Source organism: Podarcis tiliguerta, assembly GCF_965153285.1.
Source record: "Podarcis tiliguerta genome assembly, chromosome: 16".
NCBI classification, from domain to species: Eukaryota; Metazoa; Chordata; class Lepidosauria; order Squamata; family Lacertidae; genus Podarcis; species Podarcis tiliguerta.
In genome coordinates, this window is record NC_139549.1 from 16,838,888 (window position 1) to 16,978,545 (window position 139,658).

At 47.1% G+C, this 139,658-nt stretch overlaps 7 protein-coding genes across 15 annotated transcripts; 4 read left to right on the forward strand and 3 right to left on the reverse strand.

The window, feature by feature from the left end:
* Positions 1–840: 840 nt before the first annotated feature.
* LOC310665917 (ras-related and estrogen-regulated growth inhibitor-like protein) lies at positions 841–9,218 on the forward strand. Its single transcript, XM_083416311.1, has 4 exons — positions 841–1,094; positions 3,283–3,336; positions 4,934–5,010; positions 6,593–9,218. The coding sequence occupies exons 1-4, from the start codon at positions 980–982 to the stop codon at positions 7,010–7,012; spliced, it is 666 nt and encodes a 221-aa protein (XP_083272437.1). The 5' UTR covers positions 841–979; the 3' UTR covers positions 7,013–9,218.
* An 18,271-nt stretch (positions 9,219–27,489) lies between these two features.
* PEX11B (peroxisomal biogenesis factor 11 beta) lies at positions 27,490–37,525 on the reverse strand. 2 transcript variants are annotated; one of them, XR_014505911.1, is made up of 5 exons: positions 37,135–37,525; positions 33,781–33,896; positions 30,833–31,034; positions 28,352–30,236; positions 27,490–27,884 (listed from the first exon to the last, which is right to left on the reverse strand). XR_014505911.1 is itself a non-coding variant. In XM_083417238.1 (4 exons), the coding sequence occupies exons 1-4, from the start codon at positions 37,188–37,190 to the stop codon at positions 29,867–29,869; spliced, it is 744 nt and encodes a 247-aa protein (XP_083273364.1). In that variant the 5' UTR covers positions 37,191–37,491; the 3' UTR covers positions 27,490–29,866. The 2 variants fall into 2 exon arrangements, 1 of the variants encoding a protein (XP_083273364.1); XM_083417238.1 differs by having other exon boundaries at positions 27,490–30,236; positions 37,135–37,491.
* A 323-nt stretch (positions 37,526–37,848) lies between these two features.
* On the forward strand, positions 37,849–59,707 carry LIX1L (limb and CNS expressed 1 like). Its single transcript, XM_083417217.1, has 6 exons — positions 37,849–38,355; positions 45,979–46,142; positions 47,835–47,975; positions 49,610–49,705; positions 53,685–53,762; positions 54,325–59,707. Exons 1-6 carry the CDS (start codon positions 38,013–38,015, stop codon positions 54,565–54,567), a joined length of 1,065 nt encoding a protein of 354 aa, XP_083273343.1. The 5' UTR covers positions 37,849–38,012; the 3' UTR covers positions 54,568–59,707.
* A 2,464-nt stretch (positions 59,708–62,171) lies between these two features.
* Positions 62,172–66,826, forward strand: RBM8A (RNA binding motif protein 8A). Its single transcript, XM_083417244.1, has 6 exons — positions 62,172–62,329; positions 63,463–63,522; positions 64,590–64,667; positions 64,830–64,966; positions 65,607–65,743; positions 66,449–66,826. Exons 1-6 carry the CDS (start codon positions 62,263–62,265, stop codon positions 66,492–66,494), a joined length of 525 nt encoding a protein of 174 aa, XP_083273370.1. The 5' UTR covers positions 62,172–62,262; the 3' UTR covers positions 66,495–66,826.
* Positions 66,827–69,512: 2,686 nt separating this feature from the next.
* LOC310666418 (gonadotropin-releasing hormone II receptor-like) lies at positions 69,513–81,597 on the reverse strand. 5 transcript variants are annotated; one of them, XM_083417179.1, is made up of 5 exons: positions 80,764–81,597; positions 80,006–80,107; positions 73,064–74,206; positions 72,012–72,216; positions 69,513–70,378 (listed from the first exon to the last, which is right to left on the reverse strand). In XM_083417179.1, the coding sequence occupies exons 3-5, from the start codon at positions 73,643–73,645 to the stop codon at positions 69,894–69,896; spliced, it is 1,272 nt and encodes a 423-aa protein (XP_083273305.1). In that variant the 5' UTR covers positions 73,646–74,206; positions 80,006–80,107; positions 80,764–81,597; the 3' UTR covers positions 69,513–69,893. The 5 variants fall into 5 exon arrangements, with proteins under 5 accessions (XP_083273305.1, XP_083273304.1, XP_083273303.1 ...); XM_083417178.1 differs by lacking the exon at positions 80,006–80,107; XM_083417177.1 differs by lacking the exon at positions 80,764–81,597 and having other exon boundaries at positions 80,006–80,190.
* Positions 81,598–90,026: 8,429 nt separating this feature from the next.
* Positions 90,027–101,702, reverse strand: ANKRD34A (ankyrin repeat domain 34A). Its single transcript, XM_083417171.1, has 2 exons — positions 99,851–101,702; positions 90,027–92,735 (listed from the first exon to the last, which is right to left on the reverse strand). Exon 2 carries the CDS (start codon positions 92,676–92,678, stop codon positions 91,098–91,100), a length of 1,581 nt encoding a protein of 526 aa, XP_083273297.1. The 5' UTR covers positions 92,679–92,735; positions 99,851–101,702; the 3' UTR covers positions 90,027–91,097.
* Positions 101,703–105,938: 4,236 nt separating this feature from the next.
* On the forward strand, positions 105,939–119,182 carry POLR3GL (RNA polymerase III subunit GL). 4 transcript variants are annotated; one of them, XM_083417241.1, is made up of 8 exons: positions 105,939–106,185; positions 108,338–108,528; positions 109,414–109,543; positions 111,645–111,713; positions 113,157–113,213; positions 115,576–115,649; positions 116,619–116,732; positions 117,485–119,182. In XM_083417241.1, the coding sequence occupies exons 2-8, from the start codon at positions 108,403–108,405 to the stop codon at positions 117,569–117,571; spliced, it is 657 nt and encodes a 218-aa protein (XP_083273367.1). In that variant the 5' UTR covers positions 105,939–106,185; positions 108,338–108,402; the 3' UTR covers positions 117,572–119,182. The 4 variants fall into 4 exon arrangements, with proteins under 4 accessions (XP_083273367.1, XP_083273365.1, XP_083273366.1 ...); XM_083417239.1 differs by lacking the exon at positions 105,939–106,185 and adding an exon at positions 106,707–106,818; XM_083417240.1 differs by lacking the exon at positions 105,939–106,185 and adding an exon at positions 106,709–107,582 and having other exon boundaries at positions 107,949–108,528.
* The last annotated feature ends 20,476 nt before the right edge of the window (positions 119,183–139,658 follow it).

The window sequence follows — 139,658 nt, forward strand, 5'->3', positions numbered from 1 at the left end:
TCATTACTTGCTTATTTATCTTCTGGAAATTTGTTTCTTTTCCTTACCTTTAAAACTTCCATAAAAAATTATATGGAAATAACAATTAACAACAAAAAACAACAGCACCATAAATATTGCAACTAAGTAAAAACAATCCATTTGGCTTCCTTTTGTTGCTTCCGCCCACTGCTGACGTCTTTTTAAAAATTCCTCTTTTGATGCCCTTTGCAATTTTCTCCCCAAAGCCCTGAATTGTTTCTTTCTCATAGACTGACATTTGTTCCACAGGGACTTGAAAGCTCCTTCTCTGCTTGGTGCACACGTTAGGGCAGCCCAAGGCGTTGTCCACACCCAGGCATTCCTTCCAGGTGTTCTGCTCTCCCGCTGGGTGCTTATTGTAGGAAGGGTGCTGCTTATCCATACAATTTTTTTTCTTGCAGTCTCTGCACAATGGTCAGCGTGACGTAGTAGTTAAGAGTGTCAGACTAGGAACTGGGAGACCAGTATTCAAATCCCCGCCTCACTTGACAGTGACACTCCCTGGGTAACCTTGAGCCAGTAGTTCACTCTCAGCCTAATCCGCCTCACAGGGTCGTTGTGCGGGTTAAATGTCGGGGTTGGGGGGGGGGGACCATGTACACCAGCCTGTGTTCCTCCCTCCATTTCAGCTAGAGTTTCTTTTTCCACGGACGATCTGCTAAGAAACAAAGACTCTGTCAAAAATAACCTGCGTGCAATATCTCAGTGACCTGTTTGCTATATTCAGGCTCCGTTGAACACAGAACGCACAGTGCAGAGCTGTTCCTGGCTGTCCCTGCCACTCAAGCAGCCGCCCCTCCTCTCTGCTATATAAAATGCCAGCAGGAGAGAAGGAGGGAGAGCGAAGCAGAGGCAGAGGAAGGAAAGCACTTTGCCAAGAGGCTCCTTGAGAACACCCTGCCAGCTGCGCCCTTTGAGCTCTCTGCTCGCCCTCTCCTCCAGGGGATTAAAACTCCAAATGTTGGTCAAGCTGAGGATGGCTTTCCAGCAGGCCGGGAAGATATCCGAAGGGAGCCTGCCCAAACTGGAAGCCAACATCCTCGTCATTGGAGCTGGGAAGGTGGGCAAGTCAGGTGAGTGACCCGCAAGTGCTGGCTTTGCATGCAAAGGGATTCCAGGTCCGATCCCTCTCCCATCTCCAAGCAGGGCTGGGAATGACCCCACAGAGTCGCTGGGGGGTTAGTCCCATCGGCTCTGATCACTGGGCCATGCTGGCTGGGGCTGATGGGAGTTGTAGTCCAGAACATCTGGAGGGCATTGGAACGGAGGATGGTGAGGAACCTTCAGCCCTCCAGATGTTGATGAGCTGCAATTCCTATCAGCAAGCATGGCCAGTGACCAGAGACATCTGGCAGGGAGTAGGCAAAGGCTCCCCACACAAGGTGAGGACAAGGCTGACCTAGCTAGAACAATGCTCTGGCTCAGTATAGGGCAGCTTCCACAGTTTTGCTGTCAGTTTTAAACAGGCCTCAAGCTAAGGAGTTGGCTTGGATCTGGTCGGCTAAATGGTCCACATGTTTGTAAGCACATTGGGGCAGGACTTTGGCTGCCTGCTTGCTTATGCTGCAAAGTGCCATCTTTGCTGAGGATAAAGGAGCTGGTGTCGTGGAACTGTAGACTTGGAAGAGACCCCAAGGGTCATCTAATCCAACCCCCTGCAATGGAGGAATCACGGCTAAATAATCCCTGGCCGTCCAACTTCTCTTTGAAGAAGAGTCCAGTACTTTCGGAGATACAGTGGTACCTTGGGTTAAGTACTTAATTCGTTCTGGAGGTCCGTTCTTAACCTGGAGCACCACTTTAGCTAATGGGGCCTCCCGCTGCCACTGCCCAATTTCTGTTCTCATCCTGAAGCAAAGTTCTTAACCCGAGGTACTATTTCTGGGTTAGCAGAGTCTGTAACCTGAAGCGTCTGTAACCCAAGGTACCACTGTAGTGTGTTCCACCATCGAACAGCTCTTACCCTCAGAAAGCTTTTGCTAATGTTGAGTTGGGATGTCCTTCCTTGTCATTTGAATCCATTGGTTTGGGTCCCACCCTCTGGAGCAGCAAAAAACCCCAAGCTTGCTCCATCTTCCATGGGGCAGCCCTTCAGGTCTTTGAAGGTGGCTCTCTCATATTGCCTCTCACTCGTTTCTTAGTCATGTCACAACTATGCTGTGAGCTAGGAAACAGGGAATTGAATATCAAAGCAAGCCCCTTGGTTTCCAAGCAGGGGACAATAAGATCGACCTCCCTGCCAGGAGGAACAGCTCACTGAACACTGCAAAGGATGACTTTGTCGCTGCTGTTTGTCAGCTTTTTATAAAATACCATCAATGTAAAGCCACTTTACAGGTACGATTTGAAAACATAGTCCCCGTTGCAATCTAAATGTAGTCTGCCGGGGAGAGAAGGGGGAAGGCGAGGGCTGTCTGCGGCTTTAGCACAGCTGTAGGGCTGACAGGTGTCCACAACCTCTGGAGAGCACTAGATTGGTGAAGGCTTCTGTAGGAGTACTTTGGGCAGAGGCCAAGCCCTGTGGAAGGGACACCCTCAGAAAGTGGTGGGCTCTCCTTCAGTGGAGGTTTCTGAGCAGAGGTTGGTTGGCCAACTGCCAGAGGTTCTGCCGCTGTGACTCCTGCATTGCAGGGGGTCGGGCTAACTGGCCTTTGGGGGTCCCTTCCAACTTTACAATTTATAGGATTCTGCAACGTGGGTGAAATGCCTACATTCTGAGTCAAGTGGGGCGTGATCACTTCAGAAGCAGCTGGGTATCGTGTCAGGAGGACCGCAAGGACGGACCCATGGCTAAACCCACTTCTTAACTCACAACCTGTCTCCTGTGCCCATTCTCATTGCGTTCCCCCTTCACGGAGCTGCGCAGTATTGGAAGTGGGGGGAAAGGTAATGTCAGAATGGGGCTCTGGGGAAATAGATGGCAAAGGAAGATCCCCCACATCTGTCTGTCTGTCTCTGTAATTGCGATGGATCTGGGATGAATCCTCACCTGGGATGTGGTGATGTCACTTCTAGTCTTGTTATGAATCCCACTTCACCTTGGGCCAGTCCCTGCCTCTTAGCCTAGCCTCCCTCACAGGGATGTTGTTGTGAGGGATTAAATGAGGAGGGGCAGAACCGTGTGAACCACCTCCAGCTCCTTGGAGGGAAAAGTGAACTTTGAATGCAATAATGAAACCAACCAGTAAATAAAGACTTATTGTCTGTAGCAGCCGGATCAATGATGCCATCCTAATATTGCTGCTTCTCCCCACATTCTAGCTTTGACGGTTCGGTTTCTGACTCGGAGGTTTATTGGCGAATATGGAGATATTGGTAAGTGACCTTTGAGATCATCCTTCTCTGGTCCCGTCCCGTCCCCCCCCCCCCCCCGATAATCAAATCTACGAATTATTTTTACGTTAAAATTATATACCACTTGGTTGTAATAAAAGCTCAAAGTGATCTGCAGGAATAATAAAGCTATTGATTCTTTTTGTAAAGCTCTCTGGGGTTTCATTGCGATCATCAAACAGTATATAAATCTTGAAAAATAAATAAATAGAATCCTTTTTGTCTTCCTTTTCCTCCCCTCCTGGTCACCCGTTCACCTTCCTTCCTTCCTTCCTTCCTTCCTTCCTTCCTTCCTTCCCTCCCTCCCTCCCTCCCTCCCTCCCTCCCTCCCTCCCTCCCTCCCTTGACCTCGTGCTATTCACCATCTCCAACCTCACAGGGTTGTTGTGGGGATAAAATAGGGGTTGGGGGGGGTGTCGAAAAACCCCTCTGAATGCTTCCTTGAACTTCTTGAAGGAAAAGTGTGATAGATGCATAATGATAAATAAATAACCCTTCCTCCACCCCCCACCCTATGCAAATATGGATTGTATGCAACTTTTCTAAGTAAAATTCCATTAAAATTAATGGACCTAAGTTAATTTTTAACGGGGCACCTCTGAATAGGACTGACATTGGAGATACCACAATATGGTCCTATCTGGATAGGGGAGGGGCTCCGGCACCTGCAAGTCAGTGTGGTGTCGTAGTTAGAGTGTCAGACTAGGACCTGAGAGAGACCAGGGGTCAAATCCCCACGTGGCCATGAACCTGACTCTCCACTTCACCTACCTCACAGGGTTGTTGTGAGTTTAAAATGGGGAGAAGGAGAACAATGCAAGCCAAATCATGTTCCTTGGAGCTATAAAACAAAGGACATAAATCTGCATCAATCTGGAGCAGCATTGTGGCAAGGCCTAAGGAATTAAACCACAGAGCCTAGGGCTTGCCGATCAGAAGGTCAGTGGTTCGAATCCCCGCGACAGGGTGAGCTCCCGTTGCTCGGTCCCAGCTCCTGCCCACCTAGCAGTTCGAAAGCACGTCAAAGTGCAAGTAGATAAATAGGTACCGCTCTGGCGGGAAGGTAAACGGCATTTCCGTGCGCTGCTCTGGTTCGCCAGAAGCGGTTTAGTCATGCTGGCCGCAACCCGCCGTCCGCGACTGGACTTAACGGTCAGGGGTCCCTTCACCATTACCTTTTACATGCCCTATACCAGGGGTCAGCAAACTTTTTCAGCAGGGGGCCGGTCCACTGTCCCTCAGACCTTGTGGGAGGGCCGGACTATATTTTTTGGTTGTAAATGAACGAATTCCTATGCCCCACAAATAACCCAGAGATGCATTTTAAATAAAAGCACACATTCTACTCATGTAAAAACACGCAAAAGGCGATTGGGCCGGATCTGGCCCCTGGGCCTTAGTTTGCCTACCCATGCCCTATACAATCCATACAATCTGCCCTTGAAGGCATGGCTACAGAGTTAAGGCACACCCACCCTCAATTTATTATGGCCAACAGACCAGAAATAAGACCAGTTAATGTAGCCTGCGGCCTGCGCTGTTATTAACACATTTTCTCCCCACCTCTCCTCCCTTCCAGAATCAATTTACACCCACAAAGTGATAATGGCTGGCCAGGAAGCCTGCTTCAGCATCTGGGACTCCGTCTGCCCCCAGGTAAGACATCTCCACACACAATTCACCAAGGCAGTTTCCACAACAGGCGAATGCCTGGCTGAAGCTGGCCTGCCAGCGGTGATGGTTAGGGTGCTGGACGAGGAGCTGGGAGACCAGGGTCCAAAAACCCCCCCCCCAGCCATGAAGCTCACGGGGCGTGACCTTGGGCCAATCACTTGCTGTCAGCCTGCCTCACAGGGTTGTTGGGGTATATAAATGTAATAAATAAATAACAATATGTAAATTGATAGGTTCCATAGGAGGATTATTACTGCTGAGAGGTGGGCCTCTGAAATGATGTTGTGTCTTTAGTCAGAGATATACATGACGGGCAAGGAGGGAGAGAAAGCTCTTTTGGAGGCCTGAATAATTAATTTAATAATCGGATTTCTGAAAGTCGATTTCCTGAAGTAGCATTAGAGGCTGGTGCCAGGGTGGTGTAGCAGTTAAAGCATCAAACTAGGAACTGGGAGACCAGAGTTCAAATCCTCACTCAGTTATGAAGTTCACTAGGTGGCCTTGGCCCAACCAGCCTGAGGTACTTCACAGGGGAGAGGAGGAATGATGTATATCACCTTTGAATTCCTTGGAGGAAGAATAATAATAATAATAATAATAATAATAATAATAATAATAATAATACTACAGTGGTGCCTCGCAAGAGGAAAAGATTCCGTTCCGCGAGTCTTTTCGTCTTGCGGTTTTTTCGTCTTGCGAAGCAAGCCCATTGACGGATTAGCGCTATTAGCGCTATTGGCACTTTAAGGGCTAAAAACGGCTTTTTAAGGCTTAAGGGATTAGCGGTTTTGCTGCTAAAATGCTTTTAGCAGCTTAGCGATTCAGAAAAAGGGGGTTTGGAGCAAAAAAAACCCTCAAAATTTTTCGGCAATTTTCGTCTTGCGAAGCAAGCCCATAGGGAAATTCGTCTTGCAAAGCGCCTCTGCACTCGGAAAACCCTTTCGTCTTGCGGGTTTTCCGTCTTGCGAGGCATTCGTCTTGCGGGGCACCACTGTAATAGTTTATTATTTATACCCCGCCCATCTGGCTGGGTTTCCCTAGCCACTCCGGGTGGCTTCCAACTGAATATTAAAAACAATACAGCATCAGACATTAAAAACTTCCCTAAACAGGGCTGCCTTCAGATGTCTTTTAAAAGCAAGATAGTTGCTTATTGCCTTGACATTTGATGGGAGGGCATTCCACAGGGCAGGTACCACTACCAAGAAAATCCTGTAACCTCGCTTCTCACAGTGAGGGAGCTGCCAGAAGGCCCTTGGTGCTGGACCTCAGTATCTGGGTTGAATGACAGGGGTGGAGACGCTCCTTCAGGTATACAGGACCGAGGCCATTTAGAGCTTTAACGGTCAGCATCAACACTTTGAATTGTGGTCAGAAACGTACTGGGAGCCAATGTAGGCCTTTCAGGACTGGTGTTATATGGTCTCGGTGGCCACTCCCAGTCCCCAGTCTAGCTGCTGCATTCTGGATTAATTGCATTTCCCAAGTCGCCTTCAAAGGTAGCCCCACGTAGGAGTAAATAAAAGTGCCTCGCTAACTCCGGCCCTCGTTCAAATTTGTGCAGATGGCCAAGCTCCAGGGTTGCCTGAACGAGAAGCAGCTCCGCTGGGCCGACGGCTTCGTCATCGTCTACAGCATCAGCGACCGCGCCAGCTTCCATTTTGCCCGCCAGCAGCTCCAGAGGATCAAGCAGCTGAAGAAGAGAGGAGGCGCCGAAAAGGTCCCCGTTATCCTGGTGGGGAACAAGCGGGACTTGCAGCACCTGAGAACCGTCTCCAGCGAGGAAGGCCGCCTTCTAGCCCTCTCCACCGACGCAGGCTTCTTCGAGATCTCTGCCGCTGAGACCTACCATGGTGCCCTGGTGGTCTTCCACGAACTCCTGGACCTGGTACGGGACTCCAGGAGCGCCACCAAAAAGGCAGTGGGCATCCGGGGACTCGTACGCAGCATGTCAGCTGTCCTTGGGAGGAGAAGGACTGAATGAGCTTTGGTTGCAGGGAGCTGGGAGGAAAGAGAGGAACTAGGGAATTTTGGGAGAGGAGCTCTGTTGACGGCCGCTCAGTTGGATGTGCATCCATCCCTAATGAACATCGGGCGAAATGACCACAGAAGGATGGTGCTGAAAGCTTGCACACCTTGGACCTAGAGTTATGGACAGCTATAAATGTTTACCACAGTCTCTGAGAGTAGCCGTCTCTTGCAAGTACGAAACAAAGGTTGGATGGCCCATCTACTAGGGGTTCTTTAGACGTGGTTCCTGCTTTGCTAGGGGTTGGACTAGATAACCGCTTGGGGTCCCTTTGTGATTCTGTGATCTTGCGTCTTGGAAGCAGGAGCGATGCACACCTCCCACACGGTGTTACCAGGGTCTGGTGCTGCAGATCAGGAACGGCGTTGTGGAAAAAAAGGACGAGGAAGGTGCTTTGGAGCATGTGCAGAGCACCATTTGCTTCATCGCTGAACAGCAGCAAAAGCAGACACCGTGTCTCCGGAGTTAGAGGGTGGGTCTTGTGAGTCAGAGGCTGTGGCTTTTGCTCAGGAGAGGCCGGCGTACATTAATCACTCTGCAGTGGCAGGGTTCGAAAGAGCAATTACGGCATTTGTGTGAAGGCAAACCTTTTTTGAGGCTCTGCAGGGGTTGGAGAAATGATTAGGCTGATTGGGTAGGAAATAGAGCTCAAATGGATCTCATGCCAGTTCAGTGCAAGAACTCTGCTGGATTGGACCGTGGGCGCTTGCCACCCACCCAAAGCACTTTCTCTTTGACTTAAGTGCTCAGAGGTAGCTGGAGGCTTTGCTATGTTGTTTTAAATGTTATCTGCAATGCATGCTGAAAGCCACCCAGAAGGCGCCTGCTCTCGGTTGCATGCTATATAATTCCCCTTTTAAAAGGAGGGATGGAGAAGAGCTAAATAGCAAGGAGGCAAATTTCCAGTACTCTGTAATGTGTGTGTGGGGGGGGGGGATTTTTTTCCCCTTCTATTTATCCCCGGAAAGAAAACTAAAATGTTTACCATTATGTACTTGTTTATCGTATAAGTTTGGTTAAACCACTGGCTTTAGGAAGAAGACATAAGAGTAGTCCTGACCACCAAATTTGCTATATTATTATTATTATTATTATTATTATTATTATTATTAAAAATAGATGTTGAATATGAACCTCTTATGGTCATGATCCAAACAGCCACACTGCAAGTTCTTAGCCTTTACAGGATGCTTCTCAAACTACAGACACGCCATCCTGCAAACCACAGACACACCATCCTGCTTGGGCAAATGACTTTGGAACGGATGGACATTTCTAAAGCATGACGGTGAAACATCACAGGGATCTGCTCTTCAAAGCTGGCTGGGATTGGGAGGAGAGTCCAAAGTCCCATTGAGTGTACCTACCCAAAGTAGTTACAGTATTTGGATTCTGGTTGTGCTGAATTGCCAGCCAGCCAGTTATAGGGTTGCCAACCAGTGGCGTAGTGTGGGTTGTCAGCACCCGGGGCAAGGCAAGTAATTTGCGCCCCCTAACCCGTGGATTTGCGCCCCCTAACCCTAACCCCCAGATGTTGCGCCTGGTGCGGCCGGACCCCCTGCACCCCCCACGCTACGCCACTGTTGCCAACCAGCCAATATTTTGCCAAGACAAATAACCTAACCAGATTCAATCCCTAACCAGCCCAGAAGACTGGTCTGTTTCAAATTCCGCCAATTCCTCCCATCAGTTGTTCCCCGACTGCGCCTCTGACTGGGCTCCTTCTCTTCTGACATAAACCTCCAGTCCCCACCCAATCACCCCACTTCTGGCCTCCTTGTGCTGAGGATGTGGCCTTGCCCAATGAGCCAGTATTTTTTAAGAGAGCAAGCATAGCTGCATTCTGCACATCAAGATTCTCCTGGGTAGCTAGCCTGATACGGCAAGCAAGGTTCTGATGTTCCATCTTGCCCTCCTTTCCTCATTGCTGTACCCATCATTTATTTTTATTTTGAAACCACTGTGTGCACACCTGTACAGCTTAATGGAGAATATCAGCATGGCAGTGAAGTCTGGGGCTGATGAGAATTGTAGTCCAGGACAGGGCAGGTTGGTGTAGGCCTGGGGTGCTTTTAGATGATTTGTTTATTGAGCATTCAACCTGATTTGTCTGCAGGGAGATTAGATGACGACTGCTATTTACTGGGCGGCCTATTTACTGTATTTTTTGCTCTATAAGACGCACCAGACCACAAGACGCGCCTAGTTTTTGGAGGAGGAAAACAAGAAAAAAATATTCTGAATCTCAGAAGCCAGAACAGCAAGAGGGATCGCTGCGCAGTGAAAGCAGCAATCCCTCTTGCTGTTCTGGCTTCTGGGATAGCTGCGCAGCCTGCATTCGCTCCATAAGACGCACACAGATTTCCCCTTACTTTTTAGGAGGGAAAAAGTGAGTCTTATAGAGCAAAAAATACGGTACTCTGATTTGTTTGTAGAGAGGTTAGATGACATTGCGTCAAAACTAGCATCATCCCAGACTTTCCAGTGCATTTCCTTATTCAGTCACCTTCCGTTTTGCAAAAAATAATTCCCATCTTTTTGTGAAAGCAGGTTTGCTGCTCATGACCTCCCAATGAACTACAACTGCCCAGTTTGCCATCATCCCACCCCAAAATAGCAGCAACCCAGAAGCAGGGTGGCTTACAGTGCCCTGGAAGAGGACTGAACAGGTGCTGTCATTTTAGGCAGCGAGGATACAGCACAACATTTTGTCGTGGTTTCCTTTTGTTTTCTTTTATTCAAAATTTGTTTTGAGGGGATTCTTGTTTACGTTCAAACCTATTTTGTTATTGAACTGTTCTGTTGGAATGAAACTCTTGCAAAAGAAACCTCTCACTGTCGTAATGTTTGGATGAGTAATAAAAAGTTTACTATTTATGATGACAGTGATGGACTGTGGTGAACTTTCTTAGTTTGTTCCCAAAAATCTCCAAGCAGCGAGAGACTCCACTCCAAAGGTTTCTGGTGCTTACTCAGGGCTCTGCTTGCTTGGAATGAAGGTCAGTCAAGATTGTGGTGTCTTTAGGATACATGGTTTTATTTACACATCTCTACAACCTGAGCATAGGACAGCGTCAACACCCCAACAGATCTTGCTTCTCCTTCAGTCGCAGCTTTGGATCCAGCACGGAGCAAGCAGGTCTCTGTGTATCCAGCTTCCAGCCTGATTTTCTAGCTCACATTCACCGCACTGGCTGTGGTTCTCCTCCCTAGCAGCTAGGTGAGGGGGGTGGAGAAAAGGGCCACCCAGTAGCCTGGAGGGAATCATCACTTAGTTGCAGCTCTTGCAATCTCACTCATTCTATATCTATATCTATCTATCTATCTATCTATCTATCTATCTATCTATCTATCTATCGTTTTCCATAAAAGTTAAATACAACAAACATAACATTTCCAAAAATTAAAAAAGTGGTTCTTTCAAACCTTCAGACCTGCATCAATAGGAGTATAGCATCTAGATCAAGGGAAGTAATAGTGCCACTGTATTCTGCTCTGGTCAGACCTCACCTGGAGTACTGTGTCCAGTTCTGGGCACCACAGTTCAAGAAGGACACTGACAAACTGGAACGTGTCCAGAGGAGGGCAACCAAAATGGTCAAGGCCTGGAAAAGATGCCTTATGAGGAACGGCTAAGGGAGCTGGGCATGTTTAGCCTGGAGAAGAGGAGGTTAAGGGGTGATATGATAGCCATGTTCAAATATATAAAAGGATGTCATATGGAGGAGGGAGAAAGGTTGTTTTCTGCTGCTCCAGAGAAGCGGACACGGAGCAATGGATCCAAACTACAAGAAAGAAGATTCCACCTAAACATTAGGAAGAACTTCCTGACAGTAAGAGCTGTTCGACAGTGGAATTTGCTGCCAAGGAGTGTGGTGGAGTCTCCTTCTTTGGAGGTCTTTAAGCAGAGGCTTGACAACCATATGTCAGGAGTGCTCTGATGGTGTTTCCTGCTTGGCAGGGGGTTGGACTCGATGGCCCTTGTGGTCTATTCCAACTCTATGATTCTATGACCTTTCTTCCCTCCATGGGTTCCATTTCTATATTTTGTTCCTGCATCTTTTAATGTAATTTATCCATTATACAAAGGGACGCGTGTGGCGCTGTGGGTTAAACCACAGAGCCTAGGACTTGCTGATCAGAAGGTTGGCGGTTCGAATCCCCGCAACGGGGTGACCTCCTGTTGTTTGGTCCCAGCTCCTGCCAACCTAGCAGTTTGAAAGCACGTCAAAGTGCAAGTAGGTAAATAGGTACTGCTCCAGTGGAAAGGTAAATGGCGTTTCCGTGCGCTGCTCTGGTTGGCCAGAAGCAGCTTAGTCATGCTGGCCACATGACCCAGAAGCTGTACGCAGGCTCCCTTGGCCAAGAAAGCGAGATGAGTGCTTCAACCCCAGAGTTGGCCACGACTGGACCTAATGGTCAGGGGTCCCTTTATCTTTTTATCCATTATACAATCATGGTTTCCAAAGTTCATGTTACTTTACAAGTGTCCTTGTATCCCTGCCAAAGATTTCAGCTGTTTACAGTGGTCTCTCAAATATGTTAAAAAATTATTCCAGTCTTTTATACTTGGTCTTCCTGGTTTCTGACCTTACCCGTCAGTCTTGCCATTTCTGCATATTCCATCAGTTTGGTCTGTCACTCTTCTCTGGCCGATACTTTTTCTTCTTCCCATCTCTGGGCTAGGAGCATCCTTGCTGCTGTCGTTGCATACATAAATAGTCTTGTATTTTATTTTATTTTTTGGTAGTTCCACGCCTGTAATACCTAACAAAAAAGCCTCTGTATTTTAAACGAAAGTTATATATCATTTCCCAGAAAGCTTTTACCTCCCCACATGTCCACCACATATGATAAAAGGTACCCTCTTTCCCTTTACATTTCCAGCAAACATTTGAGCTGGTCCTATACATTTTTGCAATTTTACTGGGTGCAATCTCACTCATTCTTTTGGGATGCTGATGAGGACATTTAAGCGACCAGCTAAGGTTGTCCTCTTACCTATTCCTTGTCTGACTTCTTCAGCAGTCTTCTCTGTTAGATTCTAACCCTCCCTGGGTACAGGACTCCAAGAACTGGAAGGGGCTCAGGGCATCATCCAGACTGCCCCCTCCCCCCCCAAAAAAATCCATACAGTCCCTGCCTGGAAGCTGCCTAAGTAATCAAGCACTGCACTGCAAATTGAAATTCCCTTTGAAACACATTTTCAGCACTATTATTCTCAAGCAGTTGGCAGAGGCAGGAAGCAAGGATGCTCTGTGAACTTTCCAAAGCACGCACACAAAGCTGCTAAGAGAGAACAGACGTCCAAGGGAGGGTGGTGCTGCTATTTGTGGATCTGAGTGGGCCTGGGTTCAAAAAACGCTGCCTGCTCTGGGGCAACGGCTCCTCCGGAGTCCACAAAGATCCGGAGTGCTTTCCCAGACACGCTTGGCAGAGGACCCAGTTCGCACAATCCGTTACTGGGGTAGCAGTAAGTCACAGTAAGCAGTAAGTTACTGGGGTAGCAGTAAGTCACAGTAAGCAGTAAGTTACTGGGGTAGCAGTAAGTCACAGTAAGCAGTAAGTTACTGGGGTAGCAGTAAGTCACAGTAAGCAGTAAGTTACTGGGGTAGCAGTAAGTCACAGTAAGCAGTAAGTTACTGGGGTAGCAGTAAGTCACAGCTGGAGCTCATTGAACTGGAGGCTGGACCACCTTTTGTCAGATGTTGCTGGTGCCCTCCAGATGTTGCTGGACTACAACTCCCAGCAGTCCCAGCTGCTTTGGTACCGGGTTTTTTACTGGGACAGCTTCTCTTGCCTCTGCACCAGTGCAAGGGGAAAAGCAGCAAGCTGTTAAAATCAAATAGGCCTTTGGAAACTAACGCTGATCACTGGGCTGGCTGCTGACATGGCAGGCTGCATTTTAATGGCTGGTTCAAAAAGTCTTTTGATGTACAGTATTTTAACTATTATTTTTAACTAGGGTTCTCTTTCTTTCTTTCTTTCTTTCTTTTGTAATGTTGTTTTCAAATGTTCGAAACTGCCACGAATCCCTGCTTGGGGAAAAAGCAGGATATGAATAACCTATAATCCCCGCCACCCCTGCAAATCTAAAAGACAGCTAATAATAATAATAATAATAATAATAATAATAATAATTTATTTATACCCCACCCATCTGGCTGAGTTTCCCCAGCCACTCTGGGTGGCTCCCAATCGAGTGTTAAAAACAATACAGCATTAAATATTAAAAACTTCCCTAAACAGGGCTGCCTTCAGATGTCTTTTAAAAATAAGATAGCTGCTTATTTCCTTCAGATCTGAAGGGAGGGCATTCCAGAGGGCAGGCGCCACTACCAAGAAGGCCCTCTGTCTGGTTCCCTGTAACCTCACTTCTCACAGCGATGGAACCGCCAGAAAGCCCTCGGCGCTGGACCTCAGTGTCCGGGCTGGATGATGTGGGTGGAGACGCTCCTTCAGGTATACAGGACCGAGGCCATTTAGGGCTTTAAAGGTCAGCTTGTCACATTGCAGTGCTGTGGGAGAGAGAAAAGTTGCACTGGCTAGAATTCTTCCTCCTACACAATCCATCGTGTGTCCCTTCTTGGCACCTGATCATCTCATGAGCAGGACTGTTATATACCAGTGGACAGAGTGATCAGGACCACAAGACATTCAAGCCCTGTTTGCACACACGTCAATGGCCTTGTTGGCTGCACATTTATTTATTTATTTATTTATTGCATTTCATTCTCACATTTCATCCCCATGACATTTTCATCCCTCTTGCTGCAGAGGCAAGAGAAGTTGCCCCTGACAGAATCCCCCTTCCATCAACAGCCTTCTCCTCCTCCATGAATTGCCTAATCCTCTTTCAAAGCCATCCAAGATGGTGGCTGTCACTGCCTCCTGTCATGTGGGAGGAAATGCTGTAGTTTTAAATAAAAGTCCCAAAGGCTTTAACCATTCCTCATAGGGGAATCACTCCCTTCTATTACCTTGGTTGCCCTTTTCTGAACCTTTTTCAACTCTAGAATATCCTGTTTGAGGTGAGGAGACCAGAAATGTACACATCAGCATTCCAAATTCGCAGGGAAACCAAAATGCTTGTTTACAAAGCTATTGTACTACCAAACTTACTGTATGCTTGTGAAACATGGACCATTTATAAACACCACCTCCAACTCCTCAAAAGATTCCATCAACGGTGACTCTGAAAAATTTTACACATCACATGGGAAGACATGTGAACTAATACCAGTGTACTGGAAGAAGCAAAGATCACCAGTGTTGAAGCAATGATTCTTCAACATCAACTTTGTTGGACTGGTCATGTTGTGAGGATGCCTGATTATCGTCTTCCAAAGCAACTACTCTATTCCGAACTTAAAAATGGAAAGCATAATGCTGGTGCTCAACAAAAGAGGTTTAAAGACTGTCTCAAGGCAAATCTTTTAAAAATGTGGTATAAACACCAACAATTGGGAAACACTTGCCTGCGAGCGCTCCAATTGGAGAACAGTCTTTACCAAAGGTGTCATGGGCTTTGAAGACACTCAAACTCAGGATGAAAGGGAGAAACGTGCTAAGAGGAAGGCATGTTTGGCAAATCCACACCATGATTAACTCCCACCTGGGAACCAATGTCCCCACTGTGGAAGGACGTGTGGATCCAGAATTGGCCTCCACAGTCACTTACGGACTCATTGTTAAAACCGTGTTTATGGAAGACAATCTTACTTGGCTATGAGTGATCGCCGAAGAAGAAGAAGAAGAAGAAGAAGAAGAAGAAGAAGAAGAAGAAGAAAAAGAAGCCGCACTGTAGATCTGGATAACGGCACTCTTAGCTGGTTTTCAGCTGATCTTTTGCACAGCTTATGTTGAAAACTCTCAGAGGAGCTGATTACTGCATTTGGTACCAGGGAGTACTTTTTCTCCAGGTCACACGCTAGGAAGCTTTGGTGGGTTTCTGCAGTGTGAGTTGTTGCACGAGGATTTAAGAGCGGCTTGTGGCCTACATTTCATAGAGAGCCAGGGTGGAGTAGCGGTTAGCATGACAGACTAGGACATGGGAGACCAGCGTTCAAATTCCCACTCAGCCATGAAGCCCACCTTGGGCCAATCCCTTCCTCTCAGCTTAGCCTACCTCCCAGGATTGTTGTGGGGATTCAATGACGAAGGGGAGAAAACATGTGCGCCAGTATCGTGTGGTGAAATTTTTCGTAGGGGAACAGGACCAGAGGCACCAGCTTGTGAGGGCAATTGCGGGGGGATGATGACAGTAACATCACCCCTCCCTCCCCAAGCTGGGCAGAAGCTTCCCGAGCTTTGGGGAGGAGGAACATTTAGGGGAGTAGCCTAGTCCCCCTTGTCCACTGACCGCAGCCACTGATGTGCACCGCCTCAAGGTCCCTGAGGATAAAAAAGTGAGATAAAAATGCAACCCTAAGATCATAGGGGATGCAGGAGGCAGATGGATTATTGTACCTGCAGGGTATACATAAGGGGGGCTGGATTAAATGACATTTAAATCTCTTGCGATTATAAGTCACATCCTCGGCCACAGATGGTCTCCACAGACACAGTGTGAAGCTGCAAATTTGCTGGCAGCTGTCCCCAGCGACAAAATGAGTGTGATATGCTCCTGGCGGGTGATGGCGGAGGGGATGTGGAACAGCATGTGAAACTGAACGGCTGGAGTAAGGTTAAGGGGGGTGGGGGGAGCGACTGGAAGTGAGGAAATTTCCACCAGGGAAAGGAAAAGTACCCAGAAGATGGTGACACCAAAGGCCTGACAGCAGAAGACTCCCGTTATATTTTGGATGCTCACTGGAAATGCTGTTGTCGTTTTCAAAAGCTTCCCCCCCCCCATTCACATCTGTGGCGATAGGATTAACAGCCCACCAAAATTCATCATTACTATTTTATACGAAAAGATCTCCATGTGCCATTTAGAATTGTAGAGTTGGAAGGGACCCCAAGGGTCATCCAGTCCAACCCCCTGCAATGAGCTAGCCCGCTGCAGCATGAATCTATCACCAAAAGGCTCTGACATAGGGCAGATTCACACCATACATAGAAGCATATCCGACACACGCTTAACCCCCAAGGAATCTGGGAACTGTATTTTGTTAAGGGAGCCGACATCAGCCTCAGACTCTAGCACCCCTGAAACTTATAACAATACCATTTTTGTATTATGTAACACAGGAAGTGAGCCAGAAGGGGAAAGGGTGGGCACTTCATACTTTCATGGGACCCTGTGTGGCGCTTACAGACCCTCCAAGTGTCCCCATTTCCCAGGGACGGTCCTGGAATTTACAGAAGCCGTCCTGGTTATAATGCATTACTACAGTTAAAGCAGGATGTTGTTTGTCCTTTACGTGCCACAACCGTTCCCAAACGATCTCAAAACATAGTAAAACCATCAATGTAGATGAGTCCCTGATTTCCGATTTGATCCCAGAATGTCCCGCTTTTCCTTAGGATGTCCCTATTTTCATCAGAGAAATGTTGGAGGGTATGGAGTTATGCAACCCCCCGAGCCAAGGAAATAAGTAACTTTACAACCTTTAGAAGACATCTGAAGGCAGATCTGCATAAGGAAGTTTTAAAAAAATGTTTGATCTTTTGTTATGTTTTTATAAATGTTGGAAGCCACCCAGTGTGGCCGGTGCAACCTACTCAGGTGGGTAGGGTATAAGAAAGAAAGAAAGAAAGAAAGAAAGAAAGAAAGAAAGACGTCCCTATTTTCATTGGAGAAATGTTGGAGCGTATGCGCTTAGCTTAGTTGGAGCTGAAACCATCTTGTGGATTCTAATCAGTTCTTCCCATAGATCCAAAAACTGTTGGTGGGTCAAATGTCAACTCCACCCTATTCAAAGCGGGGAGTGGGGGGAGGGAATGGAGAAAGGGAAGTTCGGAGCTGGTGCTGCACAATGCACAAGGCTTCACAACCCTAAAAGAAGTAAAGGAAGAGTGTCCCTGTTCTAGTGCAGAGTTCATTGCCTTTACCACTTAGCAACCAGTGCTGTCTCTTATGCCTCCCATGGTTAGACAACTGTGTTCTTTTCTAGGCACCTCTGGGCTGAAATTAGGGCATGCTGTGCCAAACTGGTTTGCTCCCATCAGACTCAGATGCCATGGCTGTTTTGGACTCCCATCACCCTCCAGGCAGCGACGGTGTTGGACTCCAACTCCCATCAACCAGTCTGTTCCAGTTCTGACACCTTGCCCTTTTTTGAACCTTTTCCGTGATGGACAGGAATTATCTCACATCGTTGCAGACATCTCTCTCTCTCTTTCTCTCCTGCCCACACACAGAAGATCGCTGCCTGCTCCATGTGCACGGATGTCTAAGCAGAGCTTTCCCCCTCTTGCTTAAAGATACCCTCAAGAGGAAGGAAAAACAACAACTCTAATTGCCCTGTAATATAATATATAATATAATTGCCCTCTAATAACTGCAGATCAGAAGGAACCTCTTCGATGGCAGAACATGGAAAGGAAGTGCGCCCGCACACCATGCAAGGCTCTCGTTTAATTGCACGCGGATTTGCACGTGCGTATGCACGCGCTGGAGACAAGCAGGGCCAGGCCACGGTATTTTGTGGCCTGCCGCAAAGGATGAGATAACACACATACACACTGGTTGTACAGAAGCTAAGGACTTTCCCCACACTTCCGCTAGTTCCGTGCCTAGAAAGTACAGTTCTGAGTACAATTCTCCCTGGGCAAGGATGGAGGCTTTGATCCGCCTCACCCACTCCCAACATTAACAATATTCTGTCCCAAAGAAAGGAACAGCCTTCTCAGACCCAAAGCTCCATGTGATGGGACACCTGGCAGGCAAGAGCGAGAGATGTTCCGTGGCTCCTGCTTCCTCTTTATTGTGAGATTACTCAACGGATAACTCAATACAAAGATCATGTTCCCTTCCAGCCCCGCCAGGCAAAAATGTTTCTTACCAGGCTCTGCGTGCCTTATTCTAACACAATTCTGTCACCTCGGGGGACCTCTCCGCAAAGGAAACTGTTCTCCCTGAGAGCAAGGGTGTCACTCTCCTGGACGTATGCGCCAAGCTAGCAGCAGCTGAGCGCAGCCGGATGTTCTCTGGAGAGCATTGCTTGACTGCATAGCAGCAGTGGCGTAGCGTGGGTTGTCAGCACCCGGGGCAAGGCAAGTAATTTGCGCCCCCTCTGCCCTAGGGGCAGAGAGCTGCGAGTGCGAACGCGCTCCCCCACCAGATGTTGCGCCCGGTGCGGCTGGCCCCCCCTGCACCCCCCACGCTACGCCACTGCATAGCAGGGAAACAATTTCAACTTTTCCCTGAAGCAAGGCACTTGAGCCTGGAGTGCAATATTGATGCTTTACGAGCCTCATAGAATTGCAGAGCTGGAAGTGATGGCTGCGATTTGTGGAACTGGCACTGTACGAAATTGATATTTTAGCATCGCAGCACCTACACTTTGGAACACGTTGACATTGATAGTTAGCTGGTTTCTGATTTTAACTTTTTGAAATGGGTTTTCTCGTATAGCTTTGTGTGTAAATGTTATAAACCAGTCTTATATATATACATATATTTTGTGAACGGCTGTGTATCAATATTTTAATAAATAAATAAAATAAAAGTGAATGCACAGGCATGAAAGGCAGGAACACAGAATGCTGGACCACGGTTTAGCACATGGGTCGGCAAACTATGGTCCACAGGCCGGATTAGGCTGAATTGCCTTCTGGATCCGGCCCAGAGATGGTCCGGGAATTGCCACGTGGATCGCCAGCATGTGGATCGCCAGCATGCATGTTCTTTTCCTCTCCGTCACACAGCGGCGCTGGCGGCGCCTCCTCCCTCCCTCCCTCCTCCTGTCTTCTCTCTGCCCTGTCTAGAGGAGGAAGGGGGCTGGGCTTTGTTGAGCTGTGGTTGGCTGAGCGCCCCTCTCGAGTGGCTGCCATTTAAAGCAACCGCTCTCTGGAGCAAGCCCTTTCATGCACCTCTCATTGTCCTGCTGCCACCACCAGCCCCTGCCGTTCGCAAGACACAGGTGAGCCTGCCTGGTGCTCTTGCATCATCATTATTCTTTTTTCAAAATATAGTCCAGCCCCCCACAAGGTCTGAGGGACATTGGACCGGCCCCCTGCTGAAAAAATTTGCTGACCCCTAGTTTAACGTTACATCAAAGTCCTTGGGCAACCTGGGTCAGGTCTCTCTGTCTCGTGCTCTCTCAGCCTCTAAAGCCAGACTAAGGGTGGGTGACCTGTTGCTGAGAATTGTTTGTGAGGAGTAGGGAACCACAAATGCACATTCCGGAGCACTGTATGCAAATGAAAGGGGAGGAAGGGATCAAGATGTGGTTGGCAGCAGCAGAAGGAGGAGATCTTCCTGGTTATTACAGATCCCCCAGGGAGCAAAGCAATGGGGCAGAAAGTTTCGCTTGGCTGGGTGCCTAGAAAAGAACAAAGGCCTTATCCTTGTCATCACCCAGTTTGCTCCAGGACGCAATGCTTGGGTCTGCGTGCCACTTGCATGACATACAAGAGAAGAGGAATTAAGGAAGGGGGCCAAACTCTCGCATTGCCCTTTGGTTTCAGTTGGCAGGAGGGTGCGATAGGTACAGAAGAACATGAGTGGAGCCTACAGGATCCTCCCTGGATCCCTTTCCGAAAACTGACATTACATTGGCTATTTTCCAGCTCTCATATATGGAGGCTGATCCGAGGGACACGTTACATAGTTTTGCTAGAAGATGGTCAATTTAGTATCTGAATTCTTGGAGGTCTGTCAGGTGGGTGCCATCCAGACCCAGCAATTGGTCGGCTTTTATTTTGCCTGTTACGCCTAGAACTTCACCTCTCTCCACCACTATCCGCCTTTGTTTCCCAGGCTCACATCCTGCAAAGACACAGATATTTCTCCTCTATCTTCCATCATGAAGACAGATACAAAAATTCATTCAGCTTCTCCATGATCTCTTTATTCTCCTTTACAACTTCTTCGACTCCCTTGGCATCCAAAAGCCCCAACGCCTCCCTAGACGGTTTCCTGCTAATATATATTAAAAGAACTTCTTGTTGCTAGGATGATCTCTGCTTGAGACAACTGCAGCACAGACGGGATTTGAGAGCCTTGGCTATGCATGACCTCCCCTGTCGAAGGCAGGATGCCTCTGGTTAGCAGTTACTGGGAATCTCTTGTGCTCAGGTCCTGCTTGTGAGCTTCCCTTGGAGGCATCTGGCTGAACACCGGAGCATCTAGGATGTGGGTCTTTGGCTTGATCCAGCAGCCAGGGGCTTCTTACATTCGCACTAAATTGATGTGTGATTAAATATATTTGGGCCAGTTAAGACTTTGGCTTTCACCCAATCTGGTTTTGTAAGTTTGCACATTGCTACACATCAATAACGTTGGTTTTCCCCCAATGAGTATTCTGGACAATTCCCCCACCTGTAAAAATTAACAGCTCTATTTGGGGGGGGGGGTTGCTTGTGGTGTTACTATGCTATTACATTGCTATAATATTTATAGCCCAAGAGGTTTGCCATTTTCCTTCCTCTCCCCAAAACTGAGGGGCCGACTCTTGAATTCAAACATCATGGTACCTGGGCAGGGTCTATGGGTGGAGTCCAGAGTAGGCCCAAGGGGCTAGAATTCAGGAACGTTCACCTTAAAAAGAATGATGTGGACAAGCTAGTGGGTGTTCAGAGGAGGTTGGCCAAGATGATCAAGGGTCTGGAAAACAAGAATTATGAGAAATGGTTGAGGGAGTTGGGTGTGTTTAGCCTGGAGAAGAGGAGACTGAGAGTGGATATGATAGCCATCTTCAAATATCTGAAGGGCTGGCGCATGGAAGATGGAGCAAGATTGTTTTCTGCTTCTCCAGAGCATAGGACTTTGGATCGATGGATTCAAATGACAAGAAAGGAGATTCCAATAAAACATTAGGAAGACCTTTCTGACGGTAAGAGCTGTTCACCAGTGGAATGAATGGGCTGCCTCAGATGGTGGGGGACTCTCCTTCATTGAAGGAGTTTAAATAGAGGTTGGGCGGCCATCTGTCACAGATTTTTAAGGTGTGGTTCCTGCATTGCAGGGGGTTGGACTAGATGACCCTTGAGGTCCCACCCAATTCTTAGAATTCTATGTAAACACACACACACACACACACACACACACACACAACCTTGTTCTTGCTTTTCTAGCAAATGATCTGAAACTTTACAAAACAAACACCCAGCCAGACTAGTTTTCCCTTTCTTTGTCTTATTTTAAATAGCCCCCCCTGCCACGTTGTGTCATGGGTGACCACTGGAGCCTGCCCAAGGGAAAGGCAGGTCCGCATTCCCAGCAGCGGTGGTGGTGGAGAGTGGGTGGGCAAAGGCACCCAAGAGGTATGCTAAGCATTCCTTCTGATCTGGTCACGCAAGCGGGCACAGGTGGATTTGTAACAAGACTGTCCAGTCCTTCCGAATGCACATTCTCTGGGAGCCTGAGTTCCCGGCGGGTATCAAGAAGCGATGTACTGCCAACATTGAAAATAAAGTAAGGAAATTTCATCCCACTGGCTGAAACGTTTGGGTGGGTGTTTATTGTGGGATTGGGCACACGTGCAATATTTTTTGCAGCGCCCACATGATGTCATTGGCATCAATATGCCAGCTGCCCTGTTCCCTTTTAATCCAGATTTACCCGTTCTGGGGGAAATATGATAAGTACAAAAACACTTGTTTCCAACAACACGTTTGCAATATCAGAACAACAGTTTTGCAGTACAGTCTTAAGCCCCAACAGCAACTCCTCCTTATGCCGTGCCCTGTTTTCTCATTGTTGAAGAAGAAGAAGAGTTTGGATTTGATATCCCGCCCTTATCACTACCTGAAGGAGTCTCAAAGCGGCTAACATTCTCCTTTCCCTTCCTCCCCATAACAAACACTCTGTGAGGTGAGTGGGGCTGAGAGACTTCAGAGAAGTGTGACTAGCCCAAGGTCACCCAGCAGCTGCATGTGGAGGAGCGGGGAAGTGAACCCGGTTCCCCAGATTACGAGTCTACCACTCTTAACCACTACACCACACTGGCTCTCAATAGCAACCACACTGGTTGCTATTGTTGGCAGCTGTTGCCATTGTGGCATGCTCTGTTTTGCCTCAGTGACAACACAACCGGGGCCAGCCCCTGCTCACAGGGCTGCGAGGATTAAATGTTTGAGCAAACGGGGCAGAGGACCATGTATACCACCTTGAGCTCCCTGAAGGAAAGGTTGGATATTAATAATAAGAACTACTATTGCTGCTAAAATTATAATCCTACATGGTTCTTCTGCTCTTCATTTTATCCTCACAACAACCCCATGAGGTAGGTTGGGGCTGAGAGGCAGTGACTGAGCTATATGACTTGTGGGGATTTGAACCCGAGTCTCTCCCAGGTCTAAATCCAGCCCTCTAACCACTACACCACACTGCTTCTGGTTATAGCCTTGCATCTATGCACACCCTCTGCCTTCCCTATTTTTTTTTGGTGTACTCCTAACCCTCAGCCAGGACCACAATGAGTGTTCTCTGCAAACTTCAAGGAGGCTCTGTTTACCTCCTGGGCTCCCATCTCCCCTGCTAGGGTTCCATTAAGTCACAAAGTCCACACCTGTCTGAGCAAATATTGTTAACACCCTAATTAGAGGAGCTGGGAAAATGAAATGAAAGAAAAGAACGCCAATTACAGATTTTCTTGTTAATCAGTCCCAAGACCTTCTGACCTTCCTGGTGGCAAGTGACACAGAGGAAAGACCTTCACTGCATTTCAAGGATGGGACAGATAGTAATGGGATTAAGATCCTGCTGACACACTGCAGGTGGAAGAGACCAAAGGCGCAGCTATTTATGGTTGCAGGCAATCAAAGAGACATCAGGACCTCTAATTGGAGCTAATTGGGGCGGTGGGGGTGGGCAGGGGATGACCAGTGGTTATTTCACGGCCTGGATCTTGACCTTGAATGCTGCAAAGCTGCCCACTCTTTCTGTGCTTCTGTTAGGATCTATTACTATTACTGTACTATTATTATTATTATTATTATTAGTTTATTTATATCCCATTGTTTCCCCAGACTGCAACTCAAGGCGGCTCACACAAATTCAAACAACAGGCAAAATACAAGAAAGCTAAACATACATAAAATATAGCTATTAAAAAGTCATTAAACTCTGATAGAATTTAAAATATATATAAAAAACAAATAAGCTTAAAATACAGATAATAAAACTAGCCCTTTCCTGAAAAACAGTCAATTCCCAAAGACCTGTTGGAAGAAAAGTGTCTTTACCTGCAGGCAGAAGGACAACAAGGAAGGAGCCAGTCTGGCTTCTCTAGGGCGGGAGTTCCAAAGTCTGGGAGCAGCCACTGAGAAGGCCCTCTCCTGCGTCCCCACCAAGCATACCTTTGAGGGTGGCGAGACAGAGAGACGGGCCTCCCATGAAGATCTTAGAGCCAGGGCAGGTTCATACAGGAGGAAACTGTTCTGAGCTGTATAACCAGCACTTTGTGGACCGGTTGTCTGTAGAAGCAAATCCATGCTCTACATGTAAAGCACATGACTTCCCCCAAAGAATCCTGGGGAATGTAGTTTGTTAAGAGTGCTGGAAGTGGTAGTCCTTTGAGGGGGAAACCACAGCTCCCAGGATTCCTTGGGCAAAGTCCTGTGCTTTAAGCACATTTATTGGCTAAGCTTTAACTGTATAGTGTGGATCTTCTAATGATAATCTAAAGCAACCTACTGTGTCCCTGTGCTTACCTGGCTCAGTATTGCTTCCTCCGGCTAGGAGTCTCTCCTAGCCCTACCTGGAGTTGCCAGGGCAGGGTGTGTGGGATTGAACCCGGGACCTTCTGCATGCAAAGCAGGAGCCCTACCCCTGAGCTGCATCCCAACTCAGTATAAACATCTTCTATGCCTTGCATGTCAAAGGTCTCAGGTTCAGTCTTCAGCATCTCTGTGTAGGGCTGGAAGCTGTGAACAGGGCTGGCAACAGGGTTTTCTGTGTGTGGATCCACAAAATTTGCAGAAATGTTAGGATATTTCCGTTCCACCTTAAAAGGGAGCAGGCTTTGAGTCACAGAGTCTGCGTATTTCCTGTTTTCACAGGATGTTTATGTTGTGTCTTTGCTTTCGTTTCTCTCTCTCTCTGCCGGAACTCTCAAGCAGGCAGTCATGTTTTTCTTTGTTCTGATCAACGCTGAATAAACTTGTAAATCATGCTCTCCTGACGGCATCTTTCGCTGTGTGCATATCTGCTGATAGAGCGTGCATCAGTTCTGGAATGTGGCAAGCTATTTCTGGAGCTCATGTCGCTAATTGCTGATACTGCGTGTCTACGGGAGATCAATGGACGTCCGGAGATGACGTGGAGTTATGATGGACTTTGTTTCCCTGGCAGTATCCCACCAGTATACGCTTTATGTCACATGCAGATTTGTATCCTACTTTTGCAGGGGCAAGCACCCAAAATAAATCTGTGTTGCTTCAAATGTGCTTTAGAGGTATAGCGTTCACAGCCTGTGTTGCTGTTATCAAATTCAGCAGAAGGAAGATGGGAGGCAAAACTATAGTTACGTAGTTTTTTAGGTGCCATTGGCTCAGGCGCAACCTACTGTTGGGCTCCCTGCTTTTTGCCCCACTGAGTCTCTCGCCCCTTGGAGATTGGGGTGCACAAAACAGTATTACCTCTCATTCCTGTCCCTCCGTCTTCTTTAAAAACAAAATAAAATTCATTCTCAACGTTTGTGAGCCTTTGTGGGTATTATGCACCTCACCCTTTGTCTGAAATCCAGCATTAAACCTTGCAAGCTGCCAGATGAAGGGAAATTGCAGGGGTGCGTGTGTGCCGTGACTCAGGTGGACCCCAACTGGGAAAGAAAGAACAGCTCCTGCCTTCGGATGCAGACCTAAACTGTGCACAATTCACCGGAGCAGAGTTTATAAAACTTAAAACGTTGCTGAATGACACAATCTGGGGGTGGGGCTCTGGAACACTTGACACGTTTGGGAACATTTGTTCCGACACGGCAGGTGTTCGGCAAAGCCTGTTTCAGAACAGAATATTGTTATTTAAAAATTGGAAGAGAAAGGCGATCAAAAGGGTTGTTTTTCCCTCTCTCCCCTCCCTTCCCACAAAAGCTCCTATGATTCCATTTAAGCGTTGGGGGTTGCCAAAATACAACCTGGCCCCGAAGGATAGAAGAGGCGATTTGAAGGCAGAGCAAATTGAACAGAGGGAATCGTCCGGTTGGGAAGGGTCCAAAAGCAGAGCCCTCGTGGCCCTTAGCAGCTGTCCCCTCCCCTCTGGTCAATTTGTGCAGCCCTGAACAAAAGCTTGAACCAAGTCTACAGATGCCGTGTTGCGACACTGCATTCTGCTAGACCTCATGGAGGAGTTGCTCGCACAATTCTCCTTCCACCAAGGGTTTGGTCTTCAGTCACATCCATTATTTTTAAGGGGACTTCTCAAGATTAGGCATTACACTGGATACAATCCTAAATAAATAGTAACAGGTGGTATTCAACAAAGTTTGAGTAATGTACTGAAATGATCCATTGATTTTAATGGGTCTACTCTGTAAAATTAAGCAGAATAGCACCCCAAGAAACAAAATAAATGGTGGATTAAAGCATTGCTTTTCCTTCGCATTACAGAACTGTTAAAAGCTGCATCAAGTGGATTAGCAGTGCCACCTGGTGATCAGGCCAGTTTATGACAGGCTGACTTCTCCATGGGCCAGAACTCCACAACTTCCCCTCCCATTTACAATCACAGAAGTTTTCCAGCCTGCTTTCATCTGCAAAGTCACAGGTCAATTCTCCCAGCAGACAAGGATTGATGCTAACTTGTAAGGGTTTTTTTTAAGCTTCTATTTTTCTTTCTTTTGTAAAATCAAGCAAGATACTAGTCCGCATAGTGCCAGAGAGCCATCTGACAGCAGGTAGCAGTTGGCAACAGCCCCCAGAGATAAGGAGCGGACCTTTGGGCTTTTACTCTTATAACAAACAGGAGGCGGGTGGTGCTGTTGGTGAAACCTCTGTGCCTAGAACTTGCCGATCGTATGGTCGGCGGTTCGAATCCCCGCGGCGGGGTGAGCTCCCGTCGTTCGGTCCCAGCTCCTGCCCACCTAGCAGTTCGAAAGCACTCTTAAGTGCAAGTAGATAAATAGGGACTGCATTATAGCGGGAAGGTAAACGGCGCTTCCGTGTGCTGCGCTGGTGCTGGATCGCCAGCTGCAGCTTCGTCACGCTGGCCACGTGACCCGGAGGTTTCTTCGGACGGTGCCGGCTCACGGCCTCTAGAGCGAGATGAGCACGCAACCCCAGAGTCGGACACGACTGGCCCGTACGGGCAGGAGCACCTTTACCTTTACTTTTCTTTCTTTTGTAAAATCAAGCAAGATACTAGTCCTCATAGTGCCAGAGAGCCATCTGACAGCAGGTAGCAGTTGGCAACTGCCCCCCGAGATAAGGAGTGGACATTTGGGCTTTTACTCTTATCACAAACCACCACTTCCACCCATGTGCAGCACCTTTGTCATCTCCACAGCAGAGTTGGAAGAGAAGGGGAAATGAATCTACTTGGGCTGACATAGCAGCGCATCCCAAACTTCTGATGGCCACAGCACCCTCTGCTACACCTGGCAATGTCTGAAGGATGAGAGAAATCTGCCATGCTTGATGTTTTAATGCAGGCACCCCCAAACTCGGCCCTACAGATGCTTTGGGACTACAACTCCCATCATCCCTAGCTAACAGGACCAGTGGTCAGGGATGATGGGAATTGTAGTCCCCAAAACATCTGGAGGGACGAGTTTGAGGATGCCTGTTTTAATACAAACCACTGGTTCCAAGTCCCATGAAAAACTCTTGGCAGGACTGGTCAGGGGATAAGGAACAGAGAAAGCTTTGATACTATCAAAGTGGATACTATCAGACCTGGGGGTAGGGGGAGGTACTTAAGAAACAAGGGTGGTGGGGTGCTGGATCAACTGTACAGTTAGAACTACATAAATAGTTCTACATGGATTGTGAATCAATGTGCAATTGATGGGTTATGGTCTTGATCTTCCTACATGCGTTGTGCAAACCGCTATTGTGAATGTTTTTTCTAGGATGGGGGCACTAGGGTTGAGTTTATGGAACCAAAGAAGCCATGGCCTGGGGAGGAAAGGGAAACCACTGCTGCAGAACAGGACACTGGACTACATGGGCCTTTGGTGTGATGCAGCAGTCAGGTGCTTTCTCATGCTTTTATAGACTTCCTTAATAGAAAAAGCAGCATCCAGCTGCAGTGAGGGCCCAGAGGAATGGGCACCAGTGAAAGCAAAGGGAGTGATTCCCACCCCCCACCCCAAAGGAACTGGTTTGCAGGGGTGTTCCCTTGAGATCACTCGTTCAAGGAAAAGAACCCAGGCTACACAACATATGCCAACCTTAATTTATTGGATCAAATGATCAACCCTGTTTATTTGATACACTAGTAAGAGGGAAAGGTAGAAGTGTAGTTGAGGACTGGGAGAAATGGTAAATTTTTAATCCTGGGGTAGCCAATATGGTGCCCTTCTGATACTACTGGAGGACCACCACCCCCGCCAAACTCTGCTCAGACCCAACCAGTGTGGCTAATGGTGAAGGATGGAGGCTGCAAGCTCCGCAACATCTGGAGGGAATTTACACTGTATTAGCAGAGGAACAGGGTATATCACCTGCTCCAGGTTAGGAACACCTGTTTCAAAACCAGGAATGGGGTTATAAGCAGGGCTGATGGGTGGTGCTGATGGTGGAGATTAAGAAGCAGTACTGGAAGGGAAAAGGAGACCTGGGCTGGAGATGGAAAAAGATGACAAAAAAACAACAACTGATCAATACGGACCCCTGGGGATTCCCCACAATGGCCTAAGCTCAGACCGAGCTGGCAATGCATTCTTTCAGACAGCAAAGAGGCATGTGTGTGTATGTCATGTCCCTGACTACTTTCCCCCATAAAAATAATTCCCTCCACTCAGAAATCAAGGGGAAAGAACCTTGCCTAGCCCCCCCCCCCCCCCAGACACGCTAACTTCTCTTACGTGGAGATGTTTAGTTCACCCCCACCGCCCAACACAGGGGAGCACCCACCCCACGGCAGTCTGATGGGATGCCACCCAGCCACAGGTTGTGCATCTCAATGAGAACAAAAGGTCCAAAGCTTTGTAGCTGTTAACAGATGGGTGGCAGGCAGAAATTCAAACTGTGCAGCTTCTCCCAGAAAGGAGAGGCCACAGCGAAGAGGGAGGGGGAAGCAGCCCAGGTGGAATTTCTGCTTGTTGTGCAACTACTAAAGGCACAAAGGGAAATGAGGTGGCAGCACAGGGTGTGAGGAGTAAGATGGCTATGTGCATACTCTGAGAAGATTCCTATGTTTTAAGAGTGGCCACCTAGCAGAGAAGTCTGCTGGCTAAGGCTTCCCCTATCCCCCAAAGTTCTTTGACAGGAGTCTTCTCATGGTCTGAATTTGCCAGTTCTCGCTGTAGAACAATGACGGCGAGAAACCTGACTTTATATAAAGTATCAGATCATAACCAGATCTGGAGCACATGTTATGCCCTGTGAGCTGCCTGGCAGAAAACCAGCATCCCTACTCAGAACCTAACCCTCCCCCAGGCAAACAGGAGCCATCCACCATTTAAAAATAGTAATACCAAAGAAAACTCTCTGTGGCTGACTACATTTAGCTTCAGGAGGTCACTCGATTTCAAAAGTTGTTTATGAGACGGGGGGATGGGGGAGAGGCTTGCAAAATCAGGAAAAGGAATTAACAGCGCCAAATATCAAGGCATGGCAGAGAACAGCCCTTCCTAATTCTCATGCCGTGTGGATACTCCAACTTCCATCATGCTCAGTGTGGCCATGCTGGCTGCAGGCTGATGGGAGCCGGGGTTTAGGACATCTGGAGGAGGACCAGGCTGAGGAAACGCAGACATTAAAGCTCTGCTTGTTAATGGAGTGGTGAAGCCTAAAAAAATAGGAGCCACAGCTCGATAGGAATACCAGAAGCCCATTTACTGGGCATGTGCTTACTCTTCAGTCCAAACATGGCCCCAGCTCCACAGCCGTTCTCCCTTGGCCTCCCCGCAAAGAGGCAGAGAGGATGCAGAATGCCACAGGGCCTCGTTTCCCCAGACCTTCCTTCCTTCCTTGCCAAGGGGCACCGAGGCACCATGCCACGAGGCACTAGGTTTATGGACAAGGACAGACCTTCACTTTTCACCTCCTGCTCAAGACTGGAAGAGGCTGGGTGTGGCGGGGCATAGAATAGCTCCGATCCCTTCCCTAGTGGCTCCAATGTCAGAGCACTGAAGGATGCATTCCCACAGTTCACTGGGGGCTTAACCGTTGCAGAGCAGCCCAGGATGAATTAAAAAGAGCAGGTGAGTGGGTGGGATTTGTGGGGAGAGGTATTGTGGAGTGGGAAGGGCAGAGGAGGGGCAAGCCAGGGGCAAGATAGATCTTGAGGACCATCTGCATAGGAGGGTTGTAGTACGGTGGCCCAGAGGAGTGAGGAAAGTTGGTCTCGAAGTTGCTGTCCCCCACTTAAAACGGAGTGCAAATTAGATGTCCCCCAAAGCCCCAACAGGCCCAAGTCCCCATGTACCAAGGAGCCCATGCTACGCAAAGGGCCACCGGCTGCCTAAAGCTGTCAAAGTCGCAAACACCTTGTACTGGTCCCTGGAAGTGGAACACGTAGAAAGAGGAAGCCCTGTGACATGTGGCCTGCTCCACAGACGCCAGCTAGCCGCCCCGCCCCCCTGCTCCCGCCCTTCAAGGCTTCAGCTTCAGCCACGGGAAGACAATGGTAAGGATGGAGATAACGGAAGACGTCAAGCCGCAGAGCCCCACGAACCCTGGGTTGGTCTTGTACAGGCCCAGCTTGTCCATGGGGATAAAAATGTCGCAGGCGTTTTTCGCCAGGTCCAGAAGCAGAGGGGGGTTGTCCCTCAGCACGTGACACAGGAGGCGGACCTGCAGCTTCAGCCTCAAGATCAGCTGCTGGAGCCGGTGGTCTTCCCCCACTCTGGGGCTGTCTCCACCACCGCCTCGCTGGCACTTCCCGTTCGCCTCATGCTCCATCAGCAGCCGGATCTCATAGGCGTCCCTGCTCAGGTTCATGATCAGTGCAAAGAGGTAATACCTGGGGGGAAAGGCAAAGGAGTGGGGAGGAAGAAAAGTCCTTAACTTCTGTCTGTTAGGATATAGTTCCATTCCACCTTAAAAGGAACAGGCATGACTGTTATGTGTCAGATGCCTGTTTACTTCTAGGACAGGCTTGCTGGGAACTTCCGTTTGTATATTGCTTTTGCTGTACTGCTGTGTGCTTGGACACAAAGGGAAGCAGACATGTTTTTTCCTTTGTTCCTGAACTATGCTAAATAAACGCCTGTAAATAATGCTTACACATGTCTCTGTCCGCCACTTCCATTGTGAGAAGTTACTCACTCTGCTGATTAGAGCGTGCCAAGTCTCTAAAGGTATCTGAGGCTTGTGTCGCTGATTGATGCTGTTCCGGGAACCAGAGTTCGCCCGGCTGCCGGCCGGTGGCTGGAGCCAGCTGGGGGGCTGCCAAATGCCCCCGTCTCCTCGGCAGTATCCCAACACTATCAACAGATATCAGCTGTGACAGCCGTCTTACACAGTGTCTTTATTTGCAGTCAGCAGACCGCTGCAACGTTTTATGCCCATCAATAGTGTAAATAAAAGCACACATTCATACAATTAAAAAAACCTCACCTGAAAGACCGCTGGCTCCATTTCTCCTGGTCCATGTGCGGGGCGAGACCTGATTTCCCTGCCCACAGGATATTGTCACAGGCAAAATACATGGCTCTGTTTAGATGGCTGACAGTGATGCAGAAGCGAAGGACCATGTCTGACAGGTGGATGGCCCGTTTGGCCGCTTCCAGGGCATCTGAAGAATTCCCCAGCCGGAACACTGGAAAGGAATCCCAAGTTAAAGTGCTTGTCCAACATTGGTCTCACTTCTGCAGCTCTTTAAAGGAGAAGCTCCAAACTGCAATCAGATTTGGTGTCAACTGGCTGTCTGAATGCGTCCTTACAACATGTGTTTGCCTTAGGAGTGGCAGGAGATGGGGCCAGATAGACCAAGGGGATCTTCAAGAGGCCAGATTCTAGGGCAGCTTTGCTAACTAGGATAACACAGCAGCTATGAGACAGGGGAGCTAGGAATCATTAGGTCCCTGCTTTGCATTTTACTGCTGATATGACCTCATTAGACTGGGTAGGCCATTCTCAGCACCAATAAACCCTTGCCATGTGGGGGGAGGATCCTTACAGCAACCTTGCAAGGTAGGCCCAATATAGGTTTACCTTATAGGACGACTGTAAGGATCACAATGTTGCACAATCCTGTACAAGTTACTATCCAACAAATAGATTTTCCTATCCTACATGGCTGCACGTAACCAACTGTAGCAAAAACCAAAATCACCATCTTCATTTGGTTACCTGGGGGAAGGTTCCTACTTGACAGAGTGGACCAAGCAACTGGCTACTTACAAGCCTGGACTAACAGAGCTCAGGCACAAACTTTCTGGGAAGCCTTGAGAAATCTGCTTTATCAGTCTAGGTTCCCTATCTGTAAAATGGGAACAACCTTAAACATTAAGGTGTGCTGAAAAGCAGTTTCTAATGGAGCAGCTACATGGGGAGAAACTTGGTGCCTCTGAGGCTTACTGGAGGCAGTCTGGCTGAACTATGTGGGCGACTAGAGGCTGGGTGGGTGGCTCTTCAATATGATCTAGGAGGGCTGCTCTCCTGTATAGTGGTCCCTCGGTTTTCGAGTGTCTCGGAAGTTGGATGTTTTGACTTTCGAACGCTGAAAACCCGGAAGTGCTTTGGTTTTTGAACACTTTTCGGAAGCCGAACATGCCACGTGGCTTCCATATTGAGTTTTCCAGACGTAAATGCTTCCAGAAATGCACGCTTCGGTTTTTGAACATTTCGGAAGTCAAACAGTCTTCCGGAATGGATTACGTTCGAAAACCAAGGTTCCACTGTACTTATGAAGCATTTTACAAATTTGAAAAAAGGGCGAAATGATGCAAAAACAATTTAGCATGAATAAATGAAGCCTGCCCTTTTTTAATACCCTAGGTCAGTGGTGGCCAAACTTGGCCCTCCAGCTGTTTTTGGACTACAACTCCCATCACCCCTAGCTAACAAGACCAGTGGCCAGGGATAGTCTAACAAGACCAGTGGCCAACTGTAGTTCCCAAACAGCTGGAGGGCCAAGTTTGGCCACCACTGCCCTAGGTCCACCAGATCCTGGAGTGGAACTGGGTGTGCTGAGAGCAGCTGACTGATTGCTGGAGGGACACAGTTGTGGGAAGCCTGAGGAGGCGATGAGACCTTAGTGCCTGCGTGTAAGCCCTAGAGTGAGGAACTGGGGCTAAGTCAGGAAGTCCTTCTTCACACAGAACATAGCTAAACTATGGAACTCACTCCCACAGGTGGCTACCAACTCAGATGGCATTAAAAGAAGATCCAACAAAATCACAGAGAAGGCTGCCAGCTGTGATGGCTATGCTGCTCCTCTGCAGTTGGCAGCAGCAAAGCTTCTGAATACTCGTTGCTAGAAGCCACAGGAGGGGGGAAGACTCCTGTGTTCAGGTCCTGCTTGCAGGTTTCCCACAGTCAGCTAGTTGGCTGCTGTGAGAACAGGATGCTGGACTAGATGGGCCACTGACCTGATCCAGCAGGATCTTCTTAGGCTCTTAAGTCAGCAGGTTCAGGAGTACCCTCTTTTCTGTGAGGTTTTGGGGCGGCCTGTGGGTTTGCTTGGGTGCTGAATGAGAGTCATGAGGCTTGAGTGGTGCTGAGTGTGGGGAGGTGTGTTAAAGGAGGGGCTAACATCAGTACAGTCATACCTTGGGTTGAAGGCGCTTCGGGTTGAGCGCGTTCGAGTTGCGCTCCGCTTCGGGTTTCGCCGCTTACGCATGCGCAGACGCTCAAAATGATGTCACGCGCATGCGCAGAAGCGGCGAAAAGCGCCGTGTGCGTGTGCAAACATGCCATCGCTAATTACGTTTGCTTCTGGATGCGAACGGGGCTCCGGAACGGATCCCGTTCGTATCCAGAGGTACCACTGTATTCAGTTATAGTAAGGTAAAGGGACCCCTGACCATTAGGTCCAGTCGCGGACGACTCTGGGGTTGCGGCGTTCATCTTGCTTTATTGGCCGATGGAGGCAGCGTACAGCTTCCGGGTTATGTGGCCAGCATGACTAAGCCGCTGCTGGCGAACCAGAGCAGCGTATGGAAACGCCGTTTACCTTCTCGCCGGAGTGGTACCTATTTATCTACTTGCACTCTTGTGCTTTCAAACTGCTAGGTTGGCAGGAGCAGGGACCGAGCAACGGGAGCTCACCCCGTCGCAGGGATTTGAACCGCCGACCTTCTGATCGGCAAGTCCTAGGCTCTGTGGTTTAACCCACAGCGCCACCCGCGTCCCACTCAGTTACAGTACTAATATCCAAATGTATATTTGCATTGCATTTGCGTCGATGCTTTTACTGCATGTTTGTAAAATGTGTTTTTTCAAAAAAAATCTGCCCTGCACTGCATAGATGTATACTAAGTGCTACAGAAATTACCTCAAATAAATAAAAATGAATCCCTCCCCAACCCTCTCAGGTCCCAGTCAACCCCTCTTGCACTCACACTTGCGCCCCAAGCTCATGTGAGCCTCCAGCTGCTTGATCCTAGCAATGAAATCGGGGCTGGCCCCATACTTCTGCAATGAGTAGCCGAGCAGAGTGCAGGCATACTGGGCAGCCCTAGGAGGAAACAAACAAACAGTGGAAAGGGGTTAGCCTGGTAGAGAAGATACTTGAGGCCCCAATGAAATAGCCCTATTGCAATAGCTGGCAGCACGAGGCAAAAAGCTAAAGCGAAAAGGAGGGGAGGTGTATACTTGTACTGCGTAAGTGGGTCCATGAGAGCCTCCTGGAATAATTATACAGATATATATAGGAGGGTTTTCAAATTAGGATATGTCACATAAATATCAACATTCTCCAACCTGATGCCCTCCAGATGTTCTGAACTACAGCTGCTCCCATTAGCCTCAGCCAGCACAGTCTATGGTCAGGGATGAAGGAAATTGTAACCCAAAATATCTGGAGGGCAGTGGATGGCAATACAAGGCTTGCTTAAGACCCCCCAATCAATCACACACTGCCAGGCCAAACAGAGATTGCAACCAACATATTCTCAAGCTCCGGCAAGCCTCCAAGAGGGAAGGGAGAAAGGGAACCACACAGAGTGCTTGTTATGTCCTTGAAGTTTGAACTTTGGAGGCACTCTTGGGCAACCTAAGGGTATGCAGTAAGATGTGAGAGGAGTGAAGGAGTTATTGCATCACCATAAATTCCTGCTGCTACTGTATCATGAACAGAAGCAAAAACCCTCTGTGGACAGACCCTTTCTCTACAAGTACAGTAAAATCATTTTGCAAAGGGCATCTTAACAAATTAACTGTACAACCCTGAACTTTAAGAAAAGCCTCCTTTGCTCAGGAGTCTTCCCAGCTGGGAAAAAGCAAATGCACCCTGAGAAACATTAAGGTGCATGACTTACAAATGGATTGTGGAGGGGAGAAAGCTTGGGAACCACTAACCAAACAATTGCTACTGGCCAGTGGAAGAAAATTGAACAATCTGAGATTTTTAGTGCGGCTGTAATGGGGAGAGGGGATTGTGTCGGCCCAAAGCAAAAAGTAGCAGGAAAGAGAAGTACATTTGTGGTTTTTTAATTTAAAGTTTATTTCCATCAAAAGAGGGTGTGCTTTCCCTGAGTTTGTAAACTTTTGAAACAAATAAAAAATAGCTCTGCTAATGCCAATGCGATAAAGTTCATCATCTCTAGTCCCATAATGCAGAGGACAGGGTGTGGCTGAAAGTGTGTGGATTAAACCACCCCTGCAATGGAACCCATTTTGATGGGGGTGGTTAAGAGTAGCATATTACACAACGCTGCAGTCCAGCATAGCTATCCTGGTTTTGGGCAGGGAGGGGTATGGAAATGCAGGGGGAAGCAACTGTAAAGCAGATTGCACTGCTGGTACAATTAATTATGGGCTGGGGGAGATGAAAGAACTGAGAGTGTCAGTGGTGAGTGGGAAGGTATTATTTGGCCACCACTGAGAAACAAGGGAGGAGCAAACTTGCAGTACAAGTCTTTCAGAGACAGACGTGCCAAGTCACATCACTGTTCAGTCAACAGATCTACCAAAAAGGCTATACGTGTTCTCTGATACCAATTATCTTTGTCTGGAGCATTTATTTTGCCCCCGCTCCTGGACCCCCCCCTTATTTCTTTCTTTAAAAAGAAGCAATAAAAATCCATTTAAAAGGCATATAGTCAGAAAGCAGCCAGATGACAAATCAGGACCTACTGTCACACAATTTGGGAAGGATTTTTGACCTACAGCTGTTATAACAAGGAAAACAACAGAGTGAACCACGTGCCCCAAACAATGCTAGTGAAATGAGGAAATTGCACAGGAAGGTGTGTGCGTGCAAAGGTAAACTGAAGCATATTAGTGTGTGGAAGCACTACTTGGAAGCAGCAGCCTGGATTCTTCTAGCCCAGAGGTGGAAAGGCGGCACAATTCGGCCAAAGAAGAGCAGCAACTAAAATTGATGGACTATGCTGAAATGGCAAAACTTACAGGAAGAATTAGAAACTAGGAAGAGGCAAATTTTAATAAAGAATGGGGAAAGTTTATAACTTATTTGAAAAATTATTGTAAACAATTACATTCATTGGTAAGCTTGACAGAAAACTTGTAGTAAAAATTTGAACTATGGATTGGCAAAGGATTTGTAAAATAGTGTTATGGAAGAGATGCAGAGAGAAAATCATTATATGAGGATGCACAAAGGGGGAGGGGAGGGAAGTCAAAGGGGATTTTATGCTTTTATTGTGTGTATTTTTCTTTTGCTTATTGTATGTAAAATTAAAAATGCAATTGTATTTTCTTTTCATTTTTTAAAAGGGAAGTCTAATAATAATCAATAAGAAGGCAGCATTCTGTAGTGGTTCGAGTATTGGATTAGGACCTGGGGGAGACCAGGGTTCAAATCCTCACTCTGGGTGATCTTGGGCCAGTCATTGCCTCTCAGCCAAACCTACTTTCCAGGCTTGCTGTGGGTATTAACTGAAGATTAACTGAGGAGGAGGAGAATCATGTTGCACCAACTTAAACTCCTTTGAGGAAAAAAAGGTAGGATATAAATGTGACAAAGACATAAAAACAAAAAGTCTTCTCTCTCTCTCTCTTTTGCACCTGGTACCACAGGTTGGTGGCTCTACCAAGAAGTCTCAAACTCACCCCTCCAAAAATATGGCTTTTGACATTTGAGAGGTTATATAGTTTAAAGGCACACCTTATTGTTTTAGGATTGTGAGTTGTCTTAAATTGTTTTTAATACTGAGTTTTAGTTTGCTTACTCATATTTCTTATCCTATTGGCTACTGCATTCACATCCCACCTTTTTCTCCAAGGAGTTCTCAAGGGGGCACATAAAGTTCTCCTCCCTCTCCATGTTACCCTCAGAGCAACCTTGTGAGGCAGTTAGGCTGAGAAAGAGAGAAAAAGAAAGAGCGAGAGAGACTGGCCAAAAGTCGTGGCCGAGGGGTGTGTTTATGTGTATGTTGAACTCTGATCTTTCCTGGGTCCTCGTCCGACACTTCTAACCACTACCTGACACCCTGGCCCACCTTGGGATGAAAGGAGGGTGGTTAAAGTACAAATAATGATAAATGATAAACCAAAAGAAACAACAAAATAGCAATGACTAAAGAAATGTAAAATATTTAAGAATACAGTAACAATAACCTAGTGACAACACACTATTATGTGGATCATAATAACGAACCACGATCATTACACGAATCCCCCGCTCCCCTTCCCCCAAACGAAAGGTGCCCCAAGAGATGGTACCGGGAGCGGGTTGGCTCTTTGGTACCCTTCGCGGTCCCCTGCCTCTCCCTCCCCGCCCTCCGCCGCACCTGAAGACCCGCTCCTTGGCTTGGCTCTGGGCGCTGAATCGCACCCAGGAATCCATCGCAGCAGCAGCAGCAGCCTCTCCTCGGCGAAGGCAGCACCGGCGGGCCCCCTCCTTCCCTCGCCTCCTCCAGGCTCGCAGGCAGCCCTCGGCAGCTCTTTCCTCGGCCTCGCAGGGCCACACCGCCCTCCGCCTCCCTCAGGGCCGACACCGCCCCCGCCCGTCCCCTCGGCCGCAGGCAAATGAAATCACGGTCACTTCCGGGGGCAGTACGGCAGCGCCCGAAGGACAAATTTAAACACGGATAGTGGTCAAAGGCTTTGTTGTCGTCGCGGGGGGTTTGTTTTTTTCTTTTAACTGGCTCGCTCTGAATCGCTGCTCCTCCGCCCGCCCCCCTCTTAAAGGCGATTGGGGGAAATCCCGACGCTTTCCATGGTTCGCACGGTTCTCATTGGCTGATCCTAAGAGGCTGGGTCGGCCTTCTCGTTACCCACCCATTCGCCGGCCTCCCGGCTCCTCCCCCCCTGAGGTGTTCACGACGGCGATTGGAGGAAGCCCCTCCGAATACCCCCGCCTCCTAGCTTGGAGACCTTGCATTTCCATTGGCTGAGTCCTCTGCTCAGGCACCTCCCCCGTTCTGGCCGAGCTGTCATTCGTCAGCCCTCCTGCTCCATCCTCCGCCTCCGCTCCTGAGGTGTTCGCGACCGCGACGAAACCGAAGCCCCGCCTCCAGGCTCGTGGAGGGCGCTCCCATTGGCTGAGCCCTTAGCTCTGGCGCCTCCCCCGCTCCGGTGACGGACACTTTGGCATGAGGGGACGGGGGCCGAGCATTTCTTTCGCCCCTCAGTCGCTCGACGGGCCGCCGACGCCTCCGCGCTCGCCATGATGATGGAGTCGCTGCGCGTGCAGCGGCTGCAGCCGGGCGTTGGGGGCACGCTGCGCTCGCTGCGGCCTGGCGTGACGGCGGGAGCGTCCCTGGCGGTTGCCTCTGCTCCCCCGCCGCCGCTGCCGCCGCCCCCGCCGCCTCTCGGGCTGTCGCTCACCCTGGGGCCTCCCCCGCCGCCCCCGCCCCCGCTGCCGCCTCTCCCGCCGTCGCTCTTGCCGGGCGTGACAGCCGGATCCAGCCCCCCGGGAGCCGCGGCGACGGGTCCGCCCGCCGTGCTGAGGGAGGCCGTCGAGGCCGTCGTCAGGAGCTTCGCCAAGCACACGCAAGGCTACGGCCGCGGTGAGGATGAAGGGCTGCCTCGGCCACCGTTATCTGCTTTTCTCCTCTGGGCGTGTGCAGAGTGCCTGCCTCACCCATCCAGGCTCGCATAGTGGGAGCTGTTACCGTGTCATAAGCTTAGCCTGGCCTACCTGGCAGAGTTGTTTTGTTGTTGTAAGGATAAAGGCGGCGGGGAGGAGCCTTACAGAAGGCCCAGAGTTTCTAGGAGGAAAAGTGGGGTGAAAAATGTAAGGAACGAGGTCCAATGTATCCCTGAGGGAAAATGGTCCCGCCCTCCCATTAGCCAGCTGTTTAAAAAAGACTGTAGTAAGCATGTGGAGTGGTCCTGTCTCTTCTGATGGACAGCTTTTTAGAAGCGAGGGCTGAAGCATGTGCAGAATTCAGTTGCCTTCTCTTAACAGCAGCCTGCCTTGCAGTGCTGTTGTGACATCAGGCAGACAACTTCATTGCACTCATTTTGGTGCCTGCTATCTGACAACTATCTGACTTTTAGGAGACATCTGGATGCAGCCCTTTAGGGAAGTTTTTGACGTATGAGGTTTTATTGTGTTTTTAATATTCTGTTGGGAGCTGCCCAGAGTGGCTGGGGAAACCCCGTCAGGCGGGGTATAAATAATAAATTATCATTATTATCATTAAAAATTATTTTGTTTATAGTCATTCTTTATTATTATTATAGATTACATTTATATACTGCCCTTCATCCGTAGATCTCGGGGTGGTTCAGAGCATGAAAAGTTTAGATAAGCCTATTTAGATAAGTAGGAATGTTGATGTGTGTTTTAATCTCTTTTTGACATATTGTTTGTTTGTTATTTTTTAGCATTTTAAATAGCTGATAATTTGGTGTGTTTTTCTGTAAACTGCTTTGCAGGTTATTGCTTTCTTTTTAAACCAATCTAGCAGTGTACAAATTTTATGAAACAAAAAATAAGTAAAGCAGAACAAGGGAGAAGACTTGCAGAATACCTAGCGCTTCTTAGAGGAAAAGTGAGATAGAAATGTAAGAAATGAAGTCAAAATGCCTCTGAGCAAAAAATTGACTTGACTTTTTACTAGTCAGCTGTTTACAATTAAAAGGTGAGCTGAGTGTCTTTCGTTGGTGACAAGCAACTGACTACTGGAGGAAAATTGTCCTGTGGATTTCAGTAAGGGAGTGTTGTGGTCTGGTGAACTGGGGAGCCCCAGTGCTGTGGATTCTTGAGTCGGGGGATCTTGGAGAGGGAAGACAGTAATTGGGGGGTGTTGGTACAGGTGTTGTGCACCTGCAGTTCTAGGTAGAGACGCCCTCTTCTTCCCATCTCCAGCCCTTGATTGCTTGCTAAGATTGCTTGCTTCCCGCTGATAATTTTAATTGTTCATTGGTTTATTTTAAGTATGGATGTTAGCATTTTTGGCTTCTAACTATTTGAAGTAAAAATAAGCTATTTAAATCCTACACATCTGAAGCAACCATTGTTTCTTCTGTAGCCTGATGTGTTATGTGGCTTATGTTAAGTACACCCATAGGGTAGATGTCCAGAATGTTTGTTTTCAGCTAATGTTAAATGAAGGGGTCTTCCCCTGCCCTGAGAAAGTTTCCCATCAATAATGGCGAATCCTGTTCCCTACCATCCTTTTTTTCAGATTGGCTGTATTTTTTAGCAATATTTTGTCCCTGTTTTTGGATGAAATGGGGCCGAGGTTCTTCTTGTCTGTTTTGGGAAATGTTTTCTAGCCTGCTACAATTTTTATGTTCTGGGATAGTACAGAAGGCCCTAATTGTGAACATACTCCAGGGTAGCCTCAAAATGGGCCAATTTCAAGAGCTGTTTGGTTGGCTTATGAAATGTAGGAAAGGAGCAGTTAAAATGAGTTTTTGCAAACATCTATGTGGAAAAATGTTGTCCTCTGCTCCAAATGGGGAGACTTTGTGGCCACTTGGGGTGTCAGATGTTGGCCTACAGCAGCAGCAGGCCCAGTAGACGCTGCCTTGCAGGTTCTAAGCAGCGAATGCTTGGCAGGCAATCTGTGACTTAAACACAACACTGCTTTCCTGGCTCTGAAAGGCTTTGAGGCCATGTGGAATCATTTATTCTTTCCTATTTAATATGCAAGTCAGATGTGCTGTCATACACAAGGTAGGGACTAGAGTATGTGATCCAAGGCCATAAACAGTGGATATAAATAACAGCCAGTGGTCTGACTGTAAACGTCCTCACTCTCAGGTAGGAAATGTAAAAATGAACTGCTGCTTTTCGTACTTGTTGAGGTCTTTGAAATATAATTTCTTTCAGTGAAATGCAATGAAAGGGGGTTTTGAACAATCACTCTGGGCAGCCCCAGTCAGCACAGTTGTAGTCCAAAAGTTCTGGAGGGCAAGGGTAATAGAGGGGTAGGTTTTTATGGATGTGCTGAGGTTTCCCGTTTAAGATTGGCATTGCTTTTGCTGCTGAACTGCAGTCCCCCACCTGTAAGATGTGGCATTTCTGTATTCTCAACAGGGCATCCAACGTACATTAGGGTATAGCAGGTTCGTAAGGTAACCCTAGCCCAAACCATTCAGGGCTTTAAAGGTTGTTAGGAGTTCAATGAACTGGACCTAGAAATACATTGCTATACAGAGCAAATGGTACAGCATCGGTTTTACAACTTCAAACTGCCTGGCTCCAACCAATGATTGCATTGTGTACTGGTTGAATTTTCTGTTTTTTCTTCAAACGCATTTCAAGTAGAGCACTTGGTGTCCCTAGTACAGTACATGGATAACTCAGTCTGCTCTTTCCAGAAAACGAGAGCATTTGAAATACTGGAGGAAGTAAATTAGGGGTGTGTGTGAAAGAGGTCTCTATTTGTCCTCTCCTCTCCCTCTTCAGAGAGAATGTGAGAATGGATACCAATCGGATTGGGCTTTATAAATGATATTAAGCCTAAAAGAGGATCTCTTTATGAGAATAGTTTGGGAAGAAAATAGAGGGAGTTGGGCAAATTCATAGTCACACTAGCTGTTTGTATTTATGGAGTGGGTTCTCATTTCAATTAACATAAACCTGGGTTTCTTTTTACTATGCAAATCTGCATAGGCTTTGTGTTTTGTTTTGACTTTATTTTTTCCCCTTTTTTGCTGCTCAGTAAATTCCAGTCTTACAAAAAACCAGCTAGTATTAATATGGTACATGGATGCTGACTGAGAATAGCATTCTGTTAGACCCAAGTATTTGTGAACCCTGGCGTTGAAATGTCTGATACTACTTCTGAACCAGCAGTTAAGGAGATTCGTGTAGCATACTTGCTTTACTTAGCATATTGCCTCTAGCTCTTCCTTCAGCTCACAAGTAATTGTTCTCTCTTCAATCATTTCCCTATATTCTGAAGGACTACATACACAGTCTTCAGATTACCTGTGTATACATAAGCATAGTCTTGTATAAATTAGCTTGTAGAAGTTGGGAAGACATCCTAGAGCAGTAGCTCATACTGTTTATATGTACTCCAAGCCTGAGGTAGAACTGAAGTAACAACTTTCACCCAAGGACCAAAGACAACTGTGTAAAACCAACTGTAAAAACTAGTGTGGACAGTGGCTCCTGTTGTAATCTTTAAGCACACTTCCATTCTAACATAAGCCAGCTTCATTTCCACAGTGCTTTGGACAGCATTGCTTTTCCATAGTCTTGTTGGAGCCAGTAAGCAGCCTCTGGAAAGCTGTTCTTCGTTAAGCTTTTTATCTCCTATGCGGTGTTTGCATACTTTGAGGAAAGGCTCAGCCAATTCTTCATGGAAACCTGGACATCTTAGACATCATTGCTTGCTTTTTCAAATGTTTCTAGCCAAAATAATTATTTTATTTTTCCTTGGGCTTTTCCGTTTTCCTTTTAAAATCAGAACCTCTAGGCTGCATTTATTTAAAATACGAGTTAGCAGAGTGGTCTAGGAGAAGCATTACAGCTTACACACAGCTTTTGTCTTCTTTCAAGATGTCACATTAATGGGGTTCTTAAGAATGCTGGTGACCAAGAAAGCATTGGACCTTAGATATTGCAGAATGAATTCCATCTTCATAGTGGATTAATATATTTTGACAGATTGAAAAGTATCTCTTTGGTAATTAATCTGTGTTGTGCAGTATTGCCACAAACACTCTCGCTCTCTCAGATCATATTCACTTTTAAACAATAAATTTAAAACAATAGCACTGCTGTTTCTACATATTATATTAAAATGCAAAACAGGACTTTGTTTCTAAGCTCATGCATTTTTGCAATCTTAAATATGAAACTATTTTGTTGTATTTTTTCTAACCAAAATATTCATACTATTTGTGCTTAGGCTGCTAATGCTGGTTTCCATCTTCTAGGGAAGTACTAATTTTAGTCAAGGAGTGCGGCTGCTTAGCATAATTATCCACTGTCTGGCCTCATGCTTCTTTCACAAACATAACACTTTGCAGTACAAAGGGGACAGTGTGTAATGGGATCTTGTCTGGGCTGAGAATAGAACACCCATACTCTGGCTACAAAATACCATTTTCGCTGCTTTCAAACATCGCAAACAGACACAAACCGGTTGGTTGCTTTCTTGACACATGATGAATTGATATTGTGTCATGAAGATTCTAGATAAATAATGTAGGGGTTTAGTGGGATAAGAGGGCAAGCTAATGGCCATTTCTGAGAGGACAAACACATGCAGACAATTCTTAGAAGCACCGTGAGCAGTATTACTAAAGACTATTCACTCTGTTTGGCCATAGCCATTTCCACACTGAGCTAGAATGCTATTGTTTCATTTGGTGTGTATTCAGCTAAGTCCTACTGGGTAGTCCCATTGCAATTAATGAACCTAAGTTAGTCATATCTGTTGGTATACTCTGAGTAGGACTAGCACTGAATACCACCCATATACTCTAGAGGTATGCTTTTTCACTTAATCTCACACTGCATGCATGGGAGTGGGGGCATTACAGTGCAATATACATCCTTCTGTCCATGGGTGACTTATGCCATCTGTGGGCACCAGATTATCCAACTGTTGATTTCAAGCATCATAAATCTAGAGTGTTTCTTTACCACAGAGCTATTTAGTTCAGCTGATGGGCTGCTTTTAACAGTTAAATTGACCCAGCTCTGAAATTTTCTCTCCCAGTTTTTGATGCATGAGTAAAGCTGCCCTTTGAAAATAACAGTTGGGCTTTGGTAAGTGACCTGGGTGTGTGTGCATATTTTATGTGTCACCCAGGGTAGAATCTGCTTTAGGGGAATTATTTCGATTGAATTTTTTTGAGCAAGCAAATAAAGGGCATAGTAACGTAAAACTGCTAATATATTTGATTGTGCATTATGGGTTCGGTTGCTCTGTGATAGCTTGACAAACTACTACAGAAGAAGACTTTAGGTCTCCTTCGGAATGAAAGTGCATGTTTGACATTAGTAAAAATAAATTTTGCTTGCCCACATTTGAATTCCAGGCATTCAATGGTTTCCCATACAGCATACTGCACAGATTGTCTATGGTTTCCTGTGAGTTCCTTTCATTAGTAACTGCTGTGTTTGTTTGTGTGTGTGTGTGTGTGAGTGTGTGAGTGAGTGAGTGTGCATGCACATGTGTATAAAGGAAACCCCAAATTTGAAAAATCTCCATTAATAGTCATTCCGCATAATCTTGCTGAAATTATTTTAGCAACATACACATCTATTATTTGTCTTCTTCCTAGAGCTAATCAAGCTAATTCACATTAATATGAAAATTCTTTTTCTTTGCAGTAGATTTGCATGGAAAAGAGAGATGATGGTGGTTCTGAAAAATCTAGATTTGATGCACACCACTTAATCAATTTCTGTTGCTCTTGCACTTCCACAAATCATGGTGTCCATCTGGATTGCCTAGATAGGGTGGGCTGGAAGACACCGTTTTGCAATTGTTCCAGTCCATCCTGGAGGGTAGAGCTTCAAAGATGCTGTTGGAATTTGACTACTCAACTTCATCAGCATTGGCTAGTGAGGTCTGCAGTGTTCTACCTCCATCCTCTGTTTTGCTTAGCATCTAAATGCAGCTACTGTACTTGGAGAAGTTGTCTGGAGATGTGGGATTGAGTGCCATCAATATGCTGATGACAAGCACCAGTTACTGTACATTAAATTCTGGGGAGGCAATAGAAGTCCTGAATGAGCTTGATGAAAGACTGGATGTGGGTGAACAAGCTGATATTGAATTGAAATAAGGCAAAAGTATCTCTAATTATCTGAAAAGCTGATTTGGGGTTAGGCATCTAGCTTCTGTTAGAGCTGATAGCACTCTGCTTGAAAAGCCAGGTTTATGCGTGCTTGTGCTCTTGATCCTAGTACATTCGGTAAATTTTAATGGGTGCACATTGTGGCAGAGTTGCGACCAAAACATTTTTTTAAGAAAGAGACCTAGAACATGGTTGTTGTACCAGATTCTTTGTCTTACAGTTTATTTCCGAGTGAAGTTCAAAGTGCTGCTCATTTCCTTTAAAGCCCTAAATGATTTAGGACTAAGGCACTTGAAGGTTGCATTCTGCCCACCTACATAGCTCTTCATTGGAGACCCAGTTCAGTGTTCTACCACCAAGTGAAACTTTTCTGTTGACAAGGCCTTTATTTTTGTGGCTTTGTAACTCTCTACCCAAAGAGGTGGGTAGAGAGTTAGGCATTCTCCTTCTGTGGATTTCTGATATTTTTTCTATGGTCCAGTATGGCTTAAGAGAGCCAGTGTGGTGTAGTGGTTAAGAGCAGTAGGCTCGTAATCTGGTGATCCGGGTTCGAGTCTCCGCTCCTTCGTATGCAGCTGCTGGGTGACCTTGGGCTAGTCACACTTCTTTGAAGTCTCTCAGCCCCACTCACCTCACAGAGTGTTTGTTGTGGGGGAGGAAGGGAAAGGAGAATGTTAGTCACTTTGAGACTCCTTCGGGTAGTGATGAAGCGGGATATCAAATCCAAACTCCTCTTCTTCTTAATTCTTTTTTTTACATCTTAAAAATGCTTGTATGATGTGCTATCCCCAAATCCTTAAATTTGCCGAGAAATACCACATATGAATCTTGAATCAGCTGCTTTCTTTCTCTTGTATGTCTGTTTCAAAATCTAGCACAGAAAAATATTATGAATTGTGCTAGGTGTGTCTGGGCAGGTCAGTCAGACTATTAATGGATGTTCTTAACCTGCCCACTCTCAAACTATTTTCAGTTGCATCAGAATAGCACACAAGGCATTATGCAGTAGTATCTTAGTTTTTAAATGTCAAGACGGTGCCTAATTTTAGGGGGAAATGAGTTGCAATTTCATGCTCTAAAAATGCCTCAAAGGACTTGTTTTGAGGCAGAAAAAAGTTTAAAGTCAACCTGAGTATAGTATTGCATGCCTTAGAATAACTTTTACTCAGTAACTATCACCACAGGCTTTCCTTTCCCCCTCTAGCTTTGGACATGTCCCAAGGATGCTGAACGTCAAAGGCAACATTCTTCAGATTTGGCTGCTGACCCTTGGTCATGGTTGAACCTGTGTTTGTATCTCTCTTGGGAGTGGGGGGATGATAAGCAGCAAATGATGATTGTAGATTATATTCCTCTTGCTGCCTTCTGTGTAAATACTCTATTATGATATATGCCTCTTTCTCTATTTTCAGTCAACGTTGTGGAAGCTCTCCAGGAATTCTGGCAGATGAAGCAATCACGTGGTGCTGATCTGAAAAATGGTGCTCTGGTGGTTTATGAGATGGTCCCATCTAACAGTCCTCCTTATGTCTGTTATGTCACATTGCCTGGGGGGAGCTGTTTTGGCAGTTTTCAGGTTAGAATGTGTTAACTAGGTGTTTTGATTACTTTTTGTTGTGGTGTTCTGTAACTCTGATCTGCTGGGGTCAATTAAAAGTTCCTTAGGCTGTGTACAGATGGATTTAGTGGAGCAAAGCCAGAAAATTTCTCTTCATACCACAACCATGGCACTAGCCCTGATCTAGTACAGGCAGCTAGAGAATTGTCAAATATATCCTGTGGATATGAGAGCTGCTCCGTGGTCTGTGTGTGTGTGTGTGTGTGATTCATCATGGACACAATCTGGTAGGCACAACAGTTAACATGAAATGTGCATGCATCTCTTGCAGTGGTGCTAATTATGTTTGGGAGGGCCTGATTATCCCCTGCAAAATGGTTCTGGATTTAATGGTGACTTACTGGGCAAAAATGGTGTCTCTTTTTAAGCTCACCTCACCTAGGAGGTTTTGCTTGATAGATGCCATCCATTCCTTTCATCAAAATATGTGGCCTGTCTGTACAGGAGTGTTATCTCATACGGTGGATAGCTCAAAACCAATTTTCCCATGTGCAGAGGTGTGTATGTAGAGGCATGCTTAAGTTTTTTGCCTCTAATTTCTAAACCAGTGCTACCTGTTCATACCAGCAGGCAGTCCTTGTTGGGAGCATCGTTGTGGTGTGTGCATGTTTGATTTCTGTTCTGCAAATGTGACTTCAGCATGCAAAAATTGGAAATAGTGTTGTTTCACACACCACAATGATGAAAAATACTGCTAGTGCTCCTTCAGGTGGAAATAGGCATGCTGAATCCTTTCCTTTTGGGCTATTGGAAACAAAATGGCTAGCTTGTTTTCGGGTGAGGTGCAAATGGACGTAGGGGGTGTGGCAATAGATAGCACCCAGCAAAACATCTCCATACACTAAAAACCCACACAGTTGGATAACTTGTAATTTTATATTCCATTTTTACACTTAGCACTCAGTTTGGGGAAATCCAAGTTTGGGGGAAAGTGTGGGCTGCCAGTTAGAAGAGCTGGATGTTATGTGGATGGATACTACAAACACTCACAAACTGAGACACAAGCAGCCTCAAGCCTGCATTAAACTTTTGTGTGGATTATCCCTTAAAGTCCACCCAATTGCTGTAGTAAATCATAAGTCTCTTGATTGTCCAAGACCAGCGTGTGAAGCATTATGGTGTAAGTGCCATTGTGCCATAAACTTCAATATATCTTCCTTCCTACCTCAATTTCAATAGGTTACAGACTTAACACTTGGAAGTCCAGGGTGGCCCTTACTTTTGGCTGAACCCAGGCTCTGTTTAGTGGGCTTAAAACAGGTATCCTAAAGAAGCAATCTTGGTTTCTGAACTGCCTACCCACTTAGAGAACAGCAATGGGTGTTTAGAATAGGGTGTTCACAGCTTGGTTTTAGCTAATTAATTTTGTTGACAGACCCAGCTGTGGTATTTCCTTCTCCAAATAATATGTGCTGACTTCAGCTGCCTGTGTAATTCTTGCATTGTAGATGACTGGAGTTTCTGGGTTTAAAGAGCCCGTTCCTAATGACTTCAGGATGTTGGAGAGCACCATGTCAGCATGCATAGCTGCAACCTAGTAATTTGGGGTAGAAATACATACTTCATAGTATGTGGGATCTAACTGATATTGGCTTTCGTGATTCCTGTTCTTAAGCATGCCCTGTTCTTCTGTCTCTGCCCGCCCCCTAGTTTTGTCCTACCAAAGCTGAAGCCAGGAGGAGTGCAGCAAAAATTGCACTGATGAATTCAGTGTTCAATGAGCATCCGTCCCGGAGAATCACAGACGAGTTTATTGAGAAGAGTGTCTCAGAGGCTCTGGCATCTTTCAATGTGAGTGCTTTTCAAAGCCCTGCGGCTATAATTGGTGGGGACAGAATTGCTGGGAAGCATCACGACTCCATGGGAAGGGAAATTCTTTGCATCTGGAAACCCTTATTGGCAAGGTTTCTAACAACTCTGGGAATGTCATCAAAATAAACTGTTAAACACCCACCCAGCCCATGCTCTCTTCTCTATTGAATGCAGAGCTTCTCCCAGTTGCATTTTTGTTAATTTGCCCTTGACACTTTCACTACACCCTGTGTGGAAGCTCTCTGGAGTACTAAACTGTTCTAATTCCAGAGCCATGCAAAAGCACACCAGCCTTATGGGACAGCCTTGAGCAAATTGCTCTCACCTCACTCTTTTCTCTATAGTGGGAATAAAGCTTTTCAGTGTTGAGGAAAAATAGAATAAAGATCCTAAAGCGCTATGCAATTGTGAGATCATAGGTTTAATTACACTAGACACCTGTTTATCTGAAAATAAAGTTCATATATTTTTGTGTTTGATATCTTATGCATTAATTACCTGCTTCCAGAAGGAGTGGCTCCAACTATCACCCAACCATTGCTTTTCTGCTGTAAATTACCAGCAAAATTGGAACTGCCTTTCTACACATTTGCTTTTTCTATGTATACATTCTGCTACATATAGAAGTAGAGTGCCACAGAGTTCTGTCCCAGGCCTAGTGGTGAGGTTATGCTCATTATATCTGCAGATGACACCAAACCGAGTGGTGCTGAAGGCATCTACACACCTGTAGAGATTGTACTACTCTACTGCTCTATGGGTTGTGGGGGGAGTCCTGACTTTCTGTAGTCTGAGAATAGAAAAACCACAGGGGGGGAAACAGGGTGACAATATTTGGCTGATGCCCTGTAAAATGTATGACAATTCCTCTCTAAATGCCTAGTGTAAGCACTCAATGCTTGATTAATAAGACAGCAAAATGTATTGAAGTTCATTGCATATCTACACTCTAAACTTTTTGTTGTGTACATATTTAAGCACCAAATAATCTTAGGAACCATAATATGGTGACTAGTGGGGGTTTGGCTAAATTGCTATCCATCCTCTTGCTGAGCCACAGTTCTAGGGACTGGGAGTGTGAATGCCTATTAAACTAGATGAACTCTGGTTTAGTTATTTCTGTGTGAGTGTAACTGGAATGCCTGTTGTGTGGCGTGAGGAAGCTTATTTGTGAACCATCAAATTGAGACGTAAGAGTCATTCTTAAAAAGCTTGTGTATCTTTCTTCAGCTGTCCTGCAACCCTAAGAAAATGGCTATGTTTACATGTTATGCTAAACCAGGGATTAGTGCTATGTGTGTGAGCTGGAATGAGCCTGAGCAAAGCCTTGAGCTTGTGAATTCACCCTTCCCTCTCTTTTTCGGGTATGGACAAGAGACAGAGTTTGCCAGTGTTTCAGTTTCTCTTAATCTCAGTATAGTCATAGTTTGTTTATTTATATACAGCTTTCCCCACAAATACATTTCACTCAGAGCAGTCCACCAAGGCTGCCCTGTCTGAGAAAGAAGGATGTCTATTAAACATCACACCCTTGCTTGTACCCAAATGCTGTGGAAATACCTCTTTAGTGGTCTGTCTGCCCTAAGATCCTTGAATGTTTGTCTTTCTTGCAGGGCAATAGAGAAGAAGCAGATAATCCAAGCACAGGCATTGGTGCTTTCCGCTTCATGTTGGAGTCAAATAAAGGAAAGTCCATGCTAGAGTTCCAGGTACTCTTTTTAATATGATTAATCATTCCTCCGGGGCTGGCCCTACCATTAGGCAAAGTGAGGCGGGAGGGAGCTGCGGCAAGTTGTTGGGGAAGAAGAGGAGTGTGTGCCATGTCTGCTACCTTGTCCTAGCCTGTTGCCCTCGGGCGCTGTGGAAGACACATTCTCATTACCAGTATTGAAGTAAGATTTTTCTGCCAGCCTGATCAATCTATGTACATGGAATGAGAGGTAACTCCGCCTTGTACTTTGCCACAGGCAGCAAAATGTGTTGGGCCAGCCCTTCATTCCAGCCTTGTGTGCTGTATGCATACTGGGACCAGTCAGGCTGCATTAAAATAAAAAAGGCCTATTAAATGCAAAGTAGAAAGGGAACCCAAGTGGTTTAGTAATGCAGTATTTTTTTCCAGTTCAGACACACAGTGCTGAGCAGTAGAGGGCTTAATTTGCTACAACTCAGGAAGATTAATATTTTAAGACTAACACCTCTGCAGTTAGCTTTAAAATAGGTACTTAAGGGATTAAAGCATGTAATCGATTGGGCAGTAGAATGAAGTGATAGCTTTTGAATTTCTTACCAACTCTAAATCCTCAATCTTGTGACAATTTAAGGAATTTATGCTTTGTATTTTTTCTGCTTTTAGGAGGAGAGAAATTTGTCTAGTTCTGTCACTCCCTCCCCCCCACCGACCACTTCAAAATTGCTAAGAGTTGTGATGGAACACTTAATTATTTTTCTGCCTGTTGTAACAGTTGTAATGCACTGTGCTAGATGCTATATGATTTTTCATTTTCATTTTATTGCTTCTTTTATTTCTTATTGATGGTGTTTGAATTTTGTAGAATTCACATTGTAATACAATAAAATGCAGTATAAGAAATAAAAGAAGCAATAAAATTAATAATTAATATGAATATTTAATGTGATGGATGTGCCGTCCCCCTTCTTCAACCAAAATCCACAGACATGCTGTGGACTACCTGAATCAAGCTTATGGGCCATTGGTGGCCCATGGACCACAGTTTGAGAACCCTGCCTCTAGTTTATACTGTAGTGGGACTTGAAAGCTTAGTGTCTGTGAATGGCAGAGGTATCATGCAGGATGCTTAAGCAATTAAACCTTAAAGTGCACTGATGGAATGTGAACGTTGCTTATTGTGTGTCTAGCAAGAAATCTCTGATGATCACTCTGTGCTAGCAGCACACTGAATAGACAATAGAGAGACATTATGTCAAGGGAAAATTGGGCCCCAGAGTTTCACTGCTAGGGGCTGGAATGGAGCCAGATTTGTTTTTTTCTTTTTCTTTTTGAAGGCAGGTGCCTCAGCCTGTGACTGCAAATCAGTTTCCCTGGTGCTGATGTCTCCTTCTCTAGTTACGATAACATTGCAGTAGGTTAGCAGAGCAAGGTTTATATTAGTGGCCCTGCTTATACAGAGTGACTCAGTTGGTTATGTATTACCTCCTGCTCCTGCTGTATTTATGGACCTGCCTGCCTGCCTACGTGAGGGAGGTTTATGGGATAGTTTTTGGCCTGAGGTTCTGCTGGCCTTCATGCAGTTTTGTAGCTCTAGGATTCTTAGTGGTACATGCACATAGAAGACCCAAACCATGAGAATCCCTGACGGTCTTCACAGTCCTTCTGTGTAAGTGTCAGGGTATTTTCCCAAGGCAGCTGGAATGGTTCTTCTAGGCAACAGGCCTGCATTGTCTTGAACTCTATCATGCTGCATTTTTTGCTAGCCTCCTGGGACATACAAAAGGCCTTTGTAAGAGCTGGGATTTTCACCCATGGCGCTGTGATCCCTCTGCCATATGACACTGTTTTGGAGAAAAACAGCTGGGGAACAGTTAAGCTGGCACTCAATCCCTCTCCCCACCCCAAATACAAAAACTTACAACAGATTTGTGGAGGCTATTGGCTTTTCTTTTATTAGGGGCAAATGCACTTAGTAGAATTCTGCCAATAATTTTGGGTGATACCAATTTTTTTAAAAAATGTTTGTATTTATTTTCCATGGTGCAGAAGATACATTCTGAGAAAACAATTGTTACAACAGTAAACAACAAACAACTTGTTCCGATATGATTATTACATAGCATGACAAAAGTCTGTAAAGTTTCTTTTTATTATTCTAAAAGATCATGCCACATTTCCCCATGAGTGTTGGGTGGATTCCTGCCGCAGTCTGAAAAATTAATGTATTCAGTAACATTTGCCATATGTTATAAAAGGAATAGGGATTGTGTTTGTCCTTTCCTGCTCTGACCTGACATGTTAGTTTCTTGCCCAACACTATTGACCATACGCTGGTGTACCAAGAATTGAAGTTAAGCCCAACATCTGGCTAAGTGGTCATAATTAGGGTAATCTTGGGTAGACAGGATAGTAAGCCCAAGTAGTGCTAGTGCATGATGTATTTCAGTGATTTTGTTACATATTAAGCTTACTTCTTTGAATATATTTTAATGATATCGCAAAGCCACCACATATGGAAATACGTACCTTTGACTGTGCACCCCCTCCAACCATTAGGGTTGACTTCCTAAGATATTTGGGATAGCCTCACAGATGTATAGTGCCACTTATGCAGAAGTTTTAATGAGGATTCCGATTTTTGCATAAACCAATTTCAACGGTATCTTGGACCACAAAGCTGTCCACTTTTCATTTGCTATTTGTGCTTCTATGTCCATCTCCCACAGCGTTTTTGTGTACAAAAGATTGCTACATTTTAGGTTTATTAAAGCTTTATAAATTGAGAAAGCTTAGAGAATGGAGAGGGTTGGGGGACACCAATTTTATGTATTTATACCCCACCCATCAAAATCTTTCCCAGGGTAGTTTACAGACAGTGGTAATCATACGAAAGTACTGTATAAAATAATTAAGGCATACAATAAAACACAAACAATCCACAGTCTAAAAGCAGCATAAAGCTGATAAGCATGGATTTATAATTCAGAGTTTCAAAGGCCTAGGAAAAGCAAAACATATTTCCCTGTTGCCAAAACGACACCATAGCAGGCAGGCACCCTGTCAGCCTCCCCAGAGAGAACATTTTACAAATGGAGCACCACAATTCTGAAGGCCCTTTTCTCTAGTCACCACCCACTACATCTGTAATGATGGAAGCTTAGAGGAGGGCTTCCAAATATGATCTCATGCAGTCAAGTTCTGTTAGAGAGGGCAATCCTTCATTCTGACTCCTCCCTGTGAATGGACTGAAAGGAAAATCCCAACACTTTGGCTAGGGCCTGGAACGGACTGGGATCCTGCATGTGTGTCTCTCTTCTTCTCCAGTGCCTGGTCACTGTTAGTGCGCTCACAGCTGTATTTTGAGTTTCCACACCATTTTCAAAGGCAGCTGCATGTACAATGCTTTTTCAGTAGTCTAATGGACAAGGCTACCAGAACATGGTCAACTGAGGCTTGGCCATCTTGGTCTATAACAGGTAACAGCTGGTGCACTAGAACTCCATGCCACAGAAGCAGGCAACCAGCAACTCCAATAACAAGTATGGTTCTATGAGCATTCCTAAATGGTGGTCCTGCTTTATTAGACAGAGTGCTGCCTAAGTAGATTTAAGCACCACCTTCATAGATGGATGAACTATCCATCACCAACAACACCTCCATTTTGTCTGAATTGACCTTGTTTATTCACCTTTATCCAGTACATTACAGACCTCAGGCAGTGGTCAGAGTTTGGTGTCATCCCCATGTTGACGGTGCCTCACTCAATATTTTCATGTAGATGTTAAAGAGTGGGTGGGTGGGAGCAAGATGAAGCCTTGTGGGATGCCTTAGAGCTGAGCCATAGTAGGAGGTGAAGGTATCCTTTTCTCTCTCAGAACATCTAGTTACACTTCCTCTGAGAAGCATTTCACCCATCAGTGGACATCTCTTTAATTTCCTTCTCTTTGCTTCATTAGTGTTGAAACAGTGCTTAAAATTGGACTCCTTTCCTTTGGCAGGAGCTGATGACCGTCTTCCAGCTGCTGCATTGGAATGGCAGCCTCAAAGCCATGCGAGAGAGACAGTGCTCACGACAGGTAAGCAGAGCTGCAGATGGGATTCCTGAACCTTTGGACTGACAATCCTGTCTTCTGTGTGGGATTCATGTGGCTGGCAGTGGATTCTCCCAATGCAGTATGGGAGGGGGAACCCAGGTGTAACCCATGAGCGTCTTTGTAGTAAAGGCTTTAATATGTCGCCACTTGCCTTCAGCACAGGCTGGGTAAGCTTCCCTATTCAACAGAGTTTATTTGAGTATGCTCACTTGGGTCTTCATGGGGCTAGTGACTTCTGGCTAGATCAACATTCCAGCAGGCACACCAACAAGAAGTGATTGCCTAAGCTTTCTTGTTGCTCCAGCCCTCACTGCTGCATCTTAGCCATGTCTATCTGTGCCAATCAATTTCTGTTTGCCCAGTCTTCTTTGAAGTCCCGCTTAAAGTATGCACCATCATCTCAGTGGCAGATGGGCTGGCCGTAGTGGTTCCTCTGTGGTTGGTCCCTGCCCATTCCATTCCACTGCCCTGGTATTTGGGAAACACTAGTTTCATCAGTCAAGTGCTCATCTGCTGATTTCTCTCTCTCTCTTCCTCCCGCTAGGAGGTGTTGGCTCACTACTCTCACCGTGCTCTCGATGACGATATAAGAAACCAGATGGCAATGGACTGGGTCAATCGGGAGCAAAATATCCCAGGGGCTCTTTCAAGGGAGCTGGCCTCAACAGAGCGGGAATTGGATGAAGCCCGGCTGGCTGGGAAAGAGCTGCGGTTCCACAAGGAGAAGAAAGACATTCTGATGTTGGCAGCTGGCCAGCTGGGGAACATGCACTCTTCCAACTGTTGAGAAACCCCAGAGAGCTGTTCTGTTTCCCCTTCCCTTCCTACACTCTCACTTCACAACCAACTTGCTAATGGGGTGTGACCTAGAGCTTGTTACAAAATTGAAGGGGGCAAAATGTCCAACCAAATTCTTCTAATTGGCTTTAAATTTTTCTTACGTTATCGGTCATGCAACATGCTGTTTGGATTTTGGATTTTTAAGTCTAATCTGGTTGTAGATTGTTGAGATTTGGCAAGTGAATAACCTGTATCGCCAAACAGATAGATACACCCACCCCCTATTTTACTTACACACAAACACCATTTTTCAATATACTTCAGCCAGAGAGAAGTATCTCTAAATCTGAATGTTGAAACTTGGTCAGGTTGAGTTTGTTCATAATTGAGCTTCAGTTCTAACCTGAAACACATCACTTAAAGAGTGTGCACAGATGCCTCTTTTTGAAGAATAGGGGCCCATTTGCACATTTTTAAAACCTCTTTGCTAAAAAAAAAATTCTGTATAGATTTTATAATGTACTTGGATATTCTTAGGTATCTTTTTTCTCTTTGGGATAGAGAATTTCTTATTGATTCACTATAGAGCACATTTTTAAATGTAGCCTTTTTAGTGTTAAATATACTAATACTCATTTAGTCCTCAATTCTATCCAGGTACTATACAGTATTAAGTGGAAATGTAGCATTGCCAAGAGGATACTAGTTTTGCCATGGATATAAGGCATAAACTGTATGTTAGGCAAATGTATTCCTGCAGTTTATGTAGTTTGATACACTCCTTTTCCCCTTGCCACCTGATAAGCACAGCACTTAAAACACTCCTCTTCACTGTTCTCGAACTACTATTAAGGTTTTTATTTAGTTGGTTAATGGCATCTTGTTCTAGCTGGTGTCTTGATTCCAAGGTTCCACAGAGTTTGAGCAGTTCCCTATTGCTGCAAGGGACGGGGTGTATCTTGTCATAGTGGCTGCATTTGCGTGTCACTGTGTAAACCGTAGTTAATGGCTGTCTGTCATGTCATTCCTCCCCTAGCACAAGTGGGAGCAACAAACCACAATCTCTGACATAGCATTACATTTGAACCAGGGATACTGGGTTGCTTTTCTCTCTCATAAGTAAAATACAACTCATCTAGTTGCGCTTCATGAGTGAATTGCGTTCATGCTTGAGTCGCTTAAAGGAGCTTTCCAGGTTGTAGAGATTTGAGTTCACTGTGGGACATTCCACGCCAAATCACCTGGTGCCATGTGCTCTCACGACTCAGATTTTCTTCAAAAAAATTTTATGTGTAGATACCTATGAGATAACCTCAAATTAGTATTTTAAGATTTTTTTTGATCCAAAATTGGGCGCAGGAGAATTTTTGACATTTTTGATTTTCGCACAATTTAGGCTAATGCACTTTCTGCATCAGTTTAGAAAAAACCTCCTGTTTTGCTTATTTTTCAACCGATTGTGCTTATTTTGGTATCAAAATAAAGCTAATTGTGGCCTCTTTAAAAATAAGGTATAAAAATGGTATCAAGTGCCACAGAAAAGGGTCACCAACCATCCAAAGTGAATTTTTGTCATTTTACTTCTGGTAGGTTCAATAAGCCATAGCGCGCAAACCACAACTGACACGTGTATCAATCTTGAGTCGTGAGAGCATGGTTGAGTGTTAAAATCAGGTGATTTGGTGTGGAATGACCCCTTTATAATGAATCTTAATGAGCAGCTCCCAGCCTTTGGCATTTTAGTCTCTCTCTGCTTGCCTCTTGCAGGGAAGGAAGATAGATGAAGTGTTGTTGCTAAGGTGCTCAGCTGATTTAAAAGAAAAAGCCCTGACTCATTTTCTTTCCCTGCTAGCTTCAGCTTCTTGATGAATGCAGAATCATAGCTGCCAACGTTTCCCTTTTTTTAAGGGAAATTCCCTTATTCCGAATAGGATTCCTCCCAAGAAAAGGGAAAAGTTGACAGCTATGTGCAGAATCCTTTGATTGGGTTCCAGATACCATAGGCTTCTCTTGAGTCAAAGGGGGAAGCACTACTTTGTTGTTATGGTTGTGTTGGACCTTCATATCAGAGCGCTGGATTCAGTTGGTGCCTCAGAGGGGTCTACTTCCATGATTTGCTTCTGTGAACTGTGATGTGTGCAGTCCACAAATCATGCTATTTTGGTTCATTCCCAATCGAGCAGCCTCCTGTGTCCTGGGAGACTGCATCGGCAGAGTGCTCTGTGAGTTAGCCTGTCACACAATAGCTAGAGCTACTTGTTTGTAAGTGAAGAACTGTGATTGTGCAGCTGCAAAGATAAATGCCTCTTTGTTCGAGCAACGTTAGAAAGTTACAAAAATTTGTAGAATGCAAACTTTATATATGTATGCACTTTTATATAAAAAAGAGAGACTGAAACTAGGAGCAGGACTCTTAAATAGCAATACTGACTATGTATATAGAGAAAGTTGCTTGAAGCTTCAGAGACAGAAGTGCTCTGCAGATCACGTGTAATATGAGGGAAAGCTGATGTAGATGTAAGGGGGAATCATGTCAGCCACCCAGAAGCCAAGATCACTCATCTGCACTGTGAGGAGAGCATTGCGTGTTCTGTGTCTGACTTTGTCACATCTGCCTGGTAAAGAACTGCCTTCCAAAGCACACCCTTAAGATTTGGGACTAAGACAGTATCATGAACTAGCAAAATGTGATGTTTAAGGATTAAAGGGGGGAAATAAAATAGGTTACAGAGGGGGACTAGGCCTCTCAAGAGTGCTGTGTTGTGACACTTTTGAATAATCTTCCTGATTAACAGTGCAATCTAAGGAAGTCCTGTTGAGTTCAGTGGGGTTTGTTCCCCTTTAAGTGGGTACAGGATTGTAGCTCTAATTGAGCTTGCTTGAGATAATTTTGTTACCACCTAACACTTAAATATCTTAAGTTGATACAGTAACAGTACTACTTCCCATTTTCAGTGCGTAATTTGAGGTGAACTTGGGGTTATAATCTACTTTATTAATTGTGAACACAGAACTAGGGGGTGACAGTTACTTCCAGGTTGATGCTAAATCCAGTGGAATCTTTTGTGTACATGGCATTGACTTTATTTTTAAAACTGCGTAAGGAAAATAGCAGTAGTGGTGATTCTGACTCGGAGCTTTATGTACCGGTAGTTTACTTACGGGAGGTGGGAAGCTATCCAGAAGCACAACTGTAGGACTGTGTGATTGGGGAAGGGGAGTATTGGGCTAACATTAGTGCCGTTTTGAGTGTTTCCTACCCCAGATTTTCAGGGTCTGACTTGTCATCAGACCTGTTGCACCTTAACCCATGTGCAACAGCATTCCTGTAGCCTTGGGATTAATTGTCATGGTTACACTTTAAAAACACTTCACTATTTACAGGGTAGAATAAGAGTTTAATCAGAACATCCTTGATGTTGCCTTTCTGGTCTTGACATTGGGCATGGAAGATTATTTGTAGCTGGAGGGAATGAGGAGAGGCAGAAGACAGCTAATGCAAGGCATTAGCTTACCCTTACTGTGAACAAAGATCTTCGAACCCATTGATTCTTTCTACTGAAAGGGAAAATAGCCTGGCTTCCTGCAACACCATCCTGGAAGTCATTTTGTGTTATAATGTGTTTATAGTAATTCTTCTATCTCAGAAGATAATCTTCCAGGGTATTGTCACCAGGAATGATGGAGCTAGATGACCTGTGCACTCGGACTATATTTTAACAAGAACATGCCCTTGAATTGTTCCTGCCTTGATCAATTTGCCTTGTTCAGCACTCAAAGGGCAAAAGACATTTAGTAGAAAAACAGTCTCAGCGCTGACAGCTGTATATAGCAACACATGGTTTGTGATAGTATTGTTGAGTCCTTTTATACAGTAATTAAAACTGACAGGCCCTTGCTTATAATTGTATCTTATAGGAGGTTGGTACAAAGTGAAATTGCTGTCTGGGGCCCGAGAGCCACAAAATATTTGAACCAACGTCAGCAGGTAAAACACCAGATTGCTTCCCCAAGTTTTTTTGTAACTTTCACATGCATACCAATCCTCACAACTGGCATTTGGGTCCTAAAAGAATGGTAGTTCTGCAAAATGTGGGTGAGGAGAAAGGGGTGTGTCAGCTGTTAATGCACTTCTGTGTCCTTTGTGTGCTGCTTAGGAATGCAGTTGTATACAGGAATAAGAACTTGGTGCTTCAGGAAGTGTGGGTAGGATGCTCTGAATTGGGCATTAGAAGCTGAGGACAAGACACACACACAGAGGGATCCAAGTTAAGTCACTACTAACCTGGTTTGTTGGTTTCAAGTAGACATACTAACTTAGTCTAGATACAACTCTATGTGTACAGGATTATTTTCCACCTGGGAATCACCTTGCTGAAGCTGAGGGCCTTTAGTCTCTTAGCCAGATGGTGTATAAGCAGGTGTATAGTCCTTCAGTGAGGCTTTGCGGTCAGACCTCCAAACAGTTACTTCATAACTGTGGGAACTCAGACTACCACTCTTAGAAAGGGAGAATAGACAAAGGGCTGTAGAAGATATGTGGAGATGGTGGTTGTTCCATAGGGAGCTCAAGAAGTGGCATTATTTTGGCCTCCACACTTATGTCCATTTGTATACCTGAAATAATAAATCAGTCTTGTCCTTTATATATATATTTTTATATACAGCTTTGTTTACACAATAGTATTAATGTTGAAATGCATTTATAAAGTTGGCTTATAAATAATCCTTTGACAGTTTGTATATGAATGTCTCACTTGCCTCACTTACTACTTTCTATTAGAAACAAACTATGTACAGGGTTTGAGTTTTTCCTTTCCAAACATGTGGCTCTTGGATTTTCCTTGCGGAGAGACCTGCCTACAGATGTTTGCCTCTGGGCAGGCCCCAGCTGTCACCTATAACCTGATTCCCCACATCCCCTCCTTTTGGTGCTGGTTTTCTGAATAAGCTGCCTTCCTCCTCATCCTCCTCTTCATTCAATATTTCTACTGTCCAGGTTTTCAATGCTGTTTTTTTTCTAGTTCAGAGGTTACTGTACCTAAAATAGTTCTACATACTGTCTGCCTTTTCTTTTACTATAAGCGATAAAGTCCAGTACTTAATTTTGTAATGCCTAATTTTATACAATAAAATAGCATTTTTTTTGAATCTCTGCTCCCCTTGGTTTTTTTCCCAGTTAGAAATTCTGCCAATAGATTTGTCCCCAAAGCTTGTTCTGTCAACAGGTTAGAGCCTAATCTGTTAGTTCTCTCTTCCTTCCCCCACCTTCTTAATGATAAGCCTTTGCCATTTGGCTGCAAGAGCTTAAGAGCTCCAGACATCATCCTGTCTGCAAAATTAGTGCATGGATTGATAGTCTAGACTAGAGCATGGGTAGTACTTCTACTAAGGCCCGGGGGCCGGATGCGGCCCAATCACCTGTCAGCATCGCCCTTGAGCCAGTGCCACTAACTAGACTCATCCACTTCAACCCCAACTGGGCTAGGCAAGCTGGGTAGCACTTCCAGAGACCACCTTCTGCACAGGAACAGGTCAAAGTGCTGTGGACTCACAGCTTAGTGTTGTGAGCACCGGATTCACTCCCACAAGAAGACAGTCGTCACACAGCAGAGTATAGCAGAGCATAAACGACTTGGAGAGAAGCTCTGTAGAATATTTTCTTTATTCTATCTACAACTATACAAACTATAAAGGTAAAGGTACCCCTGCCCGTACGGGCCAGTCTTGACAGACTCTAGGGTTGTGTGCCCATCTCACTCAAGAGGCCGGGGGCCAGCGCTGTCTGGAGACACTTCCGGGTCACGTGGCTAGCGTGACAAGCTGCATCTGGCGAGCCAGCGCAGCACACAGAACGCCGTTTACCTTCCCACTAGTAAGCGGTCCCTATTTATCTACTTGCACCCGAGGGTGCTTCCGAACTGCTAGGTTGGCAGGCGCTGGGACCGAACAACGGGAGCGCACCCCGCCGCGGGGATTCGAACCACCGACCTTTCGATTGGCAAGCCCTAGGCGCTGAGGCTTTTACCCACAGCGCCACCCGCGTCCCTATACAAACTATATACAGAGCTAAATGAGGTCTAAGCATAAATGAATGCTGAACTGCACTGAGTGTCTGCAGCTGCTCTTAGCAGCAACCTTATCTATACACACGATCTCTAATACTCAGTCTCTCCCTCTCCGACACACTGACTGACTGACCGATGTTAGGCTGGAGCGGAATAAGTAGAGAGCAGAACACCGCCCCTCCTCTCTGGAAAATCACCAGACTCATCAGCAGATTCTTGGATATGGGAGGGGTGAAATCTCCTCATCACCTTCTAAATCTGGCCCGCAGACGGTCCGGGAATAAGTGTGTTTTTACGTGAGTAGAATGTGTGCTTTTATTTAAAATGCATCTCTGGGTTATTTGTGGGGCATAGGAATTCATTCATTTCCCCCCTCAAAATATAGTCCAGCCCCCCACAAGGTCTGAGGGACAGTGGACCGGCCCCCTGCTGGAAAAGTTTGCTGAGTGGCATTGACATTCAGGAATGGCTGCCCTTTGTCACTCTTCCTAAATGCATGATCTTTTTTCTTGCAGTGAAAGGAAATGCTTTTGGGTGCCCTTCAGTTCTTTAAAACATGCTTCTCCTGAAGATGGAAAAGGGGGAAATTACCCCTTCCTCAGCACATTTTTTCCTTGGATTTTGAGCTGCATCAGAGGAGCACATGAAAGGTCTAGTTCTTTCACATTAGAAGTCTGTGCTTCCCCCCACCTCCAGGGGCTAAAAGTCATTTAACTCATCTTGCAATATCTTCCCCTTACAAATAACACTTAAAGCTCATCTACCTCTCATCTTCCCTTGATCAAGGTATTTAATAGCCAGCTGTGTAGTACTGTTAGGTACTCATCCAAAAATGAAAAAATGGCTTTCTACTCATGGCTGTGGGACTTGCTTATAAATCAAAAGATTGTCAAATTCCTTTGCATTATGCAAATTATTTGCTAGTTACGCTAATTTCTCTAACTCACCTGCACACTTCAGCTTATTGCGCTTATTTCCCAACTTCTAAAGAGCTCTAGTTGGCATACACATAGTTCTTCCCATTTTATCCTCACAACAACCCTTTGGGGTAGGCTACTGGCCCAAGAGCACTCAGTGCACTTCGTCATCGGGTGTGGATTTGAACCCTGGACTCCCAGGATCTAGTCAGGCAATTTAACCACTGCGCCACACTATCTGGAAAGATAGCCACGGGTAGGGTCCTTCAGAGTCCCCTTCTCCGTGTTAAAGATCCCGTTCAGTCTTAGCCACACCCCTCACCCTCATTTTACAAGCTGGAGCCCTCTGCCCGCCCTATTTCTCTTTTGGCCCTTCTTCCCACGAGGCCTTGCAACGCTCCTTCCGCCGTCGTGCTCGTATAGCGCCGCAAAGACCTCCTCAAGATGGCGCTCCACGCTCCCTCCTCCCTCCCGCGCTAGAAGACTTCTCCCCAGCCGGCTCATCTGCGCAGGCGTTGAAGTAGCCCTAGCTGCGTAGAGACCTCCTCAAGATGGCGCTCCACGCATCCTCTTTCCCCGCTTCTTCCCAGAAGCGGGCCTTCAGCCAACCCATCTGCGCCGGCGCCGAGCTCTCCCGGCGTGCACTGCGCTGCTTCCGTCGTCAGGCGGGCGGCGAGATTAGCTCCGTCAGCCGAGGAAGACGCTCGAGTGGCCAAGATGGCGGACGTACTGGACCTTCATGAGGCGGGCGGCGAGGACTTCGCCATGGACGAGGATGGCGACGGTAGGGAAAGGGGGGGGGGCTGATGAATTCTGACTTTGCTTCTCCCCAGTATTATTAGTGTTAACGGTTAATTTAATTCACTAGTCACAGCAGCCCTGTAAGGTAGGCTGGTGTGACCATTTCCTATATTGAGTAGAGGGTGGTGACGGTGGCGCTATCGTTTAGATGAGAAAGATGGAACGATTTATATACCGCTTAATCAAAATAAACAGCACCTTGAGGTGTTGAAGGCTTGAGGTACCCATTTTTAGGACCCTCCTTGTTTCTGTAATTCCAATAACTGTTTTTAATACTGTGTTTTTGTTGCTGTAACCCGCTCTGGGACCTTGGGGTGAAGGGCGAGTGAATTAATAATAAAATACATGGCTGAGGCCCTAGAGACAGAAGAAAGCAAGCGCTTGGAACAGCCCCGCATTGTAGTCTACTATTATTACCCCTACTTTGCAAAAGGGTCTGTCGTGGACTGTCCCCCGCCCCCGCCCAAGGCTGCACTGTATTGTTAGGAGACCTTCACAGCCCTGTACTGTATCCTTGTTTTGTAAAGGAGGGAAGCTGAGGACAAGGAATAAAAGTTTTACCTAAGGCCAGTTAGTGAGCTTCGTTTGCAGCAGTAGCCAACGTGGTGCCTTCAAGATGTTGTTGGACTGCAACTGCAACATCCGGAGGCCACACATGAACATTTTAGGAAAGCTTTCCTTGCAGGGTGGCTTACAAGTAATAGACTAATTACAATATAGAAAACACATGATTAAAAAAAGAACATGCTAGCTACAATACAGTAGGTAACAGGTCCATGCTAAATATTAAAACAGTTATGCTATACTTTCCCAATACATTCCTCTACTTCCTTCTGTGGGTTGATTCTGGTGTTGTTTTCTTCCCCAACCCCATTTCATTAGTTGTTTCCCATCTCAGTGGTTTAAGGCAGCCTTTGCTGACCTGGTGCCCTTCAACTACAACTCCCAGCCAGGTGGGTGAAGGCTGGAATAAGCTGCATCTCGCTCAAGGTTTCCTCCACTCCCAGGCAACATGTGTACATAATGCCTTGGATAGGGCTTGAGAGTGCATGCAGGTAGAGACATGACACCCATTTAGATAGTCACTTTGACCCAGCCTGTTTGATCTCTCTGCAGAAAGCATCCACAAACTGAAGGAAAAAGCGAAGAAGAGGAAAGGCAGAGGGTTTGGGTCAGGTAAGGTGGCTGCCTCATGTATGTTGCTTAGATGTGTGTGTTTATCTCAGAGGTTACGTTATTCGATTGTCTTCCCTTCCTTTGTCTGAAAAATATCAGTGGCAGTACAGTGGAACCTCATGTTACGTACCGTCCTCCTTACGAATGCTTCAGGTTATGAGCTCCACTAACCCAGAAGTAGATGCTCCCAGTTGCGAACTTTGCCCCGGGATGCAAGCTGGAGTCGTGCACCGGTGGCGCGGCAGCAGTGGGAGTTGCCATTCGCGAAAGCGCGCCTCATGTTAAGAACGGTTTCAGGTTACAAACGGACCTCTGGAATGAATTAAGTTTGTAACCGGAGGTACCACTGTATTGCCAGTTGCTTTGATCTGCCGTTGGTTGCCACAGGGGATCAGTGGGCTGCCAGTTATAGCTGGTCTTGCCGGGTAGCCAGATTTTGTTCTTACCACTGCCCTTAGAGGAAAGGGCATGGTGTTGTTTCCAACCTCACACTGAGTTTTCTCCATAGGCGTGTATAATTGCCCTCAAAGCAGAAAGGGTGTGCTCAACACTCATGCTTGGTTTCCAACTTGCCAGAGTGCAGGAATCACATTCATTGCTCCTGGACAGCTGCAACAGCCAGAAAAAGTGGACAGCCTTATGAGCAGGCTCTCAAGCTGTGGCTGTGAGGGGAGGTGGCTGCTTTCTGGGGGAGTTACTCTGTGGAGTGTTTGACCTCTGGGGGAAGCATTGGAAAGCACAGGGTTGTCATTTTGGAGGCACTCAGAGCCCCTTCCCTGAAGGAGTTTTATTAGGGAACATCATTGCAGGTGCTTCAGAGGGGATGACTGTGCAGAGTGTTATACTTTCTAGTTATTGGGACTGAGGATGTGAGATCTGGGTTGTGGTATCCCTGAGGGTGAAGCCTGGGGAAAGCTGTCTCTGCTGCTGATGTGTAATTACATGCCATTAACCTAAAATAAGGGTGTGGGTGTGTCGGGAGGGTTCCACAGCACCATTAGTGCTTTCTAAATCATATTCTGGTTGCTTTGCTTTTTGTTTCTTTGTGTGTTGGTGCATACAATCAGAGGAGGGTTCCAGAGCCCGTGTCCGTGAGGATTACGACAGCGTGGAGCAAGATGGGGATGAGCCGGGTCCCCAGAGATGTGAGTACGTGTCCAGAGAGCATGTTCTCTCTCCCATGTCCCGCCCAACCTAATTGGCCAATGGTAACCTCTCTTTCCTTTGCATGGGGCAGCCCATGTTGAGATGTGTTCCTCCAAGCACAGCTCATGACTCTTTTTTTGTCCTGCTCTTCGTTGTTACAGCGGTGGAAGGCTGGATTCTCTTCGTCACGGGTGTCCACGAGGAGGCCACCGAGGAGGACATTCATGACAAGTTTGCAGAGTTTGGGGAAATCAAGAACCTCCACCTGAATCTTGACCGGCGGACAGGTTACCTGAAGGTACAGGAGTGGATGCTTTTGTGTTCTTTCTGGAGATAGTCAAGGAACACACCTTAGTAGTGCATTGCTATAACTACCAAAAGCCTGAGATCTTCTCCCTGTGGCAGCAGGCACAGATAGGTTCTAGAAGCTGGGGGAGTGGGGGCTACCTGCAGGTTTCTCAAAAGAGCCATGGGACATGTACAACAGGCATTGAAAGGAAAGCATAAGAAGAGGAGGTTGCTTTTGTCAATATGTTGTTGCATTTTGTCAGCCTTATTTCTTGCCAGTGTGCTTGTCAGTGGTGAATCCTGCTACAAATAAGGTGTCCTGGGATCAATCAGTTAGTCTGACCAGGGGAAGTTTGTTCAGACTGCAGCAGTGGAAGAGAAGGAAAGCAAGGACTCTCCATCAGTTCAACTGAGAGACCAGCAACTTTTGGCACCTAGTGCTCTTGAACTGTTTCCCATTCCATCCAGTTGTTAAAATAACTGTATGACTAAGAATGTGAGCCTGAGTTTGCCCTTTTCCTTCTCCTTCCTGCTCTCTTTTCCTTCTGTATTATGTCCTTTAGATTTGGCTGAAGAACAGTCTAGAAACCCTTCCAATAAATGTTTGAGTGAATTATGTTTCTTCCCCTGAACGTCCTCGTATTTTACAGGGCTACACCCTGGTAGAATATGAAACGTACAAAGAAGCCCAGGCAGCCATGGAGGGACTGAATGGACAAGACCTTATGGGGCAGCCGATCAGCGTGGATTGGTGTTTTGTCAGGGGACCTCCGAAAGGGAAGCGAAGGTGAGATTTTCCCACTAAGAAGTGGGACGAAATTGTACATTTTTTTCTCACAGTGAGCTAAAAGGTGGTGCTTACAGCAAACTAATAATACTACAGCTCTTTTTCTGTCTTCTGTATATGTTAAAGCAGGAAAGCTAAGATGAATTTAATCAAAAGATCTGGCTGTTGTCTGGGCCCCGTTAACCTGCTTTTGCAAAACAATTTGAACATAACGGAAGACACACTTTACATACCCTTTTCTAATTGTCCGTAGTTTTTTATGTGTTCTGTTTTTTGTCTTCACGATCTCTGAGACTCCCTGCCACTGTTCCCAATTTCAGAAAGGGAACTGAGTCAAGGCTGCACAGTGGACTGATTATGCAGCACAAGCATGACCTGAACCCAGGGCTAAGGCACTGAGACTGATCGGGGGGGGGGGGTCTGTGTAATTGCATAAACAAGATTAAATTGCAAACATTTTTGGCTTTGGGGCTTGCCAGATTCTGGTCTTTTGCCAGCAGCAAGCTCTCTTCTTCATCTACCACTTCCACACTGTGTTTAGAGTTGCCCTCCATTTGTGGCTTTGGGGCATGATAAATGGAGTGCAGTTCTCCAGCAGATACTTCACGAGCCTCATCCAGTCTTGTTAACTTTCTCAGCTTTTGCTTATGGAGAGAAACTCAGCATAATTTAATGGACCTCTTTGTCTCCTCTCTTTCCTCTCAGGGGTGGCCGTAGAAGGAGCAGGAGTCCTGACAGAAGGAGGCGCTAAAGGTGGGGAGGGAGGTTCTGCTTTTTGCGATGCTTGTGATGTTAAGTCCAGGCGAACCAGAAGGAAATGCCCATCTGCACTAAGAAACCATATGCTCACATCTTTTTCTCCCCCCCCCCCCCAGTTAATTTTGTATTTACACAGTTTGACTATTTCTTAATTACTCTCAGTCTGATGTCTCAGTTTACATGAGATTTCCTGTTATTGGTGTCCTTGGACATACGTCCTCCTGTGTCTTGGTACAAGTCATTGTGCTTTTTAGTCTTTGAGAAGGGACAATCTGAAAGCAGTGTTCAGAATAAAAAGATAATGGACCTTTTTATATAAAACAATCCTTGTGTTTAACCTTTTTTCCTTTGCTTGGGGGATGTGTTCCAAGGTGGTGGGCCGGCTTCAGAGTGACTGTATTCTATCACCTCCCCTTTGCTGGGCTGTTGGCCTCTTTTGTGGTTGGATTGTCAAGAGCATCCATAAGAATTCCCAAGCAAGCCTTTTTTATCAGTCTGAAAAAGTTACTAGCCTGCTCACACTTGTCTACGTAAGTCCTTTGTGGCACATCAAAGGCCCGGGGGGGGGGGACCAGGGCTCCACATATTTATGTCACGCAAGTTTGTGTAGATTAGCAGGTTTTCATTTCTTTCACGCCACTTTCCTGGTGCATTTTTTTAAAAGCTTTTGGTTACAGAGCCAGAGAGAATGGGCTGGAACCAAGGGGGTAAGACTTCAAGACCCCCATAGCATTCTGCCTGCCCACCACACTTCATCCTGGCTGCCAGAAGCAGGACAATATTTGTTCAAAACAAGGGTGCACACAATGTCCACAGTTGCCCTCTTCTCATTTGTGCATTCATTTCTATTTATTTTATTACATTTTTATCTAACCTTTCCTCTAAGGAGCACAAGGGGGCATGTTTAGTTCTTCTGTTCCCCTTGTATCCTCTCAACAACCTAGTACAGTAGTTGAGGCTGAGCGGCTGGGCCCAGGGCCACCTAGTGAACTTCATAATCGAGTGAGGATTTGAACCCTGGTCTCCCAGGGCCTAGTCTGAAGCACAACACCACAGTGGTCCTCTTGTCATCTCATTCAAGGCAGAAAATCTGTCAGGGAAAAGATTCAGCAGTCTAATTTGTGGAGCATTTTCTTTTTCTTCTGGCAGTCTCTTGAGCCTGCTGGTCCACTGGGAGAAAACTCTGAAAGCAGCCATAAAGTAATGCCTTTTCATTGTTGTCAACCAAAAACTGAAGAAGTGAGTGATTTTCCACAGCCCTCAGATTTACCTTCAGGCTGGATACCAAGTGGGGAGAAGACGATAGCGAAGAGAAGGACTAGGTATAAAGGGAAAACCCTTGATTCTACAGTCGAAGAGTCATCGCTCCTGGGGCATAGATTTTCCAAGGGAGAATCGTCCTTGCTTCTCTTGCCTCTTACAGCCTTTGGTGCAGTGTAAGATCCCTGTCCACCAATCATGGCTTTTAACAAAGACTTGAGCAACACCCTTTCTGTTTCATTTTGTAGAACAACTGCACAATTCTTAGCTGGGGAGCGTTTTCATCACACGCATGCCTGCATCCTTTTCTCTCCCGTCACTCTGTGCCCTTCCTTTTCTTTTGTGTCAAACTTGAAAGCTCATTCTCTTGTGATTTCAGTCCCTAACAAAGGTATTGGTCTCCTGTTACTGCTAGACTTACCAGTCAGCAGATGGTATTCAGGGGTGTATCCCCTCTGATAATGGAAGTGGTACACAGCCTTATCCTCCAAGAGTGATTAGCTGTGATTCCTGCATTGCAGGGGATTGGACTAGATGACTCCTGGGGTCCCTTTCTTATGGTTTTTTGGATAAGCTGTTGATGAACAGCTGCTTCAATGAGGTGTCACAGGTAGCTTTTGGCCACTGGGTGGGGCTGTGGCTTTATTAGACCGAAACCATGCTCATTAGCAGGAAGGGATCTAGACATGTCTCCTGTTCCGTGCTTGATTGAAGTCACAGCATCTCCTAAAAGACAGCTAGAATGAAGAAAGAGCAGCCCGGTTCTAAATTGCTGGGAAGCAGATTTCAGGCCACATGCAGCAGGAACTTCCAGATGGTGAGAGGTGTTCAACAGCAGCCAACGAAGGAGAGCTTTCCACTTCCCAGGGCAGCTTGTTCTATTGCCTGTCTCAGCAGGGCAAGAGCCAGCAGAGGACTTTGCGTGAGTTGCAGGTGGCTGGAGCCAGGATCCTGAAGGAGGAAGGGATGCAATCCTTAGAGCAGATGGGGCTGCAGGGAGAGAGGGCAGGAATGCCTAGGATGCTGCGGGGGATTCAAGAACCCATGGAGGTTCTGAGGCATCACAGCAGTGAGGAGGAGGACGGTAAAGTTGAGAGGCAATAGTCTCAGCAAAGGGCAAAGCCTCCAGGCATTTTATTCCCAGGAGAAGCTGGAGGCAGGGGTGGACTTTGGTAATATGACAAAATTTGGTGCCTCCCACTACATATTTCTTATTTTCATGCCCTCTGCCCTCTCACTTTCCATTCTGCGGCCCCTCAGCTCACCATCCTAAATCTGACATTTCTGGAGGTTAGCTATGCAGCTCAGTGTTAAGCTATGGGACTCCCACTGGTGTCAGGGATGGCCACCAACCTAGATGGCTCTGGAAGAGGTTTGGACAAATTCATGGAGGACAGGGCTATTGATGGCTACTTTAGCAGGGTAGGAGAGCTGGGCGGGGGGAATCGCATCTGGCAACCAATGTGGCCCTTTGGTTTCAGATAGTACATGGGCAAAAACCCAAGGCACAAATTTTCATAGCCCTCTAGCGGCTATGGTGGCTCATTTACCAGAAGTAATGCATTTTGTGTTAACTCTGAAAGTGCATACTCGCTTCTGACCAAACTAAGCCTCCTAGAGCACAACATAAATCAGAAGGCAAGTTAAATGTGCATAAGATGTGATTGTACCATATTACTATTCCTGGGCAACTGCCTTTTTCCATAGCTGCAACACTAGAAGAGAAAAAAGGGACAAGAGAGAGGGTGCCTCATTGAGAAAATATTCTGTATTTGTTGGTCAGAGATTCGGAGTGTTGACTATTGCCATGGAAGCTCCTCCAGAGCTCAAATTAGGCTGCAACCAGCCACTAAGACAATTTGCCACCTGTAGCAAAGGACAAGATGTCGCCTACCTTTCTTGTGCAGAAGTTGACTGAGCTGACAGTTGTCTCTTACGCCGGTGCTTGTGACAAGACAGCAGGCTGGTTGGGACTGGCAGCTGCGTCCCCCAACACCTCCGCCTCTGAATAATTGGCACATGAGGCAGCTGCATCACTTTGCCAAACAGTAGTGCCGGCCTTCCACCCAACTTCCAGCAGTGAAAGCAAATCCCAGCAAGTGAGGTAATGGATCATGTTTTATCTGTGTGTTCAAATGAAGCTCTCCGCCATCTTCTTCCTCTTCAACCCCAGCTTTTTGACCCTCGCCAGCGCCGATTCCGGCTTGTGCTTCTTGGGCTCCCTCAGCTGCCTGGCAGCTCCCCCGCTGATGGTGGAAGCTCGGAAGGAGCCGGTGAGCACGGAAGCTCCCTCCATCTCCTTTTCCCTCCGAGGGCAGCAGCAGGCCTGCCCGCTCTCCGTCCGGAAGTGCATAGCGAAGAAGCCGTAGATCAGGGGGTCAAGGCACGTGTTGAAGAGGCCAAAGAGGAAGAGGATGTGGCTGAGGGATGGGGGCACCTGCTCCCTGGTCAGCATCTCCGGGGAGAACCAGTACCACAGGCCAAGCAGGTAGTAAGGAGTCCAGCAGACGACGAATGTCAGGACGATGACGGCAGACATCTTGAGGGTGCGCATGCGCACCCGAGGAATGTTGTTGTAGGAGCGGCGGAGGTGGAACTCCCTGGACTTTGGTGAACCTGGAGGAGGAGTAAGACGGTGGTGAGAGGCAAAAAGTAAAGGGTCTGGGGGAGTTGAGGAGTTGGAACATCCTGGCTGTGAGTCCTGCAAGACCTTCTCCCTTCCTTGCTGGCCTCCCTCCACCTTGCTTGGAGAACAGGTCCCTGCCTGCCTGACTCCAGCTACATATGTTGAGGCTGTCAAAGAACCAGAAACCATCTTAGAATGCCTCTGGGCTCTTGGGGTGGGGTATTGTTGAGGGTTTTTAAAAATATATATATATTCATTTTGTTTTTCAAATTAAAATTTTACAGTCACACGTGCAACGTACAACATAAAAACAAGATTCCAAGGAATCTCTTGGACTTCCCTCCTCCCCTTTGTGGGTCCTATTGCTAGTCATTTCCTTCTGCATCTTTTATGATAATCCAAAATATTTTACCTCTCCATTGTGTCCAAAATTCACCATTAAACTACAAGTGATATTCCAATCCTACTATTTACAATGGTTTTTAAGGTAACTTATGAATTTCCCCCATTCCTTCTTAAAATTTTGCTCTTCCTGATTTCTGATTTTTCCGGTCATTTTGGCATAATCCATCAATGTGATCTGCCATTCTTCTGTGGTAGGAACTTTATCTTCGTTCCATCTCTGGGCCCAGAGTTGTTGCGGGGTTTTTTGTTGGGGTCACAGTTGGAGATGCTTAATTGATACTAAGATTTGCACCTTTATTTTTAAAACTTATGGGGGGGGCGGGTTGTTTGATTTTCTTGTGTATGCTTTGATCCGGTTTTATTTCTTGCATATGACTGTTTCTGTTCTATTTTTTGTAACTGTAAATCTTTCTGTGCTGTAAGCTGCCTTGAGCATGGTTTTAAATATGGAAAGGCAGCATACAAATAAACAGGGAGGAGAGGGCTTATCAATGGCTTCTAGCCTTGATGGCTGTTCTCTACCTCCACCAATTGCAGGAGGGGAGGGTTCTGTGGTGCTCAGGTCCTGCTTTCCAGTTCCCCCAGGTTTCTGGTTGGCCACTGTGGGAACAGGATGCTGGACTAGATGGGCAGCTGGCCTGACCCAGCACGCTCTTCTTATGTTCTTATTAACAATTATTATTTATTATTAATTGAATTTGTGTACCGCCCTATACCCGGAGGTCTCAGAACAAAATCAAAATATAAAGCTACAAAATATAGAATGAAAATAAAAACAACCCAATAACACACCCACAAAAAACCCACATATTAAAAGGGCACATGATGTCAATAAAATCAACCAAAGGCCTAGTTAAAAAGGAACACTTTTGCTTGGTGCAGGCGTGGCCAAACTTGGCCCTCCAGCTACAACTCCCATCATCTCTAGCTAACAGGACCAATGGTCAGGGATGATGGGAATTGCAGTCCCCAAACAGCTGGAGGGCCAAGTTTGGCCATGCCTGGTGCCTAAAGGTGTATAATGAAGATGCCAGGCAAACTTCCCTGGGGAGAGCATTCCACAGACAGGGAGCCACTGCAGAGAAGGCCATCCTCTGGACCTCTCCGGAGCCACAATTCCTTAGACTTCAGCTCCCATCAACCCTGACCAAGGACAATCACCCACCCCTTTTGGGGAGGTACCAGGAAGATAGTTGGCACTCTGCAGGTTAACCTCACCGCAAGCTTTCTTCATCTTTCTCGAGATCTCCACGAAGATGCGGGAGTAGCAAAGGACCATGATTAGCAGCGGCAGGAGGAAGAGGCAGGAGAAAGTGAACATATTGTAAAGGGTCTCCTGCCAGTGAGCCTGGAAGCTCCCTACGGTGGCACATTGGATGAAGTAGGTGGGCTGAGACCGGCTGACAGTGTGGAAGACAAACACCTGGAGACAGGACCGTGGGGGGGGGGGGGGAGAGAAAGAGAGAGATCCATCAGAGTGCTCAGTCATCTAAAAAAATCCAGCAGGCATCTCAACGTAGTGGCTGCATTCACACAGCAGTTAATTCCATTTCCCCAACTGTTAATTCCCAGATTATATTTGGCTTTCATACAACTGTAAAAGCCACATCTGGAAAATTAACGGCTTAGCATCCATTTCCATTGGATTTGGTGGCGGGGGGGGGGAGCATTTACAGCCCCCCTTCACCCGGAAAATCGTGGGAGCAAAGTGACAGAATCTGGGGCAGGATACCAGCATGTGGATCTTTCATGTTGTTTTTGTGGGGGAAGAGAAGCAGGCATTGCGGAAAGCATAGGAGACTAGCGACATCTAGTGTCGCACGTCTGAAGTTTGGCTTTATGATAATTCTTTATTGTCCCATTATCTATGGGTTGTTTTTAGGCGCAAATAATTAATATATAATTCAATGTCAATCCCCTCTTGGAGAAAAGCTATATACTTTCTTTTTATTTTAAAATCCGGAGAAAATAGCATTGGACAACAACCAGCATTGCACCAGTGAGCATAATATGAAACCTGCTGGATCAGGCCAAGGGCCCACCTAGTCTGCCCTCTTGTTGTCACAGTGGCCAATGAGATCCTTGACCGCCAAGGTCTTCCTAACCTACCTCACAGGGTTGTTGTGGAGATTAAAGGAGAAGCGGGAAGAACTGAATTTGCCACCTTGAGCTCCTTGGAGAAAAGGATGCGATATAAATGCAAATAATGCATATATATATATATATATATATATATATATATACACGCCAATAAAATAAATAGCACCTACCTGAGGTAACGCTAGAACCAAACTCAGGACCCAGGCTACAGACAACATGACCTTATTCTTCCTCTTGGCCTCACTGACACTGAGTGGGTGCAAGATGGCTGCCCTGCGGTCCAGGCTGATCACCACAGTAACGAAGGCCGAGGCGTACATGGCCACAAGTTTGAGGAACATGAGAAACCGGCAAGCCAGGTCACCCGCATACCACTGGACAGTGACATTCCATGCTGCATCCAAAGGCATCACCACAAAGGTCACCAGGAGATCGGCAGCCGCCAAGTTCATGAGGAGAATCCGGAGGTGAGGCCTACGCTGGTACTTCTGGGTGACAGTCCAGAGCACAGCAATGTTGAAGCAGGCAGAAGAGAAGAAGAGGACCACCGTTATGGCAACGCGGACTTTGGCTGCAGTTGAGAAAGTGGGCAGTTGGAAGACCTCCTCTCCCAGAACACTGCTGTTGGTGGTCCCCCCATTGGACAAGAGCTCCTCTAGGCCGTTGGGTTTCCATTGACTTTGGTTGGACGCGATGGGTAGCCCAGAACCCACCATCTTGCTGAGCTTCATCTGGGTGGTGGTGGTGTTCATTGGGCCAGTGTCAAGCTTTCCCGAGATGGAGATGGTGTCCTGCCCCAAACAAATACACGGATCCTAGTTGGATGTGGGGTTCCCAGTTGGGCTGGGCCCCTACCAGTTCCCAGGGAAGCCCTTCTCTTCCAAGACTGGGGCAGATCTGGCAGGTATAGGGCATGGTTCCCTTGTTCAGACAGAGCTTGAGCTACCCAACTCTGCTCCAAATCGAATGGTGGCAAGGTGTCCTTTCTGTTGGGTCAGCTGACCAGCTACACCTTGCTGCCAGGTGAGACCTCTCTTTGGGAGGTCCAGAATCCCTTGTCTTTGATTTTTGTATTTCCAGTCCCAAATACTCTATTAAATAGAAGAGATTTGTCTACTTAATGTAGTTCTAATGTTGTGGCCATGTCAGGAACACACAGTTCAGTCAGTGGCCAAGATGGTGCCTTCTCAAGGATTTCTCTGTGGTTTATCTGGCCTCCGGGGGAACAGTTCACAGCCCACACATTTCTTTTCTCTTCAGGGCAGTTTTAGTGCCTCTTAAAGCACTGAAGAAGGAGAGCACAGCCCAAGGACCTGCAGCGGGGACAGAATACAGATCAGCTTAGTTCTCTTTGCCATTTCCACCACTACCACCCTGCTCCCTCCTTCCAGGGGCATTTTAACATGTTGCCTAAAAATCAGTATCTAGTGAATTTAACTTTTACGTTTGCAAATGCCGGGATTTTGACTTAAAACTTTAGGTCTTGAGGGACACATTTTAATAATCATCATCATCTCTTGGGACAGTATCCAACAAATTGGGGATATATATATATATATTGTTGTTTAGAGAAAAGGCAAGTAAGAGGTGGCACGCTGGAAGTGTATAAATTTATTTGTTTCATAACTTCCTTTACCAACCTTTGCTGGAGGATCACAGGGAGGTGTGCAATAGCAAAACACAAAAATACATCAACATAGTAACAAACGAAACCATCCACTGCAGGGCATCAAGAATGATTCTCCTGGTGCCTAAAGTTATATAACAAAGGTGTCAGGCGAGCCTCCCAGGGAAGAAGATTCCACAAGCAGGGAGCCACTGCAAAAAAGGCCCTTTGTGTTACCACCGTCTGGACCTCATGTGGATGAGTCAAACGAAGAAGGGTCTCAGATGATGAATGCAGGGTCTGCGTCCGTTCATATGGGGAGAGGTGGTCCTGGAGGTATGGTCCTGAGCCATTTAAGGCTTTATTAGGTTCAAAAGGGACGCGGGTGGCGCTGTGGGTAAAAACCTCAGCGCCTAGGACATGCCGATCGCATGGTCGGCGGTTCGAATCCCCGCGGCGGGGTGCGCTCCCGTTGTTCGGTCCCAGCACCTGCCAACCTAGCAGTTCGAAAGCACCCCCGGGTGCAAGTAGATAAATAGGGACCGCTTACCAGCGGGAAGGTAAACGGTGTTTCCGTGTGCTGCGCTGGATCGCCAGATGCAGCTTGTCACGCTGGCCACGTGACTCGGAAGTGTCTGCGGACAGCGCTGGCTCCTGGCCTCTAGAGTGAGATGAGCGCACAACCCTAGAGTCTGTCAAGACTGGCCCGTACGGGCAGGGGTACCTTTACCTTTTTAGGTTCAAAAGAGCACTTTGAATTGGGCCTGGAAACTAATTAGCAGCTATTGCAATCGGGCCAGGATTGGTGTAATATGCTCAAACGGCAGACATTAGGCTGCCCCTCTCCAGGCCACCAGCCGAAGCTGATGGAAGGCGCACCATGCCACAGAGACCACCTGACCTCAAGCGACAGCAAAGGATTCAGAAGTACCCTCAAGCTGTGAACCTGCTTGTAACCCCATCAAAAGCAGGCAACCTCTCATCTATCTGGTCTAGGGAACTGCCCACTAACATTGCCTCAGGCTTATCTGGACTGAGCTTCATTTTGTTGGCTCTCATCCAGTCCAGCACTTCCACTGCCTCACCTGCAGATGTAAAGGAAAAGCAGAGCTGTGTCACCATATTGCTGACAACATGCTTCAGAATTCCAAAAGACCCCACTCAGCGGTTTCAGGTAGATGTTAAACAGCATGGGGGATAGAATGGAACCCTAAGGAACCGCACATTGAAGGCTCCACTGGGCTGAAGAGCACTCCCCAAGCATGGCCATCCAAGAAGGACCAGAATCACTGCAAAGCTGTGCCACCTACCCCCCAAATCAATCGTTTCAGAAGGATACCGTGGTCGAAGGTATTGAAAGCTGCAGAGAGGTCAAGGAAAATTAACGGGGACATATTTCCCCGTCTCTCTTCCGACAGAGGGCATCGTACAAGGTGACCAAAGCAGTTCCTGTGCCAAAATGAGGCCTAATAAACCCCAACTGAAACAGATTTAGAAAATGGGTTTCCTCCCAGAGTGCCTGGACCTGCCAAGGCATGGGATGGCAGAAGTGGACGGAGGAAAGTTTTGTGTCTCAGAACACTAGAACTTGTGGACATCCCATGAAGCTGAACGCTGGAAGATTTGTGACAGGCAACAGAACACACTTCTTCATATGCAGTTTCAATAGTTAAACTTTGGAACTCGCAACCACAGGAGGCAGCGATTATTTTCTTACGAATTTTATTAATCTTTTTATTTATTAAATTTTATGCCACGTCAGACTGTCGGTCTGTCTACCTCAGCACTGCCTACTCTGACTGGCAGCATCTCACTTGGTTTTCAGTCGGGGAGATGGCATTGGGAATTGAACCCAGGACCCTGTGCATGCAAAGCCTGAGGGGGAAGAAAGCCTGATGCCCTGGAGATCTGTTGCAAGGTTTCCTGGAAGGGTGCTTCCTTCCTGCGTTCTATAATCAGATACCTCTTTGTGTCTTCCCCAGTTCCTAAACTACCCATCCTGTTCAACGAAAAAATTAATAGACTCCCAATTAAAATGCAACGCCCATCCTTGAGGTTTTGTCGCAGACACTTCACCCTACCTGCCCACACTGGCGCTTATTTTTAGCTTAGCTGCTGTGGTTTCTAGCTAGCCAGCCGCGGATTTATTGAGTGCAGCCGGAGGAACAATGGAGAGAAGCCTGAGATAAGAGGAACAAGACGGGCCCTGAGCTATTTCCAGCAGCTCCCAGTGGGTAGCCAAGCATGCAAAGGGGATACCTCTTTTCCTTCCCACCTGCCTCCTCCTTTGCCAGGGATGTTTCCTGAGAAGAGTTCCAGTGGCTGCGAATCCTCATCAAATGTTGGGCTGAAATGAGCAGGTGTTACAGGAATTCTAAGGTCTTATATATACAGTATATAAAATAAATGTACAAGGCAAACACGTAAGTATATAAACCACGTGTCTGAAATAGTGCAGGAGAACAATCCTGAAGCCATTTTGACTCTCCCAAATTGACCTCAAATATTTCTCTGCAAGGTGGAAGGAAATGGGAAAAGCTTTCCAATTGTCTTTGGGCTGTAGGGGCTTACAACTCCCTGTAAATACAGTCTGGCAAGTATCTGTTAAGCTGAGCACATTATCGATATGCGATATGCGTAAGAGATTCAGGAACTAAGTATTTACCCTCTGAAAGGAATGGCCAGGCTACCCAGAAAAGGCAATCAGATAAGGCATTATCAGGTATCCTGGCAGACAGGAGAGAAGCAGCACACTCAAATTTCTACTGGGGACCACCTCTTTCTGTGATGTATGTATGATGTTTTGGGGGGTGGTCTTGAGCTGCAGGGTAGGCAATTTCAAAAGTCTATACAGCGGTACCTCGGGTTAAGTACTGAATTCATTCCGGAGGTCCGTACTTAACTTGAAACTGTTCTTAACCTGAAGCACCACTTTAGCTAATGGGGCCTCCTGCTGCCACCGCGCCGCCGGAGCATGATTTCTGTTCTCATCCTGAAGAAAAGTTCTTAACCTGAAGACTATTTCTGGGTTAGCGGAGTCTGTAACCGGAAGCGTATGTAACCTGAAGCGTATGTAACCCGAGGTACCACTGTATAAGAGCTTGCACACCAATGTTCGGGGTTCCTCTCCTCCCTCCCTGCGTGAGGTGAGCAGGGGACCCTGTAGCAACAGTTTAACAAAAATCATGCTTACTAGCTGCTTTGCTTCAAAGGCTGGCCTCTGTTATTTTCCCCTACTGATAGAAAACCTACATAAGGACTCTTTACAGGCTCTTGGATACCCATAAGGGTTAAAGGAGCAGTTTTTTCTTATAACAAAGGGAAGCGGGAAACCCTGCAAGAGGATACAGACACACCCTCCCAAATGCAGACATAGCTATGTTGCTCTGCTCACTTCAGCCTCAAAGAAAAAAAAGATACTGAGAGATGGAACAGGTCCAGAAAAGGAAAACCAAAATTATCAAGGGGATAGAGAGACTCCTCAATGAAGAAAGATTGTGGTTGTCTGAGGCTTTTTAGTTTAGAGGAAAGGCCAGCAGCGATACATGGCATGGAGAAAGCAAAGAGAGATTTTCCCTGCTGTATAAACTAGATCTGGTGAACATCCAGTGCAGCCGAAAGGAAAGTCCTTCATGCTGCACATTGTTAAACTATGGAACTCCCTCCCACAGGATCCAGTAGCGGTCACCAGCTTGGATGTCTTTAAAAGAGGATGGGGACAGATTCATGGAGGACAAGGCTATCGATGGCTACTAGCTCTGATGGCTATGCTTCGCTGCCACGGTTGGAGTCAGTAACGCTTCTGAGGACTGGTTTCTGGAAACCACAGGGAGGGAGAGCTGTGCTCCAGTGCTCAGGTCTGGATGGCCCCTGCGAGAACAGGATGCTGGACTAGATGGGCCTCATCCATCAGGGCTCTTGTGAATGCCTTGCAATCATTGTTTCTCATAAAGCTTGGTTTCCGGGCCCTTGATCATCCTGGTCACCCTCCAACTTGTCCATATCCTCCTTAAACTGTGGTGCCCACAGCTGGACTCAGGGTTCCATGCAGGGTTGGATCAAGGCAGAACAGAGCGGCACTATGACTTCCCTAGATCTGGATGCTGTTTTCCTGTTGATGCAGCCTAGAATGGCATTAGCTTGTTTTGCTGCTGCATCACACTGTTGACGCATGTTAAGCTTGTGGTCTGCTAAGACCCATAGATCCTTTTAATGTGTTCTGCTGTCCAGCCAGGGGTCCCCCATCCTTTTATTTGTGCATCTGGTTCTTCCTGCCTATGTGTAGAACCTCACGTTTGTCCCTCGCATCTCCAGGTAGGAAGGACCGCTGTCTGAGACTCTGGAAGCTGCTGCCAGTCAGTGTCAGGCATACTGAGGTGGATGGACCAAGAGTCTGACTCAGTCTAAGGCCGGTTTTATTGGAGGCGAATTTTCCCTGGCGGCAGACGACAGAACCACAAGACTGATGCAAAATACTCAGACTAGAGTTTTATTACTGCTATACAAACACAAAGCAGTAATACTGCTATACAGTATTGCTATACAGTACTGCTATACAAACACAAAGCATGTTCTCTTTCTGCAGGCAGTTGCAAACTGCAACTTCTCTCTTTATACACATCACCAGCTGTGCCTAATTAGCCTGGAAAACCACACCCAGAACTCATAGAAAATGTCCTTAAAGTTATCTGCACCCTTTTCCTGTTTCATGATGAATGATACCTAACCGGTTTCTATAATTCTAATAGCCCCAAAGGGGTGCTGCTGGTATGAAAAGATAATAGCTTGATCTTCCTGACACAACTTTCAGGCTCTCATTGACTGCAGAGTATCCATTCTCTGTACCCAAACCATCTGATTTTTTTACTCCCCAACCTGCCCCTTTTTTTTTTAATAGCTAACCTGACGAAGAATGCAGCAGCAGCACTCAAAGGCCTGAGCATTACTTGGTCCCTTAATTATATTTAGGGATGGTGGGCAATTGGGTTGGTTTCACATTTTAGTGTGACCTTACCCGATTTGCACTTTCCAGAACAATGTGCAAATCCAGAACTCTGCTACCTTTCAACGCTTCACATTTCCTGAATTCTGCAATGTGGGTTTTCCAGCCAAAAATGTGGATATTAGGGCAATGCATACTTAAGAGCAGGTCATAAATTTAATAGTGGTGGCAGTAATAGTAGAGAAAGTAGCATTATAATAAAAATTGCTTGCAAAAATATTAGGAGAAATGTGCAACAAAAGTTGAGAGTAATTGAAATCCACAGATCTGGCCGCCCTTAGTTCTGCTGCGCTCCTGCTTTTTTTATATGAACTGCAACAAGCATCCACCAATGTACATGGCACAGGGTTGTCCATTTTTTCACCCCCTCTAGGTAATGAAAAAGCTGAGTCAGCCCAAACTCCCATGCCCACTAAAGGCCACCAACCTTCAAAACTGTGGTGCCTTGGACCATCACCAAAGCATGTACAGAGCGCAGAACGTATTTTCACCTAGAAACGGGACCTAAAGGCAAAGTGCCTCTGAGCATGTGCAGAACACTTGCTCTCTATTCAGGGAACCAGCTTTCTGGAATCTTTTCATCACAACGTCAGGATTCATTGTGATCTGTGGAGCGGAAAATGGGCAGTTTTGAGCTGCGCAGGCATTTGTACCCTCGATTCTCAGACCAGAATCTGATATTTATGGGTGAAGAATATTGGGGGCAAGACACCCTTCAGTTAGGGATTCTTTAACTGTGATTCCTGCATTGCAGGGGGTTGGACTAGATGCCTCTTGGAGCCCCTTCCAGCTCTATGAGTCTCTGACCCAGGAATGCCGAAAAGGTGGCCCCTTTGTGACAACAACCAAAACTATGTGAGGGAACTCCTAGGTGGTCATAATAACCTCTTTCACCAGTGCTTCGTACATCCAGTTGGAGCACTCACACTGAACTGGGGGGGAAATGGGGGAGATGGGCCGTGGGACCCCTGAACCCTCCCGGCAGTTGGGGTGCTCAAGAATTTCCCCAAGCCCCAGAAAAGCCATGCGCACCATACTACCCATGCAGAGCCCTCCATGTGCGAGGTTTTCGAACCAAAAGCGACCCACACGTGACCCACCAACATCCCTCCTGCCCATCTTTGAGCTGTTTCTTCGGAAAGCCACCAGTGGGTCAGGTTATGCTCCCCCACCCCAATCTCTTTCCCTAGTGGGGTGCCCACAGCCACTGTCCCCGCCATCCCCATGGCTTTCCTCCAGATGGGACACTCGGCCTTACTCACCATCCTTTTGCTCTGCTCCTTCCGCAGTTCCATGGGCTGCTGTTGCTGCAGAGAAATGGGGAGGGGGGAGGAGAAGAGGGGGAGGGAACCCTCCCAAGAACAAGGCAGGGGGGCTGCTGAGTTCCTCTCTATCCCCTTAGTTCCTCTGATGCCAGAGGTTTGCTTTGGGGGCTGTGTCTTGCGCCCGATGCCATCGCGGGATAGCAAGTGGCCGTGGTGGATTCCCAATGTTACAGCCTTGGTGGAGGTCACTGCAGAAGCAGCGCTGCTTCCTTCAGTGTCCTCCTCTCTCTCCCTCTCCTCCCTCCTTCCCTCCCATCTCCACCTTTTCTATTTAAAGGTGCCACTTTCTTTTCTTTTCTCTGTCCCTCTCTAACAACCCAGACACAGCGCAGATGGCCAGCAACCCAAGGGGGGGGGGCTTTTCTCCCAGCCTCCTCAGTCTGTTCCCACTGGGTACCAGATGCCAGCTGATCACTTTAGGACACAGTGCAGAGAAAACTCTCTGCTTTGCAAAGGGCCTCTTAGGCTTCTCCGGCACGTTGTTTAAAAGCAAGAATTTGTTGCAGACAATGGCCAGCTTCTAACTTTCTTCGGCATCCTGGGAACTGTTGAGCGACACCAGGGAAGCGCAGCGGGCAAAGGTCGTGAGCCGTGGGTCAGGGCTGATGTGACAGCTCGCATCTCATGGCAAATTCATTAAAGGCCGTCTTAGACGCTGGAGCAGCTGGCTTATTTTCAACCCTGAACTTGCTGGTCTCACATGGCGTCCCCTTTGGGCAGCCATGAGTATTGCTTCCATTGTGAAGCACTTGTTTCTATGTACAATATGGAGGTGCCGCAGCAGCAGCAGCTGATCCTAAGCCTCTGCTGCCTTGTGGGACATATTCGGGAGAAGAAAAGGCTAAGGAGAAAAGCTACACAAATCCAGAGCGGAATCCCTAAGGATGGCGTCCTATACTCCTCCTTCCGGAGACTCTTGGTGCCAAACGTATACAGTGGTGCCTCGGGTTACAGATGCTTTAGGTTACATACGCTTCAGGTTACAGACTCCGCTAACCCAGAAATAGTACCTCGGGTTAAGAACTTTGCTTCAGGATGAGAACAGAAACTGGGCAGCAGCAGCGGGAGGCCCCATTAGCTAAAGTGGTGTCTCAGGTTAAGAACAGTTTCAGGTTAAGAACAGACCTCCGGAACAAATTAAGTTCTTAACCCGAGGTACCACTGTATTGCTCTGCTTTGCTTTGGACCACATCAGCCAGGCCGAGGCAGGGGTGGGGGTCTTGTCATCTGGGCAGGGGCATCTTACCCATAGAGGCTAGTGGTGCAGGGCGCCAGGGTGCCAAGTTCTGGAGGGTGCCAGGGAAGAGGCAGAGGCTGAAAGCGGCGCCTCCCAGCACCAGCTTGCCGCCTTCACCCGCCTCTGCCATGCCACGCTGAAGCAGTCCGGAGCCTCCATCTACCATGGCCACCATGGTACAAAGCGGCCAGCTGAGCCGGAAGGTGCCGCGTCCTCCCTAAAAAAGCACTGTCCTCCCTAAAAAACTCTGGGAAGGGGGGGTGTTGACGCTGGAGGGAGCTTTGCACCACGACGCTGGATATGCATAAGACGGCCCTGCATCTGGGCAGCCCAAGACCTCCATGCACACTGACCAGGATTGTGCCCCAGGGAGGTTACTTTAATGCTAACACACTGGCTTGACTTCACCCCAGGAGGCGCACTCCATTGTCTCTTGAGACCAACAGATGCCAGCAACAACAAGGATAGTTTGCTGGCCACGTGTGCATTTTATACGTCCTTAAATCACGGCACCATCAGGCCCTCAGGGATAAAAACACACTTGCTTCTGTTGCCCTGGCACTTAGAACACATTTGTTGGGGAATAACCAGCCCCATTTTGTTGTAGAAAAAGTTAATAGGTATTTTGGAAAGTCGAAATGATGAAATGAGCCTCTGTAACCATGCATGTGCCTGGTTGGTTGCCCCTTGTTTATTTATTAGTTGTTATTAGTGTCGCAGAGGGTCAGTCTAGATGGTTCCTAGGGGTCCCTTCCAAACCAGCAACTATAAGAGCCAACCCCTAGGGGCCGAGGTCCCTTCGGGGCCCCCAATAAAATATTTGAAACCTCCCTCCCACCAGTTAATGAGCTTTGCCATTCCAATTGTGTGTGTACAGCATCTTATTATTGATTGTGTGGGGCAGAGCTTGCCCCTGTCCCATATTTTATTCAAGTTGGCCCCCCTGCCTGCAATCCTGTATCCAGTGAGGTTTAGGCGCTAGAGGAAGAGACAGGTCAGACAAGTTCTTTTGTTAAGGCAATGGCCTTAAACCAAGCAGCGAAGTATGGCCATTTGCAAGTCCAACGAGGCTGCCATAGAGACAAAGGGGTGAATTTTCCCCCACCTCCCCTGGTTGGATGCTTGGGCATCATAGGATCGAGAACGATAGACCAAGCAGAACTGAGTTGGGTGTGTTTGGCTGATGTTAGAAGCAGTGGTGGGGGCCCGAGGGCCACATTTAGCCTCCCGGTGCTCTCTATCTGGCCCCCAGGACTCTCTCCAGGCCACACATGCCTAATCATTGAGCAGCTGGTTGTTACAGAATACAAGAAACAGCAGCAGGAACATTTAGCCACCAGGGGGCACTGCTGTATTTCGGATACCCCCCCCACACACACACCTGGGCTGATCATTTCTCTCCATGAGGACTATATTGTTTGTTTTCCCCGTTGGTTAACAATATCACAAAATAATACAAATACAGAACTTGATATGAGCTCTCTGAGCTACTGATTTGGAATCTACTGTTCATGGCAAGACTGAGTGTAACTAAGAATTGTTAGTAATAGGGTATGGTAATAAGGTAATTGGCACATGCTGAGAAGCACACTGATAAACTTAGAATGGCACAAGTTATAAAACGAAAGGAATCCTTTGCAGCACAGTGGCCTATCTTCATTATGCATATAGTGAAGAGCAACTATAAAATTGATTTATTATTTGAGTTATCCTTTCCAGACCTCTGGAATCTAGTTGTGCAGATCTACTTTTCTGGTATGTGCCGGAGTCTGGAGGCCTCCTAGATTTTTCATCCAATACTGTTGTTTTATTTTATATTATATATATATTCAAATTATCTGCAGAGCAAACACAGGTCCTTTCATACCTCCTCCGCTCCACTGAAAAAAGAAAAACTCAGCACACCACTCCAGACAAAATTCTGCTCTGAGATTCTTCATGCATCCGTGCACCCAGCCCTGGGTACATGGGGTGTCGCTGGTGGAAAGCCACTGTCCCCACAGAGAAAGCAAGTTTGAAGTGATTGTACTAGGTGTCCATGGTTACAGCAAGATTCTTTTCCTATGGCACTTTACTGATACGCTGAAAAAGCATCTTGATATGGCCAAAGATATCATCATATCAAGACTGCCGCAAGGGGAGGGGTTGACACTGTGCGCTGCTCCTCACTGTAGACGTCTGCATTCGGTAGCGCAAGGTGGGGAGATGCTGCAACTTCTTCTACTGCTTTCTTGACTGCATTTAAATCCCACCTTTTTCTTTGTGGAGCTCAAGTACATGGTCCTCTCCCTCCTCATTCAATCCCTACAACCAGGGCTGTCTTACCCATAGGTGCCAGGGGTGCAGAGCACCTGGGTGCTGGGCTCTCAGGGGCGCCAAGCCAAGAGTCCAGGGCCCGAGAGTTGAGTCTGGGGAAGAGCCCACCCATCGGTCGGAGGGCCACGGTGGGCTCTTCTGCGGGCGGCTCTGCGCCGCGAGCTCTGCCCTCCTGCGTGCATGGGACTGGGCAACCTGGGGGGGGGGGGGGCGCTGGGCAGATCTTTGCACCCCAGCGCCGCATATGCTTAAGACAGCCCTGCCTACAACAACCCTGTGAGGCAGGTTAGGCTGAGAGGCAGTGAGTGGCCTTCAAGGTCACCCAGTGAACTTATTGGCTGAGTGTGGATTTGAACCCTGGTCTCCCAGGTCCTAGTCCGACACCCTAACCCCTACTCCACACTGGCTCTCCAGAAGAGAAATGAAAAAGGGGCAGCTATTAGCCACAATGGCTGTGCTCTGCCTCCACAATAGCAGCTCCTGGAAACCACAGGAGCAGAGAGTGCTCTCGTACTTGACTTGTGAGTGTCCCAGGGGTGGCCTCTGTGAGGAAAAGGGTGCTATATTAGATGATCCATTGGCCTGACCCACCAGGCTCTTCTTATGGCCGTGAGCGGTACAGTTCCCAATTCCAGAATTCATTCCAGAAATTCTTCTAGTTAGACCGGAATCCAGGAGGAGCAAAACACATCAAAGGAATGGAATGGGGAGGAGAAGAGTACCGTAATTCTATCACCCACATGCATTTTCCAAGCCTTATTTCTGAGATCTTTTTAAACTTAAGAAGTTGGAATGGATGGAACCTGGGGTTTTCTGCATACCAATGGGGTGCTCCAACACTAATTAACCTACTCTAATTAAATGCACCAGCAGTGTGGATGCCTCCTTTATAGTGCGCCTAAATCTCTTATCCTTATACCCTGAAACAAGAACGGCTGTCCTCCACACCTGGCGACGGTGGCGAGTTCAGGTACTGCTTGGTTTTCTTGGTCCCTGAGGGGAACGTGTGGGAAAGCTTAAAAAATAGATTCAGATATTTACTTGATGTACTTTCCTAAGTATATCACTTAAACAGAGGTATTTATTATGGCCCTGCCCCATAATAAACTTGAATTTGACTTGCTGTAACAAAATGTTGTTTTCCTTTTTATATAGTTTATACTATAATGTATCTTATTCTCTTCTATGTTAAAAAACAACAACATAAGGAGCCAGAAGTTCAGCCTCCTGGCTCTGTGCTGGAAAACAGGAATCCAGGGGGAAATATTTGCCTTGCCTCAACCTTTTTTTCAAAAGCCGCTTCCCACCCAGAGACACTGTGTCTTAAAATATCACTTTTCAAACATATTCTTCCACATTGCGGGGGGGGGGGTCCTCTGCCCATGCTCCAAAGTCCTTTGCTCTTGAAACGAAAACTTTGCCTGTGCATCACTCTGCACGAGCTCAGAGGCATGCGTGCTCAGAAAAGTATGAAAGCGACTGTTTGGCAGGCTTAGGCGGAAAGCTGGTGCGATTTCTCCTCATTTCCTCTGAGGCAGCAGAAGACAGAATCGTCCTTGCTCTCAACTTCCCTGCTTAACAGTGCCAGCCTTCCTCTTGCTTAGCTCTCCACCCACGGCCCTTTCTCCTTCTGTGCCGTCAGCTACCGACCAGCTTGGCTTCACAACACCCCTGTGCGCATTTCCCCTCCAAAGCGCCCTGCTTGTTCCCAACAGCTGTTTAAAATGTCACTGTCTGTCCTCCTGCCTTTCTTGACACAGTCTGCCTGAGCTTTGCAACCGTGATCTTCCGCTGCTCCCTGGCTTGTGGATCTGGACCAAGAGGAACCAGGTGGGGCTGTTTTTTTTTGCAGAATGGATCCAGATCAAGTGGGCAGCTTCACCCACTAAGAAAATTAGCCAGGGACATTAATACAGATTCGTCCCCCTACGGGCTTCTTAACTGGAGAAAAAGCCTTTGGGTCTTAATCCCGGAATGATCAGTGTCTCTCTGAGCATGTTCAAAGTACTTTCTGCTCATTGGGTAAACTGCAACAATCCTGTGTGTGCTCTGGGAAGGGCTTTTGGGACAGAGGGATATTGCTGGCCGTTGACTTGAGAGCTCCGGCATCCATCATTTTATAACTCAGTAAAGGTAAAGGTACCCCTGCCCGTACGGGCCAGTCTTGACAGACTCTAGGATTGTGCGCCCATCTCACTCAAAGAGGCCGGGGGCCAGCGCTGTCCGAAGACACTTCCGGGTCACGTGGCCAGTGTGACATCGCTGCTCTGGCGAGCCAGAGCCGCACACGGAAACGCCGTTTACCTTCCCGCTAGTAAGCGGTCCCTATTTATCTACTTGCACCCGAGGGTGCTTTCGAACTGCTAGGTTGGCAGGCGCTGGGACCGAGCAACGGGAGCGCACCCCGCCGCGGGGATTCAAACCGCCGACCTTTCGATCGGCAAGCCCTAGGCGCTGAGGCTTTAACCCACAGCGCCACCCGCGTCCCCTTATAACTCAGAAGTAGTTAAATTAATCTCCCAGGAATGCCAGAATGCAGGAACCAAGGAATCACAGCCAGGTGGGGTAGGAGTCAGCCTCACAATGCTTTTGACCTGAACAGGAGCTAAGAGGAAGGATGAAGCAACACTTTGTGCCCTTCCATCTCTATTGACCCTTTGACCCTACATTGGAAGGATAATTAGGGTTTTACGTTTGTGACCTCACCCTTTAAGCGGGACGGCCAGGATATGTTCTTTAGAGGTGTGTATTTTGAACTTGCAGGTCTTGTTTTACTGCTCATTAAAAATGTTTCCTGTTACTTTTATTTTTCAAGACTGTTCAATGGGGAAAAGTGACAAATAAATATGAATATAATATTGATATTAATATTAGAAAGAAATGATAAAAGTACAAGCTGGCTATCAAATATTTTTGACTCTCCTCCCTCCTGAGTCAGTATTTTTGTTCCTTGTTGTCTGAGATGCTAGAATGAGGGTGGCAGAGAGGTGGCTTAAATATGTTATGAACTTGTAGAACTCTAGACAGCATATACCGAATTTGCTTGGGACTGACACGGAGGCTGCGCAAATCCAAAGCAAACAGAAACCCTTAGACTCCAGCACTGTCTCTCCTCCAGGTGAAAACAGGCCCTATAAGAGAATATGAAAAACTCTGAGCTGCGTTTAAGGCAAGAGGCGTGGAGCACATTGTTGGCTGTTTACAAACACGGGCACACAAATAAGCAAACAAACGCAGTAGTTCTTTTGTTCAGTATTATGTGTACATTATTTTATATCTATCTATCTCTATTGGTCCATACAGGACTTTATAGCACAGAAAAGCTTTAACGGTTGGCATTCACCACCCAACAAGTTGTGCGTTTGGCCACAGGGGGCGACATTGTGCTTGTACCACGATTGGAAGAGAGAGACGAGTGCAAAGGCAACTGAAAGAAATTCAGGGGGGGGACCTGTGATTTGCTATTAAGGAAACAACGTCGGTTTAGAGCATGGAGGGCTGCCTATCAGACAGAGGGCATTATTGGGACTGGGAGAAGAAAGCATGTGGGGCAGTGGCGGGGGGTGGGGGGGGCAGATTCACAGCAGGAAATATACCCTGGATACTGACTCCCTTCTCCACAGCTCAGAATACTGAAATTCAAAAAACCTGGTGGCTGGAATTGACGGTAGGCAGGAAAGTGGGTGGTCTTATCTTCCCTCACCGGCAGCACAGCTGTCGCTATTGGCTGAGCTTCTCTGCTGTCACGGAATGTTCATAAACATTCCAGCGCAGCAGGCCAGCCAGTGCTCTGCCCCAGTTACCAAGGCGGAAGTGGAAGAGGATTGCGGAAGCAGGGTTTGCAAAAAAAACACCACAACCCCAGTTTTTGGGAGGGAAGGTTAATGTGGGGCCCTGGCATGTCCTTCTCAAAGAGTCCCTCCAGCAAAATTAAGTGCTCACTGCTGTGAGAGAAGGAAGAGGTTATTCTGGCTGGCTGGTCTTGAGCTGGGACAGTTGTGGGAAGAAAGGCAGGCAGGCAAGGGAATTGGGGAGGCTGGGATCCAATCGGAAGAGGAGTAGAGCAGGGACACACATCCCCACCTGAACTGACTTTTATCAGTGGAAAAAACCACAAGGCGGTGGCACATGCCACCTGAACAACCAACACCTCAGCGGCACAGGGTGTGCCGTATGACTGGGAGCAAAAGTGCGAGGAAGAGGGAACATTGCACAGGTGCTCCTTCAGGAGAGCTGAGAGTGTGCTTGGATTGGGCCTCAGGCCTTGAGCGGTGGGGGTCCCACCTTCCTGAAGCCTCCCTGTGCCTGCTGAGAGAGTGGGGGTGTCATTTCAGCACCCCCCGGAACAGCGCTTAAGGATGGAAGGGGCTGAGTTCAAGTGTTACTCCGAAGTACTATTGCTTTGTCGACACTACTAAACCGCAGGAAGGAACAAGAGAATACATTCGTTGTTGCCGGCAACCCTGGGGGCTTTGCCACTGCCTGCCTCCCTCGGTTATCAAAGTCGTTTTACAGACGTGGGTCGGTATCGGGAGCCCCATTTGGCAGGAAACTGAGGCACGTGGAAAGCTGGGAGAGGCAGGAGAGCCTCTCGCTCTCCTCGACTGTCCCAAATGAGCGCAGCGTCAAGGACCGCACTTGGTCTGCACCAGACATTTCAATCCGTTTCAAACTGGACCGACAGCCATGGAATCAATGTTTCTTGCGGGGAGGTTGCTGGGCGCCCTCTTTTGGCCCAAAGGACATCAAACTGAGTGCCAAGAGGCAAGAGGGTTGAACCACTGCATTGAAGGCTTGGGCCCTATAGAGCTGGCCAGGCCTTGGGGAGCTTAGGTAACGGTAAAGGGACCCCTGACCATTAGGTCTAGTTGCAGACGACTCTGGGGTTGCGGTGCTCATCTCGCTTTATTGGCCGAGGGAGCCGGCCTACAGCTTCTGGGTCATGTGGCCAGCATGACTAAGCCGCTTCTAGCAAACCAGAGAAGCGCAAGGAAACGCCGTTTACCTTCCCGCCGGAGTGGTACCTATTTATCTACTTGCACTTTTTGATGTGCTTTCGAACTGCTAGGTTGGCAGGAGCAGGGACCAAGCAACGGGAGCTCACCCCATCACGGGGATTCGAACCGCCAACCTTCTGATCAGCAAGTCCTAGGTTCTGTGGTTTAACCCACAGCGCCACCCGCGCTTAGATTGCGTCAAAGATGTGTCTGGGTTCCCTGATGCAGACTGGGTTACAGCTGACAGGCTGCATGGGGGGGGGGGGGCGGCAGGAATCCCAACATTACTCCTGTTGGCCAGATAAATCCTGTTGCCATCCCTGAGCCCTGGCAAGGAACGGAAGAGGAAGAGGTGCCCAAAAAAGTGGTTAGCAACCAGGTACTCCCAACAGTAACATACCATTGTTCTGGGAGCTGATGGAGGAAATAGATGCACCTCCTTGTAAGGAAGAACGAAGAGTGTCTCTGAGTTTAATTCAAGGGCAGGGGGCAGGGGGGGGGAGATATCCTGTGTCTCAGGCATCAAATAATTTGGGGGGAGGTTTGCCCTACTGCAGCCTTTGCCAACATATTTTTTTTGGTCCCCATATGCTCTAGACTACAACTTCCAGGTTGAAACCAGGTTGGCAAAGGCTGCCTTGGCATTTTTCGGGTGCTTCGGCATTCTGTGGGGCTGGGGGATGATGCCAGTTTAAAGGGGCTTGGATTGGGTTTGGCATTTATCCCAGCTGCAGCAAACTAATTTGAACTTTTCAGGAAAGTCACGCCCCACCTCCAAAAGAACCCAGGTGGGCTGTGATCCCTATGAAGAGAGCCTGGCATCCCACTGCTAGAGCTCTCCCTTGCCCATGCCACCCACTCCAGGAGGTGGCAAAGAGAACATGTGCCCTCTCCGTTTTCAGCTTTCCAGGTCTAAAAACCAGATGTGCGTAGATTCGCCTCCCTGAAATTGGGCATACAGATTCCCACAACCCGCCCAACCAACATCAAGTGTCAACAAGAGAACTGAAATCTCCCCCCCACCCAAAAGAAAAAAAATATTCAAAAGAATATAGATGAAGGTGACCCAGAGAAGAGCATCTGGGGGCTTAAAGTCCTCTTTCCTACTGGGATGGGTCTCTGCTTGCTGAGGACGGGACCCTCAAAGCAGACATCGATCCACAAAACGTATGTTTTCCAAATGCGAATTCACCCTCTAGATTTCATCTCAGAGATGTTGTTGGAGTCACCATGTCAAGCATCAGACTCCATTGCTCTGCCTTTTTTGCAGATCCCAGGCCTCGTCTGTAGGGGCAGGAAGCGAAGGATGCCAACAGTCTCCTGCACGCCTGATGAAGATTTTGGTGGGTCAGCCAAGGAAGCCAACACCCAACTCAACCTTCCCACTCCAAAGAATTTCATTGCAAGCAGATGGGCAAAACTTCCTGGGTCGCCTACTTGCCCTCAGCGACTTCACTCTAAAGGCCCCTCCCCTACACTCTGGCCTCGCGGTGTCGGCTCCGACGTCATGCTTCGTATGTCCAGTTTATAAAGATGGCGGCTACGACATGGAACACCAAAATGAGAGGAAGGAGGAAGACGCAGAAACCCAGCTACGAAGACAGGGTGGGCTCAGAGGCCGGCGAGGAAAGCAGGAAAACGGCATTGTGGAAGGCCCTCCAAGTCCCCATGAGGCAAAGACGAGAAGACTGTAGATTGCCCTGTTCCCATTCCGCCATGTCTTAACTGGCCACCGAGTCCCCTTGGGCGATCAGGCTCTGAAAACTGACCAGCTGCTTCATCTGCTCCGTCTGCATGGAGTGCCTCCGGAGTAGCCTCTTGCCTTTGGGAGAAGTGGGGGCCACCGGGATCAGGCCCTTGTGGGCCGGGGAGGAGGGCTTGCCATTGCCCCGGATGTCGCGGAGGGGAGGGTGGGGGTTGAGGTGGAGTGGGGGCAGGAAGCCCGGCCGGGTGTGGGCAATGTGGTCCAGCAGCAGCGTCCCAGAGCCCCTCCTCTCAAGGAGACCCGGGGCCCGGCGTCGTATCGTGATGGGGGAGACGGCGTTGGGGATGCTTTCCAAACTCTCTCGGGACGAGCTGGCCGGCAGGGTCAACGGGGAGGCGTTGTACTTCCTCCTCTCCACAGAAACGCGGCCCGAATCTGGGGAGCCGGGGATGGACTCGGGGCAGAGGGAATCCAACTCGTAGTGGTCTAAGCAATTCAGCTTGGGGTGGACCAGAGCCCGGGAGCCAGGACTCGGACCGCCGTCTTGGGTTTCGGGCGCCGTATTGCGTCGGGCGAGAGTCTGGTGCAGGTGGCTGAAATGGACTTTCTCTGCCCACGCGGCTTCCAGGCTGGCCAGCTCTTCCCCTGAGGCCTGGTGAGTGGCCATTTTGAGGCAGGACGACTCCTGGCCTTCCATGCTGTGTCTCCGGGACAACGGAGGCCTCTTGGAGAAGCTCAGGCCATTCATCTCAGCCGTCATCCTCTCTTCTGGGGTCCGGGCCTTTTCCTGGTGGGAGGCAGCTAGGACAGAGGGCGCCACCAGGCCCCATGGCTCCGAGTTTAACCTCTTCAGCTGCTTGGGCCGGCCTTTGGGCGGGAGGGTCGGGGCTTTCTCCTCAGCCTCCTTCCCCTTGCCGTGCGGGAGAGGGGAGCAGCTGAGCCGGGTGGCCATGGTGAAGTTGAAAACATCACGCTCCTCTTCCTTCTCGCTGCCGCCGGGGGACTGGGAGGTCCTCACCTCAATGTCTGAGGGGGACATGCACAGAGCGGGCGAACGGCTGTCCTCCACACCTGGTGACGGTGGTGAGTTCAGGTACTGCTTGGTTTTCTTGGTCCCTGAGGGGGACGTGTCTGTGGTGATGATGATGACCTCCTTCCCTTTGGCCTTGCAAGCATCCAGGAGCACCTGCAAGGTCCCCCGGTCCCCCTTGTTGATGGCGTACACCAAAGCCGACGCCCCGGAGTAATCCTTGGCGCTGGGCTCTGCCCCGTGCGCCAACAAAATGGAAGCCACCTCAGCCCCAGCCCCGTCGGCGCAGGCGTGCATCAGGGCGGACTTCCCCATCTTGTCAGGGATGTTGGGGTCGGCCCCGTTCTCCAGGAGGTACCTCACCATGCGGGACTTGTTCTGAGGGTCCTCGTAGGGGGCCACGCAGGCCGCAATGAGGGGGGTCTCGCCCTGGATGTTGCCCTCATTGATGTAGGCCCCGCCCTCTAGCAGCAGGCGGGTGAGGCGGAACTTGCCCTGCCAGACGGCCTTCAGCAGGGCACTCCCCTCGGGGTGGACCATGGTGGTGGCAGGCGGTTCCGCAGGCATTGGGCAGAGGCAAGGAGATCACGAGATGGAGGAGGACATCTCAGGGCACGCCATGACCTGGAATGGGAGACAAAGCGAGGGAAACCAGAGCGTGAGGACTGCTCTATTGTGGAGCAATATTATGGGTTTCTGAAGGTCTGTCCAAAAGCATTCCCTCTAACATTTCTCTGATGAAATAAGGGGCTTCCTATTCAATAATAATAATACAGTGGTACCTCAGTTTTTGATCATCTCGGAAACTGAACGTTTTGGTTTTCAAATGCTGATAAGCCAGAAGTAAATGTTTCCGAACGTGCCTCAGAAATTGAACGGCTTCTGTTGCATGTTTTTCAATTTTCTCCACCGACTTTGCTGACCGCCCTTTGGGCCTTGGTTGTCTAACGTTTCGGAAGTCGAACGGTCTTCTGGAACAGATTACGTTCGACAACTGTGGTACCACTGTAATAATATTTATACCCTGCCTATCTGACTGGGTTGCCCCAGCCACCAACATATATAAAAACATACTGAAACACTGAAAAACGTCCCTATACAGAGCTGCCTTCAGACGTCTTCTAAAGGTTGCGTCGTTACTTATCTCCTTGTTTCGGGGGTCGCATGACTTCATACGCTCCAACATTTCTCCGATGGAAATAGGAACATCCTAAGGAAAAGCAGGTCATTCCGGGATCAAATCAGAAACCAGAACGGCTGCTGTAAATCCTGGTCAGTCCCCTGAAAAATAGGGGCGCTTGGAGGGTCTGCAAAAGAAAGTAATCAGGGGAGGAGGAGGAGCAAAAATAGACCCAGGGAAAGGAAGAGGTGGGGCCTGGAAAAAAATACCAGCATTAGGGAAAAGTAGGGATAGGAAATAATGAGTGGGGTTCAGGAACGGAAAGAGAGCGCAGGAGACAAGTTAGGCCTGAGCAGGGGGCCGTGTTCCTGACAATTACGGACAGCTTTCCCAAGATCTGAATTTGCTGGATCAAAGCACAGCACTTTGCAAGCTCCTTCGACAACCTTGCTAGCATCTCCTCTGCTCCTTTTGCAAGCTTCTGTCAGTTGAAATTAAAAGAAGCTTTCTTGGGGTCTGAATTTGCTGGGTCAAACCTCAGCACTTTGCAAGCCTCTCTGCCCCTCTGACAACCTCGCAAGAGACCACTCACTGCTCCTTTGCAAGTTTCTGTCAGGGGAACTCTGGCAATGCCATGCATGTTTAGGCAGCTCAGGCGTTAAACCTTGCAAGGAGACAGCTTGAGGCCTTAAGATCCAAGGTAGGTTCAGCAGCCGATTCTTCTTTGGGATGCTTCCCAGCATCTCTGTGACTTTTCTAGAGGTGGCCAGTGGTAAGCGGAGTGGGGGAAGGACCTCCCGTCTCTTAGGCAGGCTGTGCCAGCTTTGCTGCCCCCGCTGAGGCGCGGCCCCTGCCAGCGCTGGCAGGAGGAGCGTTCAACTCCACATGCTGTTAAAGACACAGACGGGCACAATTGGCCGGTCCTTCCGGGCGCAGCATCCAAAACAGCCTGCTGTGACTCAGAAACCCTTCCGCAGGAGCCAGAAGGGAAAAGGGTAATTAATTCTCATTCTTGAGATTTGCTGCCCATGACTCTAAATGCTAGGAAACTCAGGGCAGCTTTTGCAAAGGTTAGTTGACTTTGCGGGAAGCGTCACTTGGGCAGGGTCTTTTTTCCCTTGCGCAAACCAGGTTATTTGTGTGAACTGTATTAGGTTCTTCCTGAAGGCAACCTTTGCCCTCGGATCCACGCTCGACCCTCTAGTTTTCTGCCAGCTTTGTTGATTTATTGATTGATTAATGAATCTATACATCCCTCAATATGTCATGTTCTGTAAGCCAGCCTTTGTCAACATGGCCCCCTCCAGCTGTTTGGGACGAAACACGGCCATCACAGATAATATACCTTTCTGTGAATTTGTCCAGCGCTCTTTTAAAGCCATCCCAGTTGGTGGCCATTGCTGCCTCCTGTGGGAGGGAGTTCCATAGTTTAACTCTGTGCCATGTGAAGAACTTTATCTCTCCTGAATCTGGTGTTGCAAGAGGGGGAGAAAAACTTCTCACTAGCCACTTTCTCCCTGCCATAAATAATTTTAGAATCTCCTATCATGTCACCTTTTCTCTCAGCTAAACAAAGTCTCAAAAGCTGCAACTTTTCCACTTAGGGGAGTCACTTGGCAGAATTTTGGCTTTCCCCCCCATTTATCTTTTTAGCCTGCAATTTCTTCTTGCGCAGGGGAAACCAGGAGTAGGCCTCAGCAAGGCTACAGTCCTCAGCAGGGTGGAACTGCCACCCCCCACCCCTCCACTTCCTGTGTCTCTTGGAAGGAGGGGAAAGTGGGGTAAGGCAGCCGGGTTGTTTGAGGCCAGCTCGCTAATTTAGAATCCTTTTGCGCTTCCTTTAAAAACAAAAGCCGCTTCAATGAAACTTTGCTTTGGAGCAAGTGGCTTCTGGATGGCTGAGCAAATCCGCACTCTGGCTCATAAATCCCACTTCTGACTACCGGCCGTGGCTAATTTAGTGTGGCAGGCAAATCGCCTCCTGCCCACAAATCATGGGAGGCCATGCACAGCGCCACCAGTTAACCCCCAGAGTTAGTTAGGACTGATCGAATAGGAAGGCTTGGAATGAGCCCAGCTGATGAACTAGGAACTTAAGATACTGCATCGTTCAGTCTCAGGAGAACACCAGCCCTACCTGGGACGCGGGTGGCGCTGTGGTCTAAACCACAGAGCCCAGGGCTTGCTGATCAGAAGGTCGGCAGTTCGAATGCCCGCGACGGGGTGAGCTCCCATTGTTCAGTCCCGGCTCCTGTCCACCTAGCAGTTCGAAAGCACGTCAAGTGCAAGTAGATAAATAGGTACCGCTCTGGTGGGAAGGTAAAATGGCGTTTCCGTGCGCTGCTCTGGTTTGCCAGAAGCGGCTTAGTCATGCTGGCCACATGACCTGGAAGCTGTCTGCGGACAAACGCCGGCTCCCAGATGAGCGCGCAACCCCAGAGTCGTCTGCGACTGGACCTAACAGTCAGGGGTACTTTTACCTTTACCTGGAGATGCCAGGGATCAAACATGAGACCTTTGGAATGCAAAGCAGGGGCTCCAGAGCTGAGCGATGGCCCTTTCCCTAAAAAATTAAAACAAAACAAAACACTCTCCTATGAGGGAAGGTTGCAGCATTTGGGACTTTTTAGAAAAGGTGAGCGGGATGGTAGAAGTATATCCAGTTTTGCAAGGCATGGATAAAGTAGATAGGGCAAAGTTTTCCTCCCTCTTCCTTGTAGCACTAGGACTCCTGGCTATCCAGTGGAGCTGAACATGGGAAGATTCAGGACAGAGAAAATTCAGTGCAGAGTCAAACCACGGAACTCACTCCTGTGATGGAACTCGCTCACCTCCCTAGATGGCTTTAAAAGAGGGTCAGACAAATTCATGGAGACTATCCGTGGCTGTACTCTGTTTCCACAGACGCCAGATGCTAGCTTGGCAATTGGCAGTGGGCTCAAACCACCAACCTTGTGGTTAACAGCTAGACGCACTGACCCCTTGTGCTATTGGAGGCTGCTATAATTAAATAGGAACATAAGAAGAGCCGGATGGATCAGGCCAAAGGGGGACTGTCTAGTCCTGTTGGCACAGCAGCTAACTAGAGGCCCCGAAGGGAAACCCCCAAATGGGAGTCCCCCACAGATCCCCACATTGGTCACAACTGGACCCGTGCCAGTCGCAAAACGCACCCGGCCAATTTCTTAATACTATTTGCAACTCCCTCCTTAGAGAAGCCAGACTGGCCGCTGGCTGGTGAAGACTATTTTATTCTGACAAGCCTTCGGAAACTGTCTGTACTCTTCTTCATTTTTAACTTATAGCAGTGCTGTGCTGTTTTTACTATTTGCATTTTAATAGATTTGTTTTTATGTCATTTTCATTCTACCATATCTTAATTGCTTTTCAACTATTATACTTCATATGCTTTTAGATTTCTGGGTTTTTCCAGTGTTTGTGAGTCCTGGTTCTGGGGGAAAGGCAGGATATAAATAAAATAATTATAATTATCCCGCAGAGTGGGGAATAGTACCTCCACAGAGAGTTGCCAACTGTTCAAATGACCAGTGTTTCTCTGCACTTAACCACAGTACAGTGGTACCTCGGGTTAAGAACTTAATTCGTTCTGGAGGTCCGTTCTTAACCTGAAACAGTTCTTAACCTGAGGTACCATTTTAACTAATGGGGCCTCCTGCTGCCGCCACGGCGTGATTTCTGTTCTCATCCTGAAGCAAAGTTCTTAACCCAAGGTACTATTTCTGGGTTAGCAGAGTCTGTAACCTGAAGCGTCTGTAACCTGAGGTACCACTGTATATTCTGCAGTGATGAGTACGTGAGGACATTTGACACAAGCCGCAGTAGCAAGCTGGGTGGGGGGGGGGCTAAAAAGTTGGCAATAGCACATCCTGCAGGTTGAGGTCAGGGGACACACAAAATTCCTTTGTTCTCAGACACCCCAACCTTTTCCTTTCTTCTTTTAAGGTGTGACCCAGCAGCCCCACCCAGCCCTTGCCTCACTGCCTAGGAAGACCTTTGCTCACGAGATTGTTCACTAACTCCAGGTCACAGAATAATTTTAGGGAGCCACAAGGAGGGCACCTGGGCTGATGGGTGGGGAACTAACTGCTTGCTGACCCTATAACAGGACCTGGCTCAGGACAGTATTTTAAATAGAGAGGGAGGCCAGCCGGTGCCCCAGAACTGCGGTTCATGTGGTTCATTTCCTCTTTGCAGCCAGCAATGCGAGGTTTTCTGGAAAGCATTTGAATGTCATACACAAATGCAGCTAATTTACACTGGGAAATTTTTCTGTCACCCTGGAGGGTGATCTAATTTCGACCTGTTTGTTTTGCTTGCATTTAGCAATCAAATCTAAAAATGTCAACACGGCCGAGCTTGCCTGATAGCGTATCTGAGGCTAGCATACACTTGCTCACAGAAACATATAATCATAGAATTGGAAGGTCCCCGGAAGGGGTCATCTAGTCCAACCCCCCCTTGCAGCAGCGTTGACAATGAACTTACGAAATGGAAAAGCTGTCCGCAGAAAAGAAAAGCAATCCTCGCTGTTTGCAGGACATACAACCCTTGGGCCCCTTAAATAAGAATTTAATGATTATTTTGTTATTTCTGTGCTGCTCACCTGACGGGGTTGCCCCAGCCACTCTGGGCGGCTTCCAGCAAAATATGAAAACACAATGAAGCATCAAACATTAAAATCTTCCCTATATACAAGCCCCAAAGCTCAGCTCTTGGATTGCAATGCAAAGCTCAGGTCAAGCTATTTAAGGTGACCGGGGACCACCTGCACTTCCCAGCAATTGACAGAATGACGAATGACTACCCTTGTCCTTGCAGATTCCCAGCTCTCTCTCCCCCTCCCCACTCTCACCGCTCTCTATATCATTTCTCCAGTCCCTCTAGGGGCACTCGAATGAAATCTACAAGAGCCATATATCAAATATTAGCAAAATCCTTATGTCATGCTGGGGGTGTAATAAGGCATACAGTTCCATCTTGGGTTTCCCAGCAAGATGCGTAATTTATCCTCAACAAGCCTGGCTCCAAATTAATGGCAAATCTGATACTAAAGCCCTTCGCCTTGTCTTCCTCCACCCAGATTCCCCTCCTCCCCGGAGACCTGGACATATTTATCAAAGCCGGGAGAAGCTCTCAAGAGAGCTCTCCGCTGGAATCGCAGATCCACTCAAAACAGCAAACGTTTGATCCCCATTGCTGGGCAAACTGACTTTATTGAGAGAGAGAGATATTTCATTAATGCCAAGTGGGTGGGCAGGAGGCAGACTCATCTTTTGAAATTATTATTATTATTTTTAAAAGATCAAAAACTGGAATAACTAAATAATCTCTCTCTCTTTCTCTCTCTCTCTCACACACACACACTAACACACACTTTATTTTTAGCATTGCATCTTCTTGATTCTTAGGAGGGCGTTAAATATAAAGAGCAAGGAGGTGGCATTTATTTGGCAGAGGGGTAATATCTACCTCTTTGCCCAGGGTCCCTCAGCAAGATTCTGTGCAGAGACAGATGGAGAGGGAGTCCTGTTTCTGTTTCAAATTTCAGGCCTGGATGTTTGGGGATGTGGAGACAAAAGAGATTGCTCAAAATTAGTGAGAGTTGTGGGGGGTTGCTTCCACTTTGGTTACATAACAGTCAGTAGGGAAGTGAGCCCAAAGCCAGCCTTAATGAGCGAATGGATTCGTTGTGGTTTTCAGAAGCAAGGCAGAAAGGGTGCCTTTGCATAGCCAAGATATCAGTAATATTCCCCCCCACCCCAGTCTTCCTGAACAGGTGTTGTGGGGGTGATGTGAAACGAAAGGAGGCGTAAGGCATGACTGGATTGGAAGACTTTTATTTTTTAAAACCCGCTAGAAATAGCCCCACTTCTGAACTGGGAAATCAGGAAAGGATGGAGGTAGCTCTGAAGCTTGCCCAGTCCACACGCAAAGCGAGGGTGCATTTTGCTTCAGGATGTCACTGGCAAATTTAGAGTCTGTTAAACCTGCAAGGAAGAAGGTGGGAGAATCTGACGCTACTGGGGTCCCTCCTTTTCTTTCCGTGTCTTCGAGACCCCCGTGTTTTTAGCATTTGGAGATTGGGGGTGGGTGGGGGAAAGGAGGGAATCACCCCCCTGATTTTGGTAGGGATTTTCTTCAAGGAAACCAGGGACCTGGTTCCTTCAAATATACAGCAGTCTGAGGTCTCTCCCCCCCCAACATCCTAAATTAAAGGAAGCCCCCCCCTCCAAAAAAAGATATTCTGATTTTGTCACACTTTCGACCCCCATGGAAAAGCAACACGCTTTTGTCACACTTTCAACCCAGATGCCAAAATTACATGATTTTCTTACACTTTCAGCCCTGGCGCAAAATAACACCGGGCAGTTCACCCCACCCCACCCTGACTCTCTTAATGCTCACGAGCCCCCAAACTCCCTGCCCGCCCTCCTCCCCAACAGATGCCCACCTGGTTGAAGAAAGGTATTTAAAATTAAAATCCTATTTTATTTGGTAAAAAAAACGACGATCAAAGTTTGCATCCCACAGCCCAGGGGAAACGCAGGCACCGCTGCACACCTGCATGGAACCCAAACAGCTCTGCTTGAAAAGGTACCTGGCTGCATCCTCCGGTGGTCTTCTATGTGGTCCACCACCACCCTGGCGGGGGCTGGCGAAGCGAGGCTTCTCACCCGGGCTGCATGCTTCTGCTGCGCTCTCGGGAGGAGGAGGAAGAGAGAGGGGGAGCCACGGAGCAGGGGGGCCCTGGCGATCTCTCCCGTCTCCTCTGCACGCCGAACACGTGTCCTGCTGCTGCTGCTGCTCTCTGGCGCTGTGTTATTTTGGTGCCTGGGAATGATGCTAACCCCCCTCCGCTGCTTCGGGGATGGAGCGAAAGGGCCAATCGTTACCAAGCCATCTCCAAAGATCATCCAGTTCCTTTAAGATTTGGGGGAGGGGGCGCGGCGGAGGCGTCTATCTCTCCATCCATCTATCCTACCAACCAACCATTCTGAGGTTCGCAAGGCTGGATGGCGGGTTCTGCTATTTTTAGCCCCCTTACCTATCAAAAGCAAGGGAGAGGACCACCCCCCCCCATTAAAATATACACTGCACCACATTTTTGGGGTGGGGGTAAGGAGATCGTCTCTTAAAGGCTCGCTGCTAGCCAACATTTATAAATTTGGTTCTGTCTGCCAGGGTTAGTGTGCCCCCCCCCAACCCACCCCTTACAGTAATTTTGGGGCGTTTTCTCCCAAAGATCTTTTTTGCACGTTGTTGGTGAGTCGCAGTACAGGTTTAGGCCAGGTGGCATTAATTCTGCAATAAAAGAGCAGGTCATTTCTTTCTTTGTAGTCTTGACTGTCGGGTCTTACATGTTGGGAAATTAATTATAATAAGCACAGAGGCAGTGTGGTGTAGTGGTTAGAGTGTTGGACTGCTAGGGTCTGGGAGAGACGGGGGTTTGAATTGCCAGTCAGCCATTTAGCTCACTGGGTGTGACCTGGGGGGGGCGGCGGGTCAGTTGCTTCCTCTCAGCCAAGCCTGCCTTACAGGGTGGTTGTTATGACGGTTAAATGAGGAGAAGGAGAACCACCTTGAGGTGGGATATAAATGCAAGAACATTTAAAAATGCAAAACAGAAAAATAAGGCCTCTTTTCCCACAAATCTGAAAGTACACTATAATTTTTTTCAATGACTGCAACATGTCATGTATTTATTTCCTTCTGTCTCCTCCCAAAACCTCTCTTTATTGACTTAGGGAAGATCTTTTTGTATTCTGAACAAAGGGTAAAGTTTATTCTGAATTTGTTAAGTAAGATACCCGATGGCGACAATCAGGTGAAAATCACACGGAGGTTGTCTGATTCTGACAAATTCGTGACAGGCAAAGTTGTGAGATTTGCAGTGGCTGCCCGAAAGCCAAGGAGAAGTTTTACTGGGGTCAATATGGTGAATGGCAAAAAATAATAATTAATTGGATGATTTTAATGCATTGGTTCTTTTAACCTTTTTAATTGTTTTTAAGCGTGTTTGTGTGTTTGTGATGTTTTAATGTAAATATATTTTTGGGTAAATGCTGTTCTTTAATATTGTATTGGATGGTTGAAATAACAATAAAACTGCACAGACTTAGGGCAAAGCCATACCCTACATTTAAAGTGCATCCAATGCACATTTAAAGCACACAATACCCCCCCATGAATCCTGGGAAATGTAGTTTCACCCTCACAGAGCTGGAGTTCCCAGCACCCTAGACAAAGTACAGTTCCCAGTATTCTTTGGGGAAACTCGTGAACTTAAAATGTGCATTGGACGTGCTTTAAATGCATTGGTGTGGATCTGCCCTTAGATTGTAGGTCCATGGGGGTGGGGACAAACACAGAAGAACAAACTGGAAAACTACTGTAAGCTGCTTTGAACCCAAGGGATAAAACAAGATATAACCTATTTCATAAAGTAAAACTTAACTGGATTTGCTCAGATTCATCCTTTACATCTCCCTTTCCTTCCTGTCCCCTCTGCTGCCTCCCAAAGGGTCACCCTTTACATTTCTTATTGATTGAAAACATTTATAACCTTGCAAAAGCTCCCAGAGCACCTTACAATGAAAACAACACAGACTCTGTCCTAACCTCTAAAAAGCCACAACATAAAAGAAAAGTGGGGAGCGGAGGGAAAAGGAAAGCAAGCCAACCCAGAAAGCCAAATGGTTGATGTTACAAGGCTGCAATTTCTTCAGGTCATGTATCTGTTCAAGGTCTAGGTATGAATAATTTTTGTTTTTACTTCTCTGTGCGCTGTAGTTCCGGGTGCTGTATTGTTTTCTTTAAAAAAAGAGAGAGCAAGAACGATGGATACGGTCCTCTCTTTCCTTTTCACAACAACCCTGTGAGGATAGCTGAGAAAGGGTGGTCAGCCTAAGGGCTTTATGGCTGAGATTTGGGCCTGGCCCCTTCTCGGGCTGCCACCCGCTAAACCATTGTGCCTTGGCCAGAACCCTTGGGCAAAACATTCCATGCTGCCTTCCTTAAGAATTAAAACACACAATATTCGAAGCACAATATTATATAACACTAAAAGCAAATAAAAATTGCAGCAATAAGGCAAGTCTTTATAAGTGCTACATTCCCCCGCATACCCAGCAGATATAATTTCCCTCCCACTGGCAAAGTCTGCTCCGATTATTGGGGGTGGGGAGGGGATCTTTCCCTCTTTTCTTAAAACTGCTGAGCAGAGCAGGTGTGGCAGAGTCCCATCCGCCAGGGGAATGCAAACCCACAGCACCAAGCTCTGCTCAGATGCCAGCCTTTCTGTACCATACTCCTGTTTCTGCAGCATCAGAATGTCTATGCATTGAGAGGGTCAATGACCCTTGAGGTCCCTTCCAGTGCTAGCGGCTCCTGGACTGTGGAACGCCCTCCCACCAGATGTCAAGGAAATAAACAAGTATCTGACTTATAGAAGACATCTGAAGGCAGCCCTGTTTAGGGAAGTTTTTAATGTTTGAAGTTTTATTCTGTTTTTAGTGTTCTGTTGGGAGCCACCCAGAGTGGCTGGGGAAATCTCAGCCAAATGGGTGGGGTATAAATAATAATAATAATAATAATAATAATAATAATAATAATAATACAAATTCATGGAGGAGAGGGCTATTGATGGCTACTAGCCAGGATGGCAGGGACACGGGTGGCGCTGTGGGTAAAACCTCAGTGCCTAGGACTTGCCGATCGCATGGTCGGCGGTTCGAATCCCCGCGGCAGGGTGCGCTCCCGTTGCTCGGTCCCAGCGCCTGCCAACCTAGCAGTTCGAAAGCACTCCCAGGTGCAAGTAGATAAATAGGGACCGCTTACTAGCGGGAAGGTAAACGGCGTTTCCGTGTGCGGCTCTGGCTCGCCAGAGTAGCTTCGTCACGCTGGCCACGTGACCCGGAAGTGTCTCCGGACAGCGCTGGCCCCTGGCCTCTTGAGTGAGATGGGCGCACAACCCTAGAGTCTGTCAAGACTGGCCCGTACGGGCAGGGGTACCTTTACCTTTACCTTTAGCCAGGATGGCTATGCTCTGCCTCCACCATCAGAAGCAGCAATGCTTTTGAATACCAGTTTCTTGAAAACCCAGGAGGGGAGAGTTGCTCTTGAGTTCGAATCCTGCTTGCAGGTTTCCCATTGGGGCATCTGATTGGCCACTGTGAGCACATGATCCCAGACTATATGGGCTCCCTTTGGCCTGATCCAGCAGGCTCTCCTTATGTTTTAATGTTCTTATGACATACACTCGGCAGGAGAAATGAGGACTTGTGGGTTTGCAGGTGGCGGAGGGGCGAGTCCGTTGACCTCTGAGCGAACAATCTGAACGGGAGGGCTCAGCCCCAGAATATAATGTCAACGTTAGCCCGGAAACCTGTGAAGTAGCGAAAATCGTAACAGCACTTGTCGTATTTTTGCAGTGTCAAATGATATTTCAAACACATTATCTCTGCAACACCTAAGTGGCTCTCCACTCTGGGATGAAATTACTCTCCCTCCATTACTGATGCAGAGCCGAGGGACAATTATCTAGCTGGTGAAATTGTAACTCATTGAAATCCATAGGGTCTACTCACAAGGTAGTAACTCTTTGCTTGCCATGAAGTTCATAGGAGGAAATGTGGAGCCCTCCCCACTGCAAATCCACTGCCTTATTGTCAGGATAAAAGCAAGCAAGCGTACTTGGGTGCTTTTCAGCTAAGTCATGCTCAGAGTAAAGGGCCTCACTGTTATTTTCAGTGGGTCTGCTCTGAGTAGGACTAACAATGAAGGCAACCCTTACTGCCTATCTGTCTTGCTGGGGATTTCCTGGTTCCTAGCTCAGTCTATCTGGCTACTAAGCTGTAGAAGCTCTGTGCAGGGGAAAAACCACCGAGTGCATCAGAGCATGTGCAAAGTGCATCACCCGGCACCAGACACATGCTAGAATGAAGGGTCAGCACGGCCAGCAGTCAGGAATGATGGGAGAATCCAGCTACATCTGGAGGACCACGTCCCCCACCTCTGGTCCAGAAAAGACACCTGTGTACATTAGAAATAGATGCCGAAAAGAGATTGCACAAACTGACTCATAATTAAATGCATATTTTTAAAATGTAGATTGCTACTCCCTGCCCCCCTTTTCTCTCTCCGTGTCCACTTCTGCTTCTTTCTCCCCCTCCATCTTCTCCTGCATCTCCCCCCACCCCACGCTCTGTTGCTATGGCAACCACCGGCTGGGCAACACACAGGCATCCCAGGGTGATGGGCTGCTGAGATGCCTTAGCGGATGGAGAAAAGAAGAAGCAGAGAATCTAATATCAATATGTCTCTGGCTCCTGCTCTCCCCCCCCCCCCCGGCATCAGCCCACGTGCTAGTGTGGCTCTGCTATTAATATGATGCGCAGATCAAGAAAACGGTTTATTTTTATGTCTGTGCAATTTTAAGGCCGCTCTCTGAGCAGGGGAGGGAGGAGGGAGATGAATCACCTTAGCAGCTCCAGAGAGAAATTTCAGGGTGGGGAGGGTGGGGAAAAAACTCAGGAAATCAGGAGGGGCTTGGGATCAAAAAAGGGCGCTTGATCACGGGGTTTGTGGCTAATCCTAAAATAGCTCCATGCCTCCCTTCACCTTAGCAGATGTGTGTGTGGCTATTTATTAATGTAGGCATTTATTTCCTTACATATACATCCCAGAGTTTGCCCATCAGAGAACCCAATGTGGCATTCATGGGGTCCCAGGTGGGTTACTCATCCAGGCACTGACCAGGCCCAGATCAGCTTAAGGCCTTACCTACCTTGAAACCATTATCTCTGGAACCAAAAACCAGTAGAGAGGGAAACGCACCTTTGCGCATGCTCAGAGGAACTTTTCTTGATGGTGACAATGAGTTGGCATGTACAATGCACAGGCTTAAAGGTTCAAACCCCCACTCAACAATGACACAGACTGGATGGTTTTGAGCCATCCCACCTTACAGAAGTTCTCATGAAGATGGAATCATAGAATTGTAGAGTTGGAAGGGACAAGGGTCATCTAGTCCAACCCCCTGCAATTGCAGGAATCTTTTGCCCAACGTGGGGCTCGAACCCACAACCCTGAGATTAAAAGTATCGTGCTCCAACCGGCTGAACTATTCCAGAGGTGATGTTTAAAACCCTGAATGACAGAGGCTCCAAATACCTGAAAGGTGACCGCCTTCCAAACAGACCCTCTTGGATGCTGAGATGTGCAGAGGGGGCCCTCTTGGTTGTTCTCCCGCCCTTAGAAGTTTGGGGTGGTGGTGACCTGGGAGAGGGCCCCATAATTGTCTAACTCCTTGCCCCATGTTCGTGAATCGAGCCCCTTAACTACGCAGCTTTTGGCTGAAGACACATCTCTTCACCCTGGCTTTTGACTCTTGACATGTGTATTTTCAGAACATGCCTTATTTTGTAATTTTAAGTTGTTTAAAACTGTTTTAAATGTTGTGTAAAACTGAACTTTAAAATTATTGTTGTTTTTAATTGTTGTAACCTACCCTAGGATCTCAGGATGGGGGTAATGAAGTGTGTGGTAAGAATAATAACTGTATAGAATTGCACTGTTAAACTTATAAATGAATTTCAATTTTAATATATTTAAATGATATTTATATGTATACCCATACACACACTTCGTTTAATATATCATGTCCTATACCTGAATGAAAATGTGAAAGAGGGGGGAAATAATATGTAAAGGGTTTAATGGTGTGTAGGAGAGAAGCACTTTGGAACGCGGAGACAAATCGCTTGATAAATGCCAAGAAACATTTTCTTTAAAAAGAAAAAAAAAATCTGCACCCACTCTTATCCTTGGTGTGTGCAAAAACGAGAGGAACGGCTGACAAAACAGAGGTATCAGCCGATAAATTAACTGCGCGCTGCTACTACTCAGGAGTAAATCCCAATCGCTGGTTTCAAGGTAAATGCACGATGCAAGGCTGCAGTTCGGTTAACCATTTCTGGGGGGGGGGGGGGGAGAGAAAATTGGTGCGGACCGATCCCCTCCGGGTTTACTCGAGAGTAAGCGCCCCTGTGCTCAGTGGAGTACCCTAAGTTACATAGGCACGGGTTGCGGCCGGCACCTTTTTGAAGGACTTGTTTTGCGTAAGCCTGCAACCCTAGATCCGCTTACCTGGGAGTAAGCCCGCTATGTCTCTTACTCCTGAGTAAGGTTACAGAAGGTAGCTTCTTCAATTACTTCCAGCCAAAACACATGCTGCGTGCTTTGATTGCATCTATACAGGGAGACCAGCCTCCACCCACTCCCCGATTGCAGGGGGTTAGACTAAATGACCATTTGGGTTCCTTCCAATTCTTAAAAAAAAATAATTATGATTCCAAAGGAACGAAAATCAGCTTCACACCCTCCCCATTCACAAGTTCTTAAGCCACTCCTCTTCCTCCTCCTTACCCTCCTCCCTATTGGCCGCGGGCCGAGGAGCTCCGCCCCTTTCGAACGTTGCGTATCCGGCTTCGAAGGACCCGGCAGCAGCTCTAGCCGCTGCCTCCCCCCACCCCGCCCCCACGTGGGCCTTGCAAAGGGGAAACTAAGGTAAAGGCGGGGAGCGGGGAGGTCTTGGATCGATGGACTAGCTGGTCCTGTCCATTCTTCAGTGAGCGGCCTGGGAAGGAGTCCCGCCCATCTCTTGGTGGAGGAGAGGGACTAATGGGGTAATAAGGGAGAAAAGGGGAGCCCCCCCCCCCAGGTTGCTGCTTCGCACCAAGTTAGACCACCCCCAGCCCTTCTAGCTCAATATTGTACACACCGACTGGCAGTTGTAGCTCTCCGGGATCTCAGGCACTTCCAGCCCTCCCACTGAGGAATCGAACTTGGGAAGTTCTGCATGCAAAGCGGCTTCGCCGCCGCTGAGCTACGGCTCATTTTTCCTTTTGCAGTTGCAGCTACGGCTTGCTTTTGAAGGACAGCCTGCCATCCCGAAGGGCAGTCGCCTAGCGTGGCGTGGGTGACATTGTGTGCGTGTGTCCCGTTGTGGGCTGGCTCGATCCAAATGCCACAGATCCAGAGTGTAAACATCTAATGTGGAGCTGGTTTGATTTTCGGATGCATCTTAAAAGTCAGCTTAAATAGGAAAAGCTCTCTGCAAAGAGAAAAGTAGCAGGGGAGCCAAGCGAACCCTTTTGCCCCATCTGCTAGCTTTCCGCTTGCAGTGTTTGCTTGTTTCCCACAGAGATCCAACACAAGGTGAAAGGTGGCACAGCAAAGAGAGGTCTCCCACCTTTGTTGGTACGGTCAACTTTACCACCTCAGGTTGGGAGGCCAGAGAAGTGAAAGTGAGGACTCCTGCACCCTTAAAGGTAAAGGGTAAAGGGACCCCTGACCATTAGGTCCAGTCGTGGCCGACTCTGGGGTTGCGGCGCTCATCTCACTTTACTGGCCGAGGGAGCCGGCGTACAGCTTCCGGGTCATGTGGCCAGCATGACTAAGCCACTTTTGGCGAACCAGAGCAGCGCACGGAAACGCCGTTTACCTTCCCGCCGCAGTGGTACCTATTTATCTACTTGCACTTTGACGTGCTTTTGAACTGCTAGGTGGGCAGGAGCAGGGACTGAGCAACGGGAGCTCACCCCATCGCGGGCATTCAAACCTTCTGATTGGCAAGTCCTAGGCTCTAGGTTTAACCCACAGCGCCACCCGCGTCCCTTCCTGCACCCTTACACAAGTATTAAAGGTGCAAGGGTCCTGTTCTCTGTTTCACCTTTGCCCCATGACTCTGCTCCCTCATTCGGCTGTGTGTATCTGGCCACATGCTGTTGTGCTACGTTACACAGCAATGCTGTAACCACAACTGAGCTTCATAACTGCTGTGCAGGCCAAAGATCTGTCTAATCCAGCATAAATTAAATTCTCATATATCTCATAATAATGAGATAAATTTAGGACCATTTCTGCAACAAGTGCTCATTTTCCAAAAATTATGTCTGGTGCTTTCCCTCTCCTTTGGGGCCTACTCCCTGGTATTTTATCTGTGTTGTTTTAACTGAGACATGGTCTGGCGAAAAAGCAATATATAAAAAGTAATTTATATCTCTCACCTTATATTGTGTGACAGATTTTGCCTCCTGACAACACCTCTCCTAAGACCATCGGTACCTATTTCTGCCCAGAGGACCAATCATGGCTGGAAGAGGCGGCAGAGGGAGGGGCCGCGGCGGTCACATGACCTTCAACGTTGAAGCTGTGGGCATCGGAAAGGGGGAGGCTCTGCCCCCACCCACCCTCCAACCATCCCCACTGTTTCCTGTGAGTCTGGATTGCTTTTTCTTAATTTCTCCCCTTCTTTTATTATATTTCTTTACGTTCTATATCAAACGTGTATTACCAAAGGAATGTTGATTTAAAGCATAAATAAAAATAGGTTATATAAAACAATGAATCCTCTAAAGGAAACTGTGGTATTGAATATTAAAGGTAAAGGGACCCCTGACCATTAGGTCCAGTCGTGGCCGACTCTGGGGTTGCGGCGCTCATCTCGTTTTATTGGCCGAGGAAGCCGGTGTACAGCTTCCGGGTCATGTGGCCAGCATGACTAAGCCGCTTCTGGCAAACCAGAGCAGTGCACAGAAACACCGTTTACCTTCCCGCCGGAGCGGTACCTATTTATCTACTTGCACTTTGACGTGCTTTCGAACTGCTAGGTTGGCAGGAGCAGGGACCGAGCAACAGGAGCTCACCCCGTCGCAGGGATTCGAACCACTGACCTTCTGATTGGCAAGCCCTAGGCTCTGTGGTTTAACCCACAGCGCCACCCGCGTCCCTAGTATTGAATGTTATAGTAGATCAAATATTATGTTAAATAGAATATTTTTAATCCTACCAGTAGAATGTATTGTGCTTTAAAGAAACGTAACCTGAATCCTGAAATACCATTTGTAGGGTAGCCAGGTGGTGGTATTTCTATTTATACTGTAATCCATTTTACATTTTTTCTTAATTTGATCTTGGGGGGGGGGGGGTCTAGAAAAATCAGACATATTAATTTATCCAATAAATTTATCTGTATTTATTTATTGCATTTATAAGGAGCTCAAGGTAGCATACATGGTTCTCTCCCCTTCCCATTTCATCCCCGCAACAACCCTGTGAGGCAGGTTACCTTATTGTTTCTCTTTGCCTCTCCCCGTTCAGCCCTTAGAATATAAACCTGTTCCACTGCAAACAGGAGAGGAGGTTGAATACATGTTGGCCCTGAAACAGGAGCTGAGGGGTGCTATGAAGAACCTGCCATACTTCATCAAGCCTTCTGCACCAAAGAAAGGTAAAAAAACAACAACTGTAAAAACCCACCAGCCAAGAAGAATGCAGAATTCCTCCACTGCTAGGAGGACAGTAAAACAGCCGACCCACCTCTTAAATATCAAAGGGCAAAAATAGTTTGCCATCTTTTAATCGCTACCCCACCCCATAGATTGGCTGACCTGTTTTGGAGTCACAGAATGTTCACCGATGGGAATTTTGGGTTTGTTTTTTTTGAAGGGGGGGAAGGCTCAGCCATGAATGTTGGAAGTCATAAGAACATAAATAGAGTGTGCTGGATCAGGCCAATGGCCCGTCTAGTCCAGCATCCCAGTGGCCAACCAGATGCCCCAATGGGAAACCCAAGCACAAGAGCCCTCTCCCCTCCAGTGGTTTCCAGCAGCTGGCATTGGCCCTGGAGGCAGAACATCGTCATCATGGTTAATAGTCATTGGTAGCCTACTCCTCCGTGAATTTGCCTAATCCTTCTTTTAAGGCCACCCAAGTTGTTGGTCTATTCCCAGAGCAGTTTTCACAATCAATGCCTCTTTTCCCAGGGAACTCTGGGTATCCCAACTCTTAGCACCCTTAACAAACTACAATTCCCATTATTCTTTGGGGAAAGCCATGGCTGCTTCAAGTGGTATCATCGTGCTTTGAATGTACGGTGCTGATGTGACCTATATCATCTGGCAGCATCATTCCCAGGCCTTGCTGTGAAGATTGGGCAATGACAGGCAAACGGGAACAGATTCCCTCCCATTTTTCAACCCTTCCTTTCTCTCCACCTCCCTGTTTCTTAGCTGTATCCCCTCTCGGTCTCCTCTTTCCAGACTGAGCATAAACAGATCCCTCAACCGTTCCTCATAAGGCTTGGTCTCCAGACCTTTCGTCACCTTCATCACCCTCCTCTGCACATGTTACTATAGGCAGGTGCATCCCGGAGATATTGCAAAATTCCCCCAAGTCAAGTTTCCCAGGGTTGTAAAATCCTTTTCATCTGTGGTGCCATATACACCTTGTTAACCTGAGGCCACTTGGTGTCATCAGTGTGTCCAAACCCAGTGACTCTAAACCCCAAATCTCTCTAAATTTCAGGATTCCTAGATCCCTATCGAGTGCCTGGTTTTCACTGGCCTAAAGCCAGCTTCAGGTTATGTTGACAAGAGGTCATTGGCCAAGCTGATACTAAACACAGACCTGTGTTCAGCGGAGCACAGCAGAGATCTTCTGCTGTGATCCACCAGCCTGGGCGACCCTCTTGGCCGGAGGAGCAAAAGCCCAGAGGAGAGGATCATAAGATGCGGTGGGCATCTTCCCTCTGTGGGCTTTCAGGAACTGTTCATTCATTCTTCGACAAGCGTATTTTTAAATTCCAGGCTCTGGTTTCACTCGTAGAAGCAATGAATCAAGGCTCCTTGAGCTCCGCAGTGACCACTTGAGGAATTGGATACTGGGCACACACAAAATGAGGATCAAGAACTTTCGTCTTCTTTTGAAAGCACACTTCTGGGCCTCAGGGGTCCCTAAATAGCCCTGAGAATATGTGGGTAGCACCTGGTGGGAAATCTCAGTGGCTAGATTGGGAACAGGGTTTTCTGGAAACTGCACAAGGGGGAGAGCATTGCTGATGTTCTTCCCAGGAGTGTTTGGTTGACCACAGTGAGAACAGGAGGCTGGACTAGATGGGCCATTGGTCTGATCCAGTGGGCTCTTTTATGTTCTTTTGTTGTTCTGAGGATGCTGAAGACCATTAGGACAGGCTTCCTCAGCCTCGGCCCTCCAGATGTTTTGAGACTACAATTCCCACCATCCCTGACCACTGGCCCTGCTAGCTAGGGATCATGGGAGTTGTAGGCCAAAAACATCTGGAGGGCCAAGGCTGAGGAACCTGCATTAGAACAAAACCTGTGTCGACTCATAAGAGCAGAGAGGTAAAGGGAGGAATAAGGTAGGGCCTGTTGGATAGGGCGGAAGGTAGGAGGCAGCTTCGGGGTGTAAAGAGAATCCCATGAAGAGAACCACAAGTTAGCCACACCAGGTTTAGTCAAGTCCCTACATCTGTGTGTGGGTTGGTAGAATGGCTTGTTTCTTGAAACCTGTCTGCGTCCTGCATTTTCCAGATGTGGAACGCTATTCCGACAAGTATCAGATGTCCACTCCTGTTGACAATGCCATTGAGTGGAGTCCTGGTAAGTCTGGGAATATTTTATTTAGTTGCATTCATTTGGATATTCGCACATCCCACACTAGCCTCAACGGCTCCTTTCCCCCCTTGCCTTAAATATATTGGAAGATGTTTATATATCGTTTTGCATTACAAAAAAACCCCAAAACCCTCCAAGTACAAATTGGTGAAAACATACCATGAGACGCAAGTTGCATGCAGGGTGGAACTGTTGAAATTAATCAACCTAAGTTAGTTATTATTTTCAGTGGGCCTACTCTGACGGGACTGAATGTATGCATGCGTCTGGAAATATAGGTGTGAGAGACATTGTGGTGTAGTGGTTAAGAGCGATAGACTCGTAATCTGGGGAACCGGGTTCGCGTCTCCGCTCCTCCACATGCAGCTGCTGGGTGACCTTGGGCCAGTCACACTTCTTTGAAGTCTCTCAGCCCCACTCACCTCACAGAGTGTTTGTTGTGGGGGAGGAAGGGAAAGGAGAAGGTTAGCCGCTTTGAGACTCCTTCGGGTAGTGTCAGGGAACTGCCATCAGTGCCGGAGGGAGAGAGCAAAATCCAGAGGGATTCCAGAGAGCGTCCCGGGATTGGGACCCATCTTCTGGGGAAGAGAATCAGCGTAGCACCAGTGGAGAAGGGGGGCAGATGGGGGAAGCGGTGAGGCGGTCCCATGACTCCTTGCCAGGGACCAGCAGGGAGAATAGGGGTCCTCCGCTGCCTACACCCACCTTGCGCAGAAGGCTTTCGCGCAGAGAGAGTAGGAGGAGACTAGGCGTCAAAGAGCTTCTTTGCTGGAAGAAGTTTAAGAAACGCCCACTGATGGATTCTGCCAGCGATTGAGACAGCCACGGGTGAGTGGCTATCCGGACAGAAAAGGTTCACTCAGGCAACCCAGCCAGGTGTTTGCACTGGCTTACGCACGAGCAACCCCTAGAACCACTACAGGTAGTGATAAAGTGGGATATCAAATCCAAACTCTTCTTCTTGTTGTTGTTCAGTGCCTGAAAGAGATGAGTAATAAACATTTGTGAGGTGGTTTGGCGGGTACAGTTGCATTCCATATGCATCATCCCATTGCAGCCCTTAAAACAAACCTGTGAGTTAGGCTGATGTTATTACCCCCATATTAACAGTGGGCACTGAAGGGCCGAGGTAGGATCCTGTCTCCTCACCCCACATTATTCCCCCAGCCCACCTTGCCAACAGGGATGAATGAGACCTGTGTAGAGTATACACAGATAGAGTTCCCTGCTTAGAGCACAAGGCAAAATTCCTACCTAGGGGTTTTTTTTTGGGGGGGGGAGATTTTTTTTGGGGGGGGGGGAATAAATGATATAAGGAATTTTGAAAAGCTCTGAAGTACAGAAGTAATGGATTTTATAAGAAAATCCAGCCAGACCTTCCACGTGTGCCCAAGTAGTTAAACTTTGCTTGGCTATTTATTTTTGCAGATTGGAAACAGCTACCCCAAGAATTAAAGATCCGGGTGCGGAAGATTAAAAAGCAGAGTAAGTACTTCTCCGTGTTGAAGCTAAAGTCAGAACAGCAGCAACAGAAACCCCCCTTTTCTGACTTTTATGCTTTCCCACAATCACCCAGGTGCAGAACAGGGATTTGACCCTTCAACTCTGCCACTCAAATGGCAGCACTCTGCTCACCCAGCTTAAGTACCTGCATTCAGTAGGCCCCCACCACTGGTTTAGGAAGCAATGTACGCACACTATCAGCCACAATCCGTATCTATCCTGTTGAGAAAAGCTGCCTTTTCATCTCCCCGCAAGCAGGCCAGCTTTGATCTGATTTGAAAGCGTAAGCCTTATTTCTTTCTTGCATTTATACATTCCTTTTTTTAAAAAAAGGTTTTATGTATACTTTTCAGGTTTATACATTTTATTAGTTTTACAATCAATTTAACATTTCAAAGTTTGACTTCTTTCCCCCTCTTTCTGCAGTTCCTTAAATTTATTTTTCAAAATTTTCTGCCTATCCAAATTTGTTTAATTTGCTCATTTTTCTTATCTACTTTAAATATATACTCTTATGAAATTGCAGGTTATTACAATAATCCTGTCAATGTTCTTATCTGTTTACAATTTATCTGTAAATAAATCAATCAATCAAGATAAGAGTTTGTTATCTTGATTTCTTATTCTTCCGGTACGTTTTGCCATTTCTGTATATTCCATACGTTTTTGTATCTATTTTTCCTTTGCTGGGACTTCTGCTTCTTTCTACTTTTGAGCAAGTAGCATTCTTGCATACATAAATAAATTTCTATAGAATTTAGGTAGTTCTGTCCCTATAATTCCCGAAAGAAAAGCTTCTGGTGTTTTTTTTTAAACAAACGTTATTTTAAACATCATTTTCAATTAATTGTATATTATTTCCCATTTATATATTCCACCTTTTTCTCCAAGGAGATCAAGCTGGCATACATAGTTCTCACTCCCCCCCCCCCCATTTTATCCTCACAACAACCCTGTGAGGTAGGTTAGGTTGAGAGTGAGTGACTGGCCTCTAACCACTGCACCACGCAGCCTCTATGAAGACAGCCATGCCCCTCCCCACCCGCTGGTGTGTGGACAGACAGCGACTTGGAAACGCACACCCAGCTGTGTACAGTGTGCAAATGCTATTTGAGACAGAGGGGGTGGAAACAGCCTCACCGCGTTTTAAGCCGGTAATGTGTGCACAGCCTAAAGCTCTGCCCACTGTACCATGCTGCCTCTGCCAGTTTACAAGGGTTCTTTCCTGTAAAAGCCCATTTAGCCTTTCCTCAATTGCCCAAGTCCCCATTTACGCAGCTTACTGTTCAGTTTTATGGGGAATTTAGTGACAGATTTCCGCTCAGAATTCCCACACCCTTTCCTGGTTTAATCCTCAGCCAGGGAGATGAGTTCAGACAGGCAGAGTTTGTCACCCTTCCGAAGAGAGCTGAGGCCTCTGTAAATCCAAGGTGGGAAAGAATCTTGTAACTGGCAAGTTGGCCTGAGAGAACCTTCTGCCCTTGATGCCCAAACCTGGTGCAGAAATGATCACGTTAAGAGGATGTCCTTCGTTGGTGGGTCTTCAAAATGGAGGGTGAGGGAGAAGATAGTGGTCTCTTGGGTACAATGGGCCTAACCTTACTAGGTTGTGAGCTGAGAGGCCACATTCACACCATATATTTTAAGCACTATGATACCACTTTAGATAGTTGTGGCTTCCCCCTGAGAACTCTGGGAGCTGTAGTTTGTTTAAGGGTGCCGAGGAGAACACATATTCCCCACAGAGCTACAATTCCCAGACTTCCCTGAGAAAGAGGGGTCGATTGTTAAACCACTCTGGGAATTGTAGCTTCCGGAGGGGAACAGCGAAAATGTCGAGATGTTTCCCATGGTTGATTGTGGAAGCCTTATTATTTAAAATATAAACTGAGGTGATACACACACACACACACACACACACACACACACACAGACATTATATAAATATATAATTTTCTGGCTGTTTATATTATCTGTATGTGTGTATTGAGCTGTTGAATGTTTTGGAGGCCTTGACTCTTCATTGCTCTTTGTGGTCCTTTGTTGTGAACCGCTCTGGAATGTTTTGTATTTAGCAACTGTTGACCACACAAGTAGGTAAGATAGCCAGGGGGAAAATGGGCAGCCTTCAGGAGATGTCGATGTGTTGATGTAAATGTATGCAAGGGCTGTAGGGCATCTTTTGTGTGCAGAAGGTAATGGGTTCAATCCCCAGTGGTGTCTCCCAGTAAGACTGGGAATGTCCCAGGTGGACTAATGGTCTGGCTTTGGTACAGAAGCAGCTTCCAGCATTTATCCTGCTGTCCTATCTCTGCGGTAACTTGATGGTCTCTTTTTGGTACAGGAGCCACCGTCCTTACCCCCAGGCGCAAAACTCAGTTGCCAGTAGACAAAGAAGAAGCCATCAAGAAGCTGGAGGTAAGAACATAAGATGAACCTGCAGGATGAGGCCTATGGCCCATCTGGTCCAGTATCCTGTTCTCACAGGAGCCAACCAAATGCCTCTGGGAAGCCCGCAAGCAGGACTCAAAGACAAGAGCACTTTTTGCCCTCTTGTACTTTAAAGCAACTGGCTTTCAGAAACATTAAGGCCAGGGTGAAGAGGTGTGTCTTCCGCATTCTACGAAAGCTGTACAGTGAAGGTCCCAGACGGACCTTCGCAGAGAGGGAGTTCCGCAGTTTAGGGGCCACCACAGAGAAGACCTCTTGGATCATAACCACCACCCCAGAGCCTCTGGGAGCAGAGGAGCTACCAAGAGGGCTGGTCTGTAGGGAAGAAGACAGTCTTTCTGATATCTGGGGCCTGCATTGTTCAGGACTTTAAAGACTACGGTGAGCACCTTGGATTAGGCCCAGAAATGAACTGGCAACCAGTGCAGCTGTTTTAGAATGGGGTAAATCAGAATTGTAGAGTGGGGAGGTCCTTCAGGGGTCATCTAGTCCAACCCATGCAATGCAGGAATCACATAATCCCCGAGATTGGCTCCTGTATTTATAAACAATCCGACCTCTTGTTTATAAATCACCAATGAAAGAGAGCCCAACTTTCCTGGGTCATCTGTTCAACTGTCAAACAGCTCTAACCGTCAGGATTATATGTGAGATCTAAACGGAACCCCAGCCACTAATCTGGCTGCTGTATTTTGGACCAAATGAAGTTTCATCTTGAATCAACCAGAGATGGTGAGATCCATCGCAAGTCGGGAGTGAGTTGTATATAATAGGATGGAGAACAGGAGGCCGAATGAAGACTCCCCCGCCCCCGCTTTCACCCAGTTCATGTGATGGTTCCTTTGGGTCCCATTTCCTGTTGTCAGCGCTAGGAGTCTGCCCTTGATATTGTGATATAATAAGCTTGTGTCTTAATACTTTTCAATTGTTTCCTAGACTTTGGAAAAGAAAGAAGAGGAGGTGACGTCTGAAGAGGAAGAGGAGAAAGAAGAGGGAGAAGAAGGGAAGGAAGAGGAGGAGGAGGAATACGACGAGGAAGAATTTGAGGAGGTATGGAGGACAAAAATCAGCGGAGCAAAAATCAGAAACACAGACCCGCCTTTGGCCGGAGGTGCAACCTGCCGTTGCTCCGAGTTGACGGGTTCAGGCTTCCTTCCCTGCACAACCCCCTCCTTGCCACCGCTAGACCTCTTTGCTTAGCTAAAAAAGTGTGTGTGGTGCCATCCCAAAAAGGTTTCTCTGCTCCCTAAAATTCGGAGAGGCATCCAACTGGGATCCATTTGGCAGGAGGGTTTTGGATATCTGCACTTTTTAAAGCTGAGAAATCAGCGTTGACCAGTGAATTCAAGGCACGAGATATTCACATTTTGTTTCCTTAAAAAAAAAAAAGGATTGTGCTTCTAGTCCTTAAGGATAAGCTAGAAAGTGTGTGGGCCACATCTGATGTAACCTCAGAAAGCCAGGATGTCCAAAACATCTGGAGGGGCACCAGGCTCATAGAATCAGAGAACTGTAGAGTTGGAAGGGGTCCCCAAGGGACATCTAGTCCAACCCACTGCAATGAAGGAATCACAGCTAAAAATTCCTAGCAGGTGGCCATCCAACCTCTGTTTAAAAATCTTCAAGGAAGGAGAGTCCACCACCTTCCGAGGTGGTCCATTCCACGGACAAACAGCTCTTACCCTCAAAAAGGTTTTCCTAATGTTGAGTGGGAATCCCCTTGTTATTTGAACCTGTTGGTTTTAGCGAAAGCTTGCTCTGAACTCTCATCTCTGCTGCCCCCATTTATTCTTCCTCAACAGGAGACGGATTACATCATGTCCTACTTCGACAACGGTGAAGATTTTGGGGGCGACAGTGACGACAACATAGATGAAGCCATATACTGAATGGGGTGGCCCACCCGGTTTGCAAACAGGGAGGTGCGCCTCACAAGCGCCCCAAACATCTCTCCCCCACTGAGTAGCCTTTTCTGCTGCCCCTTTGGGGTCCTTGGATGGACAAACTGTCTATCTAGCTTCGGATAGGCTCCTGATTGCTTTCTGTGGGGCCCCTTCACAAGCAGAACCTGCCTTCTGCTCATTCGGCCTCTAGGTGGCATCGCTGATCCATTCTTCCCTGGGTGCTCTCTGTGTGTGTCTGTCTGGGCACCTGTTGACAAAACCAGCACAGGAACGTTGGATCGTCGGCTTCCTCCATTTTCTTCTGGAAAATGTGGGTCCCCTTGGGTTTAGTAGGAGAGCGTGTGAACTCCTGTCTTTCTTTCCTGAGCCTAGGAAGGAAATGGAATCCTTCCAGAAGACACTGAAAGGGGACTTTTATCTGCGGTGTTAATTCACAGCAAAAAACATTCCTCTCGTTTGATCTTCTCTTTTGTAATGAGGCCTTGCGTTTGTTTTTCCTCTTGTGCGGAAGACAGTGCCAAACGGATGCCAAAGATACTGATTTTTTTCTTTGGGGAGTATTTTAACAAGACGGTTTTAAATTCCACTTTTCTACTTTTGACTTTGTGAAGCCCTGCTGAAGATGAAGAGGATGGATAGGAGACAAAGGAGATAGCCAGCCTCTTTGAAGAGTTGCCAAGAATCTCCCACAATCCTCTGGGGCCTGTAACTGATGAAGGGACACAGTCCCTGTTCCGTGGAATGGCAGTGCATAGAAATTCCCATTTTGAGATGTACAAAACCCGATTTGTATTTTAATCAGCAATGAGGTTTCGGTGCTGTACTTTGGTTTGGCTGAGAGCTGCCATCTGCATCCACAACTTTCCCATCTCAAGCATAACTGTTGAAGATGGTGGGGCTATTCCCCCACCCCCTGTGATATTTAACCCTTGTCAAGATTTTTGCAAGCACAGCTGGGCTAAATATTCACCCCACCTTCCTGGAGCCATTTATCAGCTGCTAAAGAAGAAGGACTTTTTAAAGGTCTTATAGTTTTCAAGGGTGTCATCCTGTCTTTAAAATGCAGTGTGGACAAAGGTTCCCCTCCCTCTTCCTTTTACAAAAAAACAAAGCCCCCAAATTGAAACAGGCTGGCCAGCCACTGCAAGCAGGTCATGCACATTTCTGAGACAGACTGCCCAGCCACTCATTCTCAAAGATGCTCTGTCTTCTGCTTCCTCCCAATATTTCCCCTGGGAACAGTGTTTGTGACCAATGGGAATCTTGACACACTGACAAACAGAGCATCCCACCCAGTCCTGTTCCCTTTAGGAATCCTTCAGCTGGTTCAGAAGGTCCTTTCTTTGAACCAGTTCCCTGATTTGCAGCATATTCTCAAGCAATCCCTAAAAGTCTCAGTGAAGCAGATGAGTGGATAAAGAGAAGACTTTGAGGTTAGGGACTTTCCTCTAAAGTAGGATTGCTGCAAGATGGAGCCCTTCCCTTTATTTTTGCCTGTTGGCAAGTTTTTAAAATGCCGCTCCTTTTTACAGTGTGCGTGAGTATATATGTGTCTGCATATAAATTATTTTATTGCAATAAAAGTTTCCACATTTCCCCCCGTGGCTCGTTCAGTTTCCTGAGGCTTCCCACTCACAACAAAGCCAAAAAGTTTGCCCATGTTTAGGCTGCATTCGCACAGCAGTGTATTCTGTATCCCTTATACTTTTCTTACTTCTTCATTTCTGCATTATGTTTGAGTTTTCACCCGACATAAAAGCTGCTTTCAGAAACGTAGTGCCTGTTTAGGGCTTGTTTCCGTGTTGTTTACAAATGGATTTTTCCTGGAAGCAAAAAAAAATAAAAAATAGAAATTGAGCACCAGACTTGAGCTATAGTCTATTATGTTTCCGGAACTGGCTTTTTTACTCTGTGTGAAAGCTCGGATATAATGTTAGGAAAACATCAAGGAAATTGAACAAGTTGCTCCATAAATTCATGGAAGAAAGGACTATTGATGGCTACTAGCCACAATGGCTATGCGCTGCCTCCACAATTTGAGGCAGTGATGCTTCTGAATACCAGTTGCTGCAAACTACAGGAGGGGAGATTTGCTCCTGGGCTCAAGTCCTGCTTGTGGGTTTCCCACGGGCACCTGGTTGGCCACTGTAAGAACAGGTTAAAAAAGAAGAAAGTAAAGGACCCCTGGACAGTTAAGTCCAGTCAAAGGTGAGTATGGGGTTGTGGCGCTCATCTCGCTTTCAGGCCGAGGGAGCAGGCGTTTGTCCACAGACAGCTTTCCAGTTCATGTGACCAGCATGACTAAACCACCGCAGCAGTACCTATTTATCTACTTGCCCTGGTGTGGTTTCGAACTGCTAGGTTGGAAGGAGCTGGGACAGAGCAACGGGAGCTCACCCCATCGTGCAGATTCGAACCGCCGACCTTCTGATTGGCAAGCCCAAGAGGCTCAGTGGTTTAGACCACAGCGTCCTTGTGAGACCAGGATGTTGGACTAGATGCGGTCATTGTCCTGATCTAGCAGGCTTGTCGTAGGTTCTTAGGTTCATAATGCAGCCTTTGCTGCTCCGAATTAAACAGCCAGAAGCAAAATGTTGGTAAGTGGTTTCTGGGAAGAGCAGATGAAAGGGCAAGTTTGGCTGGGGAGAAACCATCACACAAGACCAGGAGAGCAGCTGGGACTTTTAGCGCTGACTAGTTGCAACCTAAAAATGCCTCCTTTTGATTTTTGTAAGTTGGAAAAAGGAAGTAGTATTTATTATTATTATTATTATTATTATTATTATTATTATTATTATTTCTATGAAGTTCTTCCAAGGATCACAGGGCGGTTTCCAATTTAAAAACATCAAAATACATGCCATTGTAACAAACAAAAACAATACACCCCTGGAATACAGTGGAAGGAACAGGCAGTGGACTGTGCAAAAGAGGTGAGGAAGAAGAACAGGAAGAACGGGGCAAAAGGGCTGTGCACTCTGATTCCATGGAAATCCAGAACAGCAAAATCCAGAAGATCTTCCAATCCCCAGCTCCATTAAACCAACCCCCAAATTTCTAGTGAAAGTGCGTTTGAAAGAGCACAGGTTAGTGAAAGGGCAATGGGTGGTGAAAGAACGGTTGCTGGCCGTGCTCAGAGAGCGGGAGCTTCAGTCCTACTCAGACCTTTGGCTGCCTGACTCAAAGCAACTACAGTTGTACCTCGGAAGTCGAGCGGAATCGGTTCTGTCCTTTCAACTTCCAAAGCATCCGGAAGCCAAGCTCCTGCAGCCAATCGGAAGCCGTGGAAGCCACGTCGGACGTTCCGGTTCCAAAGAACATTCGCAAACAGGATCACTCACTTCCAGGTTTGTGGCATTCGGGAGCCAAAATGTTCAACTCGCAAGGCGTTTGGCTTCCGAGTTACGACTGTATTTGAAGCTTGGTGAATTCTGCAGAAAAAAGAAAAAATTATGGCTTATGGGTTGCAAAAGTATGAGAAATTGGGCAGAGTCCCTCAGTTTGTTTGATTATTGCAGACCGCAGGAGAGCAATACCTCAAGGATCGCCTCTTCCCATATGAACCTACCTGGATACTGAGATCGTCCTTTGAGGCCCATCTTTGTGTGCCTCCTCCACAAGATGTCCAGAGGGGATCAACATGAGAACAAACCTTTTCTGCAATGGCTCTCCGTTTTTCGAATGCTCTCCCCAGGGAGGTGTGGCTGGTGCCTTTAGGCGCCAGGCGAAAACATTCCTCTTTAACCAGGCCTTTGGCTGATTGACATCCAATGCTCTTTTAAATGTGTTATGGAAAGGGGGGGATTATTGGTTTGTTTCTGTTCTTATTTTTATTATGTATTATATACTTTGTGTTTTATATCGTAATTTTATGCTGTGAACTGCCCTAAAATCTACGGGTAGGGGGCGGTATAATAATAATAATAATAATAATAATAATAATAATAATAATAATAATAATAATTTATTGCATTTATATCCTACCTTTCCTCTCCAAGGAGCTCATTTAACCCCCACAACAACCCTCTGAGGTAGGTTAGGCAGAGGAAACAGTGACTGGCCCAAGGTCAACCAGTGAGCTTCATGGCAGAGTAAGGATCTGAACCCTGGTCTCCCAGGTCCTAGTCCAGCACTCTAACCACTACACCACACTGCCGAATTATTGCTTTTTTTTTTCCTGCAGAAAAAAGTAGAATTGCAGAGTACGGGGTGTGAAAAATGTGAGAAATTGTGCAGAGTCCCTTGGTTGCCGAATCCGGCCCCAGCCCCACCACTCAATGCAAAATTTGGATTGCTTGGTGTAAAAGATGCCCCATGTTGCCTTTTGTGTGTTTTAAAGTGAAATTCACAATCTTTAAAGTGACGAGAAGTTGGGGACTGATCCAGGGTTGACTGTCAACTTTGATCCAGCAGGGCTCTTCGTGTGCCCTGGACTTTATTCCAGCAGCTGGGAATGCGCCAGACTCATGACGGACGAGGGGACAGAGTGATGGGGAAGGTCTAGGGTGAAAAGAAGGAGAGAGTTTGTAACTCTGTACAGTCAACAAGCTGCCATCCTTGGCATCTGGGCTCTGCTTCTGACAAAGGCCTCCGGACAACGCCAGCCCTACTTGGCTGACCCCTCTGCTGACGCACTTCGATGATTTCATGTTCCTGCTCTCTAGGGGAGGTGGCCGGGGTAGATTTCTGACTGCATGCACTTAGGGGGCTGCTTCTCCCTGCTTCCCACTTGGTGTGTCAATAGCAAAGCAATACGCACCACCGTCGGTTTGAGTGAAAGGGCCAAACGTACAATGAAGTCAAACCGTTGCTCAGTGTGTTTCCTGCACTGACTGGCAGCATCTCTCCAGGGTTTCAACATTCCTACCTGAAGATGCAAAGCTCAGCTGCTGATATACAACCCTTCCCCTAACAGGCAGATTTGTGTGTGTGCCCCAGTTCTGAAGGGGCCCAGAATGTGGCATTGGGGCAGAAACGATATTTAAAAAATCCTTCCAGTAGCACCTTAGAGACCAACTAAGTTAGTTACTGGCATGAGCTTTCGTGTGCATGCACACTTCTTCAGATACAATGGTTAGAGCATGAGCCCAGGAATGAAAGAAACCCACGTCTAAACCCCTATTCACTGAGTGACCTTTCATGTGCATGCACACAAAAGCTCATACCAATAACTTAGTTGGTTAGGTGCTACTGGAAGGATTTTTTTTATTTTGTTTTGACTACGGCAGACCAACACGGCTTCCTACCTGTAACTAGAGCATTGGGGCAGGAAATTCTCATGACGATCTTCCACGCTTGATAGTAATCCAAGTTCCTAGTCCTTATGGTGGGCAGCACCTGCTGAAATCTCCAGAGTCGGAGAGATGGTTGAATGAAAATGTTTCGCAGTTGAGGCATCTGCGCCTCACGCTGCTGTTGCCTCTCTCCATAATTAGCAGCATAGGGAAATAAAATAAATAAATTGTGCATTTGTTCCTCAGAACAACCCTGTGAGGTGGGCCAGGCTCTCTCTCTCTCTCTCTCTCTCTCTCTCTCTCTCTCTCTGTGTGTGTGTGTGTGTGTGAGAGAGAGAGAGAGAGAGAGAGAGGGAGGGAGGGAGGGGGGGACGCTCATCCAAGGTCACTCAGTGAATAGGGATTTAGACCTGGGTTTCTTTCATTCCTAGGCTCACGCTCTAACCATTGTACCACACTGTGTTTAGTTTTGCCTCCCCCTGCCTCCCACGATTTCTTCTCCCCAATACTGCTGTTTGGTATTTCATGGAAACTGGAAAGGGCATATTGCTGTTGGGGGCTCTGGGTGTCAGGCTGTGGCCAGATTCCTCTTTGGGGACATGACACAGCAGAAGGGGTATGAACAGGATCGAGGTAGTTGTGTCACAATAAACTTGGTACATGAAATCATGGAACTGTAGAGTTGGAAGGGACCACAAGAGTCATCTAGTCCAACCCTCTGCAATGCAGGAATCTTTTGCGCAACGTGGGGCTCAAACCCATAACCCTGAGATTACGTGTCTCCTGCTCTGCCAACCTATTATCATTTATGGTGGGAATGTAAGTTGGTGCAAGATTTTGGTGATTTAATTTTGACAGAAATAGGACTAAAGGAACTATTGTTTGCTGTCTAAAATTAAGGTTGCCGAATATTTTTTGATGGCACCAGTGTAGATGCATTGTCAGAAGAACTGGTCGTATATCTGACCATGGCAGCTCAAATAGTAATTGTGGCTCAATGGAAAACAGCCCGGCATCTTAAACTGAATGCTTGGTACCGCCGGAATATAGCTATAATGGAGAAAATTACACAAAATTTGAGATTTCAACCAGAACCTCCAGGCACTTTTCGTACGATTTGTCATTCCTTTATTACATACGCAATGGAACCATCCTTTTCAAGGTAACCCTCATCACAAGTCTGGCAAATCTGCAACTATAGTTGAAAATCAGATAATGCTGATATTTTTCGCTTGGACTTTGTTATTTTAACCCATGTGCAACTGCACTCATTCTATTTGTCTACATTATAGTTTTGCTTTTCCTCTCTTAATTTTCCTCTGTTGTTTTAACAGTCCTCTCTGGTTTATATACATTATAAAAGGAGGAGGGGGGGAAAACCTTTACCAAAAAAGCGAGAAAAGCTTTCCTGCTGGGGTCAGATTCCTCCTTGGGGACATCGTAGGGCAGGGGGTTTGAGGGAAGGTCAAGGTGGGTGTGTCGAGGGCTGTGGAGCAACGTCACTGTTTCCAGTGGAATGGAATTTTCCTTTGGTGGCAGCTGAAGAAGAGCAAACACTTTCCAAGAAAACCTGGAGGCCGGGCATTCCTGTCCACAGACCACTTACGCAGGGAGAGAGGAGTTTATGCTGATGGTCAAATGAAAGCAGCACTTGATTTGGACAGAAGCTGCTACTTAATTCCTGTGCCAAGACTTGGCCGTGCCTCAACGATGCTGTGACGACACAGAGTACCTCTGGGCATGCAAAGATTGCCTTTGCTGCGTATCGCATCCCATCGCCATTTTATTTCTGTAGCATGCAGAGACGTGTAAACTTGACCCTCAGCCTCCAAACCTTTCTCTCTCTGAATTTCAGACCCACGACAAAGAGTTTCAGGGACAGGCTTCATATATAGACCAGATTCAGGTCCAAAGTACAGTGGTACCTCAGGTTAAGAACTTAATTTGTTCTGGAGGTGCATTCTTAACCTGAAACTGTTCTTAACCTGAAGCACCACTTTATCTAATGGGGCCTCCTGCCGCCGCCACGCCGCTGCTGCGTGATTTTTGTTCTCATCCTGAAGCAAAGTTCTTAACCCGAGGTACTATTTCTGGGTTAGCGGAGTCTGTAACCTGAAGCGTATGTAACCCGAGGTACCATTGTAATGTACACACCATGAATTGTTTCTAAAATGAGGAGTGTGGGAACTCAGCCTTGCAGGCTGAGAACAATAAAGCAGCACTGAAGAGCACTGCTGAACCAGCAAATTGCGGAATAGATGCAAATCCACCACGTCAAATAATGCAATAGCTTAGTTGACTGCGGCAGAAATCTCCTTTCATTTGGTGCAGTTTGACGGATTGGGAGCAGGGTTTAGCATGGAGTCTGTTTTTTCATTGCACAGCCACCATCACTTTCACCTGCCTCTTGTCCCTGGAAGTGGGAGCAGCGTCTGGCAAACGGCTGTTGACAAACCAGAGAAGGGTTTGGATGAAACGCACCTGCTGCACGAAGGCTCGTTAGGGATCCCGTCCCCACCCACTGCCGCGTGATTCCCTCGCCCTTGTTTTCCTCTTCAGCCAGGCCTACGTGCAGAAAGTCCTGGCCAGCCCTGGGACACACCCCTGATAGGAACGAGGGGAGGGATCGAGAGCAGGAACACGATCCCAAGGCCCTTATCTGCACACCACACAAGGCCTGGCAGAGGCTCCAACTTGATCACAGATGTGCTTATCTCTCCACACCCAGCAGTTTCAAGTGCTGCGCAGGATTCCCTTCACGGCGCTCTCTCCTGTCTCCCCCAAACTGAGCTGAGCCTATTTTTCACAAGCTGTCCAGAGTTAAGCTTTGCAGACGATACTTATTCTGACACAAAACTGGTTTTCTAGTCCCAATTGTAGCCGCCGCCCCTTTTTTTATAAAAGTATTTTAATAGAAACATAGAATTGTTGTGATGGAAGGTACCCCAAAGGTCACCTGAATTGCTACTAAATAATCCCTCAAAGATGGACCATCCAACCTATGCTTAGAAGCCCCCAGTGAAGGAGAGCCCACCACTTTCTGAGGCGGTCTGTTCCTCTGTCAAACAGCTCTTACCTTAGAAAGTTCTTCCTAAGGTCTAGTTGGAATCTCCTTTCTTGTCCTTTGAATCCATCCGTTTGGGTCCTACTCTCTGGAGCAGCAGAAAACAAGCTTGCTCCATCTTCCATGTGATGGTCCTTCAGCTACAGGTAACACTTTTATGTGCATTCAATATGTGTGTGGCCGTGTGCATTGCCACATCCTGGAAGTGGCCAGAAAATGGGGCAGGCAGAATGGGCTTGCAATGCTCCACCAATGCGTGTTTTGCTCCACGCAAAACATTTGTCACCTGTGTTCAAAGGTGGCTATCGTATCCCCTCTCAGTCTTCTCTTCTCTAGGCTAAACATCCCCATTGCCCTCAACTGTTCCTCACAAGGCTTGGTTTCCAGACCCTTGATCATTTTTGTCGCCCTTCTCTGCACACCTTCCATCTTGTCAACATCCTTCTTAAATTGTGGTGCCCAGAACTGGATACGGGACTCCTGGTGGGGTCTGACCAAGGCAGAACAGAGTGGTACTATGGTTTCCCTTGATCTAGATAATGTACTTCTGTTGCTGCAGCCTAGAACTGCCTTAGCTTTTCTGCTATCAATATCATTATTGATATACAGTCGTACCTTGGTTGTTGAACGCCATGATACTCGTTCGTTTCAGCTCCCAAATGATCGAAACCCAGAAGTGAGTGTTCCGGTTTTTGAACATTTTTTTGGAAGCCGAACATCTGACAGGGCTTCCATGGCTTCTGATTGGCTGCAAGAGCTCCCTGCAGCCAATCAGAAGCCTCTCTTTGGTTTCTGAACGTTTTGGAAGTTGAATGGACTTCCGGAACGGATTCTGTTCAGTTTCCAAGGTACTGTATTAACAAAAGCACAGCGAGAAGAAAGAAAACAGAAAAATCAAAGATAAAGTGTCACAGCCTGGAAGGACGAAAGTACAAAGATACAGCTTGGCTCCAAAGTGATAATCAGGCATTACCCTCCAACATTTCTCCGATGAAAATAGGGACATCCTAAGGAAAAGCAGGGCATTCTGGAATCAAATCAGAAACCGGGACAGCTTCTGTCCCTGGAAAACAGGGACACTTGGAGGGTCTGATAACGTACTAACTCATACAAATATTCCCTTTACAGATAGTAAAGATTTAGGAAAAATAAAAGTATTATCCGCCTGTGAATGCCATCATTGCTGATAATAGGTGTTCTATATAGTCTTAAATAAGCCTGTGTCCTGTAATGTTATATCTGCCTTTTCCAAGTATGCTCAGAGGCTTAAGCCCTCAAATAGAACGTGGAAACTCTCTGGGAGTAAAACCCTTCCTCCTTCTCTGTGGAAAGGCTGCCCCACTCTGCACCATTTCCTGTTTTCGACTCAAATCCAAAATGGCAGGAAGTTTATCTAATGGACAGAGAGGCAAAGGGCCGGGGGGTGAAGGAGGGCCGGGGGGAAGTCACAAGCTAAGGCCTCGGCAAGACGTAGGAAACTTCGGATACCAAAATCTTCCCCTTAAATGGATGCTTCTAAAATTGTAACCATTCCAAATATTTCAGCAGCATTGACTCATCCACACAGGCAATTATAGGGTTTTTGTTTGTTTGTTTCTGAGAGAGGGAGAGAGAGAATTGTTTAATACGTTTTAGAATAGAATAGAAACTTTATTCGCCTCAGCCAATGGCCATAGCAGCAACAGAACATTACAATATACACAGAAGAAAGTGAAAATTAAATATAAATTAATATGTTTATATCCTACCTAACTATGATCATGGGACATGGGTGGTGCTGTGGGTTAAACCACAGAGCCCAGGACTTGCCGATCAGAAGGTCGGTGGTTCGAATCCCCGCAATGGGGTGAGCTCCCGTTGCGCGGTCCCAGCTCCTGCCAACCTAGCAGTTTGAAAGCACGCCGGTGCGAGTAGATAAATAGGTACCACTCTGACGGGAAGGTAAACGGCGTTTCCGTGCGCTGCTCTGGTTCGCCAGAAGCGGCTTAGTCATGCTGGCCACATGACCCAGAAGCTGTACGCCGGCTCCCTCGGCCAGTAAAGCGAGATGAGCGCCACAACCCCAGAGTCGGCCACGACTGGACCTAATGGTCAGGGGTCTCTTTACCTTTACCTTGCCTGTGACTAACTGTTGCTGGGAGGTGAGCAACACGAGAAGCCTGTATTCTTTTTGGTCTGCTTGTGGGCTTCCCTCAATAAGGAGAACAGCCTCCCAAGACCCAGGCATTGCTTTCACCCGGATGGTTTACCTGGGATGGGGCAGGTGTGAAGATCATCCTTTTGTGGCTTCCTCACATCCTCTGTGCCATTCCAGGGATGCTGTCTGCCTTGTCAGTCCCAGTCTGTGTCGCCCTAATTCCAATTGCTGCCTCTGCCTTCTGTGCCCAGGAGTGACCCACGTGTGCCCAAGAGAATTTGAAGTTTGCTTGCCCAGGAGCAAATTCCTTGGGTTATCCTCTGATTCCAACAGGTAAAATTGTTGTGGTTCTCCCTCAGCAGGCTGTTGACAGGATGTGGCCATTTCCACATGTACTGCTGCCCTCTGGCATGTGTTGGATGCTGCCCCGAAGCATGGTGGGAAGGAAGTGTTCAGAAACTGACAGGGTCATATTTTACACGTGGTGCAAGTCAAGGTCCGGCAGGATCAGGCCCCAGAGGCTGGTTCTGAAAAGCACATCTGAAAAGCCTGCTTTGAATGTTAGGAAGGCAACCCAGTCCTGGTCATGTGTGAAGAAACAAGGGCAGAGTACTGGGGAGCTTACACCAGGGGTGCCCAATTTTTTTTCAAAGAGGGCCAGATTTGATGAAGTGAATATTGAGTTGCTGAGCTTTTTTTAGGATTTTACCTCAGGACATATTAAATCGACCGGCGGGGGCCGGATTAGGCCCCTGAAACAGACTTTGGACATGCCTGGCTTTCACAGAGTGCTTTTCTCTCAGCAACCCAACTCACTAACATACAGGGTTTTTGTGAGAACAAATTGAGGTGAGAGACTTTTATATGGAAATGATCTTAATAATTAAGGGGGGGCTCTGCTAGGGCAGCAGCTATCTTGATAAGAGAACACCATACAGTATTGCGAATGGAAATTTCCTAAGTAACTTTTCTTAGGAAGGCTGAGTGGGAGAATATTAGGAGCTGCCTTAGTGGTAGAGATGGGTGAAAGATGATTTCAGTTTCTCTCCCTGTCAAATCTTTCCACTCTTAACTCTGGTAACTTCCAAATTGGATTATTGCAACACACACTATGTGGGGCTGCCCTTGAAGACGACTCAGAAACTTCAATCGGTTCAAAACATCAGCCAGATTACTGGCAAGCGTTCTGTTTAGATCTCATATAACCCCTGTTTTTATGCTGACACATAAAGAGTAACACGACTGAAAGCTTGGAGTCAGAGGTAGCGGCGTTTGAAAAGATTATTTGTGTATGATGAATACAAGGAAGAATAGAGAGAAAGCAAGAAGTAAAGGGAAGAAGGGGTGAAATTGTAACAAAATTTCTATTAGGTCAGCACAGAAGCGTGCAAGCTTCTGAGCGTCACCAAACCCTTTGGTCCAGCATTGATTTCTGTGAGACCTGAAAGCTTACACTCTTCCCAAGTCAAAGCTAAACCAGCCCCATGAAAGCGGTTGTTCGACCTCTTGTGCATCTCTCCTCTGTAGAGCTACCCCTGCCACACTTTTTTTGGTCTGGGGCCTGTTCTGCTGCCACCCCAAATTCTGCAGAATAGTTTCCGGAGGCAGGAAGCGCAAAAAGGAACAGCTTGTTCCGGATGGAGCAGAGAACCTTGATTTAGCTCTCTCTAGAGGAAGTTGCGGTGGGGGGGGGGGACCAAATGGGGTGACTTAAAGCATCAGCAGACATGTGAAAACACCAATGAACCCGCCCCCCCCCACCTCCAAAACCAAAGGCAGTGCCAGGGACGTCAGAAACCTCCGGTTTTAGCAGCCCAGTAAGATCCAGCAACTGGTGTTCAGAAGCATTACTGCCTCCAACCGCAGAGGTAGAGCACAGCCATTGTGGCAAGTAGCCTTATCCTCACACAACAACCTTGTAAGTTAGGTTAGGCTAAGGATAGAGATTTGAACCCTGGTCTCCCACGCCCTAGTCTGACACTCTAACCGCTACTCCACCGCTGGCGCCCAATGCATTTTCAGTTGCTACCATTTTGCTGTATGTTCTAGGAGGTCTACAGCAGATCTGTCCATGCTAGAGCTGGCATGGACTAGGTTTGGGAAGCTCTGGGTTCGAATCCTTGCTCAGCCATGCAGCTCACTGGCTGGTGTTGGACTCGTCACCCCTCGCTCAGCCTAGCCTACCTTGAAAGATTGTTGTGAGAATAAAATGATGGGAGAGATGGGATATAAAATGTAATTCAGAATAATGAAGAAAGAAAACCTGTTCTAGTAAACATTAAGCTTGTTTTCAAAGGAAACTGTAGTGGTCAGTTTACTATGGATCAGTTTCTTTATCCAGACTAACCACACAAGGCTAACCTCATCTACTCAGAAGCCAGGCCCAATGAATTAAGTGGGGCTTACTCCCAGGTCAGTGGAGTTATGATTGCAACCTAAGTAAGTTGGGAAACAGAGCCATTAATTTTGATGGGAACCGGGGTTGTGATCCTGTCCACCATTACATGGCAACAAGACCCTCTGAACCAAGCAGAAAACTCTGTAGGTTTGCTCTATAAGCTCACCGAATGGAAGTCTGGATCCAGCTCATTTGTGTTTTCCACACACTGGCCAAAGGCCTTTTATTACTTACCCAGACTACTTAGATCTAATCTTGCAGATCCCTTCATCCTGCGTTCCTGATCATCCTGGGGCCTTCTAGTTTATGACACAGTGTTTGAGTTATATTCTTTTTGATAACTTTCCAGCTTTGATAACTTTGTCACTGCCCTGGAGCGTGACAAAGGGCATTATAAAATAAAACACCTGTTCTAACTAATACTGCATCTGCTTTGGAGACAGGCTCAGCCAGAGAATTGTGGAATTGTAGAATTGGAAGGGACTCCAAGGATCATCTAGTCCAACCCCCTGCAATGCAGGAATCTTTTTGCCCATCGTAGGGCTCAAACCCGCAACCCAGAGATTAAGCGTCTCCTGCTCTACTGACTGAGCTATCCTGCAGGCTCTAAACTATCCTGCAGGTTGGCAGCCATCACTGCCCCTTAATGGTCCATTTAAAAGGGACCCCTTTCCAGTCCCATCCCTCCCACCCCAGAGCTACACCACTGACTCCTGCAGCTATAAACAAGAGATATTTTCAGCCTACAATAGACACCCAGCGCCTTGAGTTCTTTGGAAAAGCTGGCCAGTGCAAATGTATGCAACGCTCTGTTTCCTTCCCATTTCATCTTCTGGGACCATTCATTTGTGTGTGTTTTCCCAGCAGCTATTGGCCCAGGTCCCCTTCGTTTGCCTGCTTGAAGCCAAAAGCCACAGGGATGTATGTCCCACGTGCTCCAGAAGCTTCTTGAAAGGCACCGGAGCAAAGGGACTGATGTTTTGCAAGCACATAGCCCAGATGCTATACTGTCGTGGGACGGTCATACGTGTTACTTGGACAGTAAACAATTCAGATGGAGCAAAACAACAACAACACAAAGCAATCCTGTTATAAGAATTCTAAGGTCTCAAATGTAGCATAAATGTTCCTAAATGTACAAGGCAAACACATACATAAGTATAGAAACCACGTGTCTGAAAGAGTGCAGGAAGAGCAACCCTGAAGCCATTTTGACTCTCCCAAATTGACCTCAAATATTTCTCTGCAAGGAGGAAGGAAATGGGGAAAGCTTTCCATTTGTCTTTGATTGTAGCAGCTTACACCTCCCTGCAAGTACAGTCTGGCAAGTTATCTGATAAGCTAAGCAAACTATCAATATGTGTAAGAGATTCAGGAACTGAAGTATTTATCATCTCAAAGGAATGGCCAGGCTACCCAGAAAATGCAATCAAGTAAGGCATTATCAGGGACCCTGGCAGACAGGAAAGAAGCAACACTCTCAAATTTCTGCTGGAGACTGCCTCCTCCTGTGAGGTTTTGGGAGGTGGTCTTGGGGTACAGGGTGGGCAATTTTAAAAGTATTTGCAGAGGCTTGCACACCATTGTTCGGGGCCTTTCTGCTGCAACAGAAAAAAAAAATCTTCCTTGCTTTCTATGGCTCTTGCCTCCATCCATTCATCTCTGACCTATCATGGACTTAGGGGGCTCAATCCCTAGGGGAGTTGGGCAACAAAAGCCAAGCCCCCTATATTTTCTATGACAATCCCAACCACGCTCAGATTGCCACGTGCATTCTAGAAAGAGCACGCACGCACGGTCACGCCCTTTGAGGTGGGGCACAGAGGCAGCAATGTTTCCTGCACATCGTATTCCAGGAGCAGTTTATTCCTCCGAGGCGGCATTGTTTCCATAAGGTTACATAACTGTACCGTCCTCCCAGTACTTCTCAGAACTGCCCGGCTGTTTGCTTTCACTTGGCAAAACGCCAGGCTCTTCGTCCCATTGATGTGCAATTGCAGAGGGAGAGCGGGAGCATTTGCTATCCTGGGCCTAAAGACAGACAGCTATATGTAGGCTGTTCCCTACAAACCATTTTATCAAGCTTCACTCTGTACAGTTTTGCATTAAGTTAGTGCAGATGATGAACATTCGTTCTGAGAGATAGATGATAGATAGATAGATAGATAGATAGATAGATAGATAGATAGATAGATGATAGATAGATCAGAACGAATGCTCGATCAATATGTTGCACAACATGTTGCACGCACACACACACACTGTTCATAAAAGGTTAGATCCCTTAACCCACTGTAACTAATGCTAAGAAAAATAATTGCAGATTCCAGGCCACCCACCACCACTTCTGGTCTGCCTCCCCCCCATCTTTCCCCCCTTTTTATCTCCACTTTTAATAATCTCCTTTGGGGCATTCCCTTGTCCTCTTGCAACACGTTAACCGCCAGGCACAGCTGATGGTGCCAAAACAGACAAAGAAGCTATAAAATATCAGGGTGAGCAATAGATTAGGCATGCAGCTTGATCAGGCCTGTCTGAGATATCAGAGCAAAATCCTGCATCAAGGTCACCCAAATTCTATGGAGCACAGAAGCAGCGGCCTGCGGCTTGTGTTTATATACCACTATTCATTTTTTAAAAGGAAAAAATAAATACCAGAATGGTATACAGTACAACAATCCTGTGTAAAACCACCCGGTAAAAAGCATATAAAAATGCTGAAATCGGCTAACTTATTGTGGAAAGGTATATTGTTAATTGCCTGCAGAAGCCTGACAGAATAGGAAAGCTTGCAGGAGATGTCTAAAGATGGCACAGAAGTAGGGTTGCCATATTTCAAAAAAATATTTCAGAAATTCCCCCCCCCCCCGGACATCAATTCTGCCTTTGAAATCCCAGTAATGTCCAGGAAAATCTGGACATATGGCAGCCCTACACAGAAGATACCTGCTGAATCTCTACTGGCAGAGTATTCTACAGGACTGGGCGCATGGCACTAAAGGCTTCTTGTTATTATTATTATTAATATAATTATTCAAGTAATTTCAATTAAAACAAATAAAGTGATGCAGGAAAAAAGAAGGAAAAGTGAGGGGGAGGGAGAAAAGAACAAACTAATATATAAGAGAAAATATATTTACAAAAATACAAGATACTCCCATACATCCTTATATAAACTGATGTTGTGTCATTATCCTAATGTTTAAAGGAACCCCTGACCATTAGGTCCAGTCATGACCGACTCTGGGTTTGCGGCACTCATCTCGCTTTATTGGCCAAGGGAGCTGGCGTACAGCTTCCGGGTCATGTGGCCAGCATGACTAAGCCGCTTCTGGTGAACCAGAGCAGCGCATGGAAACACCATTTACCTTCCCGCCAGAGCGGTACCTATTTATCTACTTGCACTTTGACGTGCTTTCGAACTGCTAGGTTGGCAGGAGCAGGGACCAAGCAACGGGAGCTCACACTGTTGCAGGGATTCGAACCGCCGACCTTCTGATCAGCAAGTCCTAGCCTCTATGGTTTAACCCACAGCGCCACCTGCGTCCCTATCCTAATGTTTATGTAAATGTTAATTTACATTCTGTATAAACTCATTTCAAATGTTATCATAAATACGATAACTAAAGGCTTGTTGATGTCAGATGAGCCTTGCCAACTCAGGGAGCAACAATCAACAAGCTCTCCTGCACACGATCTCAGTGATCAAGCTGGGATAGAAGGGTACCCTGCATTTGCAGCAAAATTGTATGGCGTTTCTCAGCACATTATCCCACACTCTCCGGTCACTTTTCCCCATCACTTTTCTTACCACAAAAATAATAATCTGGTTTTCAGAGTCCAGGGTAGGTGGGTGGGAAGGAAGTAGGTTTGGTGAGCAAGGGCCCCAAACCCACTTTAATTGCGCAAGCTGAATCTGCTGCTATACAATTTAATGATAAAAGGTAAAGGTACCCCTGCCCGTACGGGCCAGTCTTGCCAGACTCTAGGGTTGTGCGCTCATCTCACTCTAGAGGCCGGGAGCCAGCGCTGTCCGCAGACACTTCCGGGTCACGTGGCCAGCGTGACAAGCTGCATCTGGCGAGCCAGCGCAGCACACGGAACACCGTTTGCCTTCCCGCTGGTAAGCGGTCCCTATTTATCTACTTGCACCCGGGGGTGCTTTCGAACTGCTAGGTTGGCAGGCGCTGGGACCGAACGACAGGAGCGCACCCCGCCGTGGGGATTCGAACCGCCAACCTTTCGATCGGCAAGCCCTAGACGCTGAGGCTTTTACCCACAGCGCCACCCCGCGTCCCACACAATTTAATGATACCCACAACATAATGACAGTCTGGAAGTGGCCTGAGTCTCTCTCCTCAATTCCCCAACGAGTAGAAAGCCAGGTCAGCTTTTAGAAGAGTCGAATCTCCTCTGGAGGAGACAGAAGCAGGCTTTATGGCGGCAGGGGGCGGGGAAGGGGGCTTGCAGCCCTCCAGGGGTCAGCAATCCCTATATGATCTAGGCACTCGCCTGATAAGAGTAAGAGGTGACATGATGGAAGTTTATAAAATTATGCATGGCATAGAGAAGGTGTATATAGCAGTTTTCCTCCCTCTCTCATAGTGCTAGAACTCGTGGGCATCCAATGAAGCCAATAGTTGGAAGGATTCAAGATAGAAAAAAGAAAGTCCTTCACGCAGTACATAAACTACAGAACTCCCTCCCACAGGAAGCAGCGATAACTACTAACCTGGATGGCTTTAAAAGAGGATTGGACAAATTCATGGTAAGGTAAAATGTTAAGGACCCCTGGATAGTTAAGTCCAGTCAAAAGTGACTATGGGGTTGCGACGCTTATTTCGCTTTCAGGCTGAGGGAGCCAACATTTGTCCACAGACAGCTTTCTGAGTCATGTGGCCAGCAGGACTAAACCGCTTCTGGCACAACCGGACACCATGACAAAAACAAGAGCGCACAGAATTGCCGTTTGCCTTCCCGCCGCAGCAGTACCTATTTATCTACTTGCACTGGTGTGCTTTCAAACTGCTAGGTTGGCAGGAGCTGGGACAGAGCAGCGGGATCTCACCCTGTCATGGGGATTTGAACCGCCAACCTTCCAGTCGGCAAGCCCAAGAGGTTCAGTGGTTTAGACCACATTGCCATAAGGCTATTGGTGGCTGCTAGTCACAACGGCTATGCTCTGCCTCCACAGTCAGAGGCAGCAATGCTTATGAATGCTAGTTGCTGGAAGCTGCAAGAGGAGAGGGTTCTCTTCTATGCAAATCCTGCTTGCTGGTTTCTGTTGGCCTAACCCAGCAGGCTCTTCTTATGTTCTTAGAAGGCATAGGTGGTGTTGGGGGGGGGGAGTGCAGGGGGGACAAAAAACAAGGAGCTGACCCCTCTACTTGCCCCCTCCCGATCACAGCACTCCTGTCACCATATACTGCTTTTTTCCCGATAGCTCAATATGTGGCACGCAACTCGCAAACTTTGAAATAGACTTTGTCCCTTCTGTGCCCCCCTCCATGAATTTCTGCCACCACCACTGAGTGCAGAGGAGCAAAACTGGACAGCATTGCCTCATGGTTGGAGGTGACAGTCCTCCCCACAAACCAATCCCTCCTAGTCTTTTTCTTTTCTTATGGCAGCTGTTGGCCAGCTGAATACAGTGGTACCTCGGGTTACAGACACTTCAGGTTACAGGCTCTGCTAACCCAGAAATAGTACCTCAGGTTAAGAACTTTGCTTCAGGATGAAAACAGAAATCGTGTGGCGGCGGCGGGAGGCCCCATTAGCTAAAGTGGTACCTCAGGTTAAGAACAGTTTCAGGTTAAGAACGGACCTCCAGAACGAATTTAGTTCTTAACCTTGAGGTACCACTGTATGAAGATTAGCTACACAGCATTTCCAAGAAAGGGGAAGCAATCCAAAACACTGCTATGCTCCTGTGTTTGGCTTTCTGCAGAAACCGAGCAAATATTTTGTTCTCTCCTGATTACAAAACCTCTTGCGGTTTGAGACAGGGAACACCACAAACATGTGACTGAGGAAGCAGTCGGTCGGTTCACGGTGAGAACAAACTCGAGAGACCAAAACGTGAAGGGAGGGAGAACAGCTTGTGGTGTGCTGAGAAAACAAGAACATCTTATTTTGATGCAGACAGCACAACAGGCACCGACAAGCCTTTCGTGTCAGAGGTTGCTTGTGGGGGCAGACTCCAGAGGCTAAGGCATCTGTCATGGATGCTTTAGTTGAGATTCCTGCATTGCGGAGGGTTCCTTAACTGCCAGGGGTCCCTTCCAGCTCCGCAATTCTATGATTCTATGGTCACAGTTTACAAAGGGCCATCTCTGTTCTCTGGCCACCTATCCCTGACCCTATTTTCACCTGTTATATAAGTCTTGTGAAAAAGTTTGCAGGAGTTGCTGCAACTCGACTTCTGTTTTTGGAGAGTTTTGCTCCCTTCCCAGGAATTTCTGGGTGGCAGGCAGAGAGATCTCATTCTCTATTGCGTATGCATGAAAGTGCTCACACACGGACATTAAGGGGACAGGGAGGCCACTGTGATTTTACATGCTTTTGGGGAGAACCTCCCCAAGTTCTATTTAAAACAATGTTTTTAAAGAAAACAATAAAGTATGGTTAAATTTAATCACATGTGTATATATTAAAGATAAAGACAAAAACCTTTTATTCCAATACGCTGTGATGTGAAATGCTCAAGATAAGTTATCAATTTGTGGCTATTTACAATTATGCATTTTATAATATCTCCCCAACATTTTGATATTGATATTTTTGATACTTTTTGGTAATTCTGTTTTCAAGATAATTTTAATGAATGTTTTAAATGTTTTTAAATACTTTCCCATTGGACGAGGATTAAGGGGGTGGGGGGATATTAGCTGGCTCAGGCCAGTGGCCATCTAATCTAGCCTCCTGTCCTCACAGTGCTAACCAGATGCCTTTTTAATGAGAAACCTACAAACTGAGCCTGAACACAAGAGCCTTCTTCCCAGTGGCGTAGCGTGGGGGTGCAGGGGGGGCCGGCCGCACCGGGCGCAACATCTGGGGGGGCGCTCGCACTCGCAGCTCTCTGCCCCTACCTGGCTCACTCACTCTCTCTCACTGCAGTGCTGGCTGTGCGAATCCGATCCGAGCCGGCGGGTCGCCACCCACTGTGGAGGGGAGGGTGCCAGGCGTGTGGTGCGGTGCGGTGCGGAGAGAGAGCGAGGGACTATCTGGGGGAGGGACAGTGCAGCGGGGGGGGGGGCGCAAATTACTTGCCTTGCCCCGGGTGCTGACAACCCACGCTACGCCACTGCCTCTTCCCTCCTGTGGTTTCCAGAGACTGGTATTCGGAAGCATTTCTGCCTCCGACTGTGGATGCAGAGCATGGCCATCCTGGCTAGTAGCCATCGATAGGCTCCCCAAATTTGTCCAATCCTCTTTAAAGCCATCCGCGTTGGCGACCATTGCCGCCTCCTGCAGCAGTGAGTTCCATTTTGCATGCAGTTTTCATAGTGTGTGCATTTACATGCAGATGTTCCTTCAGCCCATGTATTTTTGTATCCAATACATGGCTAAAAAACTACATTGCAAAGTTAATAGAGGTGCAAATTCGGAAAGATGATTGTGTTTCAGTTTTGCGTATTGTTCCAGAAAGTGCCAAAGAGGTAAGTTCACCTCTGTAGTGGAACTTAATCAGATTTCTCCCACATCCCTACCCTCCAGGTCCTGGAATCATAGAAGGGTAGAGTTGGGACCCCAGCGGGTCATCTAGTCCAACCCCCTACAATGCTGGCATCACAGCTAAAGAATCCCTGGCAGATGGCCATCCAACCTCTGCTTAAAAACCTCCAATGAAGGAGAGTCTGCTATCCTGCTGGACCATAACTTCTTCCATCCCTTGCCCTTGGCAATCTCAGCAGGTTCCCCAGCCCTGCATTAAGGAAAGGAAATCGTTTTCTTTTTATCATATGGCTTGTAGTAAGGTTAAAGCTTACTGGGAAATGATATATAATGAATTGAAAAGGATGTTTAAAATAACGTTTGTAAAAAATAATAATACAGTGGTACCTCGGGTTACAAATGCTTCAGGCTACAGACTCCGCTAACCCGGAAGTAGTACCTCAGGTTAAGAACTTTACCTCAGGATGAGGACAGAAATCGTGCGGTGGCAGCAGGAGGCCCCATTAGCTAAAGTGGTGCTTCAGATTAAGAATGGTTTCAGGTTAAGAACGGACCTCCGGAACGAATTAACTTCTTAACATGAGGTACTACTGTACAAGAAGCTTTTCTTTTGGGAATTATAGGAACAGAACTACCTAAATTCTTTAGAAATATATTTATATATGTGACTACAGCGGCAAGAATACTACTCGCCCCAGAATCGAAAGAAGCAGAAGTCCCAGCAAAGGAAGAATGGATACAAAAACTTACGGAATATGCAGAAATGGCGGAACTTACCGGAAGAATAAGAAATCAAGATAACAAACTCCTTTTTTAAAATAAAAGAATGGAAATGGTTTATTGAATATTTACAGATAATTTGTAAACAGATAAGAACATTGGCAGGAATACTGTAATAACCTGCAGTTTCATAAGAGTATATATTTAAAGTCGAATGAGAAAATTAAGTTAATTTGGATATGCAGAAGGTATTAAAAATAAATTCAAGGAGCCGCAGAAAGAGGGGAGAAGGAAGTCAAGTTTTGAAATGTTAAAATGATTGTAAAATTAGTGAAATGTATAAATCTGAAAAGCATAAATATTTATTTTTTAAAGGAGAGGGAAATAGTTCAGGCTGAAATCAGCAAAGAAAAAAAAAGTCATCTGTTTACTGTTGCTCACGAGCTGCTCCATCTTTGACCTCTTGCCTGTGTTTTTTATGGGGCATGTAGATTAATCACTGTACTAATAATATGTGTGTTTCAAACAGTATTGACTCACTTCACAGCACATATGACAGGCTGCCAACTTTGCAATCCACCCTTTGCAGCTGGATGCTGAACAGTTCCTTGATGTGCAGACGCGTAAACAGGTGATCATGTTTCTCTTCATGCTGAGCAAAGCGCTTCAAGATGCTCAGATCCGTTAAGGCAGACTCTGGGTTTTTCTGTTTTGGCAGCAGCGGGTGGGCGGAGTGCCAGTTTTGTCAAACCCGCTGGTTTCCATCCGCTCAGCCTACCCACTGGAATTTGCAAGGATGTTTCATGGGAATGAGATGCATTCCATCGCTACAGAACATCCCTGTG

What these genes read in the sequence shown, in the direction of transcription:
- LOC310665917 (XM_083416311.1), top strand. Translation starts at nt 980, where the DNA reads ATGTTGGTCAAGCTGAGGATGGCTTTCCAGCAGGCCGGGAAGATATCC. An exon ending in TGGGAAGGTGGGCAAGTCAG is followed by an intron (nt 1,095 to 3,282) that starts GTGAGTGACCCG and finishes CCCACATTCTAG; the next exon opens with CTTTGACGGTTCGGTTTCTG. An exon ending in GGGACTCCGTCTGCCCCCAG is followed by an intron (nt 5,011 to 6,592) that starts GTAAGACATCTC and finishes AAATTTGTGCAG; the next exon opens with ATGGCCAAGCTCCAGGGTTG.
- PEX11B (XM_083417238.1), bottom strand. Translation starts at nt 37,190, where the DNA reads ATGGATTCCTGGGTGCGATTCAGCGCCCAGAGCCAAGCCAAGGAGCGG. An exon ending in GCCAAGGAGCGGGTCTTCAG is followed by an intron (nt 33,897 to 37,134) that starts GTGCGGCGGAGG and finishes GTTTCCTCCTAG; the next exon opens with GGCTGCCCAGTATGCCTGCA. An exon ending in TGGAGCCAGCGGTCTTTCAG is followed by an intron (nt 30,237 to 30,832) that starts GTGAGGTTTTTT and finishes CTTTCCCCCCAG; the next exon opens with GTATTACCTCTTTGCACTGA.
- LIX1L (XM_083417217.1), top strand. Translation starts at nt 38,013, where the DNA reads ATGATGATGGAGTCGCTGCGCGTGCAGCGGCTGCAGCCGGGCGTTGGG. An exon ending in AGGCTCTGGCATCTTTCAAT is followed by an intron (nt 47,976 to 49,609) that starts GTGAGTGCTTTT and finishes TCTTTCTTGCAG; the next exon opens with GGCAATAGAGAAGAAGCAGA. An exon ending in AGAGACAGTGCTCACGACAG is followed by an intron (nt 53,763 to 54,324) that starts GTAAGCAGAGCT and finishes TCCTCCCGCTAG; the next exon opens with GAGGTGTTGGCTCACTACTC.
- RBM8A (XM_083417244.1), top strand. Translation starts at nt 62,263, where the DNA reads ATGGCGGACGTACTGGACCTTCATGAGGCGGGCGGCGAGGACTTCGCC. An exon ending in TGAGCCGGGTCCCCAGAGAT is followed by an intron (nt 64,668 to 64,829) that starts GTGAGTACGTGT and finishes TCGTTGTTACAG; the next exon opens with CGGTGGAAGGCTGGATTCTC. An exon ending in CCTCCGAAAGGGAAGCGAAG is followed by an intron (nt 65,744 to 66,448) that starts GTGAGATTTTCC and finishes CTTTCCTCTCAG; the next exon opens with GGGTGGCCGTAGAAGGAGCA.
- LOC310666418 (XM_083417178.1), bottom strand. Translation starts at nt 73,645, where the DNA reads ATGAACACCACCACCACCCAGATGAAGCTCAGCAAGATGGTGGGTTCT. An exon ending in TGGTTCTAGCGTTACCTCAG is followed by an intron (nt 72,217 to 73,063) that starts GTAGGTGCTATT and finishes TCCTGTCTCCAG; the next exon opens with GTGTTTGTCTTCCACACTGT. An exon ending in AAAGATGAAGAAAGCTTGCG is followed by an intron (nt 70,379 to 72,011) that starts GTGAGGTTAACC and finishes CTCCTCCTCCAG; the next exon opens with GTTCACCAAAGTCCAGGGAG.
- ANKRD34A (XM_083417171.1), bottom strand. Translation starts at nt 92,678, where the DNA reads ATGCCTGCGGAACCGCCTGCCACCACCATGGTCCACCCCGAGGGGAGT.
- POLR3GL (XM_083417241.1), top strand. Translation starts at nt 108,403, where the DNA reads ATGGCTGGAAGAGGCGGCAGAGGGAGGGGCCGCGGCGGTCACATGACC. An exon ending in GCGGAAGATTAAAAAGCAGA is followed by an intron (nt 113,214 to 115,575) that starts GTAAGTACTTCT and finishes TTTTTGGTACAG; the next exon opens with GAGCCACCGTCCTTACCCCC. An exon ending in ACGAGGAAGAATTTGAGGAG is followed by an intron (nt 116,733 to 117,484) that starts GTATGGAGGACA and finishes CTTCCTCAACAG; the next exon opens with GAGACGGATTACATCATGTC.